Genomic DNA, 144179 nt, shown 5'->3' on the forward strand with positions numbered 1-144179 from the left:
ACAGTGGCTCATGCCTGTAATCCCAGCACATTGGGAGGTCGAGGAGGGTGGATCATGAGGTCAGGAGATCGAGACCATCCTGGCCAACACAATGAAATCCCGTATCTACTAAAAAAAAAAAGTACAAATAATTAGCCGGGCCTGGTGGCAGGCACCTGTAGTCCCAGCTACTAGGGAGGCTGAGGCAGGAGAATGGCGTGAACACAGGAGGCGGAGTTTGCAGTGAGCTGAGATCGCGCCACTGCACTCCAGCCTGGGCGACAGAGTGAGACTTGGTCTCAAAAAAAAAAAAAAAAAAGAAAAGAAAAAATTATCTTTCCTTTGTAATTTGATAAGACTAATTTATTCCAAAGTTTAGTTTCAGTGATAGTATCCTTCATGGCCTTTGCCAAATCACATATAATCTCCATGATGATTTACTTTATGTATTTTTCTTTGTATCAACTTGCTATTTATACCTAAAAACAATTGAGACAGCCAGGTGGGAGGCAGTTCCTGGAGAAACTCCAACCAGCCTCCCCACTAAGGTGACGCCTCGGGAAGTTCATGCCCTTTGCAGTTGGGTGGAGCTTGGCCCCTCCTCTTCCTGTGTGAAACCTAGGATTCCAACCGTCTGGCAGGAAGCACTGTAGCGGAGGGTTTCTCCCTTGTTTTCTCCCCCTTTTCACCCAATAAAACCCTGCTTTACTCACCCTTTAAACCATCTGCGAACCTAAATTTTCATGGCCATGGGCCATACAAGAATCTCATCTTTAGCTGAAGTAATGAAAAGTCCTGCAACACAATTATTTAAAATGTAAAGTTTAAATCAGTACCATAAGTAAGAAATTAATACTGTTTGCCATAAATGTATGGTAACCATAAAAATAAATACAATGAAAACCAAATAATAATGTTGAGTCATACTTAGATGCAATTTCCTGATCAGTGGTCAATAATGGCTTTCATGTTTTTAAGAATGGGTACTAGCAATCATTAGAAACGTGTTAAAGATATGTTTTCAACAAATTGTTGCTTTCTCCTTAACCCAAAGTACCCAAAAACAACAACAACAACAAATCAAGTTACTAATGCTGATTCAATTATACATTATACGTAATAGGGAGAATACTAGGTTTAACAAATACAAAAATTTCCTAACAGACTCTGAAAAATAAACATTGACATTAAAATATATCCCCATACATAGGAACCCCCAAAATCTCACTCTCGCCTGGCTGCTCTCTTGCTTACTTGCTCTTTCGCTTGTCCCCTTCTCGAGGATCCAAGGTGCTCTGACCACAGCCTGCAGCTGGGATGGGAGACAGAGGAGGTGGCTCAGGGAAAATGAGACTGCAGTGCTGGTGGTAGGAAGATGTTGGGCAGGGACGAGCAGCAGGAGCAAACTATCGCTGAGGACCTGGTCATGACCAAGTATCAGATGGGTGGGTGACATCACCAACTGGGTACTTTGATCCTTGGTGGAAGCATCCAGCTCAGGTATGTGGATACTGAGCCTGTGTGAGGAAGGTGATGCCATGATTATGGCAGAAACAGGGAAAATCTTCAAGAAAGAAAAGGAAATGAGGAAAGGTATTGCTTGTCCCACCAGCATTTTGGTAAATAACTGTGTGTGTCACTTCTCTCCTTTGAGGAGTGACAAAGACTGTATTCTCAAAGAAGGTGACCTGGTAAAAATTGTCCTTGGTGTCCACGTGGATGCCTTCATCGCTAATGTAGCTCATACTTTTGTGGTGGATGTAGCTCAGGGAATCCAAACAACAGGGCAGAAAGCAGATGTTATTAAGGCAGCTCACCTTTGTGTTGAAGCTGCCCTGTGTCTGGGCAAACCTGGAAACCATAACAAACAAGTGACAGAAGCCTGGAACAAAGTTGCTCCTTCATTTAACTGCACGCCAGTAGAAGGTATGCTGTCACACCAACTGAAGCAGCATGTCATTGATGGTGAGAAAACCGTTATCCGGAACCCTGCAGAACAGCAGAAGAAGGACCATGAAAAAGCTGAATTTGGTGTTTTTATCAGCATAGGAGAGGGCAAGGCCAAGGATGCAGGGCTACTGTTTACAGAGGAGACCCCTTTAAATAATACGGACTACAAATGCAAACTTCACACGCCTTCTTCAGCGAGGTGGAAAGGTGTTTTGATGCTGTGTCATTTACTTTAAGAGCATTTGAAGATGAGAAGTAGGCTTGGATAGGCGTGGTAGAGGGTACCAAGCATGGACTGCTGCAACCATTTAATGTTCTCTATCAGAAAAAGGGTGAATTTGTTGACCAGTTTAAATTTGCAGTTCTGCTCATGCCCAATGGCTCCATGCTGATGAGCAGTGGTCTCTTTGAGCCTGACCTCTACAAGTCTGAGGTAGAGGTCCAGGATCCAGAGCTAAAGACCCTCCTACAGAGTTCTTCAAGCTGAAAAACCCAGAAAAAGAAAAAAAAAAAAAAGGCTTCCAAGGCTGCAGAGAATGCCACCAGTGAGGAAACATTAGAAGAAAAGGAAGCTGGCAACTGGGGTGGGGCCTTCTCCCCAGATTGCTGCTCCTGCCTCATCCCCTTCCCACTGTATCCCAGGCTCTGTGAAGTGCAGTTCTTCTTCTCCACCTGGGAACACCTGCAAAGCGGGGGTCTCCTTGCCCCCATCCCAGTTCCCCAACCCACCCCCTTCCAGCAATAACCAACTCCAACTGACTCTGGTCTTGGGAGGTGAGGCTTTCCAACCGCAAAAGACTACTTTAAATGAGAAAAAGAAATTGAATAATAAAAGCAGGAATCAAAAACCAAAAAAGAAAGAAAGAAACTCCCACAGATTCAACAACAAAAAAATGTCTTAGAACAACAGAATGACTTCTTGGAACTATTAAGTGATTATAGCAAGGTTGCAGAATACAGGTAAATATGCAAACATCAACCACTTTCCTATATATGAGCAAGGAACAAGTGGAATTTCAAATTAAAATATATCACCTACATTAACAACAATGCCATGAAACACTTAAGTATAAATCTAACAAAATATGTTCGAGATCTATATGAAGAAAATGACAAAACTCTGATGAAAGAAATTAAAGAACTAAGTGGAGGGATGTTCCATGTTTATTCCTAGAAAGACTCAATATGATTTTTCCCAACTTGGTCTATAGATTTAACATAATCCCAATCAAAATCTCAGTAAGTTATTTTGTGGTTATCAAAAAACTAATTATAAATTTTATGTGAAGAAGTAAAAGACCCAGAATAGCCAAAACAATATTGAAGGAGAATAAAAAGATACTCTGTCTCTAAATATTAAAAATTTTAAAAAGACAAATAGTTTAATGGAACATAACATAGAGACCAGTTAGAGACAAGGAATAAGCTCACACAAATGTCAACTGATCTTTGGCAAGGAAACAAAGACAATATGATGGAGAAAAGATAGTCTTTCAACAAATAGTGCTGGAGAAATAGGACATCTACATGCAAAAAAAAATTTTTTTTTAAGGAATCTAGGCACAGACTTTACATGGTCCACAAAAATTATTTCGAAATGAATCATAGATGTAAATGTAAAATGCAAAACTACAGAACTACAAAAAGATAACATAGGAGAAAATTTAAATGACCTTTGACTTGGTAATGACTTTTTATATGTAATAACAGAGGCATGATCCATTAAAGAAATAATTGATAAGATGAACTTCATTAAAACTGAAAACTTCTGCTCTGCAAAATGTGCAATTAAAAGAATTAGAAGACAAGCCACAGACAAGAAGAAAGCATTTGCAAAAGTCACAACTTACAAAGGACTAGTATCCAAAATAGATGAAGAACTCTTAAAATTCAACAATAAGAAAATGAACCACTCAGTTGAAAATGGGCAAAAGGCCTGAACAGACACCTCATGAAAAAGATACAGAAGACAAGTATGCATATGAAAAAGTACTCATCATCACATGTCATTAGAAAATTGCACATTAAAACAACAAGGACATACCACTACTCACCTATTAGAATGGCCAAAATACAAAACACTGACAAGAGCAAATGCTGACAAGGATATGGAGCAACAGGACCTCCCATTCATTGCCAATGGGAATGCAACATGGCACAGCCAATTTGGAAAACAGTTTGGCACTTTCTTACCATACAATTTAGCAATTCTGCTCCTTTGTATTTATCCAAATAAACTGTAAACTTATGCCCACACAAAAACCAATACATGGATGTTTATAGTAGCTTTAATTTCCATAAACTCTCTATTTATTTAAATATAAATTTCTGTAAATTTCAGTTTAATTTTTATAAACTGAAAGCAACCCTGATATCCTTTATTAGGTGAAGGAGAGATAAACTGATAATCTAATTTAACAGTGGAATATTATTCAACACTCAGAAGAAATGAGCTATCAAGCCATGAAAAGACATGGAGGAACTTTAGAAGCATTCAGATTGGCGGAAGACGCCAATCTAAACAGGTTACATGCAGTATTATTCCAACTACATGACATTCTAGAAAATGCAAAGCTATGGAGACAGTAAAAAAAAAATCAGTGATTGCCAGGGATTAGTAGGAAAGGAGGGTAAATACCTGGAGTACAGAGGATTTTTAAGGCAATGGGGTTATCCTGTATGATACTGTAATGGTGATCATGTCACACATTTGTCAAAACCCTTAACGATGTACCACTACTATTAATCCATAGAATTTTAAGAATCCATAGAATGTAGCACACCAATAGTAAACCCTGCTATAAACTATGGACTTTTGAATAATAATGATGCATCAATACAGATTCATTGATTGTAACTAATACATCACTCTGGTGTCAGATGTTGATTACAGAGGAGGCTGTGCAAGTGTAAGGACAGCCAGTGTATGGGAGCACTGTACTTTCTGCTCAATTTAGCTGTGAAACTAAAACTGCTCTAAGAAAATAAAGTGCTTAAAAAAAAAGATACAGGAAAAAAGATGCATCCCCATTACATTCCTCTATTTTTTTAAAAATGTAAATGGATTCATCTTATTTTGTGGAGTTTCAGTGATTGATCACTTCACGGAGAGGTTGTGTTCGCAGGTCAACTTGTATGTCAATTGTTGGAACTCAGAACAAACTTTTCCAAAGAGACAACTGTTAAATGGAACTAAATATGGCCTGAGAAGGACTCCATACTTCTATTTTTGAGTCTTTGTGGAGGAACTGCAACCTAACTTAATATAATAGGTAGACAAAATTGAGAACCTACCTTGGGGTTGTGCACCTGTAACAGTGGCTGAGTCTTGGCCCATCCCAGCAGCCATACTTCAACCATTCATACACTGTCAAGTGTTCAAACTGTGTTCACATAAGGCAAACGCTGAGCTGTAACCAATCCAGTTGCTTCTGTACCTCACTTCTGATTTCTGTAGGTCACTTCCCTTTTTTTGTCTATCAATCTTCCCCCGCATGGCTGTGCTGGAGTCTCTCTGAATCTGCTGGGATTCTGGGGGCTGCTCGATTCGTGAATTGTTCATTGCTCAATTAAACTCCTTTACATTTAATTCGACTGAACTTTTTCTCTTAAGACAACGTTCTCAGCGTGTTTAAATTCCTGTTTTCATCTACAAAAGCTTTTTCAGCTCAGTCCATAGCTGAGCATCTGGACTTAGTATTTAAAAAACCCAATATGTTAGGTATACCAGTTAGAGCTTTCTACCCATTCTCATAAAAGTAGAACTGTATGAGTTCTGAATTGCTTTTCTTTGAATCTCTGCCCCAGCATTTTTGAATTAAAAAGATAGGGTAAGAATTCTAGATTTATGGAGGCGGGGGGTTCCTGGATAATATACCATACTTGGATGCCCAGTGGAGACTACAGCTGGGTGTAAATCTTTGGAGGTTACAGGTTTGGAAGTTGGAGAAGGCATTTATGTATGGATTACTATTAAGTGTTTTTTTTTTTTCTGTAGCTGAGAGTTTCTAGCTTATGCCGGTATTCTTCCAAATATGAGAATCATAATCATGGCTCATATTTAGTGGGTGGTTTTATGTGCATGAAATTAAACTAATGACTTGGTATGGATTATCCAGTTAATCCTCAAAACAACCCTAAGAGATAAGTACTGTTATTATCCCCATTTTACAAAAAGGAATTTTAAGCTTGGATAGTTTCAATAACTTGCCCAAAATCTCAGATTTAATAAGTGGCTATGTCTGGATTTAAATTGACTTAGTCTGCTAGTAGAGCTCAAACATCTAACTACTGCTTAAGGAAGTAGCTTAAATAAGAAAAAAAGAAAGAAAACGCCTGTTTAAAAATCAACCTTGCTATTGGACTTGTGTCCATAAACACATAACATGACCAGAAAAATATACTAAAATAATTTGGGGCTCTGAATGATTCAGGTCATGAAATACTATGCTAACCCAAAGAATCCAGGTAAGTCTCCAAAGCGCAACACGAGTTTATTTACCTGAAAAATTGTGCCTAGTCACTTCCGTTTTAATTTGAAGAACTGAAAGAGGAAGCAAAAATGTATTGCCTTCAAACTGACAGGTGCATAATAATTTTTTATGTCACATCCACGGTGCTTTTGCTTTTACTAAGTGAACCTTGGCTGAAACAATACTTTGTTTCCTGTTTGATTATTTTGTAATAAGCCTGGGCTAAATACTGGAAAGAATACCGTGAATACAGCAGAGCAATAAGCAGAGAACAGAGTAAATGACCTATCTGAGCAGTAGCATCTTCGATTCTTTGATCTGGGGAAACCTCTGATCAATGCAGCATGCAGAGGCACGGGTTAAGGGTTCCCTCTGCATCCAGTGGTGAAAGAGATGCTTTGCCTAACTGCCACTCAGGGGAAACAATCAGGCTGAAGCTGGAGGAGCAGAAGAGAGAGGGAGTGAGAGACCCAGTAGGGAGCCTGCACAGAAGCATTCACACCATGGGCTGTTACAGCATGACCCGGAAGGCAGTGATGTGAAGTGCATCACAAAAGCAGGACTAGCCTTGTAAGCTTCTAAAACTGAGTTTTAAGCATCTGTGATCTGCCTCCTGAACATTTGTATCTCTCTGTAGGAAGGAGAATGAAACAGCTGCACATGTTTTCTCCAGTGCTATAGACCTGTCATCAGCACTGCATTGTTTACATGTGGCTATAAGGTCTTTAAGCCCAGGATCCCTTAGCTATACAGCAGGGACAGATATTTACATGACAGCTGTGTCAGTTGGAAGCAGCCTTGTGAGCTTGTTTGTTTCACTGAAGCTCCAGTCACCACCACCTGCCCCCTCCCCCACTGCCCCAAAGACACAAATCTAATTCTTCCCTCTTTTTAAAATGAACTCCATGTTAATAATAGAACTGCAGTGCAGATGCTCAAAATGGAAATAGCTGGCATTTCCTTAACAAGACTCATAATTCTGCTAGAAATAATGGATTTCAAGTGAAATAGCTCGAGTCCAAGAAGAGTGGTTATAATTCATGACCAGACGCCCAAATGAAATCAAAATCTGGGAAACATGCAAAGTGCTAATTTTCTACATCAGTGGAATTTATCAAGTTCTTACTGATTAATTTGAACAGTGGTTTGGTTGTTCAATTGATAGAGCTTTGTTTGCCTTGCAAAGACATCTGAATGACATTGATTTAAATATTATTGCAACTTCCTGGTTTTGTGAAAAGCTTTTAACACTGTAAAAACCCTCTGAATCACAAGTGGCTAACATTAAGTGTTTTTATTTTTATGTTTATTATTCTTTACTATTTGAGGCAAGATTCTTATTTACTTCACCAATGAGGTGAAGAGCAGTGTATCTTTGAAGAACAATTACCATGTGTATTTCAAGAAGTGGTTTTTAATTCATTAGTGTTGCTTTAGTTGATGATTAGTTTTTCCAAATAAAGTACTTATTCTATAATAATGACTATTTACAATTAGCTTAGCTGAAAAATAAACCACTCCTAAAATGCTTACCAATAGCTCAATATTGATAATATACCCTGATGTGGTTTGAATGTGTCTCCCAAACTTCCTGTGATGGAAATGAAGCCAAGTACAGTGGCTCATGCCTGTAATTCCAGAATTTTGGAAGGCCAAGGCAGGAGGATCACTAGATCCTAAGAGTTCAAGACTAGCTTGGCAGCATAGTAAGACCCTCATTTCTACCAAAAAAATGAAAATTAGCTGGGCATGGTGGATGCGGTGGCACATACCTGTAGTCCCAGTTATTCAGGAGGCTTTGTTGGAGGATCACTTGAGCCTAGGAAGTGGGAAGTGGGGCCTAATTTGGTGCTGTTTGGGTCATGAGGACACTGCTCTCATGAATGGATTAATGCTGTGATTGTGGGAATCAATTCATTATTGTGGGAATGAGTTCTTTTTTGGTCAAGTCCGGCTCCCATCTTGCTCTCTCTTACTCACTGTTGCTCTTCCACTTCCACCATGGGATGAGGCAGCAAGAAGGTCCGCACAAGATGCTGGTACCTTGATCTTAGATTTCCCAGACACTAGCACTGTTAGAAAATAAACTTCTATCCTTTATAAATTATTCAGTCTATGGCTGTTTGTTACAACAACACAAAACAAACTAAGACATGACCTAAAACCTCTTTTCCACTATCTTACAATGTAAAATAGAAAAATGTTGTCTGACTTGGTATGTAAATAATGCCCTCTTCTCCCACACTAAGATGTCTATGTCCTAACCCCAGAATCTATGAATGTTGCTTTATCTGGCAAAATAGACAATGCAGATGTAATGAAGTTAAGGACTTTCTAATAGGGAAGTTATTCTGGGTTATCTGGGTGGGCCTGATACAATCACAGGTATCCTTATAATGGGGAGGCTGGAAATTAGGGTGACTGAAGGCTACAGAATAGTGGAAGCAAAGAGAGACTTGAAGGTGCTCCACTGCTAACTGAAAATGGAGAAAGGGCCACGAACTGCAGAACGTAGCTCTAGGAACTGACAAAGGCAAAGAAATAAATTTTCCCCTAGAGCTCCTGAGAGAGCCCAGTCTTGTCAACACCTTGGTTTCAACCCTTGTTGGTTTCAGAGCTGTAAGATAATAAATTTGTGTTACTTTAAGCAACTAAGTTTGTGGTAATTAGTTACAGCAACAATAGGAAACTAATAAACTAATACACTGATTAACCCCAGGACTTAGAGCAATTAATGCCCTTAGATTGGTGGAAGGAGTGACTATTTCATTAGAACTAGACAACATAGGCTAAAATTTAGTATATTCATTTAGCTTAAGGTACAAAATTTCTAGTCATTTTAAAGTGAAACACAATCATCCTACTCTGAGGCCATGTTAGGTGATTTAGGATTCTGTTCAGCTGAACATGGCTGGTCCCCAAAGCAGCGTGCCTTTGGAATACCCAAAAGGTTCTGAAAGGACTAAGATAATAAATGAGCTGTCCAATTATTCAGGAAATTATTAACAGGTGCTGTACAATTCATGTTCTGTCATTATACATCATTCATCAAGTTAACAGCTTCAAATTGTTAATTGAGGGTCATATTTCTCTAAGTCTTTTTTTTTAATTCCAATATATCAATACACAAAATCCCCATTTGTTACCTTATAAAAGTGGTGGAGAAATTTTCCAGAAGGGCAGTAGCATAGAACTTGGATTTTGAAGTCAGAGAGAATGCAGGTTCAAATCCCAGCCCTACCATTTGTTGACTTTGTGACCTTAAGGCAGCAGCCCAATCTCCCCAAGCCTTTGTAAATGGGGAAAGAATCCTTTCTGTAGGCTTGTTGTAAAGATATAATGAGATGAAGATGATCACTGATTATCTGAGAATATCATCAAGGTGGCATCATCTTCAGCATTGAAACCCTCATCCCAGAGAGTCTTGTCAGTCCTGAAGATCTAGGGTTTAACTTGAGGTCCAAAACCTACATTAAAGTTTCTAAAGAAAGAAGACTGATCTGGCTGGAAAAATATATCTCACCTGCCACTGAGTTGTGAAGAATGTGAAGTTCAGAAGTGGACAAAATCAAGGCCATAGAAGCTGTATTGTTCTCCTGATAGGATCTTTTCACATGCCACCACCCCTTATTTCTTACTTCTTAATAACAGAAGGTAGATATCGCTATGGAAAAATCTCATTCTTCTCTGGAAATATATGGTTTAAAATGAAAATAGCTTTGGAAAACTCATAGAAAATTAGGATCTTGGGTGAAAAAAATCTCTAGGTTTTCACCATTCTACCCAGAAGGTGGGTTAGAAACCACAATAATTGCTGGGCATGCTGGCACACACCTGTCATCCCAGCTACTCAGGAGACTGAGACTGGAGGATCCTTGAGCCCAAGAGATCAAGGCTGCAGTGAGCCATATTCATTCCACTGCACTCCAGCCTGGGCAACAGAGCTAGATCCTGCCAAAAAAAAAAAAAAGAAAGAAAGAAAAAATAGAAAATGCAATAAATCATATCTAATTACTTTTCCTTGGCTAAGTCACATAATCTAAATTAGAAAACAATTAGTTGATTACTTACTGATGTTTTTCTTCCTAACCACCTATAACTAGAAGTCAAATGAGATTTTAACATAAAATGTTTCTTATCTATTAATTAATGATGCTTAGTTTTTGTTAAACTAGTTTTCAGAATGGTTTGAGAATGGCCATTATGGAAAGAATAATAAACTAGACATGAAGATTCCTGAAATTTAATTTTAATTCTTCCACTTTATATATATAGAAACTCTATGTTTGTATATCTATGAATTTCTAGTTTCTTCATTCAAAAATTAGAGCAAACATTTCTCCTTTTCAAGATTACATAGGTAAAAATGCCTGGCATATAGTATGCCTACTTTTCAGGGCATATTCTCTACTTTTGCTTATAAAGCAAATGCAGACTTTAGTCCACAAACACAAACATGTAAGAAATATAATGTGGATTTTTTAGTTTGTCCAATACTCAATGCTGAACTCAAGGGTACTGAGTTCCTGTGGGATAAAAACTATAATCTGAGTTCATCCTCAAGTCTTACTTCTCAAACAATGAAAATGTTTTCTTGTGGGGACAAAATTGCCTGAGTTTCAATCCTGGTTCCATCAGTCATTATTTCTACGTTCTTGTCCAAAGTATTTTACCTTTTCTGCTTTATGGTACTCACCTGTAAAGTGGGTATAATAGCAATAGTTTCATCATAGAATTATGTGACGATCAAATGAGTTAACATATGAAAAACACTTACAATGGAACTAACACATAGTGAACCCCTTAATAAATTCTAGCTATTGTTTTTGTATTATTATGTGGCACTACCAAGTTAATAGTTGGTAACTAAAAGTTGATAGAGTTACGACAGGGAAGACATGTGCAGCTCTGCATCTTAGATGTTGAAGATATTAATTCTCCATATGGTTCTGAATTTGGCTCCTGGACTTAATGGTGAATTCCATCATCTCTCATATTACTGGGCCCAGCTTATACCTGGAATCTAAGTGTTTGCCCTGCCTCTCAGATACGCCCACACTTAGTCCAGAGATGCTCACTGAGATTGCCTGAGACCACACGTGCCTGGAGAAGTCATATAATGAGTTCTTTTCCAGGGACTCTCTATACTTCATAAAGCTCCACCCAGATTCTGTTCCTCGTCCTTCGTAGGGACATCAACTGAGATGGAAAAGCAGAGCAAGTGGCTGGGTTCAGAGTGCTTGGCCTTTAGGGATTCATCATTTTCTAAATTTTTATTGCTTCTCCTTCACTTATTATCCTTTTCCCACAAGGGTGTCAAAGCTCTTTGGGATGATGGTCATGTTTCCAAATATACTGTTAGAGATATCTGTTCTTTTCAGATCATCTCAGACCTAAAGGTTATGAAGGTATTTTTCTGCTATTGTTAAGAATCCTTATTTTACTCTTTGCATTTACACCTGAGTCCATCTGAAATTGAATTTTTAGTGTGCTGTGAGGTAGGGTGTCCAGATTAATTTTAAAAAATATGTCCATCCAATTGATCCAGCATCATTTAATGAAAAAAGATCATCTTGCCCCTACTGTAGTGCAACGTAACTATTGCAATTTTGCTCTGTTTCTACTGTAGTGATCTATTTGTCTATGCTTGCACAAATACTACACTATTTTGATAGCTAGAGTTGTAAAGAAAATATTGATATTTGATAGTGTAAATTGTATTCCATATACCTTTTAGGTCTTTGTATTTCCATATACCTTTTAGAATCAGCTTGTCATTTTACACACACACACACACACACACACACACACATACACACACATACACACACAATACTGATAGGAGTTTGATTAGGCTTCACTGAATCCATAAATCAATCTGGAAACCATCTATAACTTTACAATAATGAATGTAATCCATGAACATGACACAACCCTCCATTTACTCAGGTCTTTAAAATCTCACTAAATTTTGTTACAGAGGTTTTCATACTATTGATTCCTAAATATATGATGTCTTTGATGCAGTGTAAAATTGTTACAATTTTATTTTCTATTAGCTTGTTGCTGGTATATAGAAATACAATTGAATGTCATATAATGTCTTGCATCTAATGGCCTTGATAATTTCATTTACTGGTTCCAATAGTTGTCTGTAAAATCTTTTTGCATTTTTGATGCATACTGTATACTAACATGCCATTTGTAATTAATAAGCATTATTCTCTTTTTCACTTTTTATGCACTTTATTTCTATTTCTTGCTTTATTGAACTGATTAGAATTTCTAGTACAATGTTACATGGAAGATCTGATTTGACATCCTCTTCCAGTTCACTAATCTTAACTTTTATTGTGTTGGTTGCTATTAACCCCTTTAAATAATTTGGGCTAGTGTTCTGTTCAGGCCTATAATTTCCAACTGATAATTTTTAAGGTTCCAACTTTTTGATAAAATTATCTTTTCATCTGTGTGTCTATTTTCTTGCACATATGTATTATAATTATTTTTAAATCCTGCCTATAAAGTTTTATTCATTTATTAGTATACTAGGACAGAATGTCTACTTACTTTCATATCTGGATAGTCACAAGTCTCTTTTAATTCTCTTGGTTAAATGGTCTCCTCCCTTGGCATTTCTAGTAATGTTTTTAAATATGGAATTGTAGACATTGGGTCTAAAAAAACTACAGAGATTACAAATAATACTACCGTTTTCCAAAGCGAAATAACATTTTCTCCTGCTCAGCAAGTGGGGTTAGAGAGCTCATCACCTTAGTCTAATCAGGCATGATGGTAGTGATGATTTGGTAGTGATGTCTCAGTCTGTTGTCCACCCCGATTCCTAGGCCATAGCCCACCAGGTTTTCCAAATGAGACCTTGGAGTGTTTATTGAGGTCCTTACCCCTGACAGATTCTGAACTGTAATCTTTGTCTTCTCCATACTACACGATTAAGCAAATTCGACTCTGCTTCTCAGAGGTCTGTGACTTAGCTATTTATTTTCCCACTTTGTGTACCTTCAAAATTCAGCAAATAACTTGAGGGGCAGTTTTGCCCCTCTCAAGTCAGAGGTTAGAGGTCAATCAACTATCCAGTTTGATCACTCCACCTCCATAAACTCTTTGGGAGCCTTCATGGTTTCTCTCTCCCCTGCATTGACTCTCCACACAGATAAATCTTAGATGCACAGCCTGTATCCCATACTCAAAATGGGCAAGTGCCTCCAGGGGAAAACTGCTGACTGCAATTCTCTTCTGTTCTTCTTCAGTATTATTCAGACCACTCTTAGGTCTTTGTATTTCCATATAACTTTTAGAATCAGTTAAATCAACTCCTTGCTTTAAAATCCTTTAAAATCAACTCCTTGCTTAGGGAACTCTGTGGTACCCTTTAGAAGATAACTTTGGGGCTGAGCATGGTAGCTCATGCCTGTAATCTCAACACTTTAGGAGGCCAAGGCAGGCAGATCACTTGAGCCCGGGAGTTCAAGAGTAGCCTGAGCAACATGGCGAAACCCCATCTCTACAAAAAATACAAAATTTAGCCAGGTATGGTGGTACACACAGGTGGTCCCAGTTACTCTGGGGGCTGAGATGGGAGAATCATTTGAGCCCAGGAAGTTAAGGCTGCAGTGAGCCATGATCGCACCACTGCACTCCAGAATGGGTGACAGTGCAAGACCTTGTCTCAAAAAAAAAAAAAAATGACTCTTGTATTTTGTATTTACATACAGTTGTTCATAGTGTGTGCATTGATCTGCCACAAAGGAATCCTCCTAATCAGGAAATACACACTTCTATGGATTTTGAGAGCTACTCTTTAGACCTGTTTTAGAGAACAGTTCTTTTAAAAAGTAGATTGAGGTAGGTGATTGGGCAGGGCACTCAGGCATGATCCATCCTATGGAAGAGTAACAAAAGTCAAATAACTCCAAACTCTAAGGATAAACAAGACTAATCTGGAGGATAGCCACTGTACATGATCACTCTAGACCTATATCCAGCTGAGTTTTATGTGAAGTTTCATTTTTAGTGATATTATTTCAATGCCTATGTAAAAAGTTTCTGTGGGGTTTAGGCCAAAAACTGCCCTATTCTCTCTCTTCCCTCCTTGTCTCTTAAGAAAGCATTGTCCCGAACATGTATGCTATTGCCGCTGAAAATGGCTAATTAATATAGTATGCAACCATTTTATCTGGGGCACAATCTTCAAATTTATAGAGTTAATTATAAATTATCTAATGCTTTGGATTACACAGTTTTCTTTCCTAGGAGTCATTCGTTATTATACATTTTACCCCATTTTTCATCCCCTCAAAAATTCTCTCCTGCTTGGATTTTGAAGTTCTCAGACAATGTAAAAGCCTAGTATGCCGCCTTTAGCAGTCAGTCAGCTGAGATGGTCTGGTTTTCATTTTCATGCACCAGCCTTTCCTTTACTTGTGCAAATAAATGATTATTTTTTGTATGTTCTATGTCCTGTCTTTAAGCTATCAAATCCTGACTGTCAGGGACACTGAATGATGCTGACCGTGTACATAGAGTAGCTGTCCAAAGCAATTCCCATATAATTCTTTCCCATTGCATTATATCTTGGCACAGTGATAGCACGTAAAAAGTAGATTTACAATGACTATTAATGTCATGTGAGGAGCAAAGTCAGTGTCCATGCAAATGAGGGATTAATGCTGATCCCTAAATGAAGCGCTGGTGCAGCCAAATGCTGTGACAGCATTGCCTTGCAACCTGTTTAAGAGGCATTTCAATCATGATATGATAAATTTCCTCACATCGGTCTGTGTAAACTCAGAAAAGCAGGAAAGGCCATTCATCCAAAACATAAGCCATTTGGGAACGTGAAAACATTTTGTTTAGCTTCTAGGAGAAAAGCCTACACTATTTTGCTTAGATCTTAAAAGAAGAGGTTTGGCCCCTATCACTAGCAGTAAGAAGTAGTGCTTAGCTTTCATGTTTAAGTAATTTTAACAATGACCATAGTCACTGTTAATCACATATTTTTCATATTCCAGGTTGGGCTGTAAAGACTCTGGCAGCAGAATAGCCCCTAGATATTTATGAAATAGTACCGTACAACACATAGGAAATTTGTACTTGGAAAAAGTAGGAGTAAGACTGTCTGGCTAGTACATTGTTTAGGGAGTATTGAATTTATGTAAACAAATAGGTCAATATGATTGGCCCCATCAAAGTAGCAAGTCTTATTTATAATTCATTTTTGTGATAGATTGCAGTAACTTGGAAGCAAAAAAAAATAGACTACTTACTTGAAAGTGTCAAATGCAATTATCACTTAGTGATTTTTCACTTTTAAGGGTCACAGAGAATACCTAGGACCTGGAATATTTTGTTCTCGTCACTGTTGCCATTTTGCTTTGAGACTCTGCTGTGCTTTTATGACCAAATAAAATGTAACAAATCTCTCTCTTCTTCCCCACCTCCCACCTTCTGCCTTCTCCATCCTCACCAAAGATACCCTTCAGTCTTTTCAGGCAATCCAAAGCAAATAGAGATCTGAGACACTGCCTCACTTGAGCCTCTAATTACAATGATGTTTGGTAGATCATAAGCTGTCTTTACTACGCTAATCATAAACAGAAAGAGTTTTATAAATGACCTATGTTTAATCTGCATCTTTGAGTTCGTGTATTTTTCTTCCAATCTGTGAAACAATTATCTGCTATTATAATTTAAATGTGAATTAATTCAATGTCTGTCTCTTGGAAGGCATTGTAGATTAATGAGTAAATATGTATTAGCATGTCTTCAAACTGTACATTATTGACCTGAGAGACAACAGGGAACTATAATGACTGATTATGTAAATCCCCAATTGCAAATTGTTGCTAAACTCCATAATGTCATTAATTTACATTAATGTCAGTCTTTCTTTACCAGACACTTATTAATTAGCTGTTGCTTGACACATACTTTGATGTAGACTTTTTGTGAGTCATTAAAGGCCTTTGTGTAGAGACCTTCTTGAAGACCTTTTAGTTTGTATATAATTGACAAACCAGATGACAGCTTTTACTGTTGATCATAAAACTGCAGCCAATTCACTCAGACATTGAATTTATGTTTTGAAACCTTTCTTTTTAATGTTTTTATAGAGAAAAAGTTTAAATGCAGGTACGTTTTATTTATTAGATGGTCTAAAATATGCCCTTTGTTGCAAGGTCAAATTTACAGGAGTTTTCTAACCAAATGCACAACTGCTTTTAGAGATTTTGTAATAGGAAATTCTTCTCAGAGTCACCCATTATGTATGAATTCTCTACAAGAAGTCTCATGTTTTAAATTAGTTTTTAAAACTAGTACAGATTTTCACACATTCAATCTGCCATCTAACTGAATTCAGCCCCCTGAACACCCAGTGACTGACAGCATCTACCTCCTGGAAAAGTCCAATATCATTTAGATTCAAGGCAGTGCTTACCAAGGGTACTCCAGGTCACAGATTGTTTCCGTTTTGGTTTGTTTCATTTGAACTAATTATACTGTTATTCACCGTAATTAATTCATTTCTTTATGCGTTCCAAAATACGTATTAAGCACTAATAATTCTACACCCATAACTATCTAGACAGCAGTGAATGAAAGAGACAAAATCTTGCCTTCATTCAGCTTACTTTCTAAGGTGCAGAGGAGCTAGACAACACACAAGAAAACCACATAAAATTTAGAAGAAAATAAAGTAGAGAGAGGTGCAAAGGTGGAGTATAGGAAGTGCAATAAAACCAAGGATCACTATGGGGAGAGGAGATTGCTGTGGGGAGAGAAGAGGAGTAATTTTAAGTCAGATGATCAGGGAAAAGGTATTGGACAATGGTTTGAATGAGAAGAAGGAAGGAACTCTTGCAGACATCTCAGGGAAAGTAGTTCTAGGAGAGGAAACTGCCTGGAACTTCAAGAAGGCTAGCGTGGTGGAGCAGAATCAGTGAGGATATGAGGAGGAAACAGGTTCAGAGAGGAGGTAGGAGAGGTATAGGCAGAGCAGGAGGGCCTGGGACCACTGAAAAGATTCTAGCTTTGGAGGGCCTTGGGGTGGGGACATTGAAGATTCCAGCTTTTAATCAATGGTGAGGAGCTCTGCAGGGATTGGAGCAGAGCAGTGACAGGATCTGAATATATTAACAGAATCTTTCTCCTTTATATAATAAAATAAACTATTTGGGATAGATGAGTAGGCAAGGGCGAAAGCAGGGAGAACTCTTAAGAAGTTATTGCAATAACTGAGGCTAGGGATCGGGGGTAGCCTCAGGGGGTGCTGTGTTGAGAAGATGACAGATCCTAAATACAAGTGGAGTATGTAATACAATATGTATAATATAATATATAATCAAGATTTGCTTATTGATTCAGTGCTACATACAAGAGAAAGTCAAGGATGACCCAAACTTTTTGGCCTGAGCAGCTGGGCTACAAAATTGCCATTAACTGGCCAGTCACAGTGACTCACACCTGTAATCCCAGAACTCTGGGAGGCCAATGTGGGTGGATCACCTGAGGTCAGGAGTTTGAGATCAGCCTGGCCAACATGGTGAAACCCTGTCTCTACTAAAAATAATTAGCTGGGTGTGGTGGTGGGTACCTGTGATCCCAGCCACTGGGGAGACTGAGGAAGGAGGATCGCTTGAACCCAGGAGGCAGAGGTTGCAGTGATCCCAGTGAGAAGAAGCATAGGAGAAGCAAGTTGAATGGGACAGAATTGAACAAGAATTTGTTTTTTAAAACATGAATTATATGATTTCTATTAGATATCTATTGGAAATAGCCAGTGGCAATTGAATATTCAAAGTAAGAGTTTAGGGGGAAGTTCCATGCTAGAAATGTTCACTTAGGAATCATGAGAATGAAGACAGTGTTTAAAGTCATAAAACTGAGAGAGATCACCAAGATACAGAGGACAGAGTAGAGAAGACCCAAGAACAATCACTAGAGAATTCCAGTGGTAAAAGGTTAACATGAATATTAAAGAACTAGCAAAGGAGACTAAGAAGGATTGATTGTAAAGTAAGACAAAAACCAGGTTTGTAAAGTAGGCCAAAAAATCAGTTGTGGAATGTAGTGGAAAAAGTGTTTTAGGTATGGAATGTTCAACTATTCCAAACTGCTGATGGTAAGTCAAGTAGGAAGATTAAAGGTTAGTCATTGGATTATGTACCATGGAGGTCATTGGTAACTATGGTAAGAAAGCTGTAATGTAATGGGAGTAAAAGTCTGATTGCAGTCAGTTTAAAGAGGATGGGGGAAGACGAGTTGGAATCCATGATTATAAGAAACTATTCTGAGAATTTCTCTTGTAAAGGGAAGCATACTGAAATCCAGGATAAGATTTAGCTGATTACAAGAAATGATAGGGTTCTTGAACATGGATGTTTGTATAACATTTTTCTTGAACATGGGTGTTGATGAAATATTTTCTTGGTGTTAGAGAGAGCTCTATCACAGATATTTCTCACTCTGTGTTCCTCCCATGCCCAGAAGTACACCTTCTGGAGCTTTTAGAAACAACAGAAGCATTCATATAAGAAGAGATTTAGAAAATTACCTGAAGTATTAGGGTCATGGACTTCCTAAATAACCACCCTTACCTCTAGCAGTCAGAGATCACCACCATCCTGGTTGTTGCTATCAATGAACAGTGCTTGAAAACTCCAGGTCCTTCATCTCTGGTTTTGTTTTTGACTCTCAGAATAACCTTAGGTACCCTTTCAAGTTTCAGTTGGTTCAAATTAAAATGAAGAGGCCAAACTAGATTGTCTCTGTGGTTCCTGTGGGGCTGAAATTCATGATGTTGGATGTTAATAGCACTGTAGATTCCTAAATAGTGTGAACAAACTGCCTTTTAGAGAGGCTAATGTTGTTTTCCTATTGTAGTTGGAGCCTGGATCTTAAAATTGTGTCATCTGGAAAGTGATATTTGAAAGGGTTTAGGCCCTCACTTTATTCTAGGAGCAAGCCTTTTAGTCATATTCATAAATTTTCTAGGCAAAAAGTATTCATTTGCTTTATTCTCAAATAACTCCTGGGAAAGCCCCAAGTGAGGAAAATGATCCAAATGCAGATGGTTAAGATGATGGTTCGAAGTACCAACTTTAAATCATTCTCCATAGATTTAATTGTATCAGGGCATCCCTGCATGAATTTTTATAATGGTAACTTGCAGTCAGTTTAAAGAGGCTAGTGTAGAAAACGAAAAATGGGGTTTTCTAGGCTTAATGAAGAAAGATCATGGGAAAGGGGCTTCCGCTATGCAAAATGATCTGATCTCTGCAATGTGGTATCAGGCAGGAAATTAGCGGAGAGTTACGCAAGGAATGAGCACTTACAGGGACATGGCAATTAGGCTCTAGGAACAATGATGTCCGATATCTCACATAAGGTCTTCACTTCTGAGCTGTAAGATTCTTATGTTAATTCAGGCCTCAGTTAAACCAAACAAACTAACAAAGATTTAAACTATAGACTTGTGTTGACTGTGCTTTGGGGTGATCAACAGAGAGAAACTGTGTGCATGTCTGAAAAAGCAGCTGTGAACTAGCTAGAAGTGATGAGAAGAGAATCTCCGGACAAGGCCCATGGTAAAAGACAACCAAAATAAATCTGTGAAAAACATCAGTGGTCTTGTGGGATTCTCAGAAATGATAATAGAAAACAAATTCCCCATAGAGAATGTAGAGTCTGTGAAGTCATTTCCTATGAGATTTAGATTGTTTAGTTAGACATTAAATAGACAGGTAACCCCTGGGGGCTGGAAAACTCAGGGGCATTGGAGTTTACTCCCATTTGGATCTCTGAGCCTGTTACTCACAAGAGAATATAGGTTGTAAAATAATTGAAACACATTATTCATTGCAAAAATGTTGACAAGCTAGGAGTTTTTGATAGACACTGTTGTCTATCCCAGATCCTTTCTCTTCTTCTTCTTTCCTAACTGACCCTAAATATTTTCTTGGGCAGTATTATGCCCAGCAGAAAAACCAAGTTTCCCAAGCTCTCAAGGAAGCCATGTGGCATGTAGGTTAAAGATATGAGATGGCACTTGTGGGAAACTCCTTAAGTGAGGGACACTCACAGCATGCACTATTTTGCATTTTCCCCTTTGCCTTTGCTCTTCCACTTTTAAAATATCTGTAGGGACAGATACCTGGGGATATAGCAGACACCTTGCAATCATGAAGATGGCATCTGCTCATTAAGCGTGGGGAAACAGAAGAAGAACAGGAGTCTTGTTCCTTATAGTGTTATGGAGCCGCCAGGCAAACTTTGGACTTCCAACTTCTGGCCATCTCATTGTGTAAGAAAAATAAACTTGTGCTGGGAGCAGTGGCTCACACCTGTAATCCCAGCACTTTGGGAGGCTGAGGCAGGTGGATCACTTAAGGTCAGGAGTTCAAGACCAGCCTGACCAACATGGTGAAACCCATCTCTACTAAAAATACAAAATTAGCCAGTCATGGTGGCTGGTGCCTATAACCCCAGCTACTTGGGAGGCTGAGGCAGGAGAATTGCTTGAACCTGGGAAGTGGAGGTTGCAATGAGCTAAGATTGCGCCACTGCACTCCAGTCTGGGCAACAAGAGCAAGACTCCATCTCAAAAAAAAAAAAAAAAAAAAAAGGAAAGAAAGAGAAATAAACTTTTTTCCTACTCAATTAAGACATTATTTGTGTTTCTGTTATATAAAGCTAAACAGAATCCTAATGTTATAATTTTTACTTCAGTGATTTTTTTTTTTTTAATCCTCAAACTTCTACTTATTGTTTCCTTTTCTTTTATTTCCAAAGGGAGTGATCCTGGTCTGGCATTTCTGATGTCTGCATTTAAAGTTGCCATCTAAGTCATGAATCTGTTTTCTGCTACTATCACAGAATACCACAAACTGGGTAACTTAAAAACAATAAAAGTTTATTTGGCTCATGGTTCTGGAGGCTGGGAAGCAGGGCACTGGCATCTGGTTAGGACCTCATCCCATGGTGACAAAGGACAAGCAATCATGAGAAACAGAGAGAAAAAGAAGTAGGCAGACCCATGCTATAATTAACCCACTCCTGAAATGAGAGCATTGACCATCTCATGAGAGCTCTACCTCTTAAATGTCCCATCTCTCAACACCATCACGGTGGCAGTTAATTTCAACAAGCATTATTAAAGGGGGATGTTTAAACCATAGTAATCATGATAGAAGAATTTTTTGTCTGTCTTTATTATACATATGCAGCCCCCTTGTTAGTAACGGTAAGATGGCCCCCTGGGTTTTAGCAGGGCCATGGGGATAAAACCAAGGAGACTTGCCTACCTGAGAACTGTGTCCTGCAAGCTAATTTCATTAGCCTTGTTGCTTGACTTTACGAAATGACTGGTCCAAGATGAAATTCTACTAGTTTTTCTTCCTAATTATGTTTATATATTAGCTGTTTTACCACCCTTTCAAAGTCGTAAGTTTCTGACTCTGTAATCTGATTTCAAAGTCCTGAATTCAGTTACCTCCAAGTAGTTGTACTTACAATATCAAAAATTTGTTATTTTCTAAGTAGATGCTATGAAACCTTTGAATTCATTTTTTGGCTGTTACTGTCTTTATGCTGATGGAGTGTGTTAATGAGCAGAAATGGAGGTGAAATAAGATTAAACCCATGATAACCTGAACTAAGCCCACCTTTAAATTTTCAAATGTGGGGAACAACTGGATTGTCCAACAGGCTCATCAATCCAGTTTTGTTCTATGTCACCACAAGAGATTCTTGAGGAAACTGGTTGAGCGTTGATTATTGTTTGAGAATTTGATCTCTCCAGGACATAACCTTTTTAAGAACACCATCCTTCAGCACCATTTTTATAGTCCGAGTGATGAAATACAGCTTTGCATTTTATTTTAGTATGTTATCACTGAAGCACTTTTCACTTACCTGAGTTGGGTATTAGTCTCTTTGATGGGTTGTTATCTAAATTATGTATTAGATTATGTTCCAGATTATTTTGTAATAAATTTCATTGTGTAAATTTAAGTTATACAGCATAATATTATGGGACATACAGATAGTTAAAAGGTTACTATAGTGAAGCAAATGAACATATTCATCAAAATTATTTTTCTAATAAATTTCAGTATATACATTTAAGTTATACAACATATTATGGGATATATAGACATAGATAGTAAAATGTTTACTGTGCTTAAGCAAATTAACATTCATCATCTCACATAGTTACCTAGTTATTTTTGTTTTTGTTATAAGAGCAGCTAAAATCTACCCATTTTGCATAAATCCCATATATAGTAAACTTTTATTACCTATATTTCTCATGTTGTACATTAGTTTTCTAGACTTATTCATCCTATGTATCTGCTACTTTCTATCCTCTGACCCATGTTTCCACTTCCCCTCTCCACCTCTAATAACCACTATTTTGTTGTCTCTGTAACTTGCAATTTTCTTAAGATTTCACATATAATAGAGATCATACAATATCTCTAGCCACTCATGAAACTGAACTGGAATAATTGGGTAAATAATTATCTTAGTTTTTAATTAATCTTTCTTAAACGTATGTTTAACTCACATTTATTTCAATGTTTAACATTAGAAGTATTTGGGGTCTTTATTTAGAAGTTTGGTGATGCTTTTGTGACTAGAAATATGCCATGGGAATTTAACTCTTGTTTATATCAATTAGACTATGGTAAAATTGGTTTTTTAATATATCGTTTCTTTTAAAGTCAGTTTCTAAGAACTTGTCAATAACATTAAGTGAGGACTTACTGTATTTTAAGCTGATAACAAATTAACTTATATCACATACAAAAACCTTAGACCTTTATCCCTTATGCACACAATTTACATTTTGTATGTCGTAATTTACCTCATCATATAATACTTCACAACTTATTGTTGTTTTTGACCATTTTTCTTTTTAGCTTTTGTACTTGAGGTATGTATTATTAATATACCACCATTACAGTACAGGAGTATTCTGGATCTGACTGTATATTCACTTCTTCTAGTGAGTTTTATACTGTCACATGTGTTTATGCAAGTAATTGTCATCTTTTTATTTCCCTTGAAGAACTCCCTTAAGCACTCTTGTAAAGCAGGCCTAGTAGTAATGAATTCCCTCAATTTTTGCTTGTCAATGACTTATTTTTCCTTCATTTCTGAAGAATAGATTTGCTGGGTATAGTATTCTTAGCAGACAGTAGTTTGTTTTTTTTTTTTCTTTCATCACTTTGATACCATAATCCCCTTCTCCCCTGGCCTGCAAGATTTCTGCAAAGAAATTCACTGACAGTCTAGTGGGAACTGACTTGTATGTGACTAGATGCTTTTCTCTTGCTGCTTTTAAAATTCTCTTTGTCTTTGACTTTTACCAGTTTTATTATAATGTGCCTTGAAGAGGACCTATTTTTGAATAAATCTATTTGGGAGGCTTAAAGCTTCATGGATTTGGATGTCTATATCTTTCCCAAGACTTGAGACATTTCCAGCAATTATTTCATTTAATAAGCTTGTGTCTCTTTCTCTGTCTCTTCTCCTTCTAGAAATACCATAGTACAAATACTTGTTCACTTAATGTCCCATAGACTCTCTTCACTCTTTTTTATTCTTTTTCCTCCCTCTTACTGGATAATTTCAAAATACCTATATTAAAGTTCACAGATTCTTTTTCCTGCTTTATCTAGTCTGTTGTTGAAGCCCTCGATTTTATTTTTTATTTTATTGATTGAAGTTTTAGGCTCTAAGATTTCTGTCTGGTTCATTTTGGTGATATCTGTCTCAGTTGAATTTATCATTTAGACAATGAATTGCTTTCTTGATTTGATTGAATTGTCTGTTTGTATTCTCTTATATCCAAGTTTCCTTATGATCATCATTTTGAATTTATTTTCAGGCAATTTTTAAGTTTTTATTTCTTTGGGATCAGTTGTTGGAGAATTACTGCGTTTCTTTTGTAGCATTATGTTCCTTTGCTTTTTCATGTTTCTTGTGTTTGTGCCTCGATATCTGTGCATCTGGTGGTGCAGTCTTCCAAATGTTACAAAGTGGTTTTCATAAAGGAAGATTTTCACCTGTAGATGAACCTGAGGGTGCACATTGGGCAGGGTGCAGTGATTTTGGTTCTGTGTGGGTGCAGTGATGGAGTCTCTATGCAGCTTCTTCAGTTGTGATCAGTGTTAGCAATGATGGGAGGTTCCTCTGTCATCTAGTTTGCAGGAGTTTGTGGCAATTATGGTGGCCACCTACGTTATGGTGGCCACCCTAGCAAGGCTTTAGGGATTATTTCCTGTTCTTGTCTTTCTCATAGTGGTGAATCAGCTGAGAGAACCTCCTTGGTTCTGGGTCACATGGCTCACAGGCAGCCACAGCAGCACTGGGATCCAGGGCACAGGGGCTCAGAGCAGCTGTGAGTCTCAGTTCCTGCGGTTGGGGTCTTATAAAACTACTGTAGCACCAAGGACTTGAGCCATTAGTGGATGCAATTCTACTAAGCTAGGATCTGTTGTTCTGAGACACACCTAGTAGCTTAGACCTAGGGGGCTGGGATATAGCTGTAGTGCTGACCTGTAAGGGCAGGGCATGGTACTCGTATGGCTCCAGGGAAGAAGTTCTCTGGAAGCTTCAGCCCTAGGGACAGCTGTAATTCATGATTCAGAAACAACAGGGCACATTAGCAGCTCAGGCTCCAAGGAATGAAGTACCATCCAGGGGTGAATCTGGGCCTGGGATAGTGGGATATGGCAGCATGTTAGGCTCTGTGAAGCCAGCTGCAGCAGGAGCAAAGACCCAAGAATGACAAGATGCCACTGTGGCTTGGACCCTAGTGGTTAGAGAGCAGCACAGTGATGACTCCATTCTCAGGAGAAGTGGGGTGCCTCAGCAGCTTGTACTAGGGGAGCTAGTCCAGTTCTAGGAGGCAGGGTGCTGCAGTTGTTTGTTCTGGAGGGTGGGTGGCACAGTTCAGCCAAGATTCTAATTCCCTGGAATGCAAGGCACTGCATGTGATTGGATCCAGAAAGTAGTGCTACATGGGCCAGTGGAGCTTCTGGATTCTTATGGTTTGAAGATGGTGACTGTCTGGTGTGTAGGAGGCATGAGGTCCCTGGGAATAGGGGTGCTGCCTCAGCTATGACACTGGAGGCATGACTGCTCTGGTAGTTTGAGGCTCTGTGTGCATGGGGGTAGGGCACATAAAGGGAGGGTCCACCAGTGACTGGGATGATGGGGAGGGACTGGTTCTGTGGAAGTTTAACCTTAGGGAGTTGGCGATAACTTGGTCTTGGGATGATGCACTGTCAGTGAGCATAATGCAATGGAAGCTGAGCCTCAGGGATGGAGGGATGCAAGGGCTACTTGTCCCTGAAGCAGGATGCACTCTAGCAGTGGCTCCAGTTCCAAAATGACACAGAGCAGTAGCAGCACTGACTACACAAGGGGAGACACAGCATTACTGGCTCCTTCTCAGAGGGTAGCTTGGCATGTAGACTCTGGGGAACTCCCTCAGCTGGGCTCCAACCTGTGAGAACTGCAGGTGTCTGCAGCAGTGGTAGGGGCTTCTGGGGTCCTCTTGCTTACCTTTTCTCCACGGACAGAAGTCCCTCCTGGTGCTGAGCTGATCTCAACCAGAGCAGTGCGTGGCGAAAGCAAGTTGTTTCCTGCCCTTCTCTATGCAGCATTCTAGATTTCTTGTTCTACAGGATTTCTGCTGCTGCTTTGCTATTATTTGGTACTCCTTTAGTTATGCTGGGCAAAATGTAGTTGTTTATTCATTGTTTTGGGTTATTTCATATGGGAGAAGAGCACTAGAAGCTTCTAGTCAGCCCTTGTGCAGACATCACTGTCAATTCCGAATCTTCTGTGTAAGTATTTGATGACTGAATGCAATGAGATCATGTAATTATTAAATATAAGTTTGTGAAAGTGAGCACTATGATTTCTGTTTATCACTCAATTGTTCTTTTTATCTTCTAGGGATAATCAAGACTGCCTGAGAGACAGGTTCATCTCTCCTCTTATCTCCCTAAACTGTTCCCCTCTTATTAACTCAATAATCCTTACATCTCCCTATAATAACCTACCATCTGCTTCTAGTTTTGGCCTCTTTCTAAAACTAAGTTGAAAATAATATCTGATTTCTCATACTTTTATTGTTGATAATAGATGAGTATGCCACCTTTTTTGTGAGAATAAGATATTGTGCTGAGAGCATGGTTTGTAAACAGGTATGATGAAGTCTCTCTATGTAACTCATTTGCAGTTTAATTAAAGAGAAGGGATGACTATAACAGTGGAACAGAATAAGTGACAAGTTGTATGTAGCCTTCTTCCCAACATGACATTCTCCATGTGGAGTTTGAGGGTTCAGATAAGGTAAGACTTAGATATGCTTTGCAGGAAGGATATAAGTACACCACTAGTAGGTGTGATGGTACTTTAATAGTAATAACAATAATGATAGCTAGCATTGATTATTTTCTATGTGCAAGGCATTATATTAAGCATTCCATGACAATTATCCTATTAAATCTTCATCACATCTCTATGGTTTAAAATGAACTTTTATTATTACCCCCATTTTAGAGAGGAAAATATTGAGAGTTAGAGATGTATATAACCTTCCCATGATTACTTAGCTAATAAGTGGTGAAGATGAAATGGATATAAGCCCAAGATAATATGAACCCTAGATCTGTCTTAGTTGTAGGCAGGAGGACCTGCAAAGATAAATATGTCTTATTTGGATCCACTTACCATAATTTAGAATTGTTAGCTTTTAAATTATGCTCAAATTAGTGAGCAAATTTCCCTGGATTTCAGTATGATGGCTTTAAAATCAAGGAACTCTATATTTGGGTTTACTTAATGGGCTGATAAACTGCCAGGATTGTGAATTCATTGTTAAACATTAGCCTGGAAGTGAAAGATAAGAATGCACATGCTTTGTCTACAGATGGAGCAAGTTGTCATTCAAAGCTACAAAATATAGCTAAGGAGTTTAAGAACTGAGGGGAACATAAGTTCAAGACCCAAGAGGAGAACATGAGACCAGACAATATGCCAATTAATGGAATTAAACTGAAAAGATTTAAAATGAGGTCCCCTCAGGAGACAATGTAAAAGAAAAGGCAGTTAATTCAATAAGGACAAAAGGATAAGCGAGCTAACTGTGAGAGGATCAGAATATTTAAAGTTGATAGCGTCTTAAGAATTAAAGAACATTGGCTTGTGACTGCTGTGAATTTATTATGCCCCAGTGGTTCGGTCTAATTTGGTCCCCTTCATCCTCTGAACAAATATGCTCATCCTGAGATTCCAGGACAAAAGAAATAATCCTTTTCATTGCAGTCAAGCTATAAAAGTGATTAAGATCAGCAGCCATTCACAGAGGAATAAATAAAGGAACCATCCATCATGCTAGTAAAGTTTTCTGTCCATCTGCCATGTTGCATTTCAAAGACTGTTTCACCACATTTTGGTTGTTTTCAAAGATATACTTTTTAAAAAATAAATTTTATATTTGAAAACTCCCCAGGACAGTGAGAGTTTAAGTGTACAAATGTAATTTATCTTGTGCTAAGCAGGTTTTAAAGTGCCGAAGGCATGGTAGGGGGTAGATAATAGGGTGCAATAAAGTGGATCTGTATGTCTCTGTAGCAAATAACTGAAAATATGAATTTAAGGAATTCTGTTATGGAATATATTCTCTAGCAAAGCAGTTGTGCAGTGCTGTTATTCAACCATGTATCAACAAATGTGCCTCTAAAGACCAATATCTAAAGACCACAGCAGGGAGTAGGTTTAAAGTGTTACACCAAGGCATCCAATCCTTTTAACCCAACTTTGGCAAATGCAAATGGGGAGCGACAGCATTGCCAAAGACATGCAATCAGTAGCAGCAAATAGTATCTGAGGACAGAGGTATATAAACTTGAGGAACCATTTATGGGCTAGAATGGTTTTTGTCAATGGGTGTCAATGAGGCCGAAACAAGCACCATCATATTATGGAGCTTTCTCATGTGATATTTATACCTGGAGACTATCTCACTTTATCATTGTTCTGTAGCTAATAAGTCACATTGTTTTATCTTTTATGAAACCCTGGTTTACACGGATTTTATAATCTGAAAAATTCAGTATAAAACCATTACAACTTAGAGTATTTGGGGTGGATATTTTCTGGGGGGAGCTGTGAATGACCTAGATTATTTATCAAATCAACTCTACGTTTAAAATATTTGGGCAGGGTGGGGGTTCTCCTTCACTAAGCCTATGTATATGTACTATATAACTAAAATTAGTTTCTTAAAGGTAGCAACAAAAAATGCTGTTAGTTCATAATGAAGTATAGTAGTGCTTTACACCCTGTAGTAATTCTCTGTTGTAAAGCATTTCTTAACATATTTGGTTCAAAGTGGGGTTGGAGGATGGAGATTCTGCTCTATTAAACAGGCATTCCTGTGTCCCTTGTTTTTTGCTAGCTGTAGTTTAAGAAACTCAACATTCAGCTTACTGGTGCAAATATGTCATGACAGAATTTCTGCAACCCATCCATACTAATGAATTGTAGCACTTAACTAAGAATAAAAAAGGATACTAGTGGGGCTCCTGGAATTCCTAAGAGCTTCTTAAAGAGGCCCGTCTCAGGACACAGTAAGTCTGACATTGCCATAGATTTGCTCTCCTAGAACTTTTAATATACTTTTAATAAAAGTTATAAATATATACACAAAAGGCCAAGGATGAGAAGCTATAGGTAAACTTCCATAAACTATACCTGAAATTTGAATACACATTTGAAACACATTTATGTTTGACATACAGCTCACTACTTTATGGCACAATCCATAGGTGAATGTCACTTTTCATATTACTTAATATTTGTTCCATTTCATGGATGGCACCAGATTAAGAATAGGACCTTTTTATAATATTGATCTATGGCAATATTTAGTCCAACACTTCTCTGCAATTCAGTGTCATGGCAGAAATGGATAATTAAAATAATCTTTATATTTGTGGAGGATAGATAGTAGGTACAAAAGAAAGAAAAAGTTAGAAGACATGATTCTTAAGAAGCCATAATACGCAGATATGGTCCCCTATGCTAAGTGCCAATAGAGAAGTAGGTGGAGAGGGAACTAACAATTTTATGAAGGCTTTAGACTTTAACTCAATGATCTTTTTCACGGGGTGGGCTAGAATGTACCAGGAACCTTATAGATTTTAGGTAATTTAATTCCTAGTACAAATAATAGAAGTTCTAAAAGTGAGTGTTGAGAAGATAGAAAATTATTGTGGGTTTGATTATTGAAGAAGGTTTCATGGGGTAGCTGACCCTACAAATAGGTCTTACGAGACAAGACAGAATTAGTTGACGTTGGAAAAATGTGTGTGGTGGTTGTAGGGGAAGAAGTCATTTGAGATAGATTGATATAAGTAAGGCTAGGTGGGAGGAATTGGTGAACAGTATTTGGGGAATAAGGATTGTGACAGTTTTACTGTGCTTATCATTTGTCATTCCAGTGGCACTTCATTGATCCAAAGCCTATCAATAATTCATCTGACCTGTTTACTTTGATAGCCACAGAAAAACCTAAAGAGAGATCCTTTCATTTTTTTGAGATTAATGGAATCCAACAAATGATCATTCAACAGAGCTATGGCAGCTCCTTGTTCTGCAAATTGCAAATGTTGCAGCAAAGATATTCGGCCATTGTATGGTCAGTATTGAAAGGTCAGTGTTCTCTTTTTATATTTAGAGCAGCCAAGGCTGCTTTAATTCCAGAGAAGGTGTCTAACTTATATTGTACCATGATTTGTTTAGTCAGCAAGAAATTATCTTCTAATATAGTTCTGAGATTGCTGACTGTGAAATCTATTCAACTGTAAAGACGCTACTGCTCCTTCAGCCAAAGAGAATTCTGTGCCATCCAATCACGTGCTTGAGAAAGTCGCTAGTCTCCCTATGAAGCACTCTTGAGCACCACGAGTGACGTGATCAGGCCAGGAGGAAAAGAAAGATCATTCTATAAAAAATGGATATCAGAAAATTCAGAGAAAGGGATCTGCAGCTTTTGTTTCTTCTCTTTTTGTTGTTGGAAATGAGGCCAGCATATGGCTGCATGGCATTGTTAAAGTGATGTAGAAGACCTGAGCTTTTCCAGTTTAGCACTGCAAATCTAGAATTTACAAATGCACCCTAAGTTTCTTCAGATTTTATTGTGGGTTTGATTATTTGGAGGAAATAAAGTAACTCTAGTCCCTAATTCAGAAGATGTTCTGGGCCCTTTCCTAAGAAATGTTAAGAATGCTTGGGGAGTACCTCATGCAAACTGGGTGTCACTTGTCACCTCTCCCTCCAGACTGCCACCCGGGCATCTTCTTTCATTTCTTCCTGCTGTCTCCTGAACTGCTTCCTGTATTGCATGACTTTCCTTGGTCTGCTTTGCCCTACCTGCAGAGCTCCAGCTTACATTTCCCTAAGCCCCACTGAATTTAGACTTTTGTGTTCAAAAAGCTTTATAAGTGACTTGAGACTATCATAAGAGAATTAACAAAAAGGCACAAGTCAGAATTCAGCTGCTCCTAGAGGGCCCCTAACCCATGCTTTGTCAAAGATGGAGAGATGTCATGCTAACTGTCTCTCTTGGGCCTCAGCATATTGGCACATTGCAGAGCCCCTCTCCTGCTTAGGTACACATGGTTTCTCTTTTCTTCTCAGTTCTTAGTCTTTGGGCCCACCAGCAAAAACGCCAAACTTTTCACATACCTTAGGAATTTCTGCAGAAATTCAACCCCAATCCTTACCTTGCAAGAGACTTCTTTCATTATTTCTAGATAAATTCCTTTTAGTTATTTCCATCTCTTCCTCCGTCCAAAGTTTGGGGCCAAACAGCCCTGAAAGTATAATTCTTCTCCCCAAAATGCTGCCTCTGTGAGCTGAAGTGCAGAAATAGCTATTGGCATCTGTTGTCCAAAAGATCACCAGGATGGCTAAACAGTAGAAGAGAGCTTTATTGGTGATAATGGTTTCCAAGCTGGGAAAAGAAAGTCTCCAGTGTGGAACAAAGGTGCTCTCTCTTTGATAAGGGGAAGGACAGATTGGGTTTTATGCCTTACAGGGTCTGTATCATACATATTCAGCATGTTTGGGGAAAAAGCTATACATATTTATGAGGGGAGCTGAGCGCATGCATAATAGGTAAACATACATGTGACATATGTAACATACATCACGTGTTCACTTTACGGTGGGGTTTTAGCATTAAAATGAGGTGTGGTTTGTCTCTTTACATCAAAAGGTGAACCATAAGACAGACTATCTATGCACACGGCCAGGCACGGTGGTTCACACCAGTAATTGCAGCACTTTGGGAGGCTGAGGTAGGTGGTTCACTTGAGCTCAGTTCGAGACCAGCCTGGCCAACATGGTGAAACCCAATCTCTACTAAAAATACAAAAATTAGCGGGGCGTGGTGGCGGGTGTAATCCCTGCTACTCTGGAGGCTGAGGCAGGAGAATCATTTGAACCCAGGAGATGGAGGTTGCAAACCACCACCCCCCAAAATAAAAACCTTAGTTTTTATCCTAAAATGACTAACCTAAAAACAAAATAATATATGTATTTGGGAAAAGACAAAAAATTTTCAATTTTCTCTGTTATTATTACCTATATCATTGGTATTGATTCTTTTCTAAGTTTACTGCTTTCTAACTACATTTGTTACATTTAGTGATGAACATTGTAAAACTTCACATATGGGCATCAAGTCCAATAAATGATGTTATTTTGGTGATCTTGGGAGTAAGAAATCTCCCCCACTCCTTGTTTTTATAGCTGACCTTTTCGGAAAGAAATCCCTCTTGAAAAGTCCCACTTTAATTTGTTATATTTTTCAAACTAGACTGTCACATATGCTCTAATGACACAGTATTTCTTAAAGCCCCAGAATGAAACCAACACCATCTCTGTGATTTTTAACATTCCTCGTGTGGTCTTATACATTGAGTACAATCTTCATTAATAATATACTGTTTTGTACCTGTTTTCCTTTTAAGGGGGTTTGTACAATCAGGATGGATCTCTTGCTACGCATATCAATAAAAAATACCTTGGAAATTGCTCCATTAGATATTATTTCAATGGAAAAGATCTCCTTGGTGAGGAAGGTTAAATGAAATTCACAGAGAAGTTCTTTTGTGACTCCTAATATTGGGCTCAGTGGAGTTAAACACTTCGGTTACTTCATGAGAGCATTTAGTTTAGTGCTGAGCTGAAGTAAAGAAGTATGAAGCTTGGAAGATATACTTCTTCATTTATTTTGCATTTGCAGTATCCTCCCACACTGATAGTAGGGACAACTGGATGCAAGTCTGTTTCTGCCCCAAATCAATGATCTATCATTTGTCTTTTAATGTCTCTAATCCTTGGCACACATTTATAAAAGATGGATTATGCTTGTGGATGCTTAAAATTCTGTCTAGTCGCAAATCATATATATGATAATGGACTGTTATCCAGCATATATAAAGAGCTCTTATAACTCAATAACAAAATAAGAGGCGAAGAGGAAGGGCAGAGGGAAGGGGCGAGGCGCACCCAGCTCCTGGAAGGCAAGTATAATCATAGCAACCCTGAACAGGCTGTGGCAGGATCCCAGTCCCTTGCTGATCTGTGAGACATCAAACTTTGGGCACAACTAGTCACAAACGCAGCATTTCACGGAGACACTGTCACAATCACAAGGTTCCTGCTATCCGAATACAAATAGTGATGAAGGTAACACTGCTGCTTTGCTGCCAAACAGCATCTGCCATCATATTTCTTCTATCTCCAATTATAAAAGAGGTACATGCACTTAAAAAAAAAAAAAAGACAAAGCATAAAGGTCTTTATAAACCGAAAATCTCCTCTTTCATCCGCTTCTCTCTACATTCACTTCTGTCTTGGAACTATTGTTAACAGGGAAATTAATCTCATATTGCATAAAGTCACTTACGAAGAAATTGGACTTCAAGATCATCCATTTTACTATTCTTGAAGAAAAAATCATGAAATTTAGGGCTGGGCCTGATGGGATTTGTAGTGGTCCTCTCTCTCACCTCGAAAGCTACCACTGCCTCCAGATGCTCTTAAGATGGTGACCTCTCTGCATTTCCACACCTACAGCAGGAAGAATTGGGAAGAAGCAGACTTCCCCGTTCTGTGGTAGACACGTCTTGCAGAAAACGCAGATATCCAAATAACCAAGGAAAAGCGTGGGAAGGAATGCAAAAGCTGTGCCAAACCATTCAGTGTTTGGCTGGTGCCCTGGGGTTCACATGCATTTCAAGAAGACTGAAGGGTACCAAAGCTGCAGCAAATTAACTAATTTCTGTCAGGCCTGCCTCTTAGTGGCAGAGTATGGCCCACCCATCCAGGTTCATGATGCAGGACTATCCTTAAAAGATGACATGCCAAAGTTGGAGGTCAGCAAAAGTACTCCATTCAGAATACGGAAAGAGAGGTTTCCAACTCTGATGGAACACAGCCGGTTGGTCTGCTGGGGAAAGCCACATCTAGCAATGATATGCTGAACAAACTGGCCCAGGCCATATCCTACCGCCTAAGAAATAAGGCCCACATTTGCTCCTTCTGGATAAAAGGAGAGAGTGAGAGAAGAGAGGAGCGTCCATATAGACATGAGAGGCCTACACATCCAGATAATACCCTTGCTGATAAGAGTATTAAAGACCAGTATTACAGAATCAATGACCCTGGAGCTGGAGCATAGAAGCTTCTAAGGCAGACTTTAAAAATGTGACATCTAGATCCACCAGAGGATAAGGCTATCACCTCACTATATGTTGATGGTCTGGAGGGTATTATTTATTTCTGAGACCAAGCTAACAAATCATCTCTACCTATGTGGAGAGATCTGGACGATCACTGTGCAGAGACAGCAGTGTGCTTTTATTTTTATGTAATTATTTCTATTTTATTTAATTTCTTTTTTTTTTTTTTTTTTTTTTTTGAGACGGAGTCTCGCTCTGTCGCCCAGGCTGGAGTGCAGTGGCGCGATCTCGGCTCACTGCAAGCTCCGCCTCCCGGGTTCACGCCATTCTCCTGCCTCAGCCTCCCGAGTAGCTGGGACTACAAGCGCCCACAACCGCGCCCGGCTAATTTTTTTTTTGAGACAGAGTTTCACTCTTTGTTGCCCAGGCTGGAGTACAGTGGCATGATCTTGGCTCACTGCAACCTCTGCCTCCCAGGTTCAAGCAATTCTCCCGCCTCAGCCTCTCAAGTAGCTGGGGTTACAGGCATATGCCACCATGCCCAGCTAATTTTGTATTTTTAGTAGAGGTGGGATTGCACCATGTTGGTCAGGCTGGTCTCGAACTCCTGACCTCAGGTGATCTGCCCGCCTCGGCCTCCCAAGGTGCTGGGATTACAGGCATGAGCCACCACGCCTGGCCAGCAGTGTGCTGCTTTTCCACAGGGCAGGCTGCAGAAGTGGCTGCTGAGAAGTCAATTTAATAAACTGACTGTCAGTGGCTGCAGACTCAGTGTAAAATGGGGAAAATCCCAAGCAGCCAGAGGAAAAGAAAAAAAGGACAGAACCACAGACTCTGGGATCCAGCTAGAGCTCATTCCAGCTCTGCTAGGAGCTCCTTCTCCTCCTGCAGCAGCAGAAGATGCATCTGCCAACTCCTTCCACCTACTCTCAAGTGGCCCTCCAGCTATGGTGAACATTGCTCCACCTCCACCCCCAGGATTCGGGCTACACATATCCCACCCAACTGGACCACCTGCTCATTTCAGCAAGACTCCAGGATCAATCTACTGTCTCAGGACCACCCGAAGATGGGAGCTCACACCAGAAAACACAGCACTTCTGGCACGTTATCACCGCTCGGGACCTCTGTGAGAAAAAGGGGGCACTTAAAAATCTCAATCAATGAATCTCGGAATGAATATACTTTTTTATTTCTTTGTAGCTTCCATGGCATCTGAATGTGTTAAGATGTGTGCAGGTAAGAAATGAGAGTCATGCTTTTCTATGCATATTCAAAGCATCGGTGGACCTCAAATAAACTGCCATCAAAACATCTGGCTGCTATGATAGCCTGACTAATAAAACCTACTCCCTGTTCCCCCCACCTCTGTGGTCAACAAAGGGCTGGGTGAATTGAATGATCCAACAGAGTTCCCATCCCATGTACACGTTCATTTTGTCTCTTTTTAAGGGGGATCGGGGAATTCATCTGCAGTAAAAAAGCTTTTAAACATTCATAATAATAATAAAATGAGAACCTAATTTTAAAATGGGCAAAGTATCTGAATAGATATATCTCAAAGAATACATACAAATGATAAAATATGTATCGCTAATAGTGCTCAACATTTTCAGTCACTAGGGAAATGCAAATCCAAATTACAATGAGATACCACTTCACATCCCCTAGGATGGCTATAATCAAAAAGACAAACAATAGCAAGTGCTGACCAGGACATGGAGAAATTGGAATTCTTGTACAATTGCTAGTGAGAATGTAAATTTGCAGCCAGTTCAGAAACAGTTTTGCAATGTCTCAAAATGTTAAACCTGAAGTTATCACATGACCTAACAATTCAATTTCTGTGTATATATACCCAAGGGAACGGAAAACACACAGCCATACAAATGCTTGGACATGAGTGTTCAGAGCAGCATTATTCTTAATAGCCAAACGTGGAAGCAAGTCAATTATTCATATTCATAAGTGGATGAACAAAATGTGATATATCCAGAAAATGTAATCCTATTCACCTATGAAAAGGAATGAAGTACTGATGCATGTGAAAATATGGATGAACCTTGAAAACACTATGCTAAGTCAAAGAAGCCAGTCACAACTTGTATGATTATATTTATATAAAATATCCAGAATAGGTAAATCAATTAAGGCAGAAATTAGATTAGTCATTGCCTGGGTCTGGGTAGAAGAGTAGGAGGGTAGGTTTGGGAATGATTGTTAATGAGCATTAAGTTTCTTTTGAAGTGGGTAAAATGTTCTAAAACTGATTTTTTAACTACTGGATTTTGACAGTTCTTTTCATATTCTAGATACAATTCCTATGTCAGATAGGTTGTTTGCAAATATTTTCACCCAGTTTGTAGCTTGTTTTTATTTATCTGCTTATCAGGGTCTATGTGGAGCAATAGTTTTTAATTTTAATGAGATTTACTTTATCAATTTATCAGTTTTTGCTTTTATGAATTATGCTTTTGGTGTCAAGTTTAAGAACTCTGACTAGCTTAGTCCTGAAGCATTTTCCTATATTTTTTTCTAAAACTATTATAATGTTATGTTTTACATTGGGTATGTCATCCATTTTGAGTTAATTTTCGTATAAGAAAGTGAGGTTTAGGTCAAAATTCATTTTCTTTTTGCCTGCCTGTAATAGCTCCAGCATCATTTGTTAAAAAGACTATCCCCCATTGAATTGTTTTTGCACCTTTGTCGAAAATCTAAAATAACTTCAGCATATTGGTATAGGTCTATTTCTGAGTTTTCTTTTCTCATCTGTTGATCAGTGTGTCTATGATAGGTGTTGATTTTACTGTAGCTATACATAAGCCTTTTCATCAGGTAGAGTTATATTTACCACTGTATTCTCTTTTTCCAAAATTATTTTAGCTATTCTAGCTCCAGTGCCTTTATGTATAAATTTTAGACTAAGATTGTTGTGTTGTGCCAAAAACCACCGGTTTCAAATTTAATAGGTATTTCATTCAACCTATAGATCAACTTTGGGACAATTGGTACCTTTACTATGTTAATTTGTCCAATCCATTAACTTTGTATGAGTTTCTATTTATTTAGATCTTTGATTTGTTTCATTTGCATTTTGTAATTTTTGGAATTCAGATTTTGTATATGTTCTATTAGATTTACATCAAATATTTTATTTTAGAGCAATTATAAATCATACTATATTTTAAATGTCCAAATGTTCATTGCTAGTTTACAGAAATGCTATTAATTTTTTTTAGGATGAACTTCTATCCTTTGCTTTTGCTGAACTCATCGGCTCTAAGAGGTGTTTTGTAGATTCCTTGGGATTTCCTACATAGACAATCATGTCATCTGCAAATAACAACAGTTTTGTTTCTTCTTTCTCAATATGGATGCCTTTTTCTTTTCTTTCTCTCTTTTTTTTCCTTATTGTGCTGTCTACAACTTCCAATACTTAGAATGATGAGAGCAGACATTCTTCCATTCTACCTACCTAATTTTAAGGAAAAAACCATTCAGTCTTTTACCATTAAGTATGATGTTCGCTGCAGGGTTTTTGTATAGGGCTTTTTTCAACTTAAAAATGTTTCCCTCTATTTCTAGTTTTCTGAGAGCTTTTATCATGAAGGAGTGCTGGATTTTGTCAAATGCTTTTCTGCATCAGTTGATATGATTACATGATTTATGATTTTTTCTTTAGCCTGTTGATATGGTGGATTAGATTAATTGATTTTTTAATGTTGAATCAGCTTTGCATACCTAGAATAAATCCCACTTGATCTTTGTGTATAATTATTTTTATATATTGCTGGATTTGATTTGCTAATATTTACTTGAGAATCTAAATTCATGAGAGATACTCATTTGTAGCCATCTTTCTTTTTTCCTTTATTACTTTTTTAAAGCTATCTTTACCTGATTGTCTAATTTTAGTATCAGCAAAATGCTAGCCTCACAAAATGAGTTGGGAAGTGTTTAGTCCACTTCTATTTCTGGGAGAGAGTGTATAAAATTTATGTTAATGCCTCTTTAAATGTTTAGCAGAATTATCAAGTGGTGCCATCTGGGCCTGGAAATTCCTTTTTAGGTGCTTTTTAATTTTAAATTTAATCTTCAATGGTTGTAGGGTCATTCATGTTATCAATTTCACTTTGATTGTCTTGGTATGGTCATTTATACAATGATCATGATATATACATTTCAGTACAGTTTCTACTCAGTTTCCCTACAGAGGCCTTTTTACCTTTAGATCTAACACACAGTTGTTAGGGTTCCCTAGGTCCAGGAATCCAGGTACAAAGAAAGCACTTACAGCCATTGTTTTCTGCTTCCGTGGCCCTCTGGTGAACTTTGCACTACTCACTCGTTCCAGTATGAGGTGTATAGGCATGATGGCCATAGTTTTCAAATCTCTGTACCAGTAGCCACAGTTGGCCTTTAGAGCCTTTTTTCTTTCAAATTTTCAGATGTCTCAGAAATCTTTTTATGCAACTTTAATGTGTTATAACTTCATAGAACATAGTAGACTGCAAAACAAGTAATGGGAGATATCTCAGGCAGCGCTTTTACATTGGTCTGTAAGGAGCTATTTTCCCTAAATTAAGGGAATCCTTAAAAAATTATATCAGATCAGCATGAATATGTGCACCAGTGTTCAGACTGATACAAATAGTGCGTTTTGAAAGACTGTTTGAAATGAATTTGAAGGACATTTCATATCCATGCTCAACTGTAGGCATAAATCACATTTTAAAAATAAATATATTAAAATTTTGTTCTCTACTATGTCATTAATAATGCACTTTCAGCTGGTTTAGCCACCAAGTGCTAACCGCATTTTGTTCCACAAAAAATAGCAACTTTTTTCAACATGAATTATTTTTAATATAAATATCAAAGATTTTAAAAATATACTATTATAGACCAAGAAATAAGAATGCATTTCACTAACCCTCTTGTATCTAATACATAAGAATGTCCAAAATGGTGACTCTGCCACAAAAAAGACTCCAAATATTTGCCTGTGGAAAATATTATTTCAGAGACTGAGAATCATAGTAACACGCAAATTTCCAACAGGTTCATGGGCGTTCCCTACTCCGCATACGTATTAGGCCATCCTCACAGTACACTGTTTGGCCACCTGCAGTGTCTCCAGCTCTGGTTCTTTATCTTGCCACAGAGTGTAAGGAATCGGATCCATAAAGAGAGAATTGCAAAAAAAAGATATTGCATGTAATATCTTTGTGAGTTGAAAATGATTAAGACAGCATAAAGTACTCCCTCTTTAAGAGATGTTTACATTTTAAGACAGAGCAAAGTGTCCATTTGGTATAACCAAAAAATAAAGGAATATACTTTTGACATTTTAAACATCAGATACGTAGGTCACTGTTACAGCAAAGGAACCCTCCAGTGGGTTTGAAATGATATGTATGACTTCCCCCACACAAGGCCAGCCCTAACCCTTCACCACTATGAATGGACTAATCATTTTTGCACCAACGATCCTGGGAAATATACCTTACTAAAATCAAAACACCAAACTACATAGAGTTTAATCCACCATGATAGTGAAGAATCATCATTAGCGTTTAGGCAAACAATCAGTTTTTGCTTACTGTTAGAATGGTTTAAAACTGCTTATGGTAAGGATAGTTCAATTTTATCCATTTTGTTGGTATGTTGCGAAGAGCTAAGAAAATTGTTTTGTTCTACTCCTCAGGCTATGTCCTCTGCCCGTGGTTTGAAGTAAGACTTCCTCCTCTGGCATTGTTAGAAATTATATTCAGAATAGGGGACAAACTACTCGGGCTCTCTTTCTATGTCAGGGGTTTACCATCTGAAAAAGCAGCATTGAAATGATTTAATGGGCTCTCATTTTTCCCAACAGTCAGCCCTCTACAAAGTCAGGATTCATTCCTTCTTTGGGGGTTTGCATGGCTTTTGGCCGTGGATCTGGCTCCTAGGAACTTGTCCAACGTGATTCGTGGTGTTTAGTTATGCAGCTCTCATAATTGGGTGATTCCTTTCTCCAGATGCACATGTAACTCCCATTAGTGTCACTGAGGCTAAAGCTCATATTTCAAGGGAATCTGAAATTTGACAAGGGTGAAAGGACTTTTTAGTTTTTCCTGCTTTGATTTAGGCCTTGTCTGGTGATTTTGATACCTCTGATGGTTTTTCTTTTCTTCCAATTTGTTAATATGTTACAGAAAATTAACTGTCTGGAAAACAAAGCAAGCAGGAGTTTCTCTCTCTCTCTCTCTCTCTCTCTCTCTCTCTCTCTCTCTCCCCTCCCCCCTTTGTCTGCCTCTCTCTCCTTCTCTCCCTCCCTCTCTCTTTCTCTTTCTCCCTCTCTGTTAGAGCATTGATTTTTTTTGTTAATTTCTTTCTTATTGTTCTTTAGGTCAGCATCTTCACTATTTCTTAGTTCTGTTCCTCATTCAGACTCTCACTCCTAGAGAAAATATTTCTATGATTTACAGTTTATTCTGTCCAATTTATTTTTAAATGACTCAATTCTGTCTTTTGATATAACACAAAGTTCTTAACTTAAACCTTTAGAGAGGCAATCTATTTTATTTAGTGTATATTAGCCTCAAAACTATCAGGTAAAGGTTCAAAAAAAGTTAGTCTCAATGTCATAAAAATTTTATCTGGACTCAAAAATTAAACTGTAATTTTGACATCATTAGGTTCTCATACCTTGTGAAATCACAACTTTCAATTTAAAACAGTCAAACATATAAATTCTCTACTTTTCCAAGCCTCTTAGCTTTTAACTAAAGACATGAAAGTCACTGGAGCCCGGCTTCTTAACCCAACTTCTATGGAATCTATATGACTTCATGGATAAACTTCAGAGGATTTGGAGAATTTCATAAAATTGTTCATTTTTGTTTTTGTGAATTTTTCCAGGGAGAAGATTCAAACCTTTCAAATGAATTCATAACCTTAAAAAATCTATTAACCATCCATTAGAAATGCATTCCAACTTTCTTAGGAAGATAGCCTCAATTCTAATTTTCCTGAAAAGTGAATGACACCTAAAGAAAGTGATGAATTTTAAAAGTTCTCTCCATCCTACCTCATGCTTTTGCCTCCTGGTGAGCTACCTCTATACCCTTTAACAGAGACCCAGCAATTACCACTTCCCTCAACTATTAGTTCATGGTTAATAGGATTCATTGGAATGTCTCCTCATGTCAAGATACCAAGACTGTAACCCCTTGTTCTTGTCTGCCAAATGATTAGAGGTTCAGCAAATTCATCGAGGCATGGCCTCGATGACCTATAACAAGGCAATCAAAGTTCACTCAATTCAGTTCACTCTGAGATGCCTTATTATAGTTTCATTATTATGCATTTAGGCAAAATAGGGTTATTTAAATACAACTTGTGCTGTGGGTGAACACAAAATTTATATAGTGAAACTAAATACTATGAATTATAGTTTTCCTTATTTTCCAAAAACTCATTACACCCATATCTCTGTCAGTTACGATCTGGTAATTTAAATTTGGGGGTCCACACTGATGGTCAGTAACAGTTCATTAGACAGCCTGACTAGGCTAGTGACTCAAGACACTGCTGATTTTCTAGGTTTTCATATGTTTCATTTGCTCTGTTATTTGTGTTTCAGAAAATTGGCAGACTCTTTGCAATTCACTTGTTATTTAATTAATCCCTTATGAAGTCAGTTTCTCTTATGAATTCTCTGAATTCTCTCTCCTTCATACTTTCCACACTTTTTTTCTTGCTCTCTACAAACTGGCTATTGTTTCCTCTAATATTTGTTCTCTGCTTCTGGACCCCAGGCCTTCAGGGCTCTCAGTTGTTGGCTCTCTTTGTTTGTGTCCTTCCCAATGAACCACTGACTTCATACTTTTGAGGCTGTTATCATTCACTAGGTATTACTCACTGTAGTTCATGATTTTCCATTTTGTTGGTAACTGCTGATTGGTTCTTCCTGGTAGGATAAGCTATTTCTGTATTTCTTGCTTCTTTTAAGCACTCTGAGATCTGCAGAGCTATTATATCCTTCGAAGATATCTACCACACCTTCCAGTTCCTGTTTGTATGCGTTTGTGTATGTTTAGTCAATTCAACAGACACTAATGTGTTAGGTATTGTGCAAGCTTCAAAACATAGAAACTTATGTGTGTGATATAGTTTGAATCTGTGTCCCCACCCAAATCTCATGTAGAATTGTAATCACCAGTGTTGGAGGAGGGGCCTGGTAGGAGGTGACTGAATCATGGGGGTGGATTTCTCCCCTTGCTGTTCTCGTGATAGTGAGTGAGTTCTCACGAGATCTGGTTGTTTAAAAATGTGTAGTACTTCTCCTTTTACTCTCTTCCTCCTCCTTTAGCCCTGTAAGAAGTGCCTGCTTCCCTTTCCACCATAATTGAAAGTTTCCTGAGGCCTCCCCAGCCATGCTTCCTGTACAGCCTGCAGAACCATGAGCCAACTAAACCTCCTTTCTTTATAAATTACCCAGTCCCATTCTCAGATATTTCTATATAGCAGTGCAAGAATGGACTAATACAATGTGTCGTGGTTCCTGCCCTCAAAAGGGCTTACCATTTAACTGGAGAATAACTTTGCCCTTAACCTTTTACTGAACAAGGCATTTAGATTACATTTGCACCTTCCAGCACTAGTTAATCACTTTATTTTTTTTTCAGAGTTTTGACACTGTTTATGTTTAGTATGCCACCTGAAATACCACCCATTATGCTTGCGATGGACGAACTTTCTTTTTTCTTCTGTGTTGCATTTTTTTTTTTTTTTTTTTTTTTGAGGCAGAGTCTCGCTCTGTCGCCCAGGCTGGAGTGCAGTGGCGCGATCTCGGCTGTGTTGCATTTTTATAGCTACAACTCTGGACACCTGTTTTCATTCCTGTTGTTTCCTCAGGGACTTATTCTTCCTGGCTTTCTTATTTTGTCAGAGTCCTGCAAGGCATTCTTCAACCTTTTTTACCTTTTCGCCATTTCTTCCATCAAAGACACCAGCTTGCATTTATAGCATGTGACATTGATGAGAGCCTCAGAGAGAAAAACAAGCGTAGAGCTGCGACTGCCTGTTACTGCCGTCATTCTGTTCCCCTGTGCTCATCCCTCCTGGGAAAAAAGGAGAGACACGGTTCTTTGTAACTCCCACAGAAATTTTTCCTATAAATGTTTGAAGCAAACTGCCTTTTGGCAGTGTCTGTTTATCTCTGGGCACCTGGGACCACTCTCTTGAAATCAGTCTGGACACTAGCTTCTATTTCTTCCCATTGAGGCTTTATTATTCTGCTAAAATGATAGCCCAAATTACTAATTTATATCCTAGGTGTCTGTCTTCTTCAGATACCAAATAGACAAGGAGCTTTTGCTCAAATGTTCGAGAAACATTTATTCACCTACTGAATTAGAGTTCTCTAAAGGGACAGAACTAATGGGAAAGATGAATTTATGAAGGTGAATTTATTAGGAGAATTAACTCACACACAATCACAAGGTGAAGTCCCACAATAGGGCATCTGCAAGCTGAGAAGCCAGGAAGATAGTCTGGGTCCCAAAACCTCAAAAGTAGAGAAGCCGATAGTGCAGCCTTCAGTCTGTGGCCAAAGTCCCAAGAGCCCCTGGCAAATCACTGGGGTAAGTCCAAGAGTCCAACAGCTGAAGAACTTGGAGTCTGATGTTTGAGGGCTGGAAGCATTGAGAATGGGAGAAAGATGGAGGCCAGAAGACTCAGTCAGTCTAGTCCTTCCACATTCTTCTGCCTGCTTTTATCCTAGCCATGCTGGGATAATGAGAAGTATTTATCCTTGTTGTCACAAGGGTTAAATAAACTATAGGATGGAATGCAAAGCACTTGGCTTAAAATATAGTAGATGTTCAATAAAATATTTGTTGAATGAACACATGAACAAATGTCATGAACGATAGCCTGGGGAGCCTATAACATATGGCAGTGTTTTGGGTATCACCATAATAGGGGTTTGAATCACAGCTCTCCCATTTACTACGTTTGTGATCACAGGTGAACAACTTTTCTGCTCTTCAAATTCCTTCTCTATGAAGTGGCACAATAAAACTTACTCCACAGGTATGTCAGAAGAATAGATAGAATGAGATAATGTGCATAAATCAGTTGTAATGCATAGAATACAAGGAGTATTCAACAAATGATGGTTTTGATATCATGTAGATTTTCCTAAGATTTTAAAATGTTTAAAGTGGTAAAATCTTTCAACTGGAAAACCAGGAACTCATTGTCTGTCTTCCATTGCAACAGTTCTCCAGAATATACGAGGCTAAAAGATAGTCGTGTATGTAGAATTCACAGTATTTTCAAAGGAAATTGGTTATTTTTAGGATTCACTTTTCATAATACCCCAACATCTAGTACATTTCATCTTACCTTAATATTCATTTACCCTATGGAATTTGTTTGCATTATATATGATGCTCATAATCTTGGTTAGATTTTCAAAAGTAGACATAAATTTTTGAGGAGTTAGTCTCACTTTTTCCAAACATTATAAATTCCCAAACTTATATATGGCCTTCTTCTGGGCATTTCATATTTTCCTTTCAATTTGGATTCCCTAGATTGGTATTTATACCAGAGGTGCTACTTTCCATTTAAATTATTTCTGTAAGCACTAGAACTCCATCATGTAAATCTATTATATTTCACCAACATTTCAGATCTCTCGTGTGAGCTCCATGGGTAGAAGGTGCTGTGTTATTTAATGATAAAACCCTAGACCCAGAACAATGCCAGACACGTCATAGATGGCTAAAAATATGTTTGTCGAATTAAAGAATGAACGTATTTACAGAAAAGGAATATGCTCTTATTTTTTTAGCTCTTTGCAATTATATAATACATATTTATGAACTATAGAGGTTTTCTTATACTTTTATTAAGCATTTCTAATAAGTCTTTACTAAATAATTTGCATATGTAGTTAAGTTATTTAAATAACAATAGTCTGGACCATTGCTTTTCCTTAGCTACCTCTTTTTCTGTTTCCTGTTATCTGCTTGTCTAGAGCATTCAAGGGTTTGCATAGCTTTTTTACTAAAATATAAAGAATTTCATTAGGAAACAAATCATTAGAATGTAATCCATTAATTTTTTGAGTTGTATTACTAGCGATATAATAAAATGAATTTGTACTTTTAGTAGAGGAACTCTATTCCTATTAATGTCCTCACCATTAGAAGAGCACAGCGTTTGTTAGAAAATCCCATTCGAAAATAACGGGTAATATTAGTGAAGATTTAAAAATGTATTTTATTGATGTGGTGGTTCATTTTATATCCCCACTTGACTGGATGCCCAGATAGTTGGTAAAATATTATGCATTATTTCTGGTTATGTCTGAGGATATTTCTGGAAGGGATTAGTATTTGAATCACCATACTGAATAAAGAAAATTCACCATTTACTGGTACAGGTGGACATCATATAATCTGCTGAGGACCCGTATAGAACAAAATCCAACCTTTAGAAAAATGGTTTTCTCTCTCTCTGTCTTCTTGAACCGGGACATCCATCCTCTCCTGCCATGGGACATTGAAGTTCCACCCACCATATCTATCAAAGCAGAATCTCGGGAAGGGAGATGGGTAAAGGGAGCTGTGGAATCAGTGTTATCATTTGTTTTCATTTGAAAGCTGAAATTCAATGTACTTTATAATTTTCACATATAGCAAAGTGCACTGATCTTTAGTGTGTAACTAGGTGAGTGCTGACAAATGTTTACAAATGGTTTTTCTATTTTGTGTAGCCAGTCATTTTAGTTGTAGCTGTTTTTTCCCTAACCTGTGGATTACATTTTTATATTTTCTTTATAGTGTCTTTTGATACACAGATTTTTTGAATGCTAAAGAAGTGCAATTTATCTTGTTATTTTTCCTTTTATGGTTAGAGACTTTTGTGCCTTATCTAAAAATCTTTGTTTACCTCAAGGTTGCAAGGATATTCTACATTTTGTGCCAGAAACTTGCCATTTTAGCTTTAGGATGGAGATATGAGATTCTTCTAAAACCTTTTCTAATGTCAAGGGTGGGCAAACTACCGCATGCCAATGAAGTCTACCCCATCACCTTTTTTTAAAAAATAAAGTTTTATTGAAACTGTTTTACTCAGGTAGTTACATAATGGCAGCTTTTGCCCTATAATGGCAGAGTTCAATGGTTGTAATAACAGAGATCATACAGGTAAAAATATTTACTTTGCCAACCTTGCAGAAAAAGTTTGCCAACCCCTGGTATATGAGATGAGAAGGAGATCAACTTTACTTATTCATACATTTACTTTTCCACAGAAGTATTTCATAACCATTTATAGAAAAGGCTGTATTTTCTTCACTGGATTAATTGCTCTGAAACATTTGCTGAAAATCAGCTGGGTCTATGTCTGTACTCCACTTTGTTCTATTAATCTATTTGCCCTTACACACTGTACTTCAATTTATAGTACTTCTTGATACTAAGTAGTATAAATACTCCAATTTAGATGACCTTTTTCAAGATCGTATTGGCTATTTGAATCTTTGTTATTCCATGTAAAAATTTAGAATCAGATTTAGAATTCCTTTGAAGTTGGAACTCTGTGAGTTTATAGATTGCTTTGGAGACAATGTACATCTGAACAATATTGTGTTTATCCATCAATGCGCATGATATATCACTGCATGTATTTAGGAAGCATTAAATATTTTACTATTTAGTGGTAAAATATTTAGCTGTACATATTTCATAGATGGCCTTTATCAAATTGACAAATTTACCTCCAATCTTAATTTCACTATCTTTTCAGGAATAAATATTGAATTTTGTTCAATGCTTTTCCTGTATCCATTGAAGTGATTATAAAACATTTTTTCCTTTTTCGGTTAACACAATGAATTATATTGGTTCACATTCAAATTAACAAACTAGTTTTGCATTCCTATGAAAAAGTTTAAATATAAACTGTTTTAGATATTTTAGGGTCCACTTATGAATATTTTGTTAATAATTTTTGGGTAACATTGGTCTGAGGAGTTTTGAGTAATATTGGGATCATGAGTAATACTGGTCTGTAATTATGATGACCTCATAAAATAAGTTGGGAAGTGCTCCCTCCCTCCATCTCTGTTTTCTGAAAGCTTCTTTGTACATTAGTATTATTTCTGCCCTAAATGGTTGAAAGAATTCACCAGTAGAATCATTAAGGCCTGTAGTTTAGTTAAGGCCTTCAGCAATCCCCAGCTGCCTTCTCTGTCTTCCATCCTCAGCCCAGTGGCTCAGAGAGGCACCTGCCTTCTACTCACATTCCATTTTCCTGTACTTAGATTGGGAAAGTACTGCCAGGCAAAACCTGGGGCAAAATGATTCATATCTCTTAAATTTTCATCCTCTCTAATATCACAGTCCTCTGACTCTGATTGTCTAATATATGAAAACAATTGCCTGGTATTTTGTTCAATTTTATACTTACTTACAACTCACTTAGGGTAAGTTCAATACCAGTTGTTGAATTATGGCCAGAAATAGAAGCTCTTTTTTTGTTAGACTCCTCAGGTGATTTGGAATGTGTAGCTAAGATACAGAACCACCGTGTTACAGCTCCTAAATGGTGGAGAGGCGAGGCTACTAACACACTTGTCAACTGGGAACTCCCAGATTGGAGACCAGGGCAGGAACAAAGATTACCAGAGAGGAGCTTCCAATAGAACAGTACCCAGTTTTTCCTTCCTAGAAGTCTTTTTTCAGAAGATAAGTTCCTGAGACAGCATAGTACAGTGCATAGTATTTCAGAGTAAATAGCTTAAATTTTAATTCCAGCACAGTCAATAGCTATTGGATGCACATCGTTTAGCTTATTTTTCTTCATGCACAGAGAATTGGACATAGAATGCTTACGTTTTCTTCTATCATCTAGAGTCTGAGAACCACAAATATGATGCTATCTAATGATTTCTACAATCATGTGACACATATGAAGGCATTACAAATCAGCTATCATGAAAAGGAAAAAAAGCCTCATGAAATGGACTCATGCCTTTAAAAAAAGAGATTAAGTGTGAGTTAAATGGGTCTGTAAGAGGCTGCAGAAGTTTTAATATATTGTCAAGAACTCTTTGCTAAAGTTCAAGGTTTCTCAAAGCAGGACACATGCTGAATCCCAAGTAATTGAGATGATCTGATATTTTAAAGGCCTATTTTCTGCTCTCAAATCTGCTGTATTGTTAAGAGGACCAGTGAATCCATTTTTATTTGATTATAGCCAAGTGAAACCACGGGCAATGAAGAAAAGGGGCATGCACAAAATGACTATTAAACTTTAAAAAACTAATTATTTTGAAAGTGTGCACAGGAGAAGACTTAGACTTTGCCTGCATGCATATACTCACATGCTTTTTTACCAAGTGTGCATGTTAAAATAATCAACTTTTTTTTTCTTCCAATTTCTGTTTCTCAAGTCACATACGGGCCCCTCTCAGAAGCATTAGAACTGGTTCTTGGGCTGAATTTTCTGAGAGGTATAATTTATTTCCAAGGAGAGAATAGCCTAGAAACTCTCGCTAGGTAGAATTTTTGGTGCATGTTGAACTGTAAAACTACAGCATATTTGTCCCTTAAGGCAAGACTGATGACAAGACTAAAACTCTAACAGATAGTTTAAGCTGGGGTTCTGTGCATCCTTGTCTCTTAAATGTCCTGATTTCCAGCCTCCCTCTTACAATAGTATAAATAACAGACTTCCCATCTTCTTCAGTCCTGCTTAGACTCTGATTTTGCTTTTGCTCATATTGTGTTTCCTACATCAGTAAGAAACTCATTCAGAACGATCCAGACAAATTCAGTTGGGTTTTCGTGGCTTTCAAGAATAAAAGCAAGACAACGCAAAAGGAAATATTTATGGAAATTCATTGTGAGACCCATCCCCGGCAGTCTGGAGAAAGAGCACTTTGTGTATAAGTAGGGTGAAGGGGTCTAAATGTGGCGTAACCTTGGTAAACTCACACACTTTTAAAAAAAGGCATAGGTGTTAGGGTTAATGACAATTTCACATCAATATCTGGCAGCACGCTATTTACAATAATGACATATTATAAGAACCTGTATTTTAATTATAAGAAATAAAAATTGATGACAGCAACAAGTAGAAGCAAATTATGCTCTAATGATTTTCTAATAAAGTAATTTGCTCATAGATCACAGGGAATACAAGCAAAAACCTGTTAATTTTGAGCCCAAGTAATTATTTTTTAGCCTTTAAATATTAAGCAACTTGTATGAGGCTTCTCAAGGAGTACAGACCAATGGTTTCTTTCCCAGCAAGTTTTTGGGGAAGGTGAAAGGGTCAAAGGCAGAACTTCAGAGATAATTAAACGCACTTAAAATGCAGATGTTTACCTGGAAGGGACAGGTTAAGTTTGTTTTTACCCTGTGCCTAAACCAGTTTTTTTACCTGAGGCCTATGTGATAAATTAAGAGACCTGTGCAGATTCCTAAAATCCCAGTATTTAAACAAGAAGAAGGGAGCACACGGCAGAATCTGTAGAACTTTCACAAAATCTACCCCACCCCATCCTCAACTATAAGCTAATTTAGTCCCAGAGATGGTAAATAGGATTAAGTCTAACAATACATATAGAAGTGCTTTGGCAATTACAGAGTAGTATATAAATAGAAGTTATTAAGACACTTTTGACTGGAAAAGAGAAACTCTTTTTCATACTTAATTACATTTCCCTCTGTATTTCTAAAAGTAAGCCATCTTGCAATTTTATATTAAGAAATAGTGAATGATTGTATTTGCATACAGGCAGTCGCATAGAAATTATGTTCCTATTCAGTGGACCTCCAATCAAGCAAAACAAATGGACAAATTAAAAACACTAGGGATGAACGTTGTGGCAGTGGAGCCCTTGGCACATGTTTTTCTTCATTATTTTTCTTTGCCTTACGTGGGGCTGCTTCTAGAGTTTATTTTCAAAGGTAAAAAAAAAAAGTGATAAAGGAAGCAAAGCTAACAAGGCAGATGGCTTGTCAAATTAGAAACAGGAAGCTTTTCCAAAAACAGAATAAAGAATGTGGAGACTATGAGAGCTAAATGTTCATTGTGGGCCTGTGGTGCAGTGCCTTCAGATGTAAAAATATGGCATCACCATAGTTCAGTCTTTAATTGTTCTGCCTACTTAGTGGGTGGGAGTGTTCGTTGTACATCTTCCTCCTATACTCTTAAGGAATTCTGGGCTTTTGCTCATAGTATCTCTCTGATTTTTCTGGAAGATGAACTCTTTAGCAGGTGAACACAGCTTACACGCTAACTCACAGCTATGCCAAGGGCATGAGGCGGGCCCAGCTCTGTAGAGCATTGCTGCAAGACAATGGAAAATGGATCTGGGTTCGAAAATCACCAATTTGTACACCAAATGTATTTCTATGGGAAAATTAACTAACTTCTTTTAGGATCAGTTTTCTAATCAGTAAAAAATAATAAAGACAATAAAACTACCAAGTTAAGTTTTATTCAGAATTGAACATTATCAGGATTTGTTACTTACATACCATTTAATAGCTACCTCTATTGAGTCCTACATGCCTCACCTTCCATTAAGTACCTTGTATGTATTTCTCATTTAGTACCCCCAGACAACCCTATCCCATAGGAAATATTATCTCTTTTCAAAACAGAAGCACTGGAGCTCTGCGAAGTTCATGCTTAGGTTCTTATAGCTAAAAAGTACAAGAGTCAGTGGGAGGGGCTTGTGTGATTCAGAGCCTGCTTGCTAATTACTATAGTATATAGCTAGTCCAAGGCCATAGGAAAGAAAAACTCATTTTTGTATCTTCAGTGCATGTGTGATGGAGAAATAAAAAAGTTGTCTCCATGGTCTTCTGCAATGCTAAAATTGTTGACACCTAGAAAAGAAAAATGATGATTCCTTTAAGCAACAGGAGATAAAGGAATAAAAGAAAAGAAAAAGATTAAATGAAAGAACATCTTGGCTACTCTTATGACCTAAATGTTTGTATCAATCCAAAATTCAGTTGAAATTCTAATTCCTATTATGATGGTATTGGAAGGTAAGGCCTTTGGAAGATAATTTGGTCATGAGGGTGGAACCTCATGAATGGTATTGGGGCCCTTATAAGAAGGAGCAAGAGAGAAATGATCTCCCTTCGCCATATGAGGATACAAGACCATCGTCTTTAAACTAGAAAGAGAGCCCTCACCAGAAACTGGATCTGCTGATGCCTTGATCTTAGACTTTCCAGCCTCCAGAACTGTGAAAAATAAATGTTGTTTAAGCCACCCAGTCTATGGCATTCTGTTTGAGCAGTCCAGATTGACTAAGAATGACTAAATGTTCTAAGATGAGGGAAAATGTCCCTTAATTTATCAATCTTGCATTTTAACCAGGACCAGTCTTTAAATAGATATCAGAATTATAAAATATACTAGATGTTTACAAGAACTAAAAAAAAAAGGTGCAAATTTTGCCTTTTAATATCTGAAATTGTAGACACTGGTGCTTCTAGAGAAAGTTTTTTATTCTGACTGAGAAGGATAAACTACCTGAAGAATGACTAGAGATGAAAGATGATGTTAGATGAGTATCTGTTCTCTTCAGTAACTTTTCCCTCTCTTTCACCTCCTTATCCACAGCACCCTGGGGTGAAGGATAAGCAAGAAGCTGACAGCATTGCCAAGTTTGGGAACATGGAGTCAGATTTTCTTTCCATTGTATTCATCATCTGATGCTATTTCCTTTTTACTATCTCCCTTTTTGGGAATCTCTGGCTTTCACCTCTTCTATCTTTCTCCTCTCTTTGATGTTGTTTTTCTGCCAGCCCTTTGAGTACCATCTTCTTTTTTCTATTTCCCTTTCTCTGTTATCCTTTAGTGTATTCTTTCTCTATACAGAAGTCATTAAAAACATAGTCTTCATCTCAAGAAACTGTTTCAAGAATGAAATATAACTCTATATTTGTTAGTTCTTGCCCTTTGAGAATCAGATATCAAGAATTAAACATGCAAATGACCTATTATGGAAGATACCAGGCAGAGAAAATGGAGAGGGAGACTGGGGAGACCTGGAAAGTCATTAGACCGCGGTGGTGGAGGTCTCATCCTGAGAGGAGAGACGGAGTTGAGGATGCTCCGGGTGGAAGCCCCTAGCCTGCAGTGTAGTTCTAAGCCAAGTTCAGTAGGGGGAGGTCTTGAGCCACAGTCACTCACCAAAGGAGTTCTATATGTATCAGGAATGAGCCTGGTTTAGTATCCCTGATGCGATCAGGCACTGGCTGGGTGCAGCTGGTAGAAGCCATAGCCTCAGTCAGAATGTGGAGATAAACTTCAGAATACAGAAGTGAAAGCCTTCAGAAAATTATGCTCTGTGATTTGTAAAGTACATTCTCATGGCCACCATACTCTTCTTAGAGATAAAGTCTGAGAGTGTGCGTGTGTGTGTGGTGTGTGTGTGTGTAAAATATCCCTCCATTTTATTGATGTAGACCTTACTTTTTGAAAAAAGGATTTGAAACATGTAAATAAAATACCTCTGTGGGCTATTTGCCAAATTAGAGACCTGCTCTGAGAATTGCTATCAGATCCACTTTTGCTGAGGTGGTAAAAGTTAAACATATTTTCAGCAGGAAAATAGTTATTTAACAAGCTGTGATGAGACATTTGTGCATATTTCAATAAATGTCAGCAGCCATCACTGCTGCTCTTATATTGTCATATAAAAAGACATTTATCTGATTGACAAATTTCTTTTAAAATATGTATTAGTACAATTACCTGAGGAGCCAGAAAACACAATAGTTGGTAAAAGTTGTCTATTATGTGAATGTTGGTCTTATATAGCTTTAAAAAATCAACTAAGAGAAAAAAGCAAAAACGGAGAAATATGTTTAGTCTTATGAATTTTGAACTAGTCCAGTTAGGATTAAATGTAAAATTTAATAGCTGTTACCAGATATAAAACTTGACTAAAATAAATGTATTCGATATGTTATACCTTCTAAAGACATTAGGTAAATGGACATAAAGGGTCATGATAATCAGGAAGCCAGAATTATATGTTCCAATCGTCATCCACTATTGAATAATGCTATATCTTGTCATATGTTCAATGGAGGTAGCATATTTAGCAAGAATGTAATGAAGAATACAGCAAAATACAGAAAGAAGAGGGGAAAACTGAGGAGTAGACTAGTTTAAAGATACTATCACAGGCAGGTGCAGTGGCTCACACCTGTAATCCCGGCACTTTGGGAGGCTGAGGCAGGCGGATCACCTGAGGTCAGGAGTTCAAAACCAGCCTGGCTAACATGGCAAAACCCCATCTCTACTAAAATATATGAAAACTAGTTGGGCATGGTTGCGGGTGCCTGTAATCCCAGCTACTCAGGAGGCTGAGGCAGGGAAAATTGTCTGGACCCGGAAGGCGGAGGTTGCAGTGAGCCAAGATCACGCCACTACACTCCAGCCTGGGCAACAAAGCAAGGCTCTGTCTCAAAAAGAAAAAGAAAAAGAAAAAGATACTGTTACAATATTGATTTCTAGATAATTTTGATTGATTTTTGATGACATCCCAGGCTTTGGCCCTTCTGAGCTCCCAATCACATGATGTTCTCAGTATGATTTCATGATTTTGTCCATGCACACCTGATATTTCAGTAAAAAACAAGCAGAAGTAGAGATCGTTAATGAGAAGGAAGGAATGGACTTTAGGCGGAATGTAGTAAGGATTGAGATGTGGTTTTCTGCCATATTTGGAGACAATAAGACAGGACAGGCAAGGCTGTATAATTAGTAAAAGCAACGGTGATATTGAACTTTTGAGATTGATAAGCTCCATTAGAGTTCTCAAGAGAACACAACCAATAGGGTACATGTGTGGGGGGTGCGTGTGTGTGTGTGTGTGTGTGTGTGTGTGTGTGTGTGTGTGTATGTACACATACATATATATATAGAAAGTGTGTGTGTGTTTGTGTGTGTGTGTTTGTGTGTGTGTACACACAGATGCTCTTTGACTTATGATGGGGTAATATCCTGATAAACCCATCATAAGACAAAAATGCATTTAATACAGCTAGCTTAACAAACATATCTTAGCCTAGCCTACCTTAAATGTGCTCAAAACACTTCCATTAGCCTGAAGTTGGGCAAAACTAGCACAAAGCGTATCATATAAGAAAGTGTTGAATATCTTATATAATGTATTGAATACTGTACTGAAAGTGAAAAACAGAATGGTTCTATGTATATTCAAAGCATAGTTTCTACTGAATTTGTATGTCTTTTGTATCACTGTAAAGTCCAAAAAATCATAAGTCAAATCATTGTAAGTCAGGGATCATCTTTGTGTACAGGAGGGTGTATAAAAATATTTATTATAAACAATTGGCTCACATTATTATGGAGGCCAGCAAGTCCGGAATCTGCAGGGTATAGGCTGACAGGCTGGAGACTCAGGAGAGCTGATGCTGATGTTCGAGTTCAAGTCTGAGGCCATCTGCTATGGAATCAGGAATTGCTGATGTTGCCGATGAAGGCTGAAGGCAGTCTGCTGAATTCTCTCTTGCTCAAGGGAAGCTGATCTTTTTGTTTGATTCAGGCCTTTGGCTGATTGGATGAGGCCCACTACATTAAAGAGGATTTTCTGCTTTACTCAAAGTCCATCACCTTAAACGTTAATCTCATCCAGAAACATCCCACAGAAACACCCAGAATAGTGTTTGATCTTGTCAAATATCTGGGCAACCCATGGCCTAGCCATGTCAACACATATAAAATTAGCCATTATACAAGCCTTCCAGGTTTCCCAGCTCTGGCAGCAGGAATAATTAACTAGGTGATTTACGGCACACTCTGATTCTATGTAACAGTGAAAATAGGTCACAGAAGTTCAAGTACCTCTTAAAAAGCTTTTGGAGACATATGCTCTTTTCTTAAACTTAACTTCTCAACTTGCTGAAATTTAAAGGGCATTTTTCTGTTGGCCTTTCTATTATGGAATATTTTTATTGAGGTGTAGCATACATGCAGTACATTACACAAATCTTAGGTGATAACTGAATATTTGTATTCATGTAACCACCATCTAAAGCAATGTATAGATCATTTTAAACACTCTAGAAGACTTCTGCATTTCTCTTTTCAGTTCATATACCCCAGAGAAAAACACAACTCTGATTTCTATCACTGAAGATTAGTTTTGCTTTTTCCTGAATGTAATAGAAATCATACAAAGTTTTCTCTATTAATGTCTGGCTTCCTTCATGTTGTCTGAAACTACAACAGAACTGTGATTACCTCCATGTGTGATATAACAGGTTAGCTTGTCATCGTTTTATATACATGTGCTGACAAGAGAAAACAAAGCTCTGTGTAAGAGACACAGACTGTTTATTACTTACAGGAAAAGAGTAGACAAAGCAGCATCTCAGCAGCAGTTTCCTGTTCCCCAATCCCCACAAACTGGTGCAGTGAGAGCCAAATGCTTACCGACATATGCAGTGGGCTTGCATCACCAGGGAGGAACCCCGAATTATGAGACTTGCAACTTACATATACTGGCTGGTACACCTGTCACTCTCCTTCCCAGAGAGAAAGACCTTTACTCTACAATTTAAACGTATCATCTGGGAAAGAAGAAGAAGATAAGATTACTAACCTGTAATGTGAACAAATGTATCTGAAAATGAAAGAGACTTTATTAATTTCCATATCTCTAGGGGTTTGTATCTTTAGGGAGACACCATCTCTAGCTTCTAGGGCATGTTTGCAAAAACATCTCCTTTACTCAGAATGCCTAGATCAGGCATACATCCTGAGATATCCAAGGAAAATTGTCTCCCTCCCAACCTCAACATTTTTTCTTAAGATTAACACATGTGTTTGTATATAGCAGCCATTTATTCTTTTCTTACTGGTGCCTACTACTATCGAAGTTTATTTATTTAGAAATTAGTTGTTGAGTACCTTCCATGTGCTCAGACATGATATTTGGCACTGAGGGTACAATAACAAAAAGATTGATGTGCCTATATTTATGAATCATGGCCTCTAGTGCAAATTTTAATATGTAAGTTCCATAGGTCCCTTAGTCTATGTTTGGTGTTCAGGTAGCTCATGATTCTTTCAAAATTCCATGTAAAATTTTGTGCCATGTTATATACATTCTTCTGGAGACAGGAGTGATTGCTTTTATCAAATATATAAAGATGTCTATAACTCGAAACACTAGGAAGTGCCGATATGATAATTCCATCTCAGAGAGATCTCAACAGACTTTCTTTAGTCTTGCTTCTTCCACCTTTTTCCAGACCCCAAGTGTGATGATTAATTTTATGTGTCAACCTGACTGAGCTAAGGGATGCCTAGAGAGATTGTAAGACATTATTTCTAAATGTGTTTATGCAAAGAGATTAGCATTTGAATCATAGCCTGAGTCAAGAAGATCCAGCCTCATCGATGTGTGCAGGCATCATCCAATCCATTGAGGAGCTGAGCATAAAGAGGAGGAAGGGTGAATTCTCTCCCTCTCTTCTTGAACTTCAATATCTGTCTTCTTCCATCCTTGGACATGGGAGCTCCTAGTTCTGGGGCATTCAGAGACTGGGACTTATACCAGCAGTTCCCCCACCTCCTTCTTAGGCTTTCAGAGTGGGATTGAATTGCATCACCAGCTTTCTGGTTTTCTAGCTTGCAGACAGCAGATGCTGGGATTTCTCCTCCCCCACAATTTCTGTGAGCTAATTCCCTATCTATCTATCTATCTATCTATCTATCTATCTACCTACCTACCTACCTACCTACCTACCTATATCTTATTGGTTCTGTGTCTCTGGAAACCCCTGAGTAATACACCAAGCCTATAGTTTCCTTTCATTGTCCCTATTGTCTACCTTCTCTCCTGAGCAGTAGAATTTCCCAAGAAAATATGAAAAGAATGATTGAAAAAGGAGGTGGGTAAGAGTGGTCACTAAACAATATGCCAGATGAATAATTTCACAATTTTTCTGACTCCTTTTTATGATTCTTTCCCTTGGACTCTGTTGCTAGGAAAATCTGGCTTCTTTTTAGTGTCTTGGTTAAGAAACACTAATACAAACACTCAAGACTAATAAACAGTAATAAAAAAACACTCGAGGCCCACATAAGCACTGTAATGTTGCCAAGATTTCATCCAGAAAAAAACCCTATTGTCACAAAATGCTCAGAACTGCCCTCCTTAGCAGGACACATTTACAACAAATCTTCCTAAACTCAATACTCACCTGCCTGTGTTCAATTTCTTCTCACCTAGCATTAAAAATAAATTTAACAAATTGACTCTCTTCGTCACTTGAATTTTTGCCTTTTTGGAATATTTGCATTTTAACAGGGGTATGCATGAAAAATAAGTCTTTGCTTGAGGGAATGTATTACTAATGTTAAAATGTTAGACATTTGTTATAGTCTAGTTGAAGAGGGATTTAAAGATGAGTGAGTTTTTCTGTCACGCTGTCACATAGCAGTACTCAAATCATATTCTGTCACTGTCTCCTTATGTAGGCCTTTATAAAATCCTCTTTCCTTGTTGTAAATGTTGCTTTTGGGAACAAAATGGCTGCATAGTCACAATATGATATAGTAGAAAGAGCACCCAAGTAGACCTCAAAGAACTGGCCCAAATCATGGATCTGCCAATCAGTCTGCCATGACATTGCTCATGTCAATTAATCTCCTAGAGATCCAGTCTGATTATGGGTAATACTGAGATAATTATGCTTGTGATAAAACTTTATTAACTGAAATGTGTTTTGCAAACAGGTATTGTCAATGCCACCATTATACCATAATCGCCCCCCATGACCTTATCTGGACTTTATCTACTAGTGATAAAGACAATTCTTAAAAGCTTAGAATTACAATGCTTTCAAAATAAAAATATCAAAATGTGGTCCCATTGGACTTTGGGTAATAGTTGAAAGGTTGAAGGAAAGAGGGGAGAAAAAGAAGAGTTGAGGACAAGAGATTCTGCTGACTTGTCAATGTGCCACAGTTATTTTCCCTGGAAGAAATGTTATAGTTACAGGCACCTCTGCAGTGTAGATCTCATAAATATAAAGTTTGGTGCTGCTATAAATCAAGAGCATGTTGCATACCAATTTAGAGATCACTTCAAGTGTCTCTTCATTAGTCAATGGGATGAGAAAGATCAACCATTCAGTCACCAAGATATATGAAGTGACTTAATAGTGCTGGTCTTCTAGGCACGTTGGTTATAGCAACTTGGCGGAATGATGAGTGTGTTTCACACTGTAATCTATATGCTAATAAATTTGAGAGTGTTACAAGAAAGCAAACACATTCACTGCTTTTAGAAAGCAGGACACAATATTTCATGGACAGCATTAACATTGAACAATTCATGAGCTGTTGGAACCCCATTGTTTCACAATTTATAATAACACCTGTTAAAAGGTGGAAAACAATAGAGAAAAGTAATTAATCATATTCTTTGGCTTAGAATATTGCCAGTTAGGTCAATTGCTGTTGTAGTCACATCTTTGTCTAGAAGAACTGCGGTTTTAACTTACTTCATAGCTTTTCAGCTAAGAATTTTTCTCAGTGAAAAATGTCTCCTATATTTCTAGATGAGAATGAAAATAGTATCATGTCAGCTACTCTTAGAAAGACAGAACAAATACAGAATCCAAAAGTGGCATACTTAATGGAAGGAATTGGAAAGACAATATTCTCACACTTGCAAAGACAAGAGACATAGGGATAGGGAAGAACATAACTAACTTGTTCCTTTCTTTTCCCTCCCATTTCTACCACATCATGTCCAATTTGGAAAAAAAAGAAAAAGAGATGTGCCATTTTTATACTTAATACTCCATCATATATAAGCAGCAAACAATTAGAGAACATAATAAATGCCTTTTGGTATGCTGAGGAACAAAAATGGAAGTATAGAGTTCAGTGTTTTCAAAAACACTAAACTATAACTTCATGTTTTCTTGGCATGATCACATCAGTTTTTGGCTCCAAAGGTGATCTAGTTTATTATTCCTCCAACTTAACATTCTTACAGTTAGGTTTGAAATTCTGACATGTCAACATCACAAGGACAGATGAAGTATTTGTTGAATAATACAAAGGCCAACAGAAGACCAAGACCATCAGTGATATACTACTTTGAAAAGAACTAGAACCTGAATATGCTCTTACATATGACCCAAGAGATGTTCTCCTGAGATATATGAAAAGTTCTAGCTGGTGGGCTTCATAACCCTCCCTTCATACCTGCAACCCACAAAGTTGATTTATAGAGTTTTAAGTAATGTTGATAACACACTTTATTTTTTTCTTGGCCTCTCAGAGATAAGTCTTGTAAGAGAAGAAGTAGAAAGTATCGTGGCTCATATAATAGTTTACTAAAATTCCAAAAGAATGCAATAGCACTGTTCTATTCTGTAAATGTTAATTGCATTTTGTTTGTGGGGGAATTGGGAAAGACTCACCTGGGATTCAAATTGAGCTTCCTCTTCTAACCTCTACTACTGTGCATAAAACTTGAGGAGTCAGAGACCATGTTCACCAGCCCAGAAGATATACGTACACTTAGGATTTTTGAGGTATGTTGTCATCAGGTCAGGTTTGTGAGTGTCCTTGGTTGGGAGAACCTAGTTTGTAGGTTTATAAAATGTATAGAACAAGTTCCGTTTTAGTATTCGGAGGTTTCCTTTGAGCCCAACATTTTATGGGGTGCTATTTCCAAAAAAATTAATATTTAATGTAATTTAAAACATTATTTACTTCTTGTAATATTATTCAGATAAATAACTTCTAGAGCATTTTTTCTAATTTCTGATCCTCTCTTCTGTAAGTCATATATATAGAAACATAGAAATGTAAAAATTTCATAGACCCTCTGAAACTTATTCTTGGTTCAACAGATCCATGGTCCCCAAGTTAAAAACCATCGTCCTGGAAAAACTGGAGTTGTATCTGCTTAAATATATTAGTGTCATTTCCTAGGTAGTGCAGGGACTTGGTGAGCACTTCTTAAAATCTTTTGAAGAAAATGGCAGATAGAATATTTTCTATTCTCTGCCCTAACATCACATTCACTGTACCACTCAGAGACCCAATAAGGTCGAAAGTTGTCACTTTGAACATTCTTGCCTTTCATGGCTTGACTACAAGGAAGAAGAGTCAGAAGAGTAAAGTTCCTATTTCAGCATTTCATGAATCTGATCATTCCATGACCTCAGAAAGTTACATTACGGTCTTCTCCCTTGTATTTTGTTTGTGACACTGGGTTAGCTAATAAAGGGGACTTAATGAACTTTAAATGGTTTTGTAAAAGAGAGACAAATACTTTGTTTGCTCTTTTTAAATTTTTATTCAACCCTCCCTCCCTCTTTTCTTGGCACACAAAAGCTTGTTGGACTTTATGAAAATTCTATAACTCAGTAATGAAACACTTTGCTAATGAGAGGCAAATAAATGCTTAGCAATTCCACTAAAACAAATAGAATCACATGAGTTTTATAACATGGTTTTAGCTTCAGATACCACATCAAAATTCATCTGCCTGCCCAACCTCAGCTGTCATAATTTTACTTCCCTTGTAACTTTGTCATTGAATTAGTCTAGTTTTAAATCAAATGAAAAACAATTTTTTAAAATGAGAACTATAAAGAAAGATTGTATAACTCAGCCTTTTCTGACTAAAAAATTTATATACAAATTCACCTCTATAAATGAAAAGCTATAGAAGTAATAATTTTCATCCCTGATTGACTCCAATATTTTTGTCATTAATATGAGAAACAGCCAAACTAGACAAAAGAAAAGGACATTTTATTTTCACAGTGAAACTCGGGCACAATATTAAGATGTTCTGGGACTATATGTATGCCAAAGTTTGGTCTTTTATTCAATAACTTACAAATTGAGTGTTTTAAAAATATGTCTTAAGGAAAGTATTAAACAAATACAAATGTAGGCAGAATAGAATGATTCTGTGACCAGTCTTTAAACTGATTTTGAACTCACTGATTGAGTTATGGTATTTTAGAGAAAGAGTAAATGGTTACTGCTTTATTTCCTTTCCATTCACATTTCTTCTGCTACATTATTAGAATTGAAGCTAAGTAAATGCCTTTTATGTAAAATTAATAGTTGCTTGTTTAGAAAAAGCCAAGCAGTTCAAAAAGTATAAAGAAAACGTGTTCTTTAAACCATATGAATTTTCACCACCTCCAAATTACTCTAGTTATTTGCTGAGCACCATTTCATACACCTCCTTACAGAGAGATCAATAGGAAATGGAGCAAAAAGTATTATCCAAAACAGCATGGTACTGGTACAAAAACAGACACATAGACCAATGGAACAAGATAGAGATCCCAAAAATAAAGCCACACACCTATAACCACCTGATCTTCTACAAAGTTGACAATAACAAACAATAAGGAAAGGACTCCCTGTTCAATATATGATGCTGAGATAACTGGCTATCCATACGGGCAAGACTGAAACTAGGCCCCTTCTTTTCGCCATATAGAAAAATTAACTCAAGATTGATTAACGACTTGAACGTAAAACTGCAAACTATCAAAACTCTAGAAGAAAATCTAGGAAACACCATTCAGGATATCAGCCTTGGCAAAAATTTATAACCCAGTCCTGAAAAGCAATTGCAACAAAAACAGAAATTGGCCAGGCACGGTGGCTCAGGCCTGTAATCCCAGCACTTTGGGAGGCCGAGGAGGACAGATCACGAGGTCAGGAGATCGAGACCATCCTGGCTAACATGGTGAAACTCCGTCTCTACTAAAAATACAAAAAATTAGCCAGGCATGGTGGCAGGCACCTGTAGTCCCAGCTACTCGGGAGGCTGAGGTAGGAGAATAGTGTGAACCCGGGAGGTAGAGTTTGCAGTGAGCCGAGATTGCACCACTGCACTCCAGCCTGGGCGACAGAGCGAGACTCTATTTCAAAAAAAACACAAACAAACAAACAAAACAGGAAATTGACAAATGGGATCTAATTAAACTACAGAGCTTCTGCAGAGCAAAAGAAACTATCGAGAGTAAATAGACAACCTACAGAATCAGAGAAAATGTTTACAAACATTTATTTACATACAACAAAGGTCTAATATCCAGAATCTATAAGGAACTTAAACAAATCTGCAAAAAACAAATAGCCCATTGAAAATGGGCAAAGAATGTGAACAGACTCTTTCCAAAACAAGACATACATGTGACCAACAAATAAATGAAAAATTCTCATCACAATTAATTATTAGAGAAATGCACATAAAAATGACAATGAGATATCATTTAACCCCAGTAAGAATGGCTATTATTAAAAAGTTGCTGGTGAGATGCTGGCGAGGTAACAGAGATGATGAAACACTTATGCACTGCTTGTGGGAATGTCAATTAGTTCAGCCACTGTAGAAAGCAGTATAATTTTTCAAAGAACATAAAACTACCATTCAACCCAGCAATCCCATTACTGGTTATATACATAAATCAGTCTACCAAAAAGACACATGCACTTGTATGTTTATCACAATACTATTCACAGTAGCAAAGACATGAAATCAAATAAGATGCCCATCAACAATGGACTGGATAAAGAAAATGTGGTATATACACACCATGGAATACTATGCAGCCATAAAGAGAATGAAATCATGTCCTTTGCAGCAACATGGATGCAGCTGGAGGCCATTATCCTAAACAAACCCACGCAGGAAGAGAAAATCAAAAACCACATATTCTCACTTATAAATGGGAGATAAACAAGAATACACATAAAGATGAAAATAATAGATCCTGGAGACTGCTTGAGTGTAGGGGGTGGGAGGAAACATGGGTTTGAAGATTACCTTTCAGGTACTATTCTCACTACTTTGGCAATGGAATCATTCATCCATCAAGTCTCAGTGACATGCAATTTACCCATGTAACAAACCTGCACATATACCCCAGAACCTAAAATGGAAAAAAAAAAATTGTAAAGTATTATCATGCTATATTTACTGTTTAAAATAAAAATTGTGGAATCCAAATAAAGAAAAAGAAATTAAGTAAAACCAAAATAATGGTTTCTTCAAGAGATATTTAATCCCTTAAAAATCTTTACATTTTAATATAAAAGGATTTATACAAAATTACTTTTGTATTTTAAATTGTATCTATTTTTATTTTTGATTTGAAACTATAATTCTGTGCTTAAATTGATTCACTATTTACAGCCAGTCTTTTTACCATATCTTCTCCATATGTAAGTTTTTGGTTTTTAATTTTGAGACAGGGTCTCACTCTGTCACCCAGGCTGCAGAGCAGTGATGCGACAATGGCTCACTGCAGCCTTGAACTCCTGGGTTCAACCAATCCTCCAGCTTCAACCTTTTAAGTAGCTAGGACTTAAGGGCACACACCACCATGCCTGGCTAACTAAAAAAAAAAAAAAATTATAGGGACAGAGTCTTGTCATGTTGCCCATGCTGGTCTCAAACTCCTGGGCTCAAGCCGTCCTCCTGCCTCAGCCACCCAAAGTGCTGGAATTACAGGTGTGAGCCACATGTCTGGCTCATCATTGAATTTTTATTATGCTTCATCTCTTGTCTGACTGGTATCCATTCTACTAAAGAGTGCTTTGGTCCCTAAGTTGTTAACAAAGTTGCTGACTTCATGGAAATGTCTCGTGGTGTTTTGTTTGAAGAGTAGATGGTATAAACTACTGGGCTACTCGTTCAGGACTTTTCAGATACTGTTTACTGTCTTCAGGAATTGAACATTGCCTTAGAGACATCTGTAGCCAACCCAATTTTCCCATTTGTACACTATTTGCCTTTCTTGTCCCATGCTCATTGTCATAGTCTGTTTATGCTGCTGTAGCAAAAATACCGCACAATGGTTGACTTAAACAACAGAGATTATTTCTCACCATCAGAGTATAAAAAGTCCAAGATCAAGACACCAATAGCTCCTGGTGGGTATCTAGTGAGGGCACTTTTCCTGGTTGTTGATGGTCTTCTTACCTTTGTACCTTCTCATGAGGGAGAGCAGAGAGAGATAAAACAAGCGCCCACTCGTGTGTCCTCTCCCCGGCCCCTTGTCTTTTTATAAGGGTACTAATCCCATTCATAGGGTTCCAGCTCCATGACCTAATTACTTCCCAAAAGTCCCATCTCCTAAGACCGTCACATTGGGGATTAGGATTTCAGCATGTACATTTCAGAAGGGACACATTCAGTCCATAGCATTCACGTTATGTTTTTCTGCATTGTTAAAGTTCAGTAAGTTTCCCAAAATGTCTCGGACGATTCTGTGTCAATTTTACAGACTGCACTTTCAATTTGCAGATTAGGTTTGTTCTCATTTCTGTGACATTTTCACCTGTGCTATTGCTTTGTAATTTTAATTGCTCCATGTTTTCCATACTCTTCTTCAGAGACACCAGTTATGCATAGACAGGATCTCTTTTTCTTTCATACATATCAACTTCCAAGCCATCATTGTTGTTTCCATTGATCGTTTTCTTCCTAATATGACTTTTATCTTTATCATAGTTTAGTTTTCTCTTATATTTCCTCTGAATCATGCTAGGTCATTTTTTTTTTTCTTCATGCTTTGTCTTATAATTTCTTCTTTGAAGCCTTACATCTACCCTGAGATCTTTGCAGAGACCTTTTCAGAGATCATTTCTTTGAGACCTAACAGGTTGAATGTTTCTGTGATACAGGAATATTTGTTGCAGTATTTGGTAGATGTGCTTACAGTTTGAAGTTGTGAAAACTTCCTTGTTTCATTGGAGGTAAAAACCTTTTTTGCTCTATTAGTTCTCAGTAGGAGTGGCTTCCTTTCCCTGGGAGTGACCAAATGCTTAGAACAAACTGATTGTAGGAACTAAGAACATGGGATCATTTTCCCAATTCTTCCAACTACCTCTGCCCAAGAAAATGTGGGGTATAGGAGGATAGAATCATTTGTCCTGATACCAGAGGTATGACTACAGGATAAAACACAATAAATATGGTTATAAAGAGCTTTTTCTCTGCCCATGTAAGAAGGGAAATTCGGAGTCAGGAACTTGACTGTATGTCCAAAAGACTGGGCTGGTTTCGCCATGTTGCACTCTGTATGAAATAAACATTTGTTATAGAGCTAAAATATGAGCAACACACTTTGGAGGTTCTAGTTCTGTTCAAACTGTTTTTAAAGGTAGGTAGAAACCTAGCCACGTGTTTGCACCAGCAATAAGAATAAAGTCGTCCGGGTACGGTAGCTCACGCTTGTAATCCCAGCACTTTGGGAGGCTGACGCAGGCAGATCACAAGGACAGGAGATTGAGAACCTCCTGGACAATATGGTGAAACCCCGTCTCTACTAAAAATAGAAAAATTAGCTGGGTGTGGTGGTGCATGGCTGTAATCCCAGCCACTCGAGAGGCTGAGGCAGGAGAATCACTTGAACTAGGGAGTCGGAGGTTGGGTGAGCTGAGATCGTACCACTGCACTCCAGTCTGGCAAGAGAGCAAGAATCTGTCTCAAAAAATAAATAAATAAAGTCTAGCTGGAGACATTGACCAGATTATACATTTCTCAAGGAACCATAGTTTATTTAAATAATAAGCTAACTTTATATTTTCAGTGCCTTACACAGTGTCTAGAAAATACAAACTGCTTAATACTAACAAGACTAATAAACAATATGGCTAATAGGTCGTTATTCTTGTTACTGCATACTGGTGCCAGATGCTATGCCAGTCACTTGATATGCATTATCACATTTTAATTCTCACACAAAATGGACAACTTATTTACTCTTCCTCATCTTCCTGATAAGGAAACTGAGCCTCAGAAAGGTAAATAACCAAAATTACACTACTGTTTAATAGATATAGCCAAAATTGAATGCTATCTTACTCTAGAGTGCATGTGTTTAACCATCATGAATAGGAAAAAGGAGGAAGGAAAGGACAGAAGAAAGGAAGCTACAGTGAGAGTAATGATTGACATAGCAAGGATTTTAAGGTTCTAAAGCATTGTAGTATGAAAAGAAGAAAGGTTGATCTTGGAGCAGCAATGGAAAAGCACAAATTTGCTGTAGAGACTCTGGCACTAGGGGCACAGGGAGCGTGAAGCACACACAAAAAAGCCAACCCAAAAATAAGTTGATTAGAAATCAATAGCAGTCTGCCAGTGGTGAGCAGGTAATTGTGGACATAGGCAGATTAGACAATGATACAGGGAGAATATTTGCCTCTAAATTGTTCGGTGTTTTTCTTAATCCCTGCCTTCCTAACTACCATTGGCTTTCCTTATCTTATCTTTTCTTTTAAATATGTTAATAGGGACAGATCGAATGACTGATTGACAGTTTTATCAAGATACAATTGATATACAACAAACTGCAGATATTTAATGTATACAATGTTATGAGTTTGGACATAGAAATACATCTGTTTCCATTCACACAAACAAGGTAATAAATGAATCCATCACCTCCAAAAGTTTTCTCATGCCCCTGGGTTATTTTTGTTGTTGTTGTTGTTTGGGGTTTTTTTCTTTACAGTAAATATACTTAACATGGGATCTACCCTCTGAACAAAACTTTTTTTTTTTTTTTTTGAGACAGAGTCTCGCTCTGTTGCCCGGGCTGGAGTGCAGTGGCGCAATCTCGGCTCACTGCAAGCTCTGCCTCCCGGGTTCACGCCATTCTCCTGCCTCAGCCTCCCGAGTAGCTGGGACTACAGGCACCCGCCACCACGCCCGGCTAATTTTTTGTATTTTTAGTAGAAACGGGGTTTCACAGTGTTAGCCAGGATGGTCTCGATCTCCTGACCTCGTGATCCGCCCACCTTAGCCTCCCAAAGTGCTGGAATTACAGGCGTGAGCCACCACGCCCGGCCTGAACAAACCTTTTAAGTCCATAATGCAGTATGGTGAAGTATACTTCAAGATTGTTCAGCAGACCTCTAGAACTTACTCATCTTGGATATCTGAAACTTTACACCTCTTGAACAATTCTCCATCTTTCCCTCCCATCAGTCCCTGGCACCTACCATTCTACTCTCTACTTCTATGAGTTGAACTGTTTTAGCCCACATGAAATGAGATATACACATACAATGGGATGTTATGTGGTCTTAATAAGAAAGGAATTCCTATCATGTGTGACAACATGGATGAATCTGCAAGGCACTGGCTAGTGAAACAAGCCAGTCACAGAAGGACCAATCATTTTATTGAACACCTGGAGAAAGTGTAAACATGGGAAGAATACAACGGTACTCCATATGGACCAAAATAACTCTTGAGAACTCAGTCACTTTGATTCACCAAGAATAACTAGCTGCAAAAGGCCTGAAGTTGGTGGGATGCAAGTTTGATGAGAAGGACGATCAAAGACCCCATAGTCTGTTCCTCATTTAATATTCTGCATAGCTATAAATTGGGATCCACATGTACAACTGTGTGTCTGTATACGTATCTGCAAAACCACAAAATACTCAGTCTACACTAGGAAAACATAAGCCAACAATACTTAATATCCTCTAGCCTCGATGCTAATATTACTTACAAAAAGGAAGTATTCTGTGGGTCTGGAAGTGAGATCCCAGCTAAGGGAAAATAAGTTAATTGAACTTATTTGAGTCAAAGTAGTGTGCTCCAGGTTTGTCTTTTCTTTCCTCAGTAGAGCTGAGTGATGTGACCCTTCTTGGCCTCAGTTGCTCACTATTTGGGGGCAGTTCTATTTGCCCTATCTATGTTTGCTGTGCTGAGTCTAAAACCTATATAAAATAAATCACATTGCAGACACTCCTCAGAGTCCAGATGCACCGGACTATTGCATTAAGCAACTGAAGAATCTTCCAAGTTCCAGATCTTCTGAGTTCCAGATTCTCCTTCTCATGTCCCCTGCTGTGAGGCTGGTCCTACTCAGACCTTACTTGCTGTGCTTTCTAATTCTAGTCTGCCTCTACCACAATTCCACTGTCTATTTTCATGTAATATAATTTGATTATTGGGAGACAAGGCCTGAGATAGCTCATTGACACTCATAGCTAGTTACCATCTCTGTATTCCGCATATCAAAAAGTGCTCTTATTTCCAGTTCTTCAGGATCTTCTTAAAGGATCGATTTCTTTATTTTTCTCATTCCTGTGCTTATTCTCATATATATAGGCTCATTCCAACTACCATAATCACAACTTGTCACACCTTTCCTTTGTTATGTCAGGCAGAAATGATCTCTTAACCCCCCCCACCACCACATACCCACCACCTATATTTTCTTTTACAAGCATCTGTATTCATATTGAGCTTACATAGGATAGATTTTTTGACAATCAAAGCCCAAAAGGCATATTTACACATCAAGTGATTTATCAATGAAATATACACTATTACTCCTAATTATTACTACTTCCATGTCCCAGTGACAATGCCAATATTTATCTGAGCTCACGTCTTACAGTTTAAACTGTTTTATCTTTCACCAGATCCTCTTCCCTGTCCCATATATGATCAGCAAAAATATGTGATTCTTAAGTGATTCTCAAATGCAGCCAACCTGAGATGAAAGAATAAGAGGTATCAATGTCTCCTAAATAAATAGGGACTTGAGATTTAAAGAGAAAAAAATGTAGTATGACTTGTTGAAAGTAAAAGAAAATTGAGGAAGTTTTGAAAATGGGTATTCCAAGAGGTATTGAAATAAAAATCCACAAAATCTTTGATCTATCCAGCCTTCCTCCAGCAATAAATTCTTTAGAAATACTTGTGCAATTGCACAAGTAACAGCATACATAAGCAAGGGTATTAATTGGAGCTTTATGTTAGTGACATTTGAAGGTAACAAATACCTATCCTTTGGGGAATAATCAAATAAACTGGGATATACCTAAAGAAAAGTAGATCTCCATGTACATGTAAAAGTGATCCATGAAGCGATGTTGAAATTTTTTAGAGAAAGTTTCAAACATTGAGTGGAGACTTAATCCCATTTTTTATAATTCATGCTTCATACCCAGGAAGGTGCCTATGGTTTTAAATTATTCAATAGGGATGAAGATGTTTTATAAATGTAAAAGATTCTTAAAATTCATTGTAGGCTTAATGGTTTGAGCATTTCAACTGTCAAGGTACATGCTCAGATTCTGAAGGTTACTCTTGAAAATGTTAATGGTAGTTATTCCAGGGAAGTGGGAGATTGGAGAAGGATGGTAAGAAGACATGATTTTTATTTTTAAAACTAGTCATCAAATGTATTTAAGTTATAAGGAATACTATACAAACAACAACAACAACAACAACAACCTCTGAACAGTGTTAGCTACACTATCTCTTCTGTTGAGGAACCAAGCAGTGTATTTTCTCTTATCTCTTCCCACCTTGCAGACTCTTTTTTTCCTTCCGTGACTTGTGAAAATATACCTTAAAAGGCACATACATAGCATATAGCATATAGCTTAGGTGTTATTGGATTGGAGTTTGAATTCTAATTAAAGTTATGTGTTTGACAAATTACAGGAGGGATAATGTATTTGAGTTCTTTGTAGTTGCTGTTCATATGTTGAATGGTGATGTGTAGGACATGCGAAACCAGCAGACTTATGATAACAATGACTTAGACTCAAGCTTTGCTTGGCCCCAGAAGAGGTGATGTTATCCATTTCACTTAGAGTTTATCCACATGGTTTAACAACCCCGTGTAAAACCATTTCTATGAAGAGCAGCTGTTTCTTCCTATCTGCCTTTCCCCTGTTGTCCCTAAAAATGTTTTCATATATGCTTTGGTCCCTGTGCTTTGATATCATCAATGATGGACAAAGGTGTCTTACAAATATGAAAGACTATTTTCAAAAAGTTATTTTAAGGCTTAATATTTTGAACATGACTTAAACTGTAAATGCTTAGTATTTTCAGTGGCTTAATGTAATAAAACCCACCTGTTATTTTTGGCTGCTTTATTTGGACCATCTGCTCCACAAAAAAATGAAAAGCTCAACAGTGGATGGAGAATTGTCTACTCCTCATGTGTCAATAATTCATTTATTCTCTCTATCCAAGCCTCCAGGTCACTGCAAAACTGTTTATTCATTTTCCAACAAAAGGGAAAGCCAGTATTTGGCATTTGGCTTTATTAAAAATCATCACAGGGAATTATATTTTTTGAAAATTCATAATTTCCTATTTTTCTCTATGTTAGAATAGCTTGCCAGTTGCATTTATTTTAGGGACACTGATTCTTTGTTCTTTCTGTGGCAGGTTGGGTATCAGCTGGCGAGGTATTTTTGGCGATGGTTAACCCAATCATGCATCATTCATGTTCAGGTAGTTATGTGAGCATCACATAGTCTTGTTCCTAAATTAAGATGGAGTTTCCACTAGAGATGAGAATTACAAAGGTCAAACACTTTGGTCGCCAACTACTTTCATTTGAATGAAATGACTTTGCAATCCTATCCTAATCTCTTGGCAGCTTAGGACACAGAGAATCACCTCTTAGTTTACTGCAGTTTATGATCATGACATTGCTCTTGCCAGGGTTCATTCTTACACCTTTGATCATCTCTAACAATAATAACAGCAACAATAGTAACAGCTAGTTTTTACTGATTGATGACTAGGTTCTAAATACAATACTAAAGACACCACTTATGTACTGCTCATCTTTTTATGTAGTGCTTCCTTTTTTTCTCTCATCTTAAGTTTTCTCTAAATCTTATGCACTTTTTCTTCTTTTCCTTATTTACTTATTTCCTCAACACAACTGTGGACCTTACTTATGTTTCAGACTGCCACCTCTTTTTAGATGGTGGTTAACTTCACTTCTAGCTACTGAACTTACACCTGATTTCCAGTTTCTTGTTTCTAGCTCCTTGTGGCGTGATTTAGGATTACCTGAGAGAAACAAGGCCTAATGTTTTTTGAGTGCCTACCAGTGTTGGGCATTTTATGTGTTAGTTTGTTTAATAAACATAAACAACTTTATTCTCATTTTAGATTTGGGAAAATTTAAGTATAAATAATTTAATAATTTTCCTGAGATCACTGTTGGTTGTGAAGAAGCAAGTCGGGATTCAAACTCAAGTACAATTCTAAATTCCATAACTTTTATAGCATTTCATGTGCGTTTCAAATGAAGCACTTTCCTCACATCATTGACTAACTACACTTTCTAAGCATTTCAGGATATCATCCATGCATTGCAAAATATTATCTTTAATGTTTCTCTGTTTATCTCATCTTCACCCACCTCCTTTGACCCTCATCCAAGTCTTCAGTAACCTCACCCTTAGGTCATCCCAGCAATCTCTCTCCTTACTCTTCATTTCCAATTTTCCTGCATAAAACTACCCAATCCATTTTCCTGAGGCTCTGTTTTCCTACAGTCATTTCTTCACTATAGAACCTACAATATCACCCATAATCTACCCATCAAAGCCAAATTATAGATTCAGAATTTTTCTTCAACTTGCTCTAAGCTATTTGTCCAAAGCGTTTGCTATTTTCTTAATTCACTTCACTCGCAGCAATTGTTTCACTGGGTTCTTCACACTCTGCTCTTTGCCACTCCTTTCCTACTTCCAGGAATCCTTTCCTTCTCTTTTTGGCCAATCCAATCTTACTCTGGTTCAAAGGTTCCAATGACTTTCTTCTTCCAAGAAAGTCATTTTGCTTGTCTACAGCCCACTAGCATCTCTTCTCCTCTGACTTCCTGCAGCATCTGCAGATGCACCATGTATTTATCTGTTGCCTTATTTTTGCCTTTCATCATTCGAATGTCCTAGTATTATAAATATACTTTTGAGGACAGAGGTCCTTTGTGCTACTCTTTAGAGCTTGGCATATAGAAGGCACTTGTGGTGTCCTCAATACACTATGACTGACCTAAGCTGTGTACTTAGAAGGGATCACCATCCCGCCACACAGAGCCCATAGCCTCCCTGAAAATCTTGACTATAACCTGCTTGCCCCACAGGTGGATGAGACACCCCATCTTTGATATTATATATGCCTAATAGGAAACAGCAAACACTGTTTATTTAGCTCTTACCTAGGTTTCATATCTAATACAGTCATGTACAAAAAAAGAATTGGACTTATATGCTACCATTCTTCAGAATCTTCATATAATAACTGAAAATGTAATGCCTATTGTTTGCAGTCATGGGGGAGAGAGAACGCGATGAGGTGAACAATAGTGTATCACTAGGTTTCTTACGTGTAGTCACAATTCTCTCTTCTTTCCAAAGGGCATGCTTACAAGGTAGTATTTGAAGGATATATAAAGTCCTCTCCATCTCTGAAATGGGATCTATTATGAAATGGGCTGGAAAGATTCTAAAGAGCAGAAAAGGTATGATTTACTCAAGTTCTTCTTGGGCTGAATCCAATACGTGAACTATTTTAAAGATAGTACCCTCTGCAGAGATGTTTATTGTACCCTGATGAAGGTGGATAATGTGACAATAAATATGGTAAATGGCTGGAAACCCAGAGTTCAGACATCCTGATGGCTCTTGAGTAGTAATCTGGGCAACTCAACTCAGTGTAATATGAGACCAAAGATCAGGGCCTCTGATGAGATTCAGCTTCTCAGCAAGAGGATGCATTGTATGTAGGAAGCACTGCTTTACCTTTCCAATATTTTAAAATACATTGGCATCATCAGTGGAAGGCCATTTAAAGGTCTATAGAATTCCAATAGAAAAATCAATGACTAGTATAAGATAATACTAAGGTCACATAAAAATGGACATTAAATGGTCAGATAATTCCCAGAGATTTGCTGTGTGATTTCCAATGGGGCATCTAACAGAAGAGTGATTAAGTAGAATTTTAAATGCTCAGCAATACCTCTGCTTTGTTTGCAAATTAAAATTAGGATTTGATTTTAAATAGAATTTTAAACAAATTTTATGTATTCTTATTTACTTTTAGAGAAAGGGTCTTGCTCTGCCACCCAGGCTGGCGTGCACTGGCATGATCATAGTTTACTATAACCTTGAACTCCTGAGCTCAAGTGATCCTCTCACCCCAGACTTATGAATAGCTGGAGGTGAGAGGACACATGCCTGCAGATCCTGCCTGTAGACCCAGGGTGTGGTGACACATGCCTGTATACCCAGCTATTCAGGAGGCTGAGGTGAGAGGATCACTTGAGCTCAGGAGTTCAAGGTTATAGTGAAGTATGATCACGCCAGTGCACACCAGCCTGGGTGACAGAACAAGACCCTTTCTTTAAAAGTAAAGAAAAATATATAAAATTTTAAAAAATAAAGTTGAATCTACATTTTGGTATGCCAAAACATAACCTAAATTGTATGATGATGTAGAAACACAGTGATACAAAATACACCCGAAAACAAATGGCAAAAATTATCACTTTTGGTATTTTATCTTATTTAATCCACTGACCAATTCTGTGACATAGGTGTTTGTATCCCCATTTTACAGGTAAGTGTATTGAACCTTGGAAAGATTAAATAACTTGCTCAAGGTAAAAATTACGAAGAGGTAGAGCTAGGACTCAGAGCTAATTCACTTCCCTCACTTGGCTATTTGAAGTTTCAAGAAATCCTGGAGTAAATAAATCCACTCCACATTGTTTAGACCAAGGTTTTCCACACTCATTTGATGAAAAAAATCTTGTTGTTCATAGAATAGTTTCTAAAAGCTCAGGCCACTAATGTTCTGTAGCACATACTTTGGAGAGTTCTACACTGGGAAGATGAGTAGTTTGGGATATCACATCTCACTACATTGAAAGGAACTGTCTAAGTAGTTGATTGCAATTCAGTGTGTGGTCAAGCATGAACACACAAGTCAAAATGCGTGCCTTGGTGCGACAGGTTTAAAAGAGGATCAAATCTAGTTTAGCTTGTAAATCGGAAGTGCACAGAGCTATTTGGCCAAAAGTAACTCTTAGGAAGTATCAACCAAGTCAACAAGTCAGTTGTTGGTCTCATTTGAGATTCTGATCAAATCAAACAAGATAAATTGTGGGTGAAACCTTTCTTCTCCAAGGTTGCTCTAGATTTAAAGCAGATGCGATCATTAACTTTTTCAACATTAATGCAAAAACAGTCAACGGTACTGCACCTCCCCCAGCTGGAAACCACAGCTCTGAATCATTTCTCCTGGAAAACCCAGATGACCAGGCTGACAGCTTCTTATTTCTATTGAAACCTGTGAGTCAGGAGGCCAAGAAAGTTCCCTGTAAACAATTTCATGCAGCCATTTAGATATAGTTACAATGAAACAGCTAGTTTTACATGGCCTTAACGATTAGCCATTATATTTCAAACTTTCAAAATTAAAAAATGAGTGCTTCTTTTCCTACTTTTGGCTCTGCTCCATTCCTGTCCCATGAGTAGGAGGAGTAAGAATTGGGAAGAGGGGTAGAAATTAGGTAAGGTGTGATTATGAATATTATTGCTATTTTAAAATGGTCATTTTATATTTTGATGCAATGACATGACAAATGCCCTGCAAATCAAAATTTCCTTGATAAAAAAGTCAAATTAATCAAGATAACTTGACCACCTTAGGGAAATGCCTAGGTCTTATCTGTTTTATGTTCCAAGAACCTAGCACAGTTCTTCACATTATATAAAATCAATTAAAAAAAAGAAAACACTGCCACAACCAATAAAATCAAACCCTAAGCTTGGAAGCTGGCCATGGAAAAATACTTTCCAATTGAAGGGGGAAATCCACTCTTCTATCCCCAGCTCTAATCCTCTGACTACACCTTTCCCATGAGGACCCCTCATTTTTCCTGCCATCAACACTTTCTTGGCCTCTGGGGACATTTCTTCATCATCCAGTATACCTTTTCGTAGCAAAATTGAAAAGAGGCTACATATTTAAATAAGACTTTTATTTAAAGCCTATTGATAAGAAAATGGAGAGACCCAGAGATGAATGTATAACTAGATACAAATCATTTTCATTTGGGGAATACTTTAAGATATATTCTGCTTAGCTCTTAACCTGCTTCTATAATATAAAAGTCATCCTTCTTCACTATGACAAATGAAAATCCTCTATTTCTAGATTCCTTAAGACCTAAGGAAAATAAAGTTCTCTTTCTTAACTAGGACCTGCTTGACCCTGTTTATTTTTTTATAGCTGTTAGAAATACTACTTCATTTTCCAAAGACCTAGAAGAGTACAACATACACAGCTAGTACTCAATCTGGGGGCTGGCTGGCTCAGAAAATCCTTGGGTTAAACCACAAAAACCTGAAGGCAGCAACGTAGCTGAAAACAATGAATTCAACCTGGAGTTTGATTTTGAGGAATGCCGGCTCCTGGTCAGCCTGCAGCAAGGGTGTCTACCTAAGCATTCCCACCTCTTGGTAACTGGTTTCTATCCACTTTCCTAAGAAGCTCCCTACCTGCAGATTGGCAGATTCTGAATGTGAGGATGTTTTCACAGCATGTACGACTCCTGGGGGTCATTTGCAAAGGTGACTTGACAGAAAATGTCAATTAACAATTTATGGTAAGATCTCTTTCCTGTAATTGATAATTTTAAGGAAATCCTTTGCTTTAGGTTATAATCTCCATAGATCTAACTTACAAGAGTATCATGTTTTTACAAAAAGTCAACGTAGTCATAGCAGAGATGAACTCTTTTATATGATTCATTCTTTCCACATATTAAAAAGACTCTTTTGAAGTAATTCCTGCCCCTTGAACTGTGACTTTTCAATTCTTTATAGGAATTAACATTTAAAAACATATACAGACAATTGAGAATTTTTTCTATAATGTATGCATTATAGAAAATCTACATATATGTATGCATTCCATATGTATATGGAATGCATTCCATATGTATGCATTCCATACGTATATGGAATTAATGTGAAGAACCATTATAGTAGGTGGTGACAAAGCTATTTGCCAAAATTTGTTCCATACCATAACTTCCTTTTTAGAATATTTATATGTTTGATATGTTTAATTAAAGATAGCCCTTTGAGATTCAAAAATATGTTTTTGCAAAATTCTGAGGATTTGGGGATCAAAGGAAAGCAGTTTTTTGGATGAAAAAGTGAGCTTTCTTCAAGGAGGAGTCTCACTGGCAAAGGGTAGTTAAGTAACTCTGCCAAGGTCAATGTTAACTTCAGTTACTGGTTACATACTTTACAGTAAACACTGACTGCCTAAGTTAACCTTGCCCGTGATGGTTAAATGGAGGCCCTCAATTATCCCCTCTCCTGGTTCGTTTGGTAGAGGTAACAAGAGAGAAGGCTGTGCATGCACTCTGGTTCATTTCCCTTTCATCTCTCTCAAGCCTTTTATTCCCTCTTTTAGTCTTATGTTTGAAAACTGAGAGTCCATCAAAATCGTATCGTGAGCTGTTGCCATGAAGTCTCAAATTCCACCTTTCCGTTCCTGTTTCATTCATTCAGGCTTTTGGGTAAGGAAGTTTCTTCCTGGGCTATACCCATGGGGCTATTCTTTCATTTTTTAAACTCAGTACTACTCTTCACATATTGATTTAGCCTGCATATAACACAAGCAACTTTAAAGTGGGTGCAAATGTTCTCAGGCCACTAAAGATCCACTCTCTGATCCTGTGCAGGTCTAGAGGACTTGCCAAGGCTTGACTGGTCATTTCTCTTTCCCAAATCCAGTTCCCTCGGGCTAGAGCAGCTGGAAGACCTCCTTATTTGTATAGCCATCCCATGCTGAAGAGTTGTAAGTCAGATGTTTCTTTAGAAGTTGCCTTGGATTCCGCAGCAGGAGTCTAGGATCACGGTGTTTCTGGTGTGTCTGCAGAGAAAGAGTCTGAGTGCTGAACAGGAGGTGATAAGCCCGGTTATCGCTGGAGAAGGTGGAAGAATGGATGTTGGCTGTGCTTCTCTCCCCTTTGGTAATTCCCAAGAGATATGTATGTCCCTGCAGCTTAGTATCTGACCAGGTTATATTTCAGGGATAACTAATAGATAATGCTCAACTTATTTTGAAGATGTCTTTGTTACTAATCACTGGCTTACTAGACAGCTCTTTAGTTTCTTTCTGCTGATTTCTAGTCTCTTCTCTGAGTCAGGTCTCCTGGTGGCCTGGTGCAGAGACTTCAGGCTCCTGAACTACAGAGTCCTGCCCTCTCCACTCCCTTCCTTTCTCTTTTGCTCCCTTTTTCTAGCTAGAAATCTTATGTTCTCTCTGTGGATTCCTGGATTCCAATCTTCCATGGTAGTCTAGGGGGTAAAGAGATCCTTCTGCCACCATTCCAGTAGTACTACGACACTGTTGCTCAGCATAGTGATTCTGTTTGCAGGCTGACATTTACTGGAGAGGACCTTCATGCCACAGGCTCACTACAATGAATGCTTCTACCTAACTGCTGGCTCTTTTGGGTTACCTTTAAAAAGGGCATTTTCTCAGCTCGAAAGTGTTACCATGGTCACTGGAATGGAGGTTGATAGAACCAGAGTTCCAATCACTATGGATATGGGTTCAAGTTAAGCACTTGATTACAATGTGGATGTTTGACTTTTCTGTAAACAGCATAGCCCAAGAATGCCATGTTATATGCCCATTTTTTAAGCTGTTTTGTGATTGCACTTTCTTAGTTTTCCATCACCCATCGAGTATTACTTTGTCTGTGTGGATCACAGAAGAATTGACACCTTGTGAAAAGATTTTAAAAGGGAAAAATTACATATACTCTATATATGGATTGCAGAAAGACTGACATCTTGTGCAAAACATACCAAAGTAAACACGGTCTGTAAAGAGTTTTTCATCATATATAGAGAGAAAAATAGAAAGTGATCAATAAGACGCTGTAGTTATTGACCTGTGAACACTTGGCTAAAGAAAATGCTTTTCTGATAAATCTAGAAAACGAGCCAAACACCACAAATGAAAAGTCTAACAAAATAACCCACTGAGTTCCTTTCACATGTCTGAGGTGCTCAGAGGTGAGGGGGTAGCATGGGCCACGGGCATGCTGGCAGCCTGACTTCCCCATCATGTTCATGTTTCCTAACTCAATCATTCTTCTAGCCAGAATCGGTTTTCACTGCAGGAGCCTGCCATATTTTACAAATGGTTGAGATATTTTGCTACCATCTTCAGAAGCACTGAAACCTCAACCCTAGGGAGAACCCAAAGCAGTGGCCACTGCCTGAGCTCATGGATAACCGGAAGCATTCCCCGTGAATGCTTTGAGCTCTCTCTCTCGGAGCAGGTTACAAAGGTTTTGCTCCCTAGGAACCAAAGTGTTTCTCCTCCCTCACTTTCCCATGAAAACCAATTCTGAAGATCCAGCTCAGGATTGCCTTGAACTTGGTGGAGGGCATGAGAAATGTATTAAATGCTTTCTCTTTAGGTTCTGTAATGGACTCAATATAATTGACAAGACATTTTTTGCCCGGAAGGAACATTCAAGTTGCCATATGTTTATCTTATCAATTGTCCCTTGGAGTTATTAGTGATTAAATGTTCTATGTATTTGCAGTTGTGTGGTGGAGGGAGGGGTTAGTCTTAAACACTACTGATGAACCTATATGATTGCTGCCTGTTTCCCACTAAATAACGGGTATGACTTACAAAAGCAGAAAATGACTAAATTCTGAGGTGCTACTGAGAATAAGGAAAAAACATGTGCCAACAATTAGTCCTTAAAGGCTTCCTAGAGGCAATGAGTTCTGAATGAGGTTTTAGAAAAAAATAATTGATACTTTCGCTTAAAGGTGTAGGCCACTACAGTACATGCAGCAGACCAGTCTAAACACTGTTGGGTAGAAATTGCATACAAATATAAATATACCTTTTCAATCTTAGTCTTAAAATTGATTTCCAACTGTTGTTAAATCATTAGTTGTATTAGCATAGGGCTGAATGAGCTATTAGCAGGAATGTGTAAATTGCAAATTAAAAGACAAGAAAGTTCTAAAATTGGCAGTGTCTTCTTTCTGATTAAATACCTGTGTTATGATTTTAGAACAGGAAGAATAATGCAACATTTGATTTAATGCAAATGATTTCTTTGAAATGGAACTAGCATTTGATATGAAATAGACATTTATAATGAGACACAAAATAGCATAATGTAGTGATTTAGAAAAGTAAAAGATTTTATATCAAACTGTCTTGTCGTTTAATCTAACAAATCCACACAAAGTCCTTAACATAGAAGAAAAACCGGCAGGTCTTGGGACAGTACATAATCTTGTTCTAGGTAATAATACACTGTGTGAGTTATAAACAACTTGACTCAGTCTATCCAAAATACCCTATATATGCATGAGACATCATTGAATAACTGTTATCCAGTACAGTTTATTTTTAAGTCAACTATCTGCTTAAAACAGCGCTGAATTCACCCTAGAGTACACGGTCTTCATCTCATTCTTAAATATTCTATTAAGTATGATCTAGAATTTGTTGTGAAATGAAATATCTCAGTGACCATTCACTGCATTCCGAATAAAATCCAAAGGCCTTATCCTGCCTTTCAAAAGTCTTCCCAATGTATGACTTATTTAAAGATTAGCTTCATTTCCCATCACAAGCAGAAAGACCCCAGTATCCAATTAGACAAGCTGGCCTCACACTGTCCAACCTGGAACATCCCAGCCCTGGCTCAGCTTGTTACGTCTGCTTAGCCAGCGGTACCCTTGCTCTTCAGTCTCTGCCTCTGAAAAGTTTCCCCATCACTCATGATCAAACTCAAATTCCATCTGCTCTAAATAGCCTTTACAGGCCTTCTCCCTTTTCTCCTCTTCCCCTAGCAGATTGTTAGTTACTCTGTGCAATAAGCAACACATCCCGTCAAGCTCCAGGTGCTATGAATTTCACCTCTCAAGACAAAGAATAGTCGCTGGCACATAGTAGGCATTCACTTAATATTTGTTCACTGACTAGCTCAATACTTCTTAAATGATGCTTTCTTCTCCAAAACTGCCCCCACTGATAGTCAGGTCTCCATCTTCTTTGATCTACTCACCGAACCAGTAACCTAACAGACCAGTTGGCCTTCAATCTTGTCTTCTACCACACTGGTGTCAGAATGATCTCCCCAGAACAAGAGCTTGAACATGTCACACTAGTTTAAAAACTGCAGTCATCTCTCTCTCTCACTCAGAGGCTGAATTCCATAGACTTTATATGACATACAAAGCCCCCGTGATTTGTTCCCCCCTTCTCTAGCCACTTGTCTACAACTTCCTGTTATATGCTTTAGGCCTCAGCAGCACTAGGGATTTTTATCTTACACAAGTGATGAATTACCAAAGTCCTATGTAATTCAAAACTGTGATGCAAAAATTAAAATTTTCCCATGTGGAAAAAATCTAAGCTAGGGCATTTTGAAGCAGGTGGTTTTTCGCCATTATAAGTTATTTTTCTTTTCATGTTCTTTGACCTGGCATTGCATCTATTATCATTTCATAACATACATGCTCTTATATTTACAAAAGAACAGAGGATAGTATTTTTTTTTAACTTCCTCATGGTATTTTATTGCATTTAAATCCTGTTTCAAAGTTATGGATTTTCAGGTATTATCTCGGGCCCAAATTTTAGCCTTAGCCCTAGCAGCACTATTTAATGAGGACTTCGATTCTATTGTTAAAGGACATGAGGAAATAATTTAAATTCTAGAGTGGCGAATGCTAAAGTTACAGGATGAAAGTCACTGAAAGCGTTAATGGAAGTGTGAATACAGGTAAACATCCTGTGATTAGACACAGGGCGGAAGTTATTTCTGTTTACTAGCTAAAGTGACCACATGGCGATAATGGAAACTATCAGCTCGTCAGCATTGAAATGAATCATTTAAGTTTAGGGAATTTTTTTACCTTTCAAATTTTGTACATAAGGTCATACTTCATTAATACTTTTGTATTTTACTATTTTTAATTTACATGATTGCGGTTATGTAAAATAAAATTGCATTGCATCTACAGTTCCCCAAACATATGCAACAGTTTCTTGCCCTGATGCTGTTCCCTATTGCCTGGGCTCTCATCCCAAACTCCTTTCCCATTACATCTCCTCCACATTTCTTTCTTTTTTTTTTTTTTTAATTGTTACTTAGTTTTTATTTCATAATCATAAACTTAACTCTGCAATCCAGCTAGGCATGGGAGAGAACAAGGAAAACATGGAACCCAAAGGGAACTGCAGCGAGAGCACAAAGATTCTAGGATACTGCGAGCAAATGGGGTGGAGGGGTGCTCTCCTGAGCTACAGAAGGAATGGTCTGGTGGTTAAGATAAAACAACACAAGTCAAACTTATTCGAGTTGTCCACAGTCAGCAATGGTGATCTTCTTGCTGGTCTTGCCATTCCTGGACCCAAAGCGCTCCATGGCCTCCACAATATTCATGCCTTCTTTCACTTTGCCAAAGACCACATGCTTGCCATCCAACCACTCAGTCTTGGCAGTGCAGATGAAAAACTGGGAACCATTTGTGTTGGGTCCAGCATTTGCCATGGACAAGATGCCAGGACCTGTATGCTTTAGGATGAAGTTCTCATCTTCAAATTTCTCCCCATAGATGGACTTGCCACCAGTGTCATTATGGCGTGTGAAGTCACCACCCTGACACATAAACCCTGGAATAATTCTGTGAAAGCAGGAACCCTTATAACCAAATCCTTTCTCTCCAGTGCTCAGAGCACGAAAATTTTCTGCTGTCTTTGGAAACTTGTCTGCAAACAGCTCGAAGGAGACGCGGCCCAAGGGCTCACCGTCGACGGCAATGTCGAAGAACACGGTAGGGTTGACCATGGCTAGTAGTACAGGACTTTCCTCGGGGGCAGCGTCTGCAAAGCCTCCTCCACATTTCTTTATCTGATTCATTCTATCGCTCGAATCAGTTATCACCTCCTTGCTGTATCCATTAGTTGTTCTTATACTTTGTTTCCCTGTGCATAGCTCTGTCTTTGACTTCACACTTATCGTGGAATGACGGCAGTTTATTAACTCATTCTTCTGGTCTCAGGAGTCAGTACAGTGCTTGGCACATATGTGTTTAAATACTATTTGAAACTAATGAAGTTTCATTTGTGCTTGAATGTCTAGTTACTCAAGAACTGGAATTACTGGAGAAGAGGAACTGGTATACAACCCTGAGCATATACTATGAAGCTTTATACTTAATTTATGCCCTAACTATAGATGGTTTTAGAATTGAGTTAAACACTGTCTCTTATAAGAATTGCTGCAGTATCTCTATAGGTACATTATAATGATGAGATAACACTGATTTCTAATGTTTTCTGTGAACCCTGAAAATCTGAGACAGGTTTCAGTTAATTTAGAAAGTTTATTTTGCCAAAGTTGAGGATTTGCGCCCTTTGATACAGCTTCAGGTGGTCCTGATGACATGGGCCATAGGTAGTCAGAGCACAGTTTGGTTTTATACGTTCTAGGGAGACATGAGACATCAATCAACATATGCAAGATAAACATTGGTTTGGTCTGTAAAGGTGGGACAACTTGAAGCAAAGGTGGGAAGACTTGAAATGGGGAGCAGGTTTCCAAGTCCTAGGTAGATAAGAGACAAATGGTTGCGTTCTTTTGAGTTTCTGCTTAGCCTCTCCAAAGGAGTCAATGAGATATGCATTGATCTCAGTGAGCAGAGGGGTGCCTTTGAATAGAATGGGAGGCAAGTTGACACTAAGCAGTTCCCAACTTGACTTTTCTCTTTAGCGTAGTAATTTGGGGGCCCTAAGATTTATTTTCCTTTCACACTTCTTTCTGCCTTTTTTATAAAGACATTTTTTTACTCCTTTCACTCTACACATTGACCATTTCACCATATTTTTCTGTTTGCCTTTCAAAGCTGCACCCAAAAGTATGTTCAAACAATTTTCAAAAGTTGTAGGTGTTCAGTTATAGAAGCACGTCCCAAGGCACTGCCGTTCTTTCCGAGCTTGGTCATGCCACCTTCCTTGTTGAACTGTGAGACCCTGCTTCTAAATCATTGATTTTATTTTCTTTCCTGGAATCAGGTGTCAGTCGATGAACTTGCACTTTGCCCTTTATCTTTTCTATTTCTTTAAAGAAGTTCATATAGACCTCTTCAATTATGTACTACAATTTCTTATTCAATTCCATCCACAATTTCTTATTCAATTCCATGCTATACAGCTTCTTTATATTCTTTATAGCTTTCACCTCTGAACTGCACTTTCTGTTTTATAGAATCTAAGGCACTGTCTCTTAAACTTAAGGGTACTTAAGAATCACAGGGGAGAATTTGATAAGATGTACCGAGAAGCAGTGTTATGACTTGGTAAGTTTGGGGCGGTGTCCAGAAATTTTTATCTTAACAAATGAAGCAGAAGATTCTGATGCTGGTCTCTGTAATCTCTGAGCTTTGCTCAGAGTTTCCTCTCTAGGTTTCTTAGCAGGCTTGACCTCGGCTCTTCATTGTTTCTGATCTATGATACTTCTTTGTTTTTTGAGGTTCATTATTTATCTTTCAACTTTCCTGCATTTTTTCTTAACTATGTCTGAAGTTGGAAATGCCTATCTTAAAATGTTTAATTGTGTTCTTTTGCTCGAGAATTATCAGTATATTATTGCTTGACGGTCAGTCACTAATATTTTGAAAGTGACTTGATTAATATCTTTATGTTATTTTGTATGCCATCCTGTTCTCTAAATACATGGGTCATATCACAACCAAATTTTTCAACTTTTAAGAAAATGAATTTGAGGTAACTTCATAATCACAAAATGTGGCAACTTTTTATTTACAGGTTGCAAATTTCAAGTTCCCCCATGTGTAAATCTTCTAGTTTCTCCAGGTCATTTCCCTTCATTAAATTGTATTCAGAACCATAAGAATGTACATACATACATGATTGAGTGCCTCTCAATCATGATAAATTTATAGGCTAGATATAAATATTTGTCTTCAAAGAGTACATTGTCCCAGTTGATGACTCTGCTATTGTAAATTCTGTTTATTCAACATATGTGCCTTTATTTCCTTCTTTCTTTTCTTTCCGTCCTTCTTCCTTTTTTTCCTTTCTTTCCTCTTTTCTCCTCCCTCCCTCCCTCCCTCCCTCCCTCCCTCCCTCCTTCCTTCCTTCCTTCCTTCCTTCCCTCCTTCCTTCCCTCCTTCTCTCCCTCCTCCCTCCCTCCATCTCTCCCTCGCTCCCTACCTCCTTCTCTCCCTACCTCCTTCTCTCCCTCCCTCTCTCCTTCCTTCTCTCTCTCTCTCTCTCTATCATTCTTTTGACAGGGTCTGGCTCTGTTGCCCAGGCTGGAATGCAGTGGTGCAATCATAGTTCACTGCCGCTTCGAAACCTGGGCTCAGACAATCCTCATGCCTCAACCTCCCAACACCTGACTAATTTTTTTTGTTTCTTGTAGAGACAAAGTCTTATTATATTGCCCAGGCTTGTCTCTAACTCCTGACCTCAAGTAATTTTCCTGCCTCAGCCTCCCAAAGTGCTGGGATTATAGGTGTGAGCTACCATACCTGGCCAACATTTTTATTTTTATATTAAGAAAAATAGTTAAAGATTTCTTCTTAATTTATTGGGGAAGTTGGTCAGGGAATAGTCAGGAAGTACAATTGTGTTCTGAATTGATATCCCTGATCTTATATCAACACAGACCTACATTTTGCCTTCCTTTTCTCTTCTAGAAGCTATTGTAACCTCTACACATTTAGCACAGATGCCATGACTTCCCTATTTATTCCTTATTTCAATTGTTCTGTCCCATGTTTTGTAACATACACTCAAATTTTTTGCACTTTTTCATGACAGTGATTGTGCATAATTCCAATTGTACAGAAACCATTTTCTGTCTTTTTTCTCTAAACCATAAGCCTGTTTCTGAATTAATTTTATTACCACTTGATAAACTTTCCTTACCCTGAGCATAGCTTGGAAAGAGAACTTTAAGAGGCACATACATCAGGCAGTGTTCAAAGCTACTCTACATTTATTTTACTATTAAGATTTTCCATACACATGTTCCACATACCTAAAAACTATTTTATTTAAATCAGTGATATTTAATCATATGTGTGTTGCCCCAAGTGATTTCCCCTTCTACAAAGGAATCCAGCAAGTAAAACGTTTCACTTTCTTTGATAAAATGTATATGTCTCTGCCTTTGTGTGCTTCTTTATAGTTGCAAATGCCCTTGACCTCTTCAGCCTTGCTTGACTACCTGAGTAATATTGCTGCCAGAATTTTTTTTTAATGTAAAACCCTTAGGTTAAGTATTATGCAATAGGTTTCAAAATAGAGTATTTTTCTACAGAGCTTTTGATTAAAATAGAAGAATATCACGAGATCCTAATCCAAATTCAAAGAGGCATAATTTTAATCATAATGATTAAAGTGAGAATCAAGAGAATGGCAGTTTACATAGATATGTGAATGGTTTATTCATGGTCTGTTCTGTCACTTAAAAGTTTCTAGACATCTCTAGGCCTCAGTTTCTTCTTTTGTAGAACAGGAGAATTGGAATGATTAACCATTGGTTCTCAAATGTAGCTATCTCCATATCACAGAAGTGATTCTCAAGTCCTACTCCAAAATCTATGTTATGGGTTGAATCATATCCTCCCAAAAGTATGTTGAAATACTAATCCTCAGTACCTGACCATGTGAGCTTATTTGCAAATAGGGTCTTTGCAGATGAGTTAAGATGAGATTATTCTGGAGTAGAGTGAGCTCTTAGCCCAGTATAACTGTTATCCTTGTAAGAAGAGAAGAAGAAACACAGAGACACACAGAGAAGGGAAAAGGCCATATGAAGATTGAAGCAGAGTTTGGAGCAATGCAGTTGCAAGCCAAGAAATGTCAAAGATTGCTGGTCATCACCAGAAACTACGAAAAAGCAAGGAAGGATCCCAGAAACTACGAAAAAGCAAGGAAGGATCCCATACAGGATTCAGAGGCAACATGGCCCTGTGGATACCTTGGTTTCAGGCTGCTAACCTCCAGCACTATGAGAAAATAATCCCAGTTTGTTTGTTTTAAGCCACCTAGCTTATGGTACTTTATTATGGCAGCCCCAGAAGTTATCATAACAGCTAACTCAGAATGTTGAGGAATGTGACTAGAGAATCTGTATTTTAAAGACTCTACCCTTCCTGGTGAATCTGCTATGAGTAAGATTTGGTACCAATATGTAGGTGATCTCTGAGGTTCTGTCTAGATCTCAGATTCTGTGATTCAGGAATACAACAGTAGGAAAAAATGTGTATATATATCAATGATGAAGTAAGGTTGAAAAGGATTAGCATTTCACAACAATGTCAAAAGTTTCCCTCCTACTTATTTATGATAATGAAGCCCTAAATCATGGTATTCCATAGTCGGTAACCTAGAAGTACAAGGCACTTGAAGGTCAATTCAATTTCATCTTGACAAATGCATATATTTAAACTTATTTTCTCTTGGAGATATGATGCTTATTCAGTTTTCAGTTGGTAAGTGTTGGGGTACTGTTTGTGATAGATTTGCCTCATAATGGGTAATACATCTTCTATGTATGAACATCCAGTTCTCTCACAATTGTCTGTGATGATTGATATTAAACTATCATTTCTTGGTCTGTGGCACCAAGTGCAAACTTATCTTTCATACTGCCAACTGCAGACGCTCCTCTCTGCTGCTTGGGTCTGCCCTTGAGATGCCGTAATGGGTGGTGCAAAGTGCTGCAGCAGCATCAGGGATTCGCACTGTGCCCAGAGCTGACAGAGTGCCCTGAGTGATGGTGCAGGCTTCCTGAACACACTGGCAGGGCCTCCATCTCTAACTGCACCAGACAACAGTGACCTCTAACTCCACAATTCGTCTTGTTCATCATCATTCTTGGAAGCCATTCTTCTACATTTTTATCTTTATTCTGTGTCTTTGCTATGACTACCAATGGGAATCCTGTAGAAAATGCAGTTCTATGAGGAGAGACATGCACAGGAAGAAAAGAACAGTTCTTCAGCATTTTCCTCTCCTATAGAATATTATCAAATGAAACAGGATTAGCAATTAGTCAAATGTGATTGGGCACTTGGGAAACAGAAAGGGAAGGTGTTTTTGCAGAACCCTGTTTACTGAAGTGGTTTACAACACACTCGGTGGGTGCCATTTGACTTCTGTCTTCTTCATAAACACACACACACACACATATATTTATATATATTTGTGTCTAGGCTTATTATCCACAACCTTGAATGATCTATCAAAAATTCTCAGATGAGAGTTTACCATCATGGTTGCTTAAAAACTGTTGTTTCTCAATCTCTTGCCTCACAAATGAATAAACTTGCTTATTTTTAGATCATTGAAGCAAATATATTATCTTCTATCTCTCCTACTGGAATTGACAATATTAGTGTGTAGAAGGTATTCATTATGATATTAAAATGATCGCTTTATGAGTAGGTTACCTGCAGTATATTGTAGGGTCTCCAAGATTAGGGCCCATGTTTAAACCTATATTTGTACCCCCATTCCTTGGCTTTGTACGTGCCACATAATAGGAACTCAATAAAAAATTTCTTTGCACTGGAATTGTCTCCTTATAAAGCTTAGCTATTCTGGCTTCTCACAATAGAGTGAAGAAGAAGCATACAAAATCATGTATCATGATGGCACTCAATCCAAAATAGATGGGAAACAGGTTTCAGATGGGGATCAAATCATGCATAATGCTGGTGCATATGACTGGTAGATTATAGATACACTATGAAAGTTCTGGTGAGCTAAGGCTAAGAAGAAAGGAGTAAGGTTTAAATTGTTTCTAAGCATATGTAGAGGCATAGAACTAAGGGGGAAGTCTAAAATAAAAGGGAATGCTCAAGTCCCTTGAGAAACCTCAAGTCTGAGCAGATCCATAAGCTGGAATTTAAGGTAGATAGGTAGGGTGGAAATATATTATCGCTAGTCTCAAATATCAGCATAGATGTAAAAAAAGGACTGGGCAATGGGAACTTAGAAAGTCCATTCCTTTTCCTTTTCCCAGACAAGGAAGTTGAAACTCAGAAAAGTGATCTGTCATTTGGGGCAGCAAAAAAGAGGTAAATAGTTTCATTAAAAAGAGCAAATTAAAGCATAAAAAGCTTGAGTAGGTTGGAGGGTGTTTATTTGTTTGTTTGTTTGTTTTTTCAGTACACGTAAAGAATTTCCCTGAAATAATTTTATTCAAATTGCCAGTTCCCAGGTTTTAGATATTTAATGAAATGGCTAAACTCAGCTTATTAAAAAACAAAAGCTATGGCTCATATTTAGTGATTGTGCTGGTAGTTGAGTATTTACAAACTCAGTTAATAAAAGTAAAAAAGCCTCGCCTCATATTTAGTGATCAGTCTGATAGACTAGGTTACAACAAAGGTCACGCAGTAGATTGCATTTATATCTGAGCTTTAGGAGACCTCACATACGTAATTGAATTTAAGCAGTGCTTAAATGGAGTACGCTGATATTTCTGCTTTAAAGAAAAAGACAGAATTTAAAACAACTGTTATTTAGTCAATAGTATACCTGCTCTCATCCATTAGATCTCTTCATTCTCAAAAGGCCAGTGATTACAACCAACAAAATGGCTCCAAATCAATGTAAACATCACCAGACTCGTGTTTTAAATATGAAAATTCAGTCCTTATTGAGTGGTAAGCAGTCCCAAGATGTGGGAATTTGCCATGTGGCATATCTTAATATAAGCAAAGATCAAATGGATTCAGCATTCATTTGAATAACTACTTGAAAATGCTATGGAGAGTAATAACTTAATCACAGAATATATGCTTACAAAAGCAAAAAGTCGTTGGAAGCAACATTAAGATGAAGAATTGTAATTTTTACTAGCGTTTTATTGCAGTATGATTTTTACACAGTAAAATGTCAAATCCGAAGTGGTCAGCACAATGACTTTCTTCATCTATATACTTCCATGTATTATTTTAAAATACAGAACATTTTCACACGATTAGAAATAATTTCCATCTTATGCTGAACTGTAAATATCAGGAGGAAGGAGTAGAATTACATGTCCAAAATTGTAAAGGAAGTCAGTAAGGAAGCTTAATTCAGTTTACAAATATTTTATTTGTGCAATTTTCAGCTACGCTTCAATATATATAGTCATGATCTCTCACATATTTGAAAGTTATTTTACTATTGTCTTTATAATTCATTAAAATCTTTTACAAAGACCTTTGTCTAATCTGACTTTAAACAGAGAAGCACTGTTTGCTGAAGAAACAGTTCACATTGTTACCAGGAATGCCTGTATTTCTTCATCAGTCTACCTCACTTAAAGTTCCTCTGAAGGTATAGATAATTGTAGTTGAGAGTATACTAGTGACACCTAGTGCTTATCCACTAAAAATGTCTGCATTTAGGAGAACATTTATTTCTTCATGGTTAGCTACGGTTAATCAAGTTCTTGTTTATGTGCAGAAACTGACAATGATAATATAAGTGCTATTTCATGCTGTTAAAGACTAAATGGATAACCTTCCAACATAACCTCTTAACATAATTAAAGCAAACAAATTTGACATTAACATTGTGCATTAAGAGCAAAAGCAGAGAATTAGAGGATCTAGAATGAGAAGACATATGTTTGAATTGCATTTTTATTATTCATAAGCAGATATGAATGCCAAAATGTTGTGGCATATTGGCTTAGTCCATTCATTAGGAGCTAGTAGATGACAAGAGACAGAGGTGGGGTCTCTGACCACAAGCAAAAAAGACATAACTAAAACTCTTTGTTATTAATGAGTTGATTCTGAGAGGATTCTTTGTACCTTAGGTCAGATTCTGAACTATGAAAGAGCTCAGTAGGCAACGCTTTCGTTGCAAGGCTTGTCACTGAAATTAGGTTGACGAGTCTCAGCATCTTCTCTCCTTCCCCAGCCGAGGAAGAAAATCTCAGTTCCCAGTCCTAGGTTATATAGCCCATAACAGTGCCAAAATGTCTGCTCACACCCAATCAACATATCTCCCAATCTGCTTACCATTCCTATTATACCATGGTTAGAGATTCTATGTCCTTAACCTATGAAAACCTGGGTACAGGTTGAGCATCCCTAATCTGAAAATCCAAAATCTGAAATGCTCCAAAATCCAAATATTTTTGAGTGCTGAAATGATGCCACAAATGGAAAATTCTACACCTGACCTTAGGTGATGGGTCTCAGCAAAAAACAGTCAAAACTTTGTTTTAGGCACAAAATTATTTAAAATATGTTTATAAGGTACATAAGAAACATAAACGAATTTTGTGTTTAGAGAGGTCCCATTCCCAAGATATTTCATTATCTATAGGCATGTATTCCAAAACCTGGAAAAATCCAAATTCCACAACACTTCTGGTCTCAATAATTTCAGATAAGTGATACTCAACCTGTATGTATGTATGTATGCATGTATGTACCTGTATATATATCTATCTAACCCTACCATATTATACACATTTTATTTATGTGTGTGCATATATATATACATATATATACACACATATATACAAATATATATATGTGTGTATATATATATCATAGGTTCCAGATTCTGGAAATAAACTAATAAAAAGAATAGATATCTTTCCTAATGGAGCTTGTGTACAAGTGTGATACATGGATAATCACTATAATAACAACAATAACAAAGATAACTTTAGATAGTGATAAGTACTAAGAAGAAAAAAAAAGGGGGGGGGTAGTGTGAGACAGAGTGATGAGAGAAGAATGAGAAAACAAATTTATCCTGAGGTGGCCAGGGACAACCTCTCTAAGGGAGGTGACGCCTGAACTGAGAGCTGAATGATAAGGTGGATGAAGGCATGGGGAAAATGAGGCACCAGCAGGTAGAAAGGCCCAGAGCTAGGAATAATTGTGGCTTACTTAAGGAACAGAAAGAGAACAAGTGTGGCAGGAGCAGTGGTGCACAACACGGTGGCAAGAGAGTAACAGAAGATCAGGTGTGAGGGAAAGGCTGCAGTGAGATCTTGCAGATCATTCCAGGCTGCAGTTTTGTGCCTTTGAAAATTCATGTACTGAAGCCCTAACCCCTAGTGTGATGGTGTTGGAGGTGGGGCCTTTTGAAGGTGATGAGGTTTAGATGAGCTCATGAAGGTGGGACCCTCAGCAAGGGGATTAGTGGCCTTATAAGAACAAGAGAGAGAGGCCATGTGAGCACACAGAGAGAGGGTGGACATCTACAAGCCAGAGGAGCAGGTGCTCACCATGCACTGAGTCTGCTCTCACCATACACCAAATCTTTGACCTTGAACTTCTCAGCCTGCAGAACTGTGAGAAGTAAAGGTCTATTGTTTACTTCTCCCAGCATATGACCCAAAACCCTTGGGTTGCTATTTAGTTATAGCAACCCAAGCAGATTGAGACACAGGTAATGGCCTGAAATTTGAAGTCTACGGATATGAAATCTAAGGAAAGTAGCAAACCATTGGAAGATTTTTGGCCAGAGAAATATCTATATCTAAAATATATATCTTTCTGGCTAAAAACTATATGTATATTTATATATATAAAACCATATATATTTATATATTACCTATCATATATATGTATAATGTGTGTTTATCTATATATACATACCTAAGTAAAACATATATAGTAGTATTATGTGGATATGGATATGAATAGAAAATGTAGTATTATATGGATATGTATATAAAATGTTTTGATACCCAGCACAGTACCCTGAACATCCTTGGTGTTTAATAATATTTGCTGGTAGTGACTATCCTAAGAGTGAAAGTAACTATGTGGTTGTGTATAGATACACACGTTATCATTTTATTTGAGAACAGTATGGCTATCATGTAGATAATACATAATGGGGGTAAAGATTGGAAGCAAGATGGCGTGTCATTTAACATCTATTTTAGAAGAAAGGACAAATGAATAACAAAAGCTAAAAAGTGCAAAGAGTATAGCCTACATAGGTTGCTAGGCAGCCTTGATACTAATAAAGATTTTCCAGTAAGTACATGTATTGCATGTTTAGAATGCTTTTAAGGAGGGAGCCAGGATAAGTCAGTGGACTTGGAAAAGCTGTATCCTGCAGTTCTACTGTCTTTGGGGAATTTATGCTATTACCCTCCTTCTGGTGTCATATATCAAGTCACTTGAGATGTCACCTCACATAATTTAAGGCTGCAAAAGATAAACCCACTCCATCTCTGTGCACCCCATATTGAGTGTTTGAAGGGCAGGCCAATGATTATTTATTTCCCTGAAAACCTCCATGCCTGGAGACATAGCAACAAATACCTCGAGCAACTTTGTGGAAGGGCTAACAAAAACTTCCATGCAACGTCAGAACTGGTTTTTTTCTTTTTTTAATTTTCATGTTTTTCTTATATGCCTTAAGTTAAACTTAAGGACACAAAGTCTAGTTTTGGTTTTGTTCTTGCTTTTGTTTTTATGTATCATTTTGCAATGTTTAGGAATACCACCATAACTTCCACTCATTGTTCAGTTTAAATTTAGCATGTTAATAATTTTTGCTGTTTTCTAAACACACACACACACACACACACACACACACACACACTTACAGTTACGCAAGTTTCAGTGACACCAACCATCCTGTCATTTATTGGCTTATTTTTCTTATTCTACTCTTTAGTTAAATGTGAACCCACTAAAGTATCAATGTTAGATTATAAACAATTTGGAATTCTAGATGGCAAGACCTCTTTTTTTTAGATCCCTTTTGTTTACTCATCATTGGTTACTCAACATCTGACATATATGTCACTTTCTGCATGACAACAGCTGATATGACATGGCTCCTGTCCTCAAGGACACACAGCCTCATGGAGAGGCTTCTAGGACAAAGCTCAGCCGCCCCATTATCTACATTTAAAAAATGAGTGAGGGTATTGTAGTGGTGGTGAGATATCTAGATATTATTTAATTAGGAGTTGCACGACTTATTACATGTTCCAAACATTCCCATTTGGGCTTCTGATTCTTTATTCATGTGTCTATTCATTCAAAAAATGTTTCTTCCAAGACTGTGCCAGGCACAAGATACAGGCAGTGGTGAATTGATAACAGCCAGGCTGTTGCCTGTGGCAGAATGCTTCCCACTCCTTTTAGCACCCATCCCAAATGTCACCTCTTCTGTGAAGCATTTCTTGGTCCACACAAGAAGTGTTAGTGAATCTCTCTACTACTCATAAAGAAGCAGTAACTTTGTATCTTTGTATAACCTTTATTATAACACTTCATGTTACCTAACTTAATAAGGTGTGTCATTGACTGTTTTGGTTATTTACATCCCCATATATTACGAGATCCTTGAAACCAGCAATATTGCTCATTTCTCTCCTTCCAAACCTCAAAACCCAAGAATATGTGTGGCACATACTCAATACCATAGCATTGATTAAGTGAAATGCAAAGCTTCTAATAGGAGTTAGTATCCAGGCAGATATTTTAATGATGCCTCTCAATTATCTAATTTCTTAATAAAAAATATACAAGTTATTTTCCCAGTGAGTTTATAGTTTTTTCTTGAATTATTTAACAATATTTATATAAAGCTTACTGTATGCTATACACTGTCCTACACACTGTAGAAGGTAAAATCATTTAAGACTCACAACAGCCCAATGATCACCCTCATCAGCCTCATTATGCAGCTAATGACCAAGCAAGGAGATGTCGGGAACTTGGCCAAGGTCACAGAGCTGATCGGAGGTAGAGCCCAGTTTTGAATCTCAACAGTCTGATTCCAAAGTCTGTTCTTTTAACCACTACAATACTTGAGCTCACCAACCATGCTGGGCTTTCTCACATTGTTGACTCTTGAATCCATATGTCCATTCATTTATTCAGCAAGCATATGCCTTTTGATACACAGTGCCACCCCGCTGGTCAAGCCCTCGCCTTCCTATGTTTGTGTTCTTGCAAGATACTTCTTTTCTTCCTCTCAGGATTTAATTGTCAGAATCACTCCAAGCTGTGTTCTTATCTTAGCATTCTACCTTTTCTTTTTTCTCTCTCTTTGTCTTTTATTTTTTTTTTTTTATTTTTTTTTTGAGAGAGAGAGAGAGTTTCGCTCTTGTTGCCCAGGCTGGAGTGCAGTGGTGCGATCTCGGCTCACTGCAACCTCCGCCTCCTGGGTTCAAGTGATTCTCCTGCCTCAGCCTCCCAAGTAGCTGGGATTACAGGCATCTGCCACTATGCCTGGCTAGTTTTTTGGATTTTTAGTAGAGACGGGGTTTCACCATATTGGCCAGGCTGGTCTCAAACTCCTGACCTCAGGTAATCTGCCTGCCTCAGCCTCCCAAAGTGTTGGGGTTACAGGTGTCAGCCACCACGCCCAGACTCAGCACTCTGCTTTAATCTCATTAAATTCTTTCCCTTAGAGACCTCCTTCTGCCTTTCTATCTAATACAAATAACTTTCATAGTATTATTTTCTTGTTTACTTCCTCCCCATTCAAGGCCCTGCATCTTTTGACTCCAAATTATCTTCGCAACCTCATATCTCGGTTTCCCTTTTCAAATGTTCTGCCCCAGACATACCTTGTAAACAAGGTATGGTCCTTGTCAATCTAGACTCTGTGTTCTTGTTTCTTCTTTCCTGGTCTCCACCAACCTCTACTGTCCACCTGTGAAAATGCTTGCTATATATCTAAGGAGATGAAACAGTCTCCAGGACATCTTTGCTGTGCCTCCCAGACAACGATGTTCTCTCCATCTCTCTCTGCTGTGTTCCTGTAATTGCCTATTGCCTACACCTTTTATTTGGTACCCTGGCAGCACCTTGTAGTGACTGAGAACACAAGCTCTTGAAACTACACTGCTGGACTCATAGCCCAGCTTTGACGCTTACTCGGTCTGTGACCTCCAACAAATTATCTCATCTCATTAACAAAATAGGGATAATAATAGCAAACTCATGAAACAAATACCAGGATGATCAAAGTAACTAATATCTTCAATAGTTTAAGATCATGATTAAGATTAGAAACTACCTGGCACATTGCTTTTAACACACGTTAGCTACTATTATTACTTAATTATATAGAGAACCTTGTAACATTTCTGCCTATGATATGTAACTACTATTGTGTTTCCTATCTTACTTTCCATGCCTTTGTTTCCTACAGTCTGAGATCACCTGACTGATTAGTTTTGCCCACCGCATTGAATTTTCTGAGCCTAATACCTGAACCAGATCTGAAATTGGACCCGATGAATTGGACTTTGTATCTGGCTTTTCTGGGGCTTCCACTTCTGCCATGTCCAAATGAGTTCTGTTTCTGACTGTTTACCACTGACACAACTGATTCTTTCTTCCTATTATCCTTCAGTGTCGGGACACCTAACAAGGTCTTCTCCATAATTTCCAGAGTCTATCCTACTAGATTTTAAGAACATTAAAAAGCGGAACTATATGTTTGCCTTCTTTGTATTCCCCACAGTGCTAAGCACATCCTAGATGTTCCCAAAACATTTATTAAATAAATTAATGACATAAAAATAGAGGTATTCATGGCTCGTTATTATTTTTCAGTTTCCCAGAAAAGACAACTTACATCAGTGAAATTTGACAGACACCTGTGAAAGTTGTATTTTAGTGGGTTCAAAGAGATAATCAGAACATTTCATTTGATTTGACAAATAACTGAGAACCTTCCCCTCCTGAAGTGTTCAGCTAAGTCTGAAGTGTTCAGCTAAGAGGCAGTAACACTTAAAAGAGACTCTGTTTCATTAGTAGGGAGAGGTTTATTTGCTTATGGCTCCTGGAAGACAGGAGTTTGATATTTATTCTCAGGCAATTGGAAAATTGATTCAACTCATTTAGGAATTTAACAATGGATTCATAATAACTCTTCTCAAAGAGTACAAAAGAACAAGTACATCAATTGATCAATAGTACATTTAAGAAGAAAAAGAACCAGAGATCAAGGGAATTTAAAGACACCACTGAAGAGCTCGCTTTCTATTCAGAGAATTAAATCATAAAGTATCTCAGAGGATACAAAACAAATAAAGTTAGAAGTGTTTCCTTAACTTTAGGACACCAATTTTAGAGAGGGGGGCTCAAAACACCCTCCTATCAGTAGAAAACCAATGTGGCTATCCCACTCAAAACCTCTGGGTCACGGAAAACATTTCATTTAGTCCTGTGGCCAGTCTCTGATGTCTGTTTTAAGAAATTCTGAGTTCCCACAAAGTACACGCCCTTAGCCTTCTCTTGAGGCTCACTAGATTCACTGATGGAAGAATAAACCCCAAGAAGACTCTAATAGAAAAGGGTTTCGAAGGGAAGAGGCTGAGTGGCTGCATGACAGTACATTCTGCCTAGGGAAAATAAGTAGTTTGCCTCCCTTTTGGTTTCTTCTAGAAGAAACACCAGAAGCCTGGGAGAGAATCTTTCCCATCAGTCACTGTCAGGACTTGGTTCAGATCAATACCTAGAAAATTCCAGTTCTAATGGGTTGGGTTCAGATTTTACCAGCTCCAGCTCCACTGACTTCATTCTCTCTCGTTCATCACTTTAGCTTCTGGAATACAACCACCCTATACTCTGTGATGTGTGCATCCCTGTATCTGCCAGTCTTGCTTCTCTGAGAGCAATGGTCTCCTGTGCCACTTGCTTTTATGACATTTACAGTGACATTTGGAGTGGGTGCTAAAAGGACTGGGAGGCATTCTGCCAGAGGCAACAGCCTGGCCGTTCGCTGATATTCACCACTGCCTGCATCTTGCGCCTAGCACAGTCTTGGAAGAAACATTTTTTGAATGAATGGACACATGCACAAAGAATCAGAAGGCCAAACAGGAATGTTTGGAACATGTAATAAGTAATGCAACTCCTAATTAAATAATATATACATATTATTTAGATGGCTGAAACCTGGGGAATATTTTCTTTTCTTTCTTTCTTTTTTTTTTTTTGAGACGGAGTCTTGCTCGCAATCTCTGCTCACTGCAACCACCGCTTCCCAGTTTCAAACAATTCTCATGCCTTAGCCTCTCAAGCAGCTGGAATTACAGGCACGTGCCACCACTGCTGACTAATTTTTGTATTTTTAGTAGAGACAAGGTTTCACCATGTTGCCCGAGTTGGTCTTGAACTCCTGGCCTCAAGTGATGCACCTACCTTGGCTTCCCAAAGTGCTGGGATTATAGGCATGAGCCACCACACCCGGCCAACCCGGGGAGTATTTTCTACTTGACAAAACTGGGGCAGTCATCTGTAGACCAGTCCACTGTCTGTATGTAGTGAGCCTCGTCCTGCCCACCTAACCCCTGCCAGGCTGGAGGGGGCAGAGCACTCTGAAACTGCTCCTGCCCTGGCTACTCTGCTCACCACTGCTGCTGCCCCTTGGCCATGACCTTCAGTGATATTGCTCAGCTACCCCTAGCAGTGAGGGCTTCACATCCTTTTCATTAACCAGAAAGTCTGAAGTGTTCAGCTAAGAGTGCAGATCCAAGCCTCAAAAAACAGTCGCCCCCTGTGAGGCCTCCCTCATCTCAGGAATGTTTCCCTCTCACAGGGAATACTAGGCAATGTAGTGTTGTGAATGTAAAACTAAGGCTCAGAGTCATGCCCCTTAGATTCTATCTCATCTCCAGCATGGGATCCAGCTCTCTGAGTTTCAATTTCCTTCTCTAAAAAAATGGCATAACAATAGCACCACCCTGTATATTTATAGTGTGAGGATTTTAAAAAGTCATCCTCTCCACTGTGTTTCTTCTCTTAAACCAGCAGCCAAACAACAGATCTTTGTAAAGCTTCTGACAGGCAAGACCATTAGCCTCCAAGTTGAACCTAGTGGCACCATCAGGATTGTCAAAGCCAAAATCTAAAACAAGGTGGGCATCCCACCTGATCAGTAGTGTCTGCTTTTTACAGGCAGACAGGAGGAGAATGGCTGCCTTCTCTCCAACAACATCCAGAAAGTGTCCACCTGCCCTTAGCATATGGCTGTGGGGCTAGACGATGATCTAGTCTTTCCTCTACCAGCTTGCTCAAGGATACAACCATGCCAAGATGATCCGCAGCAAGTGGTCTGCCCACCTGCAGCCCCACATTGTCAACTATTGCAAGAATTGCAGTCACCAAAGTCAAATAAGAGCCCCCTTACTGGCTCCTCTTGCCCTCGCAGGGCAGCCTCCTTCCTGAGCCCCATTGCCCTGGGAACTCAATAAGGTTTCCCTTTCCTTGACTGGGAAAAAAAAATCATCTTTCTAGAGGTGTTGGCACAGGGTCTGCTCCTAGCATGACCTCCATAATGATTATTATTATCATTATCATTATCATGGTGGTGGTGGTGGTGGTGGTGGTGAATATATTGCTGCTGCAAAGCCAAGCCATGTTACTAGGTGCTAGCCTGGAGAATGAGCACACTGTTATGCATATCATCTGCTGCCTGCCAATGTGAGGACTCGGCTATGACAACACACCTGCTCTAGTCTCGTGAAGTCTTGGTTCTAAATGTGTTTCCCAGAGAAATGCCCTTTAGGTCCTACTACAACATCTAATTGTATATTTCTGTGTTGCATTATTTCCACAGGCTCTGTTAATTATATTCTAGTGTATACTAAGTTACTCCCAGGTATATGGGTACCCTTAGCCTTCCAGTAAGGTAAGTTACTTGAATAAGACCTCAGGTAATTAATGTTTTCTAAACAATTAAGTGAACAAATAAATTAGTCTCCACAGACACTCACCAAGTTATTGTCCTTGGGAAATCAGAAGAGTTGGAATAGAAGGAGAGAAAAGAAAAACAGATACCTTAAAATTTTAAATCTAAATAGAGACTAAAGAAATAGGCCAATGTTAATAGGGTAAATTAACTTTCTAATGCTCACTTGGCAACAAAAACAGACAATGGAAATGTAAGGGATATACATAATTAAAGAGAGTTATGTGGAAACCCACATAAGTTCTTTAGGAGAATTGTAAGTGCCTATTGTAGAAGAATTAATGTTATATGGATAGTAGCTGAAATAGCTGTTTTTGAAGTTCATGCAAATATAATGATAATTGACAAGCTTTAAAATGGCAATATAGCAAGAGATGAGGGAGCAGAGAATTTGTTTATTGTCTACATTTACAGAAAAATCTTGAGGTGGAGAGTTAGTTAGTTAAGACTGAAGGTGGTGAAACCACTGCCAGCCTGTCCAGGTCACCACCAGCAACCTTGAAGATCAGCTTGAATAAGTCTGTGTCTTTTGTGAAGACATTTCTGCAACACCATTTTGGCCTGTGAACTATTGGTAGAGACAACTTAGACGGGAAAACAGCACTGTGAATGGGCTGTTTCAGTCTTTCAGAATGTGCGCGTGGTGGTGGGGCAGGGCCGGGGATGCACACGTGCACACTGTAGGCATGCTAAATGTTTGAAATGGTCCTTGTCTAATATCTCTCCTTTTGAACATGTTTCCTCCAACATTAGAAGTGAACAGTATCTTTGAGTTCCCGTCCATCCTTTAAGAAAACTAAAAAAGCTCGAAGAACTTATTTACAGGTGTTTCTCCTCCTTGAGCTCACAAATTTTCTTGTTCTTCAGAATTCACTCCTAGGTCCTCTTCTTGACTCTCTCCTTTAAAGGATCATATCTACTTCTCTAGGCTTGAATTGTCATCCAAAGATCAACAATGTCAAGGTTCTATATCCAGTCCTGATCTCTCATCTGTGCTTGAAAAGGGGGTGTGTGTGTGTGTGTGTGTGTGTATTTATATATATAAGTATATATATACACACATATACACACACACACACACACACACACACACATATATATATATGCCAACTCAGCATGCCCACTTAGATTGCTCAAAGACCCCAAAAACTCAACATGTCCCAAACAACTGAACTCATGACTTCTCCTGTGCTAAGCCTGTTCTTCCTCCACTTTTCCCTATTTTAGCACACAATCCCAGACTAGGAATTATTCTAGATTCCTTCCATTCTCAACTCCCCAAATCCTACTCGTTCTACTTCCTAATATCTCCCAAATCCACTTCTTCGCTTCCTCACCCTCCAACATTCCATAATGCCAGCTGCCATCATCTCTAAGAATAATCAAAAAAATCTCATAAATGGTATACCTGTACCCATTAACACCTTCTTCTAGTTTATTCTTCAGATTGTAGCCAGAATATTCATTTTAGAAAGCAAGCTGTTTTAATGTCTCTTCCTTGCTAAATACCTTTTGATCGTTTCCCATTGCTCTGAGAATGGAAAAAAACCCACATTTATAATCCTTAATATGTCTCCTGGAGTTCTCCGTGATCAGGCTGCCTCCCCATTCTCCTGCCTAACCCATCTCTTCTCTCTACACTCCAGAATTATTGGCCTTAAAAATTTTTCTCTGATGGGTCATTCTGTTTCTTACACTAGGACCTATTTATACTCTGCCATATAATTTTTCTCCCTCTCCCACTTACTCGGCCTTTTCTTATCTAATGCCTCCTTTATGGTCCAAACAAATTTCACTTCCTTAGGAAAGTATTTCTGGACTCTCCAGGACAATTTCCTCTCATGGGCTTCCACTGAGCATTTCTCCTACACAGAACTCAATAAAGTTGTTTGATGACCGTCTTCCCTATCAGGCTGCAATCTCTCTAGTTCAGTGCTGCGTGTCTAGCAACCAGCACATTTTCAGGAAAGAAAAGTGGAATGCATGAATACATGTTTTAGTTAAATGATGACAGGCTCGAGTTAAAATCTTGAATCCATTTTTTTATCTTCTGGCAGAGCAGCAAATATCATTACATACTAGCTCAGCTCAAATGTGTTTATCAGATTAGCAGAAAGCAAGGTGTGAAGAAAGAGTAACACCACAGACAAGTAAGCGTTTTCTGTGGCGGGGCTAGGATGGAATAGTGGATGGTGGATGCCTGAAAGGGTGACGCAAAAGAGCATACCAAAAGGGGAAAGAAAAGACACAGAAATCAACTTTATAGCATCTTGGAAATAACTTGGGCTTCAGAGTCAGAAAATCTGAACCTGAATCCCAGCTCTGCCATGTATAAGCCAATTAATTAATCTGAGTCAATATCTCCTTGCTGTGATTTGAAGAAAATAATACTACGTAGAAAGAGTGAGGATTTTTCTTTTTTTCTTTCTTTTTTTCTTTCTTTCTTTTTTTTTTTTTTTTTCTGAGGTGCAGTTTTGTTCGTGTTGCCCAGGCTGGAGTGGAATGGCGCAGTCTCGGTTCACTACAGCCTCTGCCTCTCATGTTTAAGCAATTCTCCTGCCTCAGCCTCCAAAGTAGCTGGGATTACAGGAACATGCCACCATGCCTGGCTAATTTTTTTGTATTTTTGGTAGTGACGGGGTTTCATCATGTGGGGCAGGCTGGTCTTAAACTCCTGACCTCAGGTGATCCACCCACCTCAGCCTCCCGAAGTGCTGGGATGACAGGCATGAGCCACCACGCCCTGTCTGAGGATTTTTCTTTTAAATGGCAGGAAGATTCTTAGCCGAATTGTTAGTTTCCTTCTCTCTAACTCCAGGAGGACACACTTTCCTCTTATGTTTATTATGCATTCAGTGTATCATGCAGGAAAATTTATGGTGAATAAATTGAATGTAAATTGTGTATTAGTCAAGATTCCAGCAGAATACGAAAACCATGCTATGTAGTTCGAGAAACGTTTTTATAGAAGGAACTAGTTAAAATGGTATTAACAGAGTTGGAAATATAAACAGAGAAGTCAAGACAGCAAAAAGGTAAGCGGGGATAGGAAGCTGTTCCCCAGGCTGGAGGATCAAAGACAGCAGGTGAAACCTCTGCTGGAACACAGCTGCTGGGGGAGAAGAGTGGGAGCTGTACCATGGAGGGAGAGGCTGCCAGAGGGAAGGAGCTCCAGTCCACCGAAGAGGCCACTCAAAGCACAGAGAAGGGGGAAGATGCCCTGAATTTCCTCTTCCTCCCTCCTTCCACTCTCTAGCTGAAGGCCAATGGCCAGGGCCTCCTGGGAATTGCAGTTTGCAGAGTCAGACTTCTGAGACTAAAAACAGAGAGTGGAAAGCCAGCAAATAGACCTGAGTACAACAGGCAAATGACTGGCACAAATGGCAAACAAGGGTAATGAGAAGTGATTTACTTGAACTCTGCTACCAGTGACAAGAGAACTACTTAGCTATGGTGAAACTCCATAGACCAACACAAGAAGGATTATTAATAACAGTAATTTCACTTTTTGTGCTTTACAAAGCATTTTCAAAAGGTAAAATGGGATAATGGAAAGAAAACGAGCTTGGAAGGAAATAGCCTTGGTGTGTAAACAATTTAAACACCAAGATATAAAAAAGTAAAGCCAGTATCTTATAATATTTTTTCCACTTCAAAATAAATGACCACTGTTACCAAGTTGTTAAAAATCTTATAGAAATTATTGATGTATATGTCAAATAGATGTGTATAGAGATATACAACTTATAAAAAAATGCTAGACATATGGTTTTGAAACTTTGTACCCACTTCAAAATATATCTTTGTCCTCTTAATCACATATATAATTTAATCTTAACTATTTTAGTAGCTGCAGAGTATGTTACCATATACTCAGATCACAATTCACTTACCCAATTGCCTATTGGGAGTCATTTGTAGTATTTTTAATTTTTTTTCTACTGCAAATAAGGTTGGAAAGAGTACGTTTGTATAAATACTGGCAGGATAAAGTTCTAGAAGTGGAATTGCTGGGTCAGAGAGTAAAGGGTTGTAAATTTTAATATATATTACTAAAAGGCATTCCAAGTTTTCCTTCAATTTATATTCTCTTCAAGAGTAGATAGAGAACTTTTTTCATATACTCCTGACAACACCATGGTTTTTAAAATCATATCTAACCATTTGAAACATACACACATGAGAAAAAAAATTCCATAATTATTATTATTTGCATGTCTTCATTGGTTAGGTTTAACACATAAGAGCACTTGGGCAGTTACTAGTTTTCGTGAACTGCCAATTCATATCCTATGCCAAGTTTTCCATTAGGTGATTTAAAAAATATGTTTGCTGATTTGTAAAATATAACAAACTTTATCTAAGGTTGTTAGGTGTTACAGTCTTTCTTTCTTTATTTGCCTTTAGTCTTCTGGATTTTTATGTTGTTTGCATGCAGAAATTTGCCATTTACAAGCTGTAGAACCTTGAGCAAGTCAATTAAATGTAACTTGCCTCTCATTGATTTATTCATCTGAAAATGGGGAATAACGATATGCTCTTCGCATGTTTGAAGCATCTCTCAGATCACCTGTATAAATTTTCTTTGACTAGAACATAAGTAGTCACTTTTATTATTAAACTTTTTTTTATGTTACAACATCTTATTTGAAATAAGTAACAACTTTCTGAAGCGGGTGTGGTGGATCTTCATATCCTCATTTTACAATTCAAAAGCTGACACTCAGAAACTTTTCCTGAGTCTATTATAATCAGACAACTGTAAATGATATTGGTGGGCTGGGGGAGGTCCCCAAACGCTGGTGGGACTTTGACCCCAGCCAGTGTCCAGGCCCTTGGCACCATTGTGAGAAGGAATTCAAGGATAAGTCAGAAAATAGTGAAAGTATGGAGATTTATTGCAAGTGAAAATTACACACCCAAGAAAGAAGAGTGTGGAGTTCTCAAGAGAGACTCACTCAGTAGAGTTTGGGGTTTCTATCTTTATGATTTTCTTTAACCAAAGGGTGGGATATTCATGAAAAGTCCTGGAAAAAGTTGATTTCTCAGAACTGTGGCGCCACCCTTTTTTCACAACAAATGTGAGTGTTCTCGGAACTGTCATGCACTGGTCGGGTGTGTTATTATGTTAATGAGTATACAATGAAACCAAGGTCAAATCCAGTGCCATGTTGGTTCCAGTTGATCTTAGCCAGCTTGGTCCACGCCCTGGTTTTTCAGGATCTTACCAGTCCCTAGATTCTGCAGCTATTTCAAAGTTTCCTTTTGCTAGTAATGTGAAAATGCTGCCTGGAATTTTCTATTCTCCTGCAACCACCTTGTATTATTCCTGACATGTTAAGATTTAGAGATTCAATTTTTGGTTCATGGTATAAAAAATAAATGCACTTACCATTTTACCACTATGCTTTTTGGTGGTTGGATGTTAAGACCAAAAGGAAAGATCCTCTACTACTTATGAAAAGAAAAGACTCCTGCAGGGCTATGTTAATAGTCAGTTGAGACAGAAGCAAGGTGGACTTTACAGGATTTTTTCAAATTTGTTTTAAATTAACGTATTAACTAACACACAAAGACGTTTAATCACTGTGGCTGTGAATATAGTGAAAGGAGGGAGGGATAGTTATGAGGTCTTTTTCAGGTGCATTTTATAGCATTATCTTCCATTCAGCTCCTGTTTACTGCCTAAAGTGACAGCCTGGTCTTCATACATGCAAAAAGACAATTATTTATTGTGCACAAATTTCTTCAACCAAACTTTAAGAAACAGGATGTCTGAATACAGAAAACTGATATTTTCCAAAAATATTATGTTGGAATATGCAATCATATTTCTTAGCTTTTCATCTCCTATTCCGGGAAAGTCACCTGTGACTGCAAAGAAGATTTAATAATGAAGGTTGATCATGTAGAAAAAGAAAAACATACACATAAAAATGCAAATGCCCGGCATATAGGACATTATCAGTAAGCCAGATGAAAGTTTAAGCACTTCAAATATCCTAGGGACTTCAGTTGCTCTAATAAAATGGAAATGCTTCCAGACATATGCTTGGAGAGATTATTTCAAGCTTTATATAGATGTAAAACGTTTTAGTTGTAGAGGCAAGAATGGAAGCCTAGGCTGCGCGCAGTGGCTCCTATCTGTAATGCCAGCACTTTGGGAGGCCAAGGTGAGCAGATCACCTGAGGTCAGGAGTTCAAGACCAGCCTGGCCAACATGGTGAAACCCCATCTCTACTAAAAATACAAAAAATTAGCTGGGAGTGGTGGTGGGCGCCTGTAATCCCAGCTACTTGGGAGGCTGAGGCAGGACAATCACTTGAACCCAGGAGATGTAGGTTGCAATGAGCCAAGATCGCACCATCGCACTCAACCCTGGGGGACAAGAGCAAAACTCTGTCTCAAAACAAAAACAAAACAAACAAACAGAGAATGGAAGCCTAAAGCCGATGAGACTAATAGCTTCTGAAACTTCACACAGACACTAAAGATTTTTCACAAAAATATAAGGTAAGCCCTGTGGTTCTGCACTGAAGAGAGACATAGCTGTTTGGGTACTTGGAAGGTGGCACAAGCCATTAAAAGGAGAAGCCACTGCCAGCAGGCACTGTTATGGTGTTCAGAACATCTTTGGAAACAAGAACGTATCTCCATTATGGTCCATTGCACTAACTCTTCCAGAGAAGTGCCACCTTGGAAAACCTCCCGCATGGTAGACTTTACAACAAAAGCTAGAGACTTTTAAACTTTATAACTTTTTTGGAAGTAAATTTTAAACAATTAAAGATGCATGATTCTTCAGTCAAGGAATATGTTAATGTATTTTAGAAACCTATTTATCTGGCCAAACATCAGCCTGAGTTTGCCAAGAGGCAGGAAGATCTGTCAGACAGGGTGACGTTAGGTGTTTCAGCTTTGATCTGGTCTAGGGAGAGTCTGAGCTGCCTCTATTCAATCTACACAAGTACAGACCTCAGAGGCTTTCCCTACTACATCATTACTATCTGTCTAGGTGTCCGGAGACCTTCTGTCTCCAAAGGGGTTGAGTTTCCTGTGGTACTAAAAGATGGGTTGTTCATATAAGAAGGAAGACACAATCTCAGTCCACAGATGGGGATCACTATGATTGAACGTGATTCTACTGTCAAAGAATGGTGGGAGAGCCTTCTTTAATGGCCATGGAAACTGTGTTTAACTTGTCATTTCGGTACAAGCAATCACGTTTCCTCCAATGGAAATGTATGTGATGGTTTATGGGTTATTTCTTGGTTTCCGTGTAGTTTTCAGCACTGTGGAGACTAATTGCTCAGGTACAGACAGTACCTGGATGCTGATGCCCCTCCTATCATTCAGATCTGCTTCTCTAGGACTAGATCACTGATCCCTGCTCACAACATACTCTTCTGTCTTTTGTCTTCTTTCCCTAAACTCTTCATTTAGAAGACTATGGTTGAGATAGCCAAGATCTTCAGCTATTCTTCAAGAGCCATTTTTTTTTTCTCTTTTTTTTAGAAGGAGTCTCACTCTGTTGCCCGGGCTGGAGTGCAGTGGCGTCATCTCGGCTCACTGCAAGCTCCGCCTCCCGGGTTCACGCCATTCTCCTGCCTCAGCCTCCCGAGTAGCTGGGACCACAGGCGCCCGCCACCATGCCTGGCTAATTGTTTTTGTAGTTTTCAGTAGAGACGGGGTTTCACTGTGCCAGTCAGGATGGTCTCGATCTCCTGACCTTGTGATCTGCCAGCCTCGGTCTCCCAAAGTGCTGGAACTACAGGTGTGAGCTTCCGCGCCTGGCTCAAGAGCCACGCTTTTTGTCCCAACCTAGATATTAAGTCTAAATGGCAACAATTTTTTTTGGTTTTTTATTTCTCCTACTTTTTTTCACTACGGCAATAGCTATAGGATATGGAATTTGTGGAATGGAATTGGACCTGGAAGTTCACAGGAAACAGAAAAATACATGGACTGGAAACACAATCGCTAGTGTATTAAATTTGTACTCTGCCTCATATTCATTTTAAGAATTTGAGGCTATTTTTTGTGATTAAAACTTAAGGAAAATTGCAAACTACAGACTTGCCCAGTTTATATTTGAGCTTTTAAGAGATTATACTTCAAAAATAGCATGGACTAATAGTAATGCTTCAAACCCATAAACATCCTCATTTGAACATTATGTCAGAGAGGGTTGGATGGAACTTGTTCTGTCACATGGTTGTTGTTAGAATAAAGCAGAGAGAGAAGAGAGAGTTCCACAGTCTGGATGCATTGTGCTTTTGAAAAGAAAAAGGAAGGTTACCTGCAGTAGGCCTTCCCACCAGAGAGCAATCGCAATGTCCAGTTGGTTCTCATGCCTTTGATTGTTCTTGACTGTATCTAGCTCTCCTGCTGAGTTCTTGTCTCAGGCTCACAGATTCACATTAACTCAGGCTGCAGTGAGGCAGATTTCTCTTACTGAGAGGGAGCTGTTTTGATCTGTGCACTTTATCTTTAAAAGGTTTCCTGAAAGCCTATCTTGCAGCATTTCCCAAATCATGTTCCACAGGATCCTGGTATCCAGTGAGATGTAAAAAGGTGTTGCATAGATAAAAGGGATCTGTAGTCAAACTATTCAGTGATATTCTGCAAACTTTACCTCTTATCATAAAGATTCAGAATTCAATTAACATATAAAAGGTTCAGAGAAAATCTACATAAAAGAAACCTGTCTAACTTTGATAAACCCCGGTATTTCCCAAATTTTGCAAACACAATCTTAGTTTTATTCATCTAGTATCAATAAATATCACATGAACCACATTTTGCAAAAGGCTGCTGTATATATATGACATAATTTATTCAGATATTTGATTCCACATACCCCTTTCAATAAAGATAGCAAGTATTTCTATGTAGGACAAAAATCATAAAATATTCAGAAGCATGAAAATATTTTTTACTTGTGGAAACTTTTCTACACACTAACTTCAGAACTTTAAGTGGTCCTTGAACAACCTGGACTGCTAATGTTTAAAGGCTGTGACACCATTAAAATGTATTTGTATTGACATCACCTTCATTATAAAAGCCATCGACCCTCTTTAATATAAGGGGCTCAAGTAAGAGGTAGATTCAGCTAAGTCAGGGGCAGATGAACCACATAGAATTGTGCTGCATGGTACCCTACGCTCAGAGTGAGATTATGAGGATTGCGAAGATTGAAGCCCAAGGGTAAGGCAAGCTGGCAGACAAACTAAGCAGGCAGTAAGGAGCCAGTGGAGTTCAGCCACAGGAAAGCAAGTTAAAGCAACAGATCAAACTCTAGGATCCTGGAAAAATGTAAACAAACACTAGAACAGAAGGTTAGGCAAGGTGGGGAGAGGGGCAGACACACAGAAACATGGGTGCAGGAACACAGGCAGGCTGAAGAGCAGGCACGTGCACTAACAAAAAAGACCTAGCAGCACATGTCTGCTACAATAAACAACTTTCAAAGGAAAGCCTTCCTCTCAGGACAGTTGATGAGGGCAGGCAGGGCTATTCCAAAGTCGGAGGGCTGCGGCTGTTAAGTAGCTTATCTGGATAAGGAGGGAAAAAGACAAGCACAACAATTATATGATAAGGCAGAAATCAACCGAATGTTTACTTGTGTTTAGAGGAAGCAGGATTTGATTACTTTTATGGGTGACTCATCATTTTAATTATCATTTATAATATAATTCCAGTTTTACATTTTTTATGTACAAAATTATAACAAGTTATAGGATGAAAATACCCATATCAATCAACAGGCTAAGCATGTCCATCATATATGTGTCCTTTATGAGAGATGACAAATTAATATTAAAATGTTAACCAATGCCGATATCAACAAAAGCCAATATCAACAAATGCAAACGTCAATGCGAAGAGTCAGACTTAGAGTGGACATCACTGTGCACAAGAATTGCATATAAAATGTCAAGCATTTTTCATAGACATAATTGTAATACAATTTATTTGAATGAATTGAGTGGTATCTTATGGTTTTTAAGTTTTTATTTTTATTTTTATGAAGTTTATTTTTAATTTAGTAAAACATTTTATTCTAACCCATAGGTCATTATTAATACAAATTGTGTGATATTCACCATGTTACTCTTTTGAGGGATGTGCAAGCTGTACAAAACAGTAATAACAATGGTTTTGCCATTAGTCTGGTTAGGAGAGGCACTAGGGTCAATCCCTGCCAAATACTACTCAATACATCCTTACATCATTGGTCCTGCAACGATGTCCATGTCCTACTTCCTAGAACCTGTGCGTATGTTAGGTTATGTGGCACAGGGGAATTAGGTTGCAGAAGGAATTAGGTTGCTAATGAGGTAAACTTGAGATGAAATCATCTTGAATTATCCTGGATCATTTGGGTAGGCCAATTGTAATCATGGAGCTCTTCAAAGTGAAAGTTGGAGGCAGGAGACACAGAGAGAGAACTAGAGGGAGAAGCAGAGAATGGGTAGCATGGGAAGAACACAGCCTGATTTTGCTGGTGTTAAGACAGACAAAGATGTCACAAACCCGAATGGGGCACTCTCTAGAACCCAGAAAGGGCAGAGAAACAACTTCTCCTGGAGTCTCAAGAAGGAACACGGCCTTCCCGACACGTTGATTTTAGCCCAGTGTGACCCGTTTCGGAATTCCAACCTCCAGAATAGTAAAGAATAAATTGTTGTTGTTTTAAGCCACTGTGTTTGTGATGATTTGTTCTGGTGATTATGATGCCATAAAATCCTCTTATGCCACCAGAGTTTCATTATCTTCCTGCTGATGGCAGAAGTGCAAAAGAGTGAGGAGAAGCCCCCAATGCTCTTAAAGCCTCAGCCCAGGCCTGTCACCTCTACTTAGCTTACTATCAGTGGGGTGAGGAAATATACATCACCTTCTGTGGAAAGAACGTCAAAGTCATACAGCTAAAGATGTGGAGACAGGGAAGGGTAAAGTCTTGGACACAGTAAAACAACTTACTGCAGGGGACATCTTACTGCGGTAACATCTTACTGCAGTCACGCATTCATAGCTCTTATGAATGGAGATTAACTACTAAATGTTCCCCATCTTAAATTAGAATTCAGGCATTCCTTCCTTTAAAATGAGCACCATGCTGCACTCATTATATTGGAAAATTGTGAAAGTTGAACAATTTTACTGCTACACGGGAAGGGTGAAAACGATTTGTTTGTGGGGCATTTGCACTGGTACAGCCGTTCCAAAGAGCAATCTAGTGGTACTTATTGAAATTAATAATGTATTTTATATATTCTGTCTCCCAGCAAGGCCTGTCTGTCCATCCCTCAGGAAAATTCAAAAAGTTGTACAACAAAACAGACACAGGAGAGGGGAAATGTATTGAAGTGTGGCTAAATGTTGCAAAGAGTACCCCACTGGTAGGAGAACAAAATACAAGATGTGACAGAGGCATATTATGGCTTATGTCATATACTATGTGGCAGTGAAGAGTAATGAGTGAGATGCACATACAGAAACATGTATGGATTACAGAAACATATGTTGAGTGGGAAAACAGAGAGAGGGAAATCTCACAGCATAATACCATCTATGCATAATTAGGTGCCCACATAGCACTGGGTAGTTTTCAAGCATCTGTAATTATCTATATAAATATGTAGCAGGTGGATTGCAACAAAATATAGTAAATACACAAATAGGTGCCTATGTGGGGGTTTGGAAATGGGATTGAAAAAAACAGGAAACTCAAAAGATTCTTAAAAGAGAGGCCCTGACAAATGGATGATGACAATAGTAACTCATAAACTAAGTACTGGCTAAAGCAAATTCGGCACACCTGATCCTTAAAAGCGTGGGAGGGAGAGAGGAAGAAAGGGAAAGAGAGAACCTAAGGGAAGACTCCAGGAAAGAAGTAGAGGAGGTATTTGGCAGTCAGGTAACAGCTTCATAAAGCGGCTAAGTTTCTATATCACGGTTCTTATTTTCTATTAATTTCTTTATTTGGGAGGAGATATCAATGCTTTCTAGCCTTCCTTAATAGCACTGTGTGTGTGTGTGTGTGTGTGTGTGTGTGTAGCAGCACTCATATATATATATATATATGAAACGTCTCTGTGAAATTTCTCTATAGCTATTTCATTTCTCTCAACTGTTCTTAGTAAGTAGTTTCTGAGAGCTATTTGACTTCAAGGGTTAATTTTTAAACCTACATTTCAAGGTTTTCCTTTTCAAAATGCATCTTTCTTGTGAATAAATATGGCAGAATGAGGCAGCTGAAGTGATCAGTTACCTTGGGTGTGTCCTCAATCACGGAAACTTTTCTCTGCAGGATGGAAATTGCTTTCATCTTTCAAAGTAAAGCCATGGAGAGAAGGCTGGACCAACCAGGCTGTTGAGAAATTAGAGAAAATCTCAGTCTTTCAATGAGAGGGACAATTGAAGAAGCTTCCCAGGCTGCAGCTACTGTGATGCCATTGTGTTGGCTTCAGAAGTTAGCTACACCTCATGCTGCTGCCGTCCATGCTGACTGCAGTCCCCTGGGCACGTTTACGTTTTGTCTGAGTTCTTAGCACTCATTTTTTCTGGCATTCAGGTTTCCCATCTGTAACCACTGTTGCCAGAGGTAGAGGCTTTGTCAAGATTGAGGACTATGCTGGACACACAGTAATTCCATTATCACCAGATAAATTAGTAATGAATGAACACATGATGCTCTGCGCGCTCTCTCTCTCTCTCTCTCTGTACGCACACACACACACACACACACATCCATCATACCTATATTTCCCCTGGAGATCTATTCTGTCATTTCTCTTACTACCATTCACTCCCTTCCCATTTCTGCTGGAATCCTGCATCACCAGCCCGCCTCTCTCACTCTTGCCAAAGCTCCACCGCCTGTGGGTCTCCACCGGCCTCTCTCTTCAGCTTGCTCAAGACCAAGATGCAGGAGCTGCAGCATTCAGGTAAATTATGTAGGGGAAGGGTAGGATATGATGGGAAGCCAAAGCAGAGACCCTTTTCTCCTAGAATATCCTGGCCTGGATTACCAATATTTTTGGCATTTAGGCACTCACTGGACTGGCAGGGCAGGGTATAAACGGGGCTGGCTGCTTGTCAAGCTGTTATCTCCCTTAACCAGTCTGTCAGCAGTTCTCAGGGAAAACACAAAATCTTTCCCACAAAGGTGCAGAGAACGCACTCTGATTGTATTTCATCATTTTAAAAGAAAAGACGATTACTTCAAAGAGGTAACTATGCTGCTGATGGGATTTCAGGCTTTAGTAGACACAATATTTTAAAAATCCAGAGCATTTCCACACATAAGAAAACAGACAGATGTATCCAAACATTGCCTCTCTTTCAACCCATTTCAAATGAGGAGCAGGATTAGCACTTCTCAGAGTTCAGGGTAAGTAATCCACTCATCAAGGTGTCCGTAAACAATGTGCAGGAGTAGGAGGAAGGGTTTCATGTTACCCAGTGGATCGCATTTTACTTCAAAATTTCACCTCTGACTCTACCCTCAATCCTCCAAGAACGTACTTCGGTCCCTTCTCCCAATCTCCAAACTTGCCACTGGCACCCCTCTGACATAACAACAAGGCTTTCCTATTGGGATCCCCCTCCTCAGAAGACAAGGAGAGTTTTCTGTCACACATAAAACAGGTCAGGCTGTGAGATAAGAACTGGAAAGTTGGGCTTTTTTTCTTTGTGTATGTAAATTCTTAGTTGAATATGCATGTAATGTTAAAAAAGACTCTTCGTGGATATTTACCAGTTCAAATGCTTTTTCCAGATTGTTTTCCAGCATGAAAAAAAAAAAAAGCAATTGGAACCAGCCTTAAATTAGAATTAAAAACAGATACTTTTAAAAAGTGTATGTAAAAAAGCTCTAGGTTACTGAGATTCTTTAATCACGACAACTTTAAAATGTGCCATCTGTGGGCAGCAATAGGGTTCTCATCAGTTGAAAGGTGAAGGTTAATCGTAAACCGCTGAAGAGCTGACTCCAAGCTTAGCTCTGAGTGGAGAATGTATTACATAGTCATGATCTTATTTAGCATGCAGGGTAAATCGCCTCATTAGGAATATAATGTGAAGGAGATTCACAACTTTTCCAACAGGGTCAGAGGGGTCAATTAAGGAAAAGAAGGGGGGCAGTCGTGGAAATAAGACTCTGGCTCGCTGTGGGTGTATGCTTGTCTTGTCTAGTGCCTATAAACTTACTCATTTTAAGAATGATATCTGTCGAGAAAGGAGAAAAGGCCCCATCAGAAGGTGAAGACCCAGAAAAACCTTTCAGAGGTTTGTTCCAGAGGCCATAGGTATGAAATGCAGTCACAGACAGCCAGTTGAGGGAGTCTGAAAGGCAAGGGTGAGAAAGGGTAGCAAGAGGTAACAATCGTTTCAATTAACAGTAGCTTTCGTTAACCCTGAGCTGGCCCTCAGCACAGGTGGGAGGAAAGGAAAGGTGGTTTTCTTTCGTCCAGTTTTCTTTCTTTATCCTGTAGGAAATCTTTTCCTTTACTCATGGCCCAGAATAATTTCTACCCTGAATGGCCCAAATCCAAACTTTCAGCACAGTAATCTATATGAAACTCCTCTGATGGCTCAGGGCTCATTTTGGGTAGGATCTTGACCTTTCCGTCTTTCCCAAGGTTGCCTGCTTCCTCTAGGGCAGTCACGGCTTATCCTTTCTGGCTCCTCTTTTACCACCTTCTACTGGAATTTACCTGACCTCCTCTTCTCAGCTTGGCAGGCTCTAGAGAGACTGACCTCTGCAGATGGTTTAAAGGGAGAAGTTCACAGGGCTGCCAATCAGGCCTGTGCAGGTAAGAAATGTATTCTAGCAGTGGTCTCCTGGAGGCTTCACTTCCTGTTGCTTTCTCCCACAAAACAATGACTTTTTTTTCTTTCTTTTTTTTGAGACAGAGTCTCTCTCTGTCACCCAGGCTGGAGTGCAGTGTGTGATCTCGTCTCACTGCAACCCTCCACCTCCCAGGCTCCCGTGATCCTTCTGCCTCACCTTCCTGAGTAGCTGGGATTATAGACAGGTGCTACCAGGCATGCCCAGCTAATTTTTGTATTTTTAGAGGTAGTAGAGATGGGGTTTCACCATTTTTCCCAGGCTGGTCTCAAACTCCTGACCTCAAGTGAGCCGCCCACCTCAGCCTCCAAAAGTGCTGGGATTATAGCATGAGCCACTGTGCCTAGCCTTAAAAGAATGGTTTTAGTAGACATTTCAGAGACGCTGGTTTCCATTTGAGGTACAAGGGACAAAAGATAATACTCTTGACATTAGGTAAAAAGGATAATGAAGAAGCAGTTTTTCTAGGCTTAGAACTATTTTTCTAAGACATGGAAGAGACACGGTTTTAAGGGTTCCTAAAATACCAATAGATATTAAAAAGAGTAATGCCTTTTCCATCATCATATCCCTCGGAAAGGAGTATCCAATGACTTAGGAGGTAAATCTCTAATGTTTCAATATTGAGAATTGATAGTGTTAACTTATCAAGCAATCAAATTTCTTACATAATATTGGCATTTAAAGATGCTGAGAAACTTTCAGGAACTACTTAATTTTACTCAACTCTATCTGTGACTCTGGCAAAATAACTTTGCTAATTTTAAAAAGAGGTAAAAATGATCTTACATGTACGTAACATTAACCACTATCATAGGGTAAGAATGAAGTTAGGGAACTTGAAGATTGCTTTGCGTGTAGACAGGGAACTATAAAAATGTCACCACTGAGTAAAAATGACCGAAACTTTAGTTCCAACTCCTCTGTGGAAGCTTGTCATTTTAATTTCAGTGTCCTGATTTTTAAAACAGAGTAAACTACAGGGTCTTAAGATTTAATCCATTTTGTCATTTTTAGTCATTCGATAAGTTATACTGTGGCATTTGAATAATGTGTTCCTGGCATGTGATGAGCAAAATGTGTAATATACACAGAAATAAAAATAAGGCAAGTAGGTCTCTATAGAGCAGCCATTAGCCATTTCAGAGTCTAAGGTCTTTACCAGTAAAGAAAACTGTTGTTTGGTTTCCATTGTAGCCTGGTGGCTGGCAGATAATCCCTGCCTTATTCTGTGAGAAAGAAAAAAAAAAATCAGAGGGTTAAGAATGCGATAATATGGAGATATTATAAAATTATTTTCTGACTCTGGTACTAAACATCCTAATTCCAACTGTAAAGATCATTGTTGGTAGCTAATGTAACTTTTATTCCATAGAAAACTCAACAGTCTAAAAGAATATAGGGAGACAGAACCCAACCTAGAAGAAATGGACAAATTCCCAGACACATCAAGGAATTCCTAGACAACTATCAAAACTGAATCATGATTAGATAGAAAATCTGAACGGACCAATATAAGTAAAGAGATTAAAGCAGTAATAAAACAAAGATTAGCCAGGCGTGGTGGTGCATGCCTGTAACCCCAGCTACTCAGGAGACTGAGGCAGAAGAATCGCTTGAACCCTGGAAGTGGAGATTCCAGTGAGCCAAGATTGCACCACTGCTCTCTGGCCTGGGTAACAGAATGAGACTCTGTCAAAAGAAGAAGAAGGAGAAGGAGAAGGAGGAGGAAGAGGAAGAGGAAGAGGACTCCAGCAAAAAAAGCTGTTGGAATTAATAAATGAATTCAGTAAAGTTACAGGATATATAATTGACATGGTTTGCATTTTTGTCCCTGCCCAAATCCCATGTTGAATTGTAATCCTGAACACTGGAGGAGGGGCCTGCTGGGAGGTGATTGAATCTTGGGGCAGATTTCCTCCTTGCTGTTCTCATGATAGTGAGTGAGTTCTCACAAGATCAGGTTTTTTTTAAAGTGTGTAGCACCTCTCCCTTTGCTCTCTTCCTCTTTCTCTGGCCATATAAGATGTGCCTGCTTCCCCTTCACCTTCTGCCAAAATTGTAAGTTTCCTGAGGCCTCCCCAGTCATGCTTCCTGTACAGCCTGTGGAACTGTGAGTCAATTAAACTTCTTTTCTTTATAAATTACCCAGTCTCAGGTAGTTCTTCATAGCAATATGAGAACAGACTAATACAATAATCAATACACAAAAATTAGTAGCATTTCCGTACACTAATAGCAAACTATCTGAAACAGAAATCAAGAAAAACATCCCATTTATAATAGCTACAAAAAGTAAAAATAAAATACTTTGGAATGAATTTAACCAGGGAAGTAAAAGACTTACACACTGATTAAAACAAGCAAAGAATTTACTAGGCGTGGAGGCACATGCAAGTAGTCCTAGCTACTCAGGAGGCTGAGGCAGGAGAATTGCAGGAGCCTAGGAGTTCAAGACTGCAGTGAGCTTGTTCACATCATTGCACTCTTACCTGCATGCAGAGTGAGACCCCTGTCTCTTAAAAAGTAAAACAACAACAACAACAACAACAACAACAACAAACAAAACTCAATCTGTACTTCACTATTTTCCCGCCCAAACTTTTTCCCTCTATCAGCATTCAGACCAGGTAGAAACGTGGCAGGCTATGGTACAGATGATATATTTTGAAGTAGCCCCATGACTGCCCAATCCTATTACCTTCAACTCCTTCTTGCTGTATACATTATTAGTTCATTCTATGTTCCTGTATCTACTCATGGATCAAAATGCCCAGAAATTGCAAGGCAAGAAGAAACAGGAGGTCATGCATCTACTCTTAAGAAGTGTATTCTGAACAAGAAAAATGCCTCAGTTAATGCTAGAAATTTTAAAACGTGTGGTGGCAATGAATGTTAGAGATTAAAAATGTGTTTGATTAGTTCAAATGATCAGGAAAGCGATGCATACAAGATGTAAAAGATCCTACCTCAATTCAGACAGAGATATACTACATGAAAACCTTCCAGGCACTCAAATCACTCCTGAGTGACCCCTTCCATAACTTCATTCATCACCGTATCTGACACAAAGTTCCCATTTTCTGATTGCTTCCTCTTAAACAATTAGTGGTAGCATTCCAGGTAGGAAAGTGGATTTTGGATCACTGGACTTACTGCAACTATTAGAATGTCATGCTCTTCTTTTAGAGTATTGTTTATAAATTCTCATCATTTCCAAAATCCCAAATTTGAGCATTATAATATATCCCAACTGGTTCAAACTAAAATTGACCCTGACCACAAGAAGAAAGACAAAATGTAGATAATAAGCTGTCCTTATTTGGATAAACTACAAAAGTCTGTAAGTTTCCTGTTCTGTAAAATGGGAATAATGATACTTTTACAGAGCCACATGATAATAAAATGAAATGAAGCATATAGTGTACCACTTAAAAGAGAATAAAATCTAAATAAAGTTGCATTTATTCTTACTAAAAGAAAATAAACTAAGAAATAATCATTTGATAGTATTCAAAGCAGTATTCAAATCACAGTATACGGCCTTAAACATGTTTTAGTATTTAACAATATGGAATGGAAATAAACTAAGCATTAACCTAGAGAAGTTAGAAAAATATATTAACCACAAAAAGTCAGAAAAGTATTCATAGAAATTATTGCATAAAAAGAAAGACTGTAAAATTAATATTGTTTCCATGCTAATACTTTGAAACATCTCATTAAGTGCAGAAAGTATTTTCCAGTTTCATCAATCAAACGCAGAAAACTCAAATCTACATTAGCGTATAAAAAGCATACAAACTCAGATTCTGAGGAAATTAATTATGGGAATAGAATAATATTTAATATTATAAAATATTAATAATTTTCCTAGAAAATATTACAAGACTAACTGACACAAGAAGCGGAAAACTTGACTAATCCAATAACTGCTCCAAAGTCCACCTGGTTCTGTCAATTTCTACCATTGCTCCTCCAGTCCATGGGTTGGTAAACTTTTTCTGTAAAAGGTCAGATAGTAAATATTTTAGGCCTTGCAAGTCATACAGTCTCTGTTGCAACTACTCGGTTTCATCATTGTAACTAACATGAAAGCAGCCATGGACACTAAATGAATGAGTTGGGCTGTGTTCCTATAAAACTTTATTTATAAAACAAGTGAGAGTCCAGATTTGGTCTGGGAGCCAGGGCTTGCAGACTCTTGATCTAGTCCTAGTTACTACCATCACGCTGTTTAGATTATGTCCATAATCTTCCAAATAGTTTGCTTACATCCACTCTGCAAAGCAGCACCCCTAACCAATCTGTTCTTCACAGTGCAGAAAGGCAAAACTAAGTAACAACACCCTGTTTCACTTTTAACATCTTTTCATTATTTGCTCTTAGGATAAAGGAAGAAATGCATAAGAAAGCCCAGCCCTCATCTGTTCCATACTCTGTTTCCTTTCAGTTGCTTCTGTCTCTTTGCTCTCTTCCACCACAGGACTTCTCTATATGCTTGTTTGTCCATCTGGATGTTTCTACCTCTCCTCTTCCCTAATCAACTCCTCATAAGTTATACCTCAGCTCATGCATCACTTTCTCAGCCAATCATTCTCTGATTTATCTGCCAAATTCAAAACCCCTGGCTTTTCCTGGCAGTATTTGTTTGGACTGCAATTTCATACGTATTTGTTATTTTTGGATCATTATGCATCTCTCCACTAGATTATATACCCTAGGATGGCAGAAGGTATTCCTGGTCTGTTTACCATTTTGACCTCGGTCCTAACATCGTGTCTTTTATGTAACAGAGGCTCAATTAGTTGAATGAGCAAACTAAAGAATGAGTAAGAAAATAAGTGAACCATGGAACAAATGTAAAACTCATCAAATAAATATCTCTATGAAAGATTCCAAGGTCAATTATACAATGATTTGTTTCAACTTTTTTAGTTCCCAGGCTTTACTAAAAATTCTAAAGCATAAAATATTTCAAAAGTCTACCCAATTTATTTCATAAAACTAACATAGACATATTAAAACATAAGAAGAAGACCTGGACATTGTCTTTCCACAATATTCTTTCTTGACCTACTTGATCCAATCAGCTGTATCTTCTCCTCTCCTCAGACGATTTCAGTGCGCACCCAAGGCTGAAACTCACACATTTAGGCAGCTTCACCTGGGTAGGGTGGGGGGCTCTGAAGGGATGGGAGGGGAGAAGGTGGATGGTTTATGAGAATAGCAGGTCATTGATGTCAAATGCTGATGTTATGAGAATAGCGGGTCATTGATGTCAAATGCTGATGTCTCCAATTAAGTAAACCTCTAGTCATGTACTTATATTATTAAACATGTATTTGTAAATAAAGTAATACTGAGATTATCAGACTAGAATAGATTTTTATCTCTCCAATTATTTTGAGAACAATAACAGACTGATGTAAGGATAGACAGAACAATAGAACAAAGGAGCCCTGAGCTTTATATTGATCTACATAAGAATTCATTTTTAAATGAAAGGGATTTAACAAATCTGTGACAAAATAAATAAGTATTCAATAATTAGTGTTGGATAATTGATACCCTATTAAGAAGAAAGTAGGAATTTCTAATTTGCACAATAATCCAAGTAAATTCTAGTTAAATATAAACGATGAAATTATAAAACAACCTGCAGATTTTAAAATGGTAAATATTTCATTCACATCAAGTTAAAACTTCCTAAAGTATAAAAGTACTGATAGAAATACCAAGTTAAAATGTCAATGGCATTGTCTATATAAAAATATCCATGTACATACATATATATGTGCATGTGTATATAAATGTGTATATACACATACATAATAGATTAAAAGATAAAACAAAAAGTGAGACAAGAATTTTTAACAAATACTGTATGGCAAAGGGTTAATTTACTTAATATGCAAAGTAATTTAAGAATTTAAACTTAGGGGAAAAGAGGCAAAGAGCACCATCCAATAATTGATGAATAAAAGAAGAAATTTAAAAGTTGCTGACACACATTAAAAACAAATGTCCAATCTCACTAATGTTATAAAAACAGTCAATTTAAACAGTAATGAGAGATCATTTTCAGATAGAAGATTGACATATTTTTTCTTTTCTTAATGACGATTCTCAGTGCTGATGAGAGTGAAGTGCAATGTTTACTTCCATTTATGGTTAGTGCTAGTGTAAGTTGATAAGCATTCAAGAAAGCAAATTAGGAACTAAAAGCCCTTAACATCATACTACCTTTTCTAGAAATTTATTAATGTCCAATGATATTTATTGCAGGGTTATTTGTAATAGTGAAATTTTGGAACGGCCTAGATAATATTAATTTGATAATGATTAAATTAAATCATGTGTTCCCTATGACAAAAATATGCATCCATTCCAATTCACGCTAGTGAAATCTACTTCAATGTCATAGGAAAATGTTCATGATTGAATCAGGGTACAACAGTGCATGAGCTAATCGGTATTAAAACTTTATGTGTCGTGTATTTGTTGCAGCACTATTTACAATAGTAAAGGCTTGGAACCAACCCAAATGCCCATCAATGATAGACTGGATAAAGAAATTGTGGCACATATACACCATGGAATACTATGCCGCCATAAAAAAAGAATGAGATCCTGTCCTTTGCAGGGACATGGATGAAGCTGGAAGCCATCATTCTCATCAAACTAACACAGGAACAGAAAACCAAACACTGCATGTTCTCAATCATAAATGGGAGTTGAACAATGAGAACGCATGGACACAGAAAGGTGAATATCACACACCAGGGCCTGTCGGGGAGTGGGGGTCACGGGGAGAGCATTAGGACAAACACCTAATGCATGCAGGACTTAAAACCTAGATAACGGGTTGATAGGTGCAGCAAACCACCATGGCACATGTATACGTATGTAACAAACCTGCATGTTCTGCACATGTATCCCAGAACTTAGGGTAAAGTTAAATAAATAAATAAATGAATGAATAAATAAATAAATAAAACTCTGTGTGTGTGTATATGCATGTGCACGCCTGTTCATTGTGGAAAGAGAGTGACTGAAAGGAAATACACTAACACGCCAACAACACATCATTCTGGATGATAAAAATAAATTTTTTTTTATAGATTGATTTTCCACATTTTATTAAGGGTTATGTTTTGCAATCAGAAAAACATGTATTTTAAAATTACAGAAAAATGGAACTTCATAATATATTTTCAGACACAGGTTGCCTTTCCTCTTTTTACTCCCTTTTCGGCTAGTATAAATTAGTCCATAAAAGAGAGCAAATAACTAGTGAATTCAGATAATGATCTATTTCTGATGTTTGTATCATAATCCTTTTTCTTTTTTTTTTTTTTAACATCGAGTTCATGCTTTTGCAGTTATGCTTGGAAAAGAGACTCTATCATGAATCATGCATGTGTGATACTGGTCTTTATCAGACGACAGTATTTAACCATTATCTTTTCAGATCCAATTGAAAAAATGTCACATCTCCACAAAATATATATTTTGCTTCACACAATAGAAAGCTATGCCAAGGTTATCAGGAAGAAGCAGCAGTTTGGGCAGATCAGGTTTTGGTGCACATTGGTGGGTAAATATACCAGTGACAATTAAGAATCTATACTGTGAATGAAGAACTAAATCTCTATTGGTTTCTTTAATTCTCATCTCAGGATAGTCCAGAATGCTCAATTTACTGCAAAATAAAACAAACTTCCCAAGTATCCCAAAGCCTTTGCGTTTCAAGACAAGTTTGAATCTGAGCTCTAGAAAAATCTGAAGAAGTGGGGATGTTGTTGTGTCACTTAACTGAATTAACTCTATATTTGAAATCTTCTGACATACACTGTCTTTGCAGCATAGTACTGGACCTCAGTCTTACCATTGCCTTTCAGATTATATTTCTATTTATTAACATTTCCCAGATTTGATTTTGATTTAAATGTCAAAAGAAAAACAGAACTTCTCAACTTGTATCCCCACAACCTCCAGTATCCATAGAAGATACGTTTAACAACAAATGCCTATTACTGTCTTGCAGTGCTGTTATATTGCTTGGCACATTGGCATTCTTTCCTTGATACCTAAAGCCCTTCACAGAATAATTCAGCTTTCTGGATGAAACTCATGCAGAGAGGAAAGAAACCCCATGCTTTGGAACCATCCTTTCAATCTAGACCTGACAGGAACACAGACTAAAAGAACATCACTGTGGTTAGAGAATGTGACCCTGTAACTTCTTTTAACCCAGATGAGCCTCTTGCTCTGATAAAGATCATTTTCCTCCAGAACAGCTGATGGGAGACTCCAGTTGATTGGAGACCCCAGCTAATCCTAGTCCCTGGAAATAAGAATAAGCAACAATGACCGATGTTGACTGAGCATTTGTCCTAGGCTAGACAAATTTCTCACAATAATGTATGCATCACAATTCATTTAATCTCACAACAACCCTAAGGGTTTGTTGGTATTATTATCTCCATTTCATATGTGGGGAAACAGAGGCATGGACACAGAGACAGCCATACTACAGCTTGAATTCATTTAATGACAAAAATTAATTGTATTTCTATATTGTAGAGAAAAATGGAAAATAAGACCATTTTTAAATATTTAAACATTTATATGTATTGTTAAACAAAATATTAGGGAATATTTTAATAAAAACATGGAAGTCTTCTAGAATGAAAGATTAAACTATTGCTAAGAAAAATTAAAGAGGACCTGAATAAATAGAGAGAGATAACGTGTTTGTGGCTTTAAAGACTTAGTATTTTCTTTACTTTTTTTTTAACCTTTAAGTTCAGGGATACATGTGCAGATTTGTTACACAGGCAGACTTGTGTCATGGAGGTTGTTGTACAGATTATTTCATCCCCCAGGTATTAAGCCTAGTACCCATTAGTTATTTTTCCTGATCCTTTCACTCCTTCCACCATCCGTCTTGCAATAGGTCCCAGTGTGTGTTATTCCACTCTATGTGTCCATGTGTTGTCATCCTTTAGCTCCCACTTATGAGAACATGTGGTATTTGGTTTTCTATTCCTTTGTTAGTTTGCTAAGGATAATGTCTTCCAGCTCCATCCATGTCCCTGCAAAGGACATGATCTTGTTCTTTTTTATGGCTGCATAGCATTCCATGGTATATATGTACTACATTTTCTTTATCTAGTCTACCATTGATGGGCATTTAGGCTGATTCCATGTCTTTCTTATTGTGAATAGTGTTGCAATGAACATACGCATATATATGTGGTTATAATAAAGTGATTTATATTCTTTTGGGTATATACCCAGTAATGGGATTGCTGAATCAAATGGTATCTCTGTCTTTGGGTCTTCCAGTATTTTCAAGATGTCAATTTTAAAAATTGACCTATGAATTGAAATTTACGGTGATACCAGCAGGATATTTTGTAGAAATTAAAACTTTAATTCTAAAATGTATATCGAAATGCAAAGGTCTAGAGTCTCCAAATAATCTTGTGAAAACTCAAGTTGGAGAACTAATATTCTCTGAAAGCTTACTGCAAACCTACAGTAATCAAGACAGTGTTGTATTAGTATAAGAATAGACCAATCAGTCAATGAAACAGATGGAAATATCGAAGAGAAACTTACAGTTACACAGCCAATTGTTGTCTACAAAAGCACCAATGTAACTCATTAGACAAACATGAAGCTATAGGATAATGTCTACTCTTGTGGTTGCAGCTATGGCTAAAGCAGAACTCACTGTATCAGCTTTTGAGGTAGGAAGGCACCAGCAACTCTCTGGGAATGATGCAGATTTAGCTCAGTTTAGAACCCAGATCTTTACCACTGTGGTCGACTATATCCTATGTTTGAATTGCAAAATGGGGGCATTATTTAATCAAAATATTCTAGACTAAAATCAAAGAAATAACTTTTGGTTTTTTATTTCAGTTAGTTAAATATTTAATAACTGCTATCATTCTTTCATGAAACAAAAGCCACAATAGCATGAAAAAATGCTAGAATATCTGGGAAGTGATATTGCTCACTATCCTCTACATGTGACAAGAGCATGCAGATAAATACACTCAACTTTCCTAGGTACTCAATTCCACACTACATATTCTTCAAGTTGTAAACAGGGTCTCACTCGTACAAGTTTATACTAGCAGATGTGCAAATCAGAGTTTTCTATATTTGTTCTTTTTTTGTTCTGTTTCATTTATTTATTTTAAAAACAATGCAGAGCTATAATGTGCACAATGACATATTTCTGAAAATTCAAATACCTGCACAGATGACAACTTAATTTTTTGCCTGCATGAAAGAAATCTCCCTATCAACACTAGGTAATAACTTGGTTGTCTCCAACATGCTAACTTTTGGTATGGAGCATATTTGAGTATGCATATTGTTTGGTGTCATACTTTTTTGTGTGTACTTGTTTTCAATTAAAATTTTGTTTTGGGATAATTGTAGATTCACATGCAGTCATAAGAAATAGTACAAAGAGACTCTATGTACCCTTTACTCAGTATTCTCCAACAATAACATGTTGCAAAACTAGAGTGCAATATCACAATCAGGATATTGACACAAAGACAAAAATAATTCCATCACTACAAGAATTCCTCATGTTATCATTTTATAGGCACACCCACTTCTCTTTCACCCCATCCTCTCTAAAACCCTTGATGCACAGTAAACTGCTCTCCATTACAAGAATGTCATATAAATGGAATGAGATTGCCATTTTTTTTAACCAGCATAATTCATTCAGGTTGTTGGGTCTATGAATACTTTGTTCTTCTTACTGGTGAGTAATATTCCATCATATGGATGCACCACAGTTTGTTTAACCCATTGAAGGATATCTGGGTTATTTCCAGTTTTTGGTTATTGTGAAAAATGTGCCATGAACATTAATGTACAGGTTTTGTGAGAACATATGTTTTCATTTCTCTAAAATACATGTCCAAAAGTATAATTGCTGGTCTCCATATAAGAACATGTTAATTTTTAAAAATAAATTGCCATGCTCTTTTACAGAGTGGCTATACCATTTCATATTCCCACTAGTAATATATAAATGATCCTACTTCTCCTTATCCTAACCAGCATTTGATAATATCAGTCCTTCTGATAGGTATGTAGTGATACCTCATTGTGTCCACCGAAGACTTGTACACAGAATAACTTGCGTTTCCCTAATGGCTGATAGTGTCAAAATTCCTTTCATGTGTTATTTGCCATCTCTATATTCTCTTCAATGGACTGCCTCTTTATGTCTTTTGTCCATTTTCTAATTGGATTTTTGTTGTTATTTTTACTCTTTAATTTGAGAATTCTTTTACATTTTAGATACTAGTCTCTCAAATATATGGTTTCAGATACTTTCCTTTCAGTCTATAAGCTTTTATTTACACCCACTTAACAGAAACTTTCTCAGAGCAGTTTTAATTTTGAGGAGGTAAAATTGATCAGTTTTTCCTGTTAAGAATGATACTTTCAGTATCAGGTCTGAGAGCTCCTTGCCTAGTCTTAGCTCTGGAAGCTCTTATGTATTTATTTATTTTTTTACTAAAGAAGTTATAGTTTTACATTTTACTTTTAAATCCGTGGTTAATTTTGAATTAGTTTTTTACCTATGAATGTCAATTGCTCCAGAACCAATAGTTGAAAAGGCTATTCTTATCCCATTGAATTTTTATTTTTATTTTTGCATTTCTATAAAAATCAATTAGGAGATTGGGGAGCTAGCTGTCGGTCAAAGGACACAAAATTTTAGTTAGGCACAAGGAATATGTTCAAGAGAGCTATCGTACATCATGGTGACTATACTTAATAACAATAACTATGTTGTATACTTGAAAATGATTAAGAGACTATATTTTAAGAGTTCTCACCACAAAAAAGGGGGGATAAGTATGAAAGGTAAAGCATATGTTAGTTTGATTTAGCCATTTCACAAGGTATACACATGTCATGTTGTACACCATAAACACATGTAATTTTTTTGTCAATTAAAAATAAATTTTTAAAATGTCACCATTGGCGGGGCACAGTGGCTCACGCCTGTAATCCCAGCACTGTGGGGGACCGAGGCGAGCGGATCGCCAAGGTCAGGAGCTTGAGACCAGTCTGGCCAACATGGTGAAACCCTGTCTCTACTAAAAATATAAAAATTAGCCGAGCATGGTGGTGCTCGTCTGTAATCCCAGCTACTTGGGAGGCTGAGGCAGGAGAATCGCTTGAACTCGGGAGGCGGAGGTTGCAGTGAACCGAAATTGTGCCACTATACTCCAGCCTGGGAGACAGAGTGAGACTCCGTTTAGGAAAAAAAAAAAAAAAAAAAAAAAAAAAAGTCACCATTGAGAAAACGAAAAAGCAAGTCACAGAAAAAATTTTGGCAATATGTGTATCTGACAAAAGATTAGAATATTTAAAGAGCTCCTGCAACTCAATAATAAAACAACCTAATACATAAAACAAAAAATCAGGGGAATTTTTGTGTGGGTCTCTTTCTGGATTCTCTTTTCTATTTCATTGGTCTATGTGTCTGTTCCTTCAGCAATGTCATACTCCACTGATAACATAAGTCTTACAATTGATTACATTGATTCCTCCTACTTTATTCTTGTTATTCTAACTTTTTTTAGTTCTTCTATGCCTTTGCCTTCCAATATTTTAATAGATTTTCGGATAAGCTTATCTATGACTATAAAAAATTTTGCTGGGATAGGAATTGCGTTAACAGATAAACCAGGATCAACAGGGATTAACTAACATCTTCATAAAGATGAGTCTTCCAATTTGTGAACACAGTACATCTTTCCGTTTATTTGCTTCTTTCGTATTTTTCACCAGCATCTTGTCATTTCTAGGAAACACATAGTGCATGTGTTTTGGCACATTTATGCATATGTATTTCATTTGCTTTGGAGTAATTGTAAGTGGTATTGTGCTTCTAATTTCAGGTTCCACATGTTCTTTGTTAGCATATAGAAATGTGATTGACGTTTTGTGTGTGTTGATCTTATCTCTGTGACATGTTTGCATTAACTAATTAGTTTTAGTAGATTTCTTTTTTTTTTTTTTTGGTCGATTATTTGGGATTTCTTACACAGACAACCATGACATCTGCAAACAGGGAGTGTTGTATTTCTTCCTGTTCAATCTGGCTGTTTTTATTTACTTTTGCCTTATTGTTCTGGCTGAGATTTCTAGTAAGATGTTGAATAAGCTTGGTGAGAGTGAATGTCTGCTTTGTTTCTCATCACAGGGAGAAAGCATTCAGTCTTTTGCCACTAACTCTGATGTTAGCTGTAGGTTACTAGTGATGTTCTTTATCAATTTGAGAAAGGTTTCCTAAATTCCTAGTTTGCTGAGAAATTTTTAGCATGAAAGCATGTTGAATTTTGTTGCTTACTTTTCTGCTGATAATTGATATGATCATATATTTCTTCTTTAGCCTGTTAATACAGTGGATTACATTAATTGATTTTTAAATATTGAATCAACCTGCATCCTTGGAATGACCCCTTCTTGGTCATGCTACGTAGTTCTGTTTTTTTTTTTATATTGCTGAATTCTATTTGCTAATATTTTGTTAAGGATGTCTGTGCCTATATTCGTGAGGGATATTGGCATTTAATATCTCCTCCTTTTCTCTTTTAAACAAAAATCTTTTTGTCTGTTTTTGGTATCAGGTTAAGTGTTTACGCCTCTTCTGTTTTCTGAAAAAGATTGGGTAGAATTTATGTTAGCTCATTTTTAAATGTTTGCTAGAATTCTCCAGTGAAACCATCTGAGCCTAAAGGTTTCTTTTTTGGGGAAGATTTTTAAAGAACAAATTCAATTTCCTAAATGGTATATGACTATATAATCTTTCTTCATTGAGTGGTAGCAATGTGTGTTTTTTGAGGAGCTGATCCCTTTCATCTACATGGTAAAATTCATTTATGTACAGCTGTCCATACCATTCTTTATTACTCTTTTTATCTTTGCAAGATTTGTAGTGATATCTCCTGTATTTCTAATATTGGTGATTTGTGTCTTCTTTCTTTTTTCCTTTGTTAGTCTTACTAGAGGTTTATCAACTATATGCATCTTTTCAAAGAACCAACTTTTTGCTTTATTGTTTTTCTCTGTTGTTTCTGTTTATAATTTCAAGATTTCTATTATTATTTTTATTATTTTTTTGCTCTGCTCGTTTTGGATTTATTTTGCTTTTCTTTATCAGGATTCTTGGGGTGGCATCTTAGATAATTTAAGAATTTTTCTCTGTTCTAATACACACATTTAATGCTATATATTTTCTTCTCAGCATCGCTTTTGCTGTGTCCCACAATTTTGATATGCTGTATTTTCATTTTCATTCAGTCCAATTTTTCAAAAATTTCCCCTTGAAACTTTCTCTTTGACTCATAGGTTATTTATGTGTAGTGCTTAATTTCCATGTGTTTGGAGATTTTCACATTTTGTCTTATTTATTTATAGTTCTAGTCCATTACACTGCCAATTATTTTAAATTTGTTGAGGTCTGTTTTATGATTCAGGTGTGGTCTATCTTAATATATGTTCTATAGATGCTTGAAAAGAATGTGTATCTGTTGTTATTGGGTGGGATGTTCTATAAATATCAATTAGATCCTGTTGGTTGATGGTGTTGTTTAATTCTTTTATATTCTTTCTAATTTGTCTAGTTGTTCTCTCAATATTGACAAAAGGAGAGAGAGAGAGAGATATCAAAGTCTCTAACTATAATTGTGGATTTGTCTGTGGCTCCTCAGTTCTATCAGTTTTCGCTTCACATATTTTGCAACTCTGTTGTTTGGTGTGTACACATTTAGAATTGCATGTGTTCTTGAAGGATTGTTCCTTTTATCATTATATAGTGTCTTTCTGTGTCTCTGGCAATTCTCTTTGCTCTGAAGCCTACTTTTTCTATTATTAAAATACTCACTTCTGCTTTCCTTTGATTAATATTTACATGTTATATCCTTTTTTATCCTTCTACTTACAATCTGCCTGTATGGTTGTATTTGAAGTCAGTTTCTTATAGATACTATACAGTTGGTCCATGTTTTCTAATGCACTCTTCCAGCTTCTGTTTTTTAATCTATTTAGATTATTTGCACTTAATGTGATTATTTAAATATTAGTGATTAAGTCTGATATCTTATATTTCATTTTCTGTTTGTTCTCTGTTTTTATTTTCTTTGAGTTTTTTGTTTTTGTTTTTGCCCTTACTTCTGGTGAGTTGCTTGTACCATTTAGAGAATTCCATTTTGATTTTTCTACAGTATTTTTGTGTATTTTTTAGTGGTTACTTTAGGTAATATTATGTGTTTGTCTGTGTGTATCAACACATAAAGTGCACAAGTGTCATCATTTTACCAACTCAAATGAAATTTCTTTGTATGTTTAGACCTCCCTTATTTATGATATTGCCTTAAAACTAAAGGGAAAAAGGAAAAATGATTGTATTTTCACATAATTTTTGCTAACCATTTTCTTTCCTCTTAATGTTACAAAATTTCTTCATTTATTATTTTCTTTCTGTTGATGCAATATCTTTTAGCCATTCTTTTTGGGTAAGTCTACTAGTGACAAATTCTCTTAGTTTTTCTTCATTTGAGAATATCTATATTACCACTTCATTTCTGAAAGACATTTTTGCTTGATGTAGAAATCTGGGTTGACAGTTCCTTTTCTTTAGCACTTGAAGAATATGGTTCCAGGAGAGAAGTCCACTGTCAATAAAATTGTTTTTTCTCTTGGTAGATAGGGGGTCATTTCTCTCCCACTGCTGTCAAGAGACTTTTTTCCATGTCTTTACTTTTTAGAAATTTGACTGTGATGGGTCTTGGAGTAGGTCTCTTTGGGTTTGTGATGGAGTTTCTTTGAATCTGTGGGTTTATGTATTTTGCCACATTTTTAGCTGTTAGTTATATGAGCACTTTTTTGCCCCACCCTCTTTCTTTCTTCCTTTAGAGACTCTGATGATACAAAAGTCAAATCTTTTGTTGTTGTCCCATGGGTCCTCCAGTGTTTGTTCTTTTTTTTTTCCCCATCCTACTTTTTCTTTTTTGTTCAGATTGTGCAGCTATCTTCTAATACATTTTATTCCTATCTTTTATCTTCAAGTTCAGTAATTCTTTCCTCTGTCCATTCCATTCTGCTATTGAGCCCATCCATTGAGGTTTTTTTAATTGTGATTATTGTATTTTCAGCTCTAAAATCTCGAGTTGGTTTCAAGTGTGTTTGTACTTGCTCATAGAAGCATTTTTTGTAATGGCTGTTTTGTCAGATCATTCTAACATCTCTGCAATCTTAGAATTATCTATTTATTGTCTTTTTTCATTCATTTCAAGATCTTCATAGTTTGGGATATAAAAAATAATTTTCAACTGAAGGCTTAACATTTGGGATATTTTGCAGTAGGCCCCAGCTCTTATATCAATGTTCTGTTTTAGTGCTTCCTTAACACTGCTCCAGCACTGGAAGGACCGGGGGCAGCTTCTGCCTCATTACTGCCAGGTCAGAGGAGAAGTCCACTTTACCCACTCTGCCTTCACTGATACCTGTGATGAGGTCTCCTCCTTACCTTCGGGCATACATGGGGGGATTCCCCCACATGGGGCCTGCACCAGTGGAGAGCTGACTGGGAGGAGTAGGAGTGCTTTGCGACTTCCCCACGTACTTTCACGATGCCACAAGAGATGGTGGTGGCCTCATTCTAGGAGCAGTGGTGAAGCACTACTCTCCACCCAGCCTCGTCGGTCACTGCCCCAGTGGTGAAGGGGCGAGGTCATCATTACTCCTAACTGGGGATGGAAACACAGACTTTCCACATGGACTCTGCTGACACCATAGGGGATGGTCTCACTATCACCAATGGGTATGAAAGTCCTACTTTCCTGCATGGCCCTCTGTGACCCCACCCCAGCAGGGTGTTTAGGTGCCTCATAACAGCCTTAGAGGACTGATGTCTATGCTCTTCACTTGGCCTTTGATGACCTGGACAGAGCAGGAACCAGTTTTCTTCTGTGGTGTCTGCTGGAGTATATCTGTTATTATCTAAACTTTTCTTTCTACTGAGGCTGCCCATTTCCTGGTCCTACAGGTAGGGAGAGCAAAATTTGAGAGCTTTTTGTATGTGCTTTTCTGGCATTTCCAGGTTGCCTGCTTCTTCTGCTCCAAGTATGGAATATATGAGAGAAAAGGGTATCCCAGGTAACTCACTACTGTATCATGGCTTGGGTCCTAGGTCCTGAGTCTGTCTACCTTCTCTGCCTCTCAGAGTCTTATGTTTGTTTTAGATATAATATTTGAGAGTTTTAGCTGTACTTAAAAGGTGGAATCCTTCCAGCTTTCTGGAAGGGTACTTCTGACGTCACTTGTTACAATAATCAAGCATAGATGTTTCAAAAAATAAAATCGAAATCAAATGTGGAAGGCTGGAGTCACTACTTTGAAATCCTAGCATTGTGAAGAAAAAGGTTTGAAGTCACTGCTTTAACCATGCAAAAAATTTGAAAGGATTTTAAGAGCAGAAGTAACAGAGTCAGACTGCCCTCAGAGTGAGATACTGGGGCACTGTGGAAGATGCCCTGACCTGGAAGATACAGAGAAGCTGGGTCAGAGGCTCTTGTTAAAGTACAGGGTGAAACACGGAAGGTCTGAATGAAAGTGATAGCAGTCAGGACAAAAGGAAACTAATTGGGAGAAAAGAGAGTAGACTTAATAAAACCTGAGTAATAAATGGATAAAAGAAGGAAAGAGGTGAGTGTTGAAGTCCAATTGTGAGGTCAAAAGTGTTAAAATTCACTTATTCTGCAAGCATTCATTCATTGTCTATTCTGTACTCTGAGCTGAATTCTGGGAACACAACATGAATATAAAACATTTTTGCCGTTTAAAATATAATTGTGCCAGAGATATAAATGCAAATAACTACAGTGTGTAAGTACTATCAGTTGTCCCGGCCTGATGTAAATATTGGTTGTTGGTTTTGTTGTTTTAATCTCTATTTGTAAAAGTTTAAAAGCTGATAATATGTCAGTAATCTCAGACATGAAGCCATTAATTAATCTCTAAGCCCAAAGGCTCTATAGTTTTGCAGAAAAGATTAGAACACGACTCATAATTCTGCAAACAAGCCAGAGTCCTCCTCTACAACCCAGATGTTTGGGACACTGAGCCTCATCAGGGCTGTTCAGCATGACAGATCCCACACAACCTGGTCCCTATTTTATGTACTGTAGGCAAAACCCTGTTCCTGTACAGCTTTCAATGAGAAAAATTTTCCTCTGACTATAGATTTAAATTATAAGGAAACTATGAATTATTTCCTGTGAATGTGGAAAGAGGAATGTTCTTGTTAAGCAAGTGCTCATGGAGATCAGTAACAAGACCTGGAAGATAACAGGAAACTCTGTCTTTTGTTTACAGAGTGAAACCATATCAATCATGAAGGTGGGATTCTGTCTAACTCAACCCAGATTGTCCTAGTCATACTCCACATTGGGTATTGAAAAAGCGAATATCTCAGTAAACACTGATGTTAAAGAATAAAGTCTTTAAATTGTTGTTCTTGTAAGGGCCACAAGTGAAAATGGCATCCCTTCTCTGAATGAACCTTATAATAACACTGTCAGTCACCTTGGGAAGATGCTAAACATGAACATGAAGTAAGGCCGTGGCCTAGTGGAAGGGAGAATTTGCAGGAACTGAACCTGAAATCTGAGCCACAAGCACTCATAGAAGTTGCTCATTTGTAAAGGGGCCTAGCCTCAGCCCTAGAGATATTCCTGGAGCCAGGCATAGGGGAGCACCACAGAGAAGCATAAACATAGGTATGCATGGATATCCAGCTAGAGCCACATCTACTAATAGCAGGTGTAAGTTCTACTCACCTTCTGTTACTCCCAGTGTATGTTCTGGGGAATCTCAGCTGTGGTCTTGATTCTACAGTGTTACAGAAAATCAAGAGGTATGCCAGATCAATCTTTGGGCAGAAAAAAGTAGGGTACAATCTCCAGTCACTCAAGGCCACAGTGCCACTTCATGATTAGTGTTGGTTTAGAACAACATAACCCTAAAGGAAATGGTCTAAGCATGACTGTGTATAACATACCTCTAAACATGGAGGTGGGGGAGAGACTTATTGAATAGTTAACATGGAAGACACAACTGGGAAACAATATTTGAGTCACATGGGTCTTGAAAAAGAATCATTAAGTATCTTTCAAATTTCATGTGATCATGGGGAAGAATTTTCTCTCTTCTTTTTTCTTTGACTCTCTTCATTTTCCTCTTCATCTTTAGCTTTAGTGGCTAAAGTTGAAGGCCGCTTTAATTTACTTTTCTCATACGTTCAATAGATTGTTAGAATCTTCAGAAAAATTGAAGAGTAACAAGAGGTTCAAAAGTAAAAGATACACCAGGGGAAGAAACCAAAATAGAAATATCTCAAAAGCTGTAACAAAAAGCAATGGCAATGGTTAATCTCCCCAGATGATGAGTATTCTACCCTTTCATGGCAAATAATTCTTCTAGCCAGCAGTTTTTATAACTGTCCCTCATTGTAGAGAATGGCACATGACTTAGAGTCAAATTCTGCTTTTGAAAATATACAAGAGAACTGATTATTGTTCATCAAATTATAAAAAATAAAGCTACAGAGAACCTAATGACACTTAATGGCTCTTTTAGAATTTGACATTTGAGCTAGCTTTGTGTAGACTAAATAATTCCTGTCCGGGAAGAGGAAAAGGGACTTCTATGGATTCAAGCGATTGACAGTATTTTTAGAATTAAGAGTATAAACCATGTGGAGAAGGGGAGGGAGGATAAAAATAGAATGTAGAAGTCCCTGGCAGCAATTTTAATTTCGGAGTAAGGAAAATACAAAGGAAAGTGTGGAAAGATGGATGCTTTATACTAATAATATACAAAATTGGTTAAATTTTTTAATGCATATGCTGTGTAAAATCACCACTGCACCATTTATATGGTGTCTTGAATTTGCTTGTAAATCTCTCAAGACCTATGACAAGATTCTCTGCTTTTGCATATGCTGTATCATATACCTAGAATATTATTTCCCTGCCACTTTATCTGGCTGAGGACTACTCATGTGTTGAGAAGTGTTTCCAGTTTCTTCTTTCAACACAACATCTGAGAGGTTAAATACAGAAATAGACAATGGCTAGTTTGAATGGACAATTGCCATATATGAATACAGAACTCTAACTCACAACCTCTGTATCACCTGTCCAGGAAATCAGACCACAATTTCTGCAGCCATGGGCCCAAAATAGGCCTTAGACAATAACTACCCGCCTTCCAATTCAGGATTAATAAGAGAAAATCAACTGTGTTCCCTAAACAATTGCATAGGGTGCCCCACTTCTAGTTAACCCACATCCAGCTCCCCATACTAACAGCTTCTTTTTTTCACTAAATAGCTTTCTCAATCTCCTGTCTACCTTTGAGTCTCCACCAAACAAGAATGATGATGTCTAACTTTCCTGCTATAACAAGTTCTGATTGACTAGCTTTTGTTTGTTCTCATTTAGGTGTTCATTTATTTCCATACATTCTGGTTTTTCGTCTTCCTAGCATCAGTATCAAAGGATTCCATTTTAAGTCACATTCACAAGTAAGGCTGACTTATGTTATGGAATCGTAATATTTCTCAATTTAATAAAGATTCAGCAGAAGTACAACTAACTGTGGAGCTGGTCTATATCTTCATCATATGTTTTTAGTTTTCAGCATAAGATTCTGTACATTTTTAAAATATCTATTTCAATTTTTGATGCTATTACACATAGTACTGTGTGTCAAACTTAAATTCCCAATTGTTTATTGTTAGCATACAGAAATATGATTGATTTATGTGCATTTACTTGTATTCTATGACCTTGGCAAACTCACTAATGATTTCAAAGTTTTTGTAAATTTCTTGACATTTTTATATTTGTCGCCTTAAAATACTACAGTAATTCAAACATTTTGAAGGTATCCTTACTGATTTTCAAGTCAAATGTGGGAGAAGCCACTCTAGTCAATCAGTTTCAAACACTTGTAGAGGTACAAATTCTAATAAATTGCTATTTTTTCCATTGTCTTTATTTTCTTTTAATCTTAACCTAGATTATCAAAGATATATACTGTGTTCATGGAATGGAAGATTTAATATCATTAAATATCATTTTATCCTGCATTTATCTATAGAACAAGCAATACAAATCAGAATCCTTGTAGATTATTTTGCAGCTATTAGCAAAGTTATTTTAAAATGTGGAATGGCAAATGAATTAGAACAATTTTTTAAAAGAAGAAAAAATTTGTGGGATTCACCCTACCTGATTTAAGACTTACTACAGTAATCAAAATAGTATTATTGAACGAATAGACTTATAAATCAATGGGATGTAGTGAAAAGTGCAAAAGTAGATCCATACAAATGGCCAGTTGATTTTGGCAAAAGTGCAGAGGCAATTCAATGGTGCTTAACAATTGGGCATTTATGTGCAAAAAAAATGAAACTCATTCGTAGTTTATACCTTATATAAAGACTCACTCAAAATGTATTATAACCTAAATAAAATTTAAAACTATACACCTTTTGGACAAATACATATGAGAAAAATCTTTGTGACCTTGGAATAGGTGAAGAATTCTTAGATATGACACCAAAAGAATAATCCATAAAAGAAAAAAAATGATAAATTGACTGTTAAGAGGAGTAAGACTGTTAAGAGGAGTAAATGATAAATCATAGACTGGGAGGAAATATTTGCAGATCACTTATTTGGCAATGGACTTGTATCAGAATATAGAGAAATGTATAAATATAACAGTAAACAACCCAAGTTTTGAAATGGGTAAATAATTTGAATATTCACCAAAGAAAGAAGATTTATGGATAGCAAATAAGCAAGTGAAGAGAAGTCTCACATAATTAGATGTTAGGGAATTGCTAGTTAAAAGCAATACACATCTATTAATAAGACTAGCTAAATTTTTTTTTAAGAAAACTGGTGATATCAACTGCTTTCAAGGTTGAGCAACTGGTACTCTTACATGTTTTAGGTGGGAATGCAAGAGATCCAACTTTGGAAAATGGTATGTTAGTTTACTACAAAGTTAAATCTATACTTGACATATGACCCAGAACCCAACCCATCAAGTAATTACTCAAGAGAAATGAAAACTAATGTTCACAGAAAAACCTGTCTGTGAATGTTTCAGCAGCTTTATTCATAATTGCAAAAAAACTAGAAACAATCCAAATGCCTTTCAGCTGCTGAAATAATTTTTTTAAATTGTGGTACATTCATGTAATGGAATACTACTCAGCAATAAAAAGTAACAAACCTCCAACAATGTGGATGAATCCAAATGTCTTATACTAAGTGAAGGAAATCAGACCTAAAAGGCTACAAACGTATTATTTCACTTATATAACATTTTGGAAAAGGCAAAACTACAGAAACAGGGAAGAAATCACTGGTTGCCATGGGTTAGTGACTGTGAAGAGATTGACTATGAGGAGAGGTAGAAGAGCATGCTTTGGGGGTTGATAAAATCATTCTGCATCTTTGTCATGATGGTGGTTAGGTGACTGCGTGCATTTTTCAATTCTCATAAAATTATAAAACAAAAATGTGAATTCTACTTTAAATTTAAAAACTAAAACTTAATTTTTTGTAAGCTATTAATGTGAATATAGTATAAAGAGAGAGGGAGATGACATCGCTACACTGGGGTTTGGTCTTGGCTCTCACTTAAACCATTTGGTCCTAGGTGCAATGCTTACAAGCCATAAACAAAGTGGGAAGTTTCAAGTAACAGTTCTCAGAATGTTGAGAATGGTCCCTCTTTTATGCTTCTTATGGGATATATTTCTACAACAGTTATATGTCACATAACGACATGTTGGTTAATGGACTGCAAATAAAAGGATGGTCCCATAAGATTATAATATCATATTTTTACAGTACCTTTTTTTTCAAAGATATGTTTAAATACACAAATACTTACCATTTGGTTACAATTGCCTATAGTATTCAGTGACAAACCATGCTATTCAGATTTGTAACCTAGGAGCAGTGGGCTACACTGTATAGCCTAGGTGTGTAGTAGGCCAAATCATGTAGGTTTGTGTAAGTTCACTCTATGTTTGCACAAAGACAAATTTAGCTAAGATCCCATTTGTCAGAATGTATTCCCCAATATTAAGCAACACATGACTGTAATCATTTCTGGCAAAAGAAAGAATCTGTCATGAGAGATATGGTTCTCTGTCTCTGAAGGTGATCAAATAATCAGAAAAACCACTCTGAGGGAACTCTGGGGAGAGGGGCTTGATGATCTTAAAATTCCTTCAAACCCCGAGATTCCAAAATTCAATTAAGAAAGATAGACGTAAACATTTGATATACGTAAAGGCAATAATTTCAAAAAGACGGTGGTGGGCTTGCCTAAAACTTTAAAAATTGAGCTTATTTGCCCGGGCATGGTGACTTATGCCTGTAATGCCAGCACTTTGGGAGGCCAAGGTGGGCAGATCATCTGAGGTCAACAGTTTGAGACCAACCTGGCCAACACAATGAAACCCTGTCTCTACTAAAAATGCAAAAATTAGCCAGGTGTGGTGGCATGCACCTGTAGTCTCAGCTACTCGGGAGGTTGAGGCAAGAGAATTGCTTGAACCCGGGAGGCAGATGTTGCAGTGAGACGAGATCATGCCACTGCACTCCAGCCTGGGAGAAAGAGAGAGACTCCATTTCAAAACAAAAAATTGAGTGTATTCAAGTTTATAAAATATTTTTACATATAAAAAATTTTTACATATAAAAATTTATATAAATTATATTGAAATTTGACGTTAAATTATTGAAGTGTTTTGATATTGTCAAACTCATTTATGTCTGCTTCACATATTGTTATATCAATATTACTATTCAGTGGTATCATTCCACTTGATATTTAACGTGGATATTATTGAATTTAGTTTTAACTTATTAAAATACATTAAAATAGTTTTATAGTTCTGTGTTTAAAAAATTCTATTTTAAAGAAGAAACTTAAACCTTTGTGGGTTAATTTAACTATAAAGCTCAAAATAGCTGTCTAACTATGTTGGGTTACTGTATTATCCCCTCAGGATATATAGAAATTGATAGATTTTAAAACCTGCATTTTTTATTATTGCTTATTATTCTTTTATCTTTATTAAAGTAGAATTGATATGTAAACCTCCAGAACTGCATGGGAATAAATTTCTGTTGTTTCAAAACACCACATTTTTGATAATTTGTAGTGAAGGACTTAGGAAAGTAATACAGCCATGCAGGAAAACAATGGAAAAAGAGTGTGGGTTCGTTTTCATCATTGTACTTATATCTTTAATTTTTTTAATTGTTATCTACGTATCTTTTTTATATTGAATATCCAGAGGCCAAACTTCATAAACAGTTTCACTTTATTCTCATCTTTATTTTACTGAAAGGTTAATTTAGATTCACTTGAATTTCCCTTAACAAATTACCTTCATTTTTATTTGGCCAGAATGACCCAGCCCAATTCTAAGGTAGAACAATCAAGATAAGTGGATGGACCAATATTTCAGAAGGAGAAAAATGCTCCCTACAAGCACGGTTACTCTCTTTGTACTTTCCATTCCTAGACTGGGCAAAAAGATTTAATTCCTTTAGCATAAAATATATGAACATAAACACTTTGTCATTCTCCAAATGTCTTCCCCTTTATATTTAGTTTTTCTTTGACTTGCTAATGGATGCCATCTGTTGAATTCAGTAAATAACCATCTTACATTTGATTGATTAATTAAATCTTGACTCAGCAATTTGATTATCTTTTTCTCAAATATGTTTACTGGAAGAACTATCTCTTTTCAGGATAGAAAAGCTCCTAATATAAGAAAATGCTTCAAGTACATAAGCAGTGTAAAAATCTTAAAAAACAGTTAATTGTAGCCTCCTATTTTTTTACATGGAGAAACTGAAGCACATCAATATTGGCACTTATTGTTCTGAATCTGCTCAGTAAAAAGATGCATATACACACATTTAATATCTCTTCACAGTGTATTGATCTGTTTTCACATTGCTCATGAAGACATACCTGAGACTGGGCAATTTACAAAAGAATGAAGTTTAATGGACTTAGTTCTACGAGGCTGGGGAGGCCTCACGATCATGGTGCAAGGCAAGGAGGAGCAAGTCATGTCTTACATAGATGGCAGTAGGCAAAGAGAGAGAGCTTGTGCAGGGAAACTCTTGTTTTTAAAACCATCAGATCTCATGAGACTCGTTCACTATCATGAGAACAGCACAGGAAAGACCTGCCCCCATAATTCAATCACCTCCCATAGGGTTACTCCCATGACACGTAGGAATTGTGGGAGTTACAATTCAAGATGAGATTTGGGTGGTGACACAGCCAAACCATATCACACCGGATTCACAGACACCTTGAAGGTCTATGTTAAGAATTCCTTTAAAAAGATAAAGGACATGGAGAAATAGGTCCTTTCATTTGACAGTTGTAGTTTTCCATGTAATAATTTGAAACTAAATAGTCCAGAGTAGATTCTCCCACACCTTATTTGAAAGTCAGTAAGGATAACATCAAATAGACTGAATCACTCTAGTATTTTCTGGTAATAAATAGTAGAAAGCAGATGGTTATAAAAGGACTTCTAAAGCAGAAATGTTGAGGACAGTTATTTCAAAGTTTCTTTTTGTCTGGGCAAGAGGCAACAGTCATATTTTGTAAGTTCACCACGGTCAGGCATTTAGAATGATTCTTCCTGCTTAATCACTTCTCTGATTGCATGATTGTTGTTATTGTTTGCACTGCAATTTCTTTACTTCAACAAGTAAGATGTCATTTCCCTTCTTTATTTGTGTTGGCAAGGGCCTTCTGGAGTGGAATGCTGTCCTGGCACGCAGTAACCACTGCCGAACAGAGATATGTGGCATTTATAAAGCATTTCTCATGTGCAGGGTTACATATCCAAATTGTGCACCATCTGGGTTAATACAAATAAAGTTGTAATAAATCATTCATCGCATTATGAAATTTTATATAAATTTATATGAATTCTTTTTTTTTAACTTACCACATGGATGTTTCCCAACAGATCTATGACTCTATAAATGCAAGCAACTTTATTTGCTAATAATCCCATGATTATAGCTTCATTTGTTAGTTGCTTTATGCCTCATGTAAAAATGTCATTTTTTTTATCACTAGCAAGGGAACCTTGATTCAAAACCTTTTAATACATTGCCTTTTGTGCAGATGGGTTCCATCCATCCACTGTGCTTCATCATGAATACATTTCAGGGTGATAGCATTTTAACATGTCTAATGATTTAAGAAAAACTATGATGTTATATTTTAATTGAGTTTTACCTTTACACTACTGTGGCATATGCATATCCCTTCTTCCTTCCTCTTAAAATAAAGGAAGTGTCCTCCAGTTTCAAAAAAGAAGAGAGAAAACCAATGGCGATACCGTATACACAAAGGAAGTAAACAAGCAAAGACACGGGGGGCGTGGAGCAGTGGGAAGAGGACAAGTCATTTCCAACTCTGCTAAATTGGAAATGAATTAAAATAGACCTTCTTATTTAATGCCATTCTCTTCTAACGATCTCGACTTCACAGGAAGCCCTTCCTCACACGATTCAGGACTACTGCTGAATCCTGATTTTTAATGGATTGAAAGTAAATTATGCTAAAAAAAAATCAATAATAGCACCTTAGCTTTAAGAAACAAGGTCTTACTATGTTGCTCAGGCTGGACTCAAAGTCCTGGGCTCAAGTCATTCCCCTGCCTCAGTCTCCCAAGTAGCTGGGACTACAGACATGTACCACCATGTCTGGCTGAATAATAGCACACCTTAAAATGCTATTCATCTCTGGTCGTTCCCCTACTCTTGTTATACATTGATGAAATTTCTTGCTTAATGTTGGTCTTTCCTTCTAGCTGGAAAACTTGGTGTCTTTGGAACACAGTGTGTTCATTTTAGAGGCCAACAACAATATAAAACTATTTAAATGAAGTTTTAAAGCAGGGAGATTTATTATAAAAGGAAACAGGGAATCTCAGAAAACCCTGTTATGAGCTGTGCCTTCCAGGAATCTCAAAGTTGTCACTCATGCACACACTCCCACTCCTCTTCCAACCCACATAGTGTCTCATCCTTGTTTTGTTTTTCTATCTGCTTAATTCTCTCAGCCCTGGAAGGAAGTAGGGCAAGTATTATTACACGAGTTTACAAATGTCTAAAGTAAGATAACTGCCAAATTTAGAACTTAGATTTTCTTAATTGCAACTTTATGCTCCATTTTGACCCCATAGCAGTGTTCAAAATGTGATGGAGAATGCTTTAGGAATTGCTATCAGCCAAGAGTTAACTGTAGCAACGAAAAAAACAGTGGTTGTGAATGCTGATAATTGCAATTCTAATTCTGCTGGCTGAGGGGTGTGTCTCTTAACCCCAACAAGCTTCAGTTTTCTCATCTGTGAAATTATGGAAAATAACACCTGCCTTCTCTACACCAAAGTTTGGCATTATCAACAAAATATGAAAATATTTTAAATTAATAAGTCTAGATAAACGTAAACTATTACCTATATGTACTCTGTTTTATAAAAGAGGTAACATTTCACAATTCTTTGCTATTATATCTTTCATTGGCTTTTTGAAATCTTTGTACCTTTCTTCATCCACTCACCCATCTCCCTATCCCAAATCTGGAGGAGAAAGAAAAAAACTTTTTCCGCATGTGTTTTCTACCTAACATGTTGTTATGGCTTAGCAGTAGTCCCACACTGTAATATTTGTAAAGAATAGATGATGAGAAGTGAATTGTGTTTCACTGAATTCTTGTCCATTCAAAGAATGGAATATTTAACTGATATTTTCACAAGTCTGTACTCTCGGTGATTAACACCTTGAAGGTCAAGAGAGATAGTAATAATGGCTTTTTAACTATCTGCAGAATTTCAGAATGCCTAACTAAAATCATGCTTGCATGGCAAAACTATTATCATAGGCTAATTGTCAAATGTTATTGTTTATAAGGAATTATATTAAATGGTAACGTTAATTCCATGAGAAATTTAATTAATTGTGATTTATTCAATACACAATTTTTAAAAAGAACATGAGGCTGATGGTGCAGTGGGCGGGGTCAGGGCATGAAAGCATCCTTTAACAGGGCAAAGTTAGAGAAACTCTGCATTCTGGTTTAGAAAATAAAATTGTTCTTGGCTGAAGTGAGAATATCCTGAGAGGAGGGAACTTACACTCAGAAACATGTCACTGTAGAGGTTCACACCCTGGAAGCAACCAAATAGTGAAATGTTACCCGCAAACTGCTTCTTCGGTAAAATGCTCATTGTATAAGGGCAAGAAATGGGAAGCTAAATGTGAATGCACCCCAAAACAAGGTGGGAATGAGTCCATGTTAAATAGTGACTCCCCCACCACCCAATTTATGTCTTCTCAGAACTCAGAATTCGACTGTGTTTGAAAGTAGAATATTTGCAGATGTAATCAGCAAACACAAGGTCATGATGAATTAGGGTGGGCCCTAAATCCAATGACTGACAGGAGAGAAATCTGGAGAGACATAGAGGAGAAAGATATGTGAAGACCCAGGGAATAAGGCCATGTGACAATGGAGATAGAGACTGGAGTTATGCATCTACAAGCCAAGGAATGACAAGGGTTCCTGGCAACCACCAGAAGCTGCCAAAAGACAGTAAAGGATTCTTCCTTAGAGCCTTCGGAGAGAGCATGGCCCTGCTGACACTTTTATTTCATACTTCTAGCCTCTATAATTTTGAGAGAATAAATTTTTATTGGTTTAAGCTACCCAGTTTGTGGTATTATGAAAGTCCTAGGAAACTAAAATAGAAGGTTGAAGGCTTTTTCTAAGATAATTATGTCTACTGATTAAAAAGCCTTATCTCCTTTACTGAGACCCATGAGTGCAGGGCAAATGTACTCCTCTGGAATCTTTGCTCACTGCCAGTCTTAAATTTTCCAGTCGAGCAGTGAATTACTAATTCAGCACATAAATTGAATTTAGTTGCCCAAACATGATAGTGCAATTTTCCAAAGTATTTAATTTACTTGGCTCCTTGATTTGTTTATACTCAGAGCATCCGAGTCATTTAGTTGTGTAAGTAAAGCGATGTATTTATACACAACTCTTTGTGTATATGCATAATTTGCACAGGAATATGATTTATTTTTTCCAGATTCAACACTATTCTAATGCATTAGAGTCTCCAATAAGACAGCAACCATCAGTTATACAAGCCATTAAGCAGAGAAGAATTAACTTAAGCAAAAATTTACTGATGTGCAGAATACTTAAAAACATTATCTGTTGCATATATGCCATGACATAGTTCATGATTTCATGCTAGCCAGAAAAGGTTTTGGTGATAACTTGTTTATAAGAGAGGGAATAAGCCCTCATAAGATCATAAAGTTGTTAGACTGATTTTCACTTGTGAAGGAGAGAATTTTATAGCAAAACATCTTAGTATTTCACTGTACTCTCTCTGAAGTCATCTACATTTATTGTGTAAGTTTACATTATAAGGAACTAACTATATGTAATTTCATATTTGGTTCAGTAATATCATTTTTCTTCCTGAATATTGGTGAAAATGATGATGTGACGCATTTATCCAAATAATGAAAATACAGTTATTTCTTCTTTTTAAGAATACAATAAGATTGAGAAAATTTTAGAGCTTTATGAATCCATCATTATCAACAGGATAAAAAATAAAAATCATATGATCATATTAATGCAGGAAAACATTGGACAAAATCCAACACCCATTCATGATAAAAACTCTAAGAAAATAAGAATAGAGGAGAAATTCCTCAACTTAATAAATAGCACCTACAAAAAGCCAACAGACAATATCATGCTTAGTGAAAGGTATGAAAGATTGAATCATTTTCCCCTAAGACTGAGAGCAAAACAAGTATATCCAGGCCGGGCACGGTGGCTCAAGCCTGTAATCCCAGCACTTTGGGAGGCCGAGACGGGCGGATCACGAGGTCAGGAGATCGAGACCATCCTGGCGAACACGGTGAAACCTCGTCTCTACTAAAAAATACAAAAAAAAAAAAACTAGCCGGGCGAGGTGGCGGGCGCCTGTAGTCCCAGCTACTCGGGAGGCTGAGGCAGGAGAATGGCGTAAACCTGGGAGGCGGAGCTTGCAGTCAGCTGAGATCCGGCCACTGCACTCCAGCCCGGGCGACAGAGCGAGACTCTGTCTCAAAAAAAAAAAAAAAAAAAAAAAAAACAAGTATATCCACACTCACCACTCTTATTCAACAAATGCTGGAAGTTCTACCTGGCACAATAAG

The 144179-nt window shown here is 37.6% G+C and overlaps 1 protein-coding gene, 2 long non-coding RNA genes and 2 pseudogenes across 6 annotated transcripts; 3 read left to right on the forward strand and 2 right to left on the reverse strand.

The window, feature by feature from the left end:
* Positions 1-1238: 1238 nt before the first annotated feature.
* On the forward strand, positions 1239-2674 carry LOC100423356 (proliferation-associated protein 2G4 pseudogene; annotated as a pseudogene).
* Positions 2675-19977: 17303 nt separating this feature from the next.
* On the forward strand, positions 19978-39388 carry LOC144336461 (pre-mRNA-splicing factor RBM22-like; annotated as a pseudogene).
* Positions 39389-43040: 3652 nt separating this feature from the next.
* On the reverse strand, positions 43041-111265 carry LOC114673708 (uncharacterized). Of its 4 annotated transcripts, XR_013408302.1 has the most exons (6): positions 111160-111265; positions 59713-59874; positions 55511-55839; positions 54608-54838; positions 43678-43881; positions 43041-43308 (listed from the first exon to the last, which is right to left on the reverse strand). It is a non-coding gene; the product is annotated as an uncharacterized LOC114673708 (long non-coding RNA). The 4 variants fall into 4 exon arrangements; XR_013408300.1 differs by having other exon boundaries at positions 54608-55839; XR_013408301.1 differs by lacking the exon at positions 43678-43881 and having other exon boundaries at positions 54608-55839.
* LOC100430373 (peptidyl-prolyl cis-trans isomerase A) lies at positions 81259-82034 on the reverse strand. The gene has a single exon (XM_015121711.3). It carries the CDS (start codon positions 81988-81990, stop codon positions 81493-81495), a length of 498 nt encoding a protein of 165 aa, XP_014977197.3. The 5' UTR covers positions 81991-82034; the 3' UTR covers positions 81259-81492.
* Positions 109684-115282, forward strand: LOC114673709 (uncharacterized). Its single transcript, XR_003724504.2, has 3 exons — positions 109684-109837; positions 113624-113704; positions 115115-115282. It is a non-coding gene; the product is annotated as an uncharacterized LOC114673709 (long non-coding RNA).
* Positions 115283-144179: the final 28897 nt, after the last annotated feature.

The sequence above is a fragment of the Macaca mulatta genome, chromosome 18, assembly GCF_049350105.2.
Source record: "Macaca mulatta isolate MMU2019108-1 chromosome 18, T2T-MMU8v2.0, whole genome shotgun sequence".
Classification (NCBI taxonomy): Eukaryota; Metazoa; Chordata; class Mammalia; order Primates; family Cercopithecidae; genus Macaca; species Macaca mulatta.

Coding starts and splice junctions, on each gene's coding strand:
- LOC100430373 (XM_015121711.3), bottom strand. CDS start 81,990: ATGGTCAACCCTACCGTGTTCTTCGACATTGCCGTCGACGGTGAGCCC.